This window comes from Vanessa tameamea, chromosome 27, assembly GCF_037043105.1.
Source record: "Vanessa tameamea isolate UH-Manoa-2023 chromosome 27, ilVanTame1 primary haplotype, whole genome shotgun sequence".
Classification (NCBI taxonomy): domain Eukaryota; kingdom Metazoa; phylum Arthropoda; class Insecta; order Lepidoptera; family Nymphalidae; genus Vanessa; species Vanessa tameamea.
This window is the reverse complement of record NC_087335.1, coordinates 4,392,107-4,536,285: the sequence shown is the minus strand read 5'-3', so window position 1 is coordinate 4,536,285 and position 144,179 is coordinate 4,392,107. Positions and strand designations below refer to the sequence as shown.

General features: G+C 32.0%; 1 protein-coding gene across 2 annotated transcripts; it reads left to right on the top strand.

Moving 5' to 3' along the window:
* Positions 1 to 27,018: 27,018 nt before the first annotated feature.
* Positions 27,019 to 119,492, top strand: LOC113391971 (irregular chiasm C-roughest protein-like). Of its 2 annotated transcripts, XM_064219285.1 has the most exons (23): positions 27,019 to 27,276; positions 72,837 to 73,150; positions 79,186 to 79,336; positions 80,753 to 80,833; positions 89,654 to 89,805; positions 91,765 to 91,856; positions 92,132 to 92,240; positions 104,804 to 104,879; positions 105,623 to 105,705; positions 105,986 to 106,088; positions 106,495 to 106,628; positions 107,724 to 107,795; positions 108,055 to 108,178; positions 110,431 to 110,576; positions 110,755 to 110,908; positions 112,848 to 113,086; positions 113,705 to 113,875; positions 114,634 to 114,749; positions 115,091 to 115,236; positions 116,289 to 116,462; positions 116,780 to 116,886; positions 118,450 to 118,549; positions 119,321 to 119,492. In XM_064219285.1, the coding sequence occupies exons 2-23, from the start codon at positions 72,992 to 72,994 to the stop codon at positions 119,356 to 119,358; spliced, it is 2,727 nt and encodes a 908-aa protein (XP_064075355.1). In that variant the 5' UTR covers positions 27,019 to 27,276; positions 72,837 to 72,991; the 3' UTR covers positions 119,359 to 119,492. The 2 variants fall into 2 exon arrangements, with proteins under 2 accessions (XP_064075355.1, XP_026483919.2); XM_026628134.2 differs by lacking the exon at positions 107,724 to 107,795 and having other exon boundaries at positions 119,321 to 119,490.
* Positions 119,493 to 144,179: the final 24,687 nt, after the last annotated feature.

The window sequence follows — 144,179 nt, the reverse complement described above, 5'->3', positions numbered from 1 at the left end:
AAATTATGCCTTGATTGAACCGTGTCCAGTATAATTCGTAGTTGAATTGATACTGAGTATGTGATTTAGTATGCACATGAACTGTGGTCTAAACTTATATTCGACCGTGACTTCGTTTATGATTCGTCATGTTTAATTTATGACATATCAAGCGAGAAAGTTTTGTTGATAGAACGTGTATCCGTATCAGTATCGATGACCTTGAACCAGTGTAACTACAGGTTCCAGGAATATAACGTAGATTACTTAGTAGACGTACTTAGTAGATTCTTTTAGATTAGTTAGACCATTGGCAATGTACTCCGTACTACTATAGGTGTGTCGTCATCTAATCAACTGACTCATTGAAAAAATGTCTAGGTTATGAAGCTGTAAACGCTGAGATCCCGGGTTTCAAGTCCATATTGAGCTATAAATAACATGTGGGGTTTTTAGCTAATACATTTTCAGTACCAGCCCAAAATGTGGAACTTGGCAATGTTTACACTCCAGTGCCTTTCAAAGCGCGTAGAACCGTTGGTCTAGTGCTTGAACTATATTGAATAAAGGTATTGATTTTAAATTTTGGAAATCATTGGAATAAATTTAATATCAGCTCTAAATATGACCTCCGTGGTCGAGTAGTGTGTACACCGGTTTTCATGGGTACGCCACTCCGAGGTCCCGGGTTCGATTCCCGGCCGAGTCGATGTAGAAAAACTTCATTAGTTTTCTATGTTGTCTTGGGTCTGGGTATTTGTGGTACCGTCGTAACGTCTGACTTTATCATAACACAAGTGCTTTAGCTACTTACATTGGGATCAGAGTAATGTATGTGATGTTGTCCAATATTTATTTATTTATTTTTAAAAAAATATTTCCTCTTCGGAGTACAGAAATCGTTGTTCATTTTTTTTTTTTTTTCATTTCGATTTTTTGGACAAAAAATTAACCAACCCTTATGTTACCAGTTATCGCAATGTATGACATTATAGATATATACAGAATATTACTTAATAAAGACTTCAAATAATAATGACACAAAAAAAAATCTATTTGAACGTTATGATTACTAGCTTTAGGCGTAACGGGTTGACTCAGACTAACATAGGAAATTACATTCAACGAATTTCCGTCGACAAAATCCGTATACGGACATTCTATTACAGATTCACTTGTTCAAATACATCAATTACAAAGAGAATTCCTGCAAACGACTATGGCCTTTATTGCATAATACAGTTAAATATGAAATTTGAATCAAATATTTAGATTATATGGAATGTAGAAAGGCTGTCTGGCTATTATTGTTGGATCGCGTATCTATTTCCGATTGAATGTATTGCCAGTTCAATAAACCGTTTAAAATTGCAACGGATTTTGAATTAAAAAGCCTTATTTATATAACATAATAGTTAGAATGTGTTAGATGTGTATTACATGTGTTAGAAATTCGAAATATGACCTGTAATGAATATTTAAACTATCAATTTAGCAAAATATTTTATTTATCTATCATTTCACGTTAGGATAAGTTTTCTTTTTTATTAATTAAACAATAATTAAGAGTTCTTTCTTAAATAGAGCCTTGGACTCGGATAATAATAATTCCTTGATATCGATACCTAAATTTCGTCTCAAGATAATATTTAGGATCATATTATGTTCCAAGGATTATAATTTCAGCTTGTTTGCTAATTACTATAATTTTAAATCAGGCCTTCTACGGCACCGTTGACCACCGAGGATGTAACCCTACGTGAGAGGTTAGCCACACGTGCCATCTTTCAGTCAGCCTTGAAATCAGTATGGGAATAGCAAAAGTGGGAACCCTCCCAATTTTGCTTTTTTAGAATATGGTGGAGAGGTCCGCTGAGCAACGGCTGTAACATGGTACGAGAGGGGCAGTGGATCTGAGTTGAGAACGGTCATCACAAGCTTTTAATTAGGCAATAATCTCTCACGTCCCGGTTTCCCCAGGAACCTCACAGCCTGACCACGAATATATATAAAAAAAATCGACTGATTAAAAAAAAGGTGGCTTGCTTATAACGCTGTTGATCAAGGTAACGTGTTAAAATGCCATAAAGAGTTATCGTCAAATTGGTAGAGTGCAATAATTAGTTCGTATGCCTCGATAAGCACATAAATACGTTGATTCTACACTTGGGAATTATTTCTAGTCTTATCAGCTTGCCGTACTATACTATTAGTAAAGTGCACCTGGTTTGCGTGCATACACGTACAGCATAGTTTTCTTCGAGAATAGAAAGAAGTGCGTGGCTGGTATAAATCAGCAGAGCATCACTAACTTCCTTGTCTATTTATGTCCAAAATTGTTAAGGCATGGCTTAATTCTGAAACTGGTGTTAACATTCAAATGCCATTATGAAGATGTATTTTTATAATTAATACACTTCTGATAAAGTTCCTATACAAAAGAGCCATTACTGTGCGATGCATTCGGAGCCAATTTTTTTCGATTCCATAAATTGATGGCACAATAAAAAAGAACGTTCAAAACTGGGTCAACGTGCATGAAAAACAAAAATGCGTATATACATTGGTCACGTTGAATATACAGGGAAAACTTGTTGGAATTGAATTTTAATATGATTTTTAAAAACAAAATTGCGGCTCTAACTTTATAAAGTAAAATTTAAATATATGGTGATAAATACCTAAATGTTCGGATATCCTCTAATATTAAAGAGAGGTATTTTTATCTTATTTGGTTATTTTTCAAGAAGTGCGTACCTTTCGCCAGCGGTCTTTCCGAACCGATACGACTTGGGAACCTTCAAGAAAGGTAAAAATTGCAGAAAAACTTTTAAAGGCAACGCACCTGCAAGCCCTCGGTGTTGCAGATGTCCATGGGCGGTGGTAATCACTTTCCATCAGGTGAGCCTCCTGCTCGTATGCCATCTATAACATAAAAAAATCTATGAATTTTCTCAAATACATTGTAGTCTTCAGTTAAAATTTTCCATACCTTCAAAGTGCAGTGAAAATAAAATCAGTTCACGGCAAGTTCATCACATAGTTAAGTCGTCATCGCAATTTCCACGTTTTGGAATTTAAATCATTTCAAAAACGACAAATTGCATTGTGTCAAAAAAAAAATATTCTTATTAAAGTAGACATCTACGTATTTTACATCAATCAATGAAATACTTGATAGACTTTAGCACTTGGTGGTAAATATTAACTATTTTCTAACAATGCAAAATTCGGATGCAATCTCTTTTGTAACTACATCGGCTAAATCAGACAAACAGCTATACAGAGTATTTCTTTTTGTCTCTGCCTTTGACACTCTTTTCATTATGTTTATGTCCTATTGGGAGCTAAGGTTCTAAATTCCTGGTGCTCGTAGAGGCACTGGCTGTAAATTTAATTGAAATTTAATTTGAACTGTAAATTTTCCGCTGCTGGGCTAAGGCCTCCTCTCCCTTTCAGGAGAAGTTTATTAGCATATTTCACCACGCTGCTCCAATGCGGGTTGATGGATTCACACGTGGCAGAATTTCGTTGAAATTAGACACATGGAGGTTTCCTCACGGTGTTTTCGTTCACATGAAAATTCAGTGGTACTTGCCTGGGTTTGAGCCCGTAATCATCGGTTAAGATGCACGCGTTCTAACTACTGGGCCATTTCGGCTCAGCTCAGGCCAGGTCGGCTAACTCGTCGTCTAATCATTTTTTGCATATGCAATGTTAAATCGTTGATTACATGTGAATTTTTCTGACATATCTATATAGTAGGACATTTGCTTCATTGGAGAAGAATATTTTCCTTAAAATAATAAATTTTATCAACTTCCTGGTACATATTCATGACGAAGAAGAACCGTTCTAAGTACATTTAGCGCTGTATTTTGTCTTTCGGTTCTTGGGTTAAGTGAATTTAATATGGATTCAAGTTCTTCATTTTCACTCCTGTCTTCAATACTTCTAGTTTCTTTATAACTTTGCAATATATTATGAACTGTTCTTTGAGGAGGACGATTAAATCGCCATATTCTATCCTTAAGATACTATAAACTCTTGTTTTAACGACATTATGGGCTGTACATAATTCTTAAAGTATTGTTATGTAACAACATTAATTTATTGCGTTAAGTGGTTGCCAATCGATTAATATCGTACGAGTAAATGTTTTGTTTCAAACATTTGAAGAGAGATTCACACGCCTTTATTGACAGCTGTTTAATTTAGTATTTAGTATTATTGAATTTTTTAAACAGTAAAAAGTTATCAAGAAATTAAATATATTACGTAAATCTTCGAGTTGACGATACATTATTTAAATATCTATATTAATATTATAAATACGAAAGTAGCCTTTTCTGTCTATGTGTCTATTTATCCTACGATAAATCACAAAAAATATTGATTGAATATAAAAAAGAGGAAATAAAACTAACATTCATTAGTCATTACACGTACCCAAATTCCATATTTGAATTTAATTCCATATTTGAAAATTGAAAATAAAACTTAGGAAAATAACAGCTACAAGATTTAATAAAGGAGAGTGTACGTGCATCTATCTGCCATAACTCGTGTCACGAACGAATTTCCTCTGTGTCAATATTTCAGGGCCGGCTGGCATGTTTTTATGATCTCTTCCTTTTATGGTTCTCCGTGTGTACTTTGGGGTCCATACGAAGTTGCGACGCCGTTTCCTTATTCAATTATATTTATTGTTTTTTTTTTCGAAATTCATACCTTTGCGTTTAAATGACTTTAAAAAATTTAAATCGCTCTTTGAATGTACAGCTAAAAAGATCTAAATAAATTTCTAACTTTAAATGAAATGTATATTTTTAATTTACATTGTTGTGTGTGTGTGTTTGTGTTGTGGGTGTGTGGGAGTATAATCGACTTAAAAATATACTTGAATTCATTTTTTTTTTGGAGAGTTCTTCGATACGAAACGTTTAATTATAATTAAGGTAAACAAAGAAGCAAATACTATTCATGGAATTAAATTAAATAAATATATGAAAGACCGTTTTATATATCTGTATAAAAAGAAGTTTGTATGTATATATGTATATGAATAAAGTACTTCTCGAATCCGAAACATGTATCTTAAATTTAGATGAACTTACACACATTAAAGTATGCAATAATTTATTACTACTGTATTACCAAATACATACAAACTTTACTACTTAAATAATATTGAAAAAAAATAAAATGTTATATATTACTCTAACTTAAAGGCCAGCATTTTATAAGAATGAAGTCAGTGTGAAGGATCAAATAAAAGTTATTTTAGTACATACGTTTTGCAATAATAATAACAGTATAAAAGACTTAAAATAACACACCTACGATCTGTCTTTTTTCATGTTTAAATATACGTATATATATACATTTTATTGCCGATGTCGGAATTATTCATGATTCAATAAGTTTTTAATTAAACAAATCAATTAAAGATATATATTCACAATAGTCATCAGTATGACTACAAAATAATACAAATAATGTCGGAAATTAGCGATTCGTCGCATATGTGGTGCGCGGGAAAACTTGAATGTAACAGTCGATCCAAGATGGCCGCCCCGGTTCCATCGACGCGACGCGTCACTTGAGCGCTGTCCAAATCCCATAGACACTCTGTTCCGACAAGTACAAATAAACATGATGGCGCACCATGTGCCGTCATATATACACACTTATGTATAATATTAAGTAAGAAATATAATAATACAATAACCTCATAATATTCAGATGTCCTGGTAGGCCGGAACAATAAATCAGAGCATATCGTTTTAAATTTAATTAAAAACACGCTGAGTCTTACAATATAATTATTAAAATTTCATTGAAAAAGTGCAACGATTAATTTTCAAGTAATTTAAAATCGTAATATGATAAAATTTTTAATACTAGCAAGGCAGTCGGAACAATACAGGAATCATCCGACTTCGATTAAAAGGTAGTTTGTAATGCCTATTTTAATCTTTTCAATTTTACTCTTATAAACGATTAATCTGTATAATTAGGTGTCATTTTATTTTGGTATTTCTTTTGTTATTTTGTTTTACTTTGTCATGTGTAACTTTATTTTTGTGAATTACAATGTCAAATCAGTAGATTTGTTGTAACAACAATAAAACCTAAGTGACGCTGTGGTCAGTTGTTATTTTTGTGTTTATAACCTTGCTTCTGGTTGCTAAATATCACTCACTGATTAATCACGAAATCTCAGAAACTATAACCTGCCAAATTTCAAGTTTGTACATAGGTACAAACTTGAAATTTGGCAGGTAGGTTCTTTTAGGGTGTAGACATTCGCTAAGAACGGATTTTACGAAACTCCATTATTCCCCCTGTTGGGGGTAAAACGGGCTTGGAAGTTTGTGTTTAACAAATTTCGCAGGTTCAGCGAGTGAATACAATAAAAAAAAGCGATATATTATATATTTAATATCCGACACTATGAAATAAATTACCAACGTTTGAGAGCTGAATTGCTTATGATAGAAATAACAGTATTATTAAAAATCCTAGAATTAAAACAATAACAAAATAATAGTTAAAATAATATTAAATAAAACCGTTAATAATAGAAATATGTAGAGAGTAATAATAGTTTGATAAACTAAAAAATACGGCTTTAGCACGCACTAAAAATTACAAAAGCAAACCCTTTCATTTAATACCCATATCATGGGGGTGCATTTCAAATAGCCAATCCACCATCTTGGATGTCCGCCATGTTGGATTTAAGTCACGTGACTATTTTTTTCGTATTCCTGACAGCAAACCCTTTCATTTGATATCCATATCATGGGGGTGGATTTCAAACAGCAGGTCCGCCATCTTGGGGAGGCCGCCATATTGGATTTGTAATGACGTTTCTTAGCTAGTCATGTATTGTCATCAGAACTCAGAGCGTGTGAAAAATTTCATCCTAATCGAAGACCGGGAAGTGGGTCAAATTAAGATACCAAGATTTTCTTACATACATAGTTACAAGTGAAGCTAATATAAGCGTGTTAAAAAAGATAGATAAGGAAAGGTCTTCTAGAGACATAACGGTGTTTCCTTACATGACGATTTCCATCAGGCAACTCGTCAGAATTTCAACGAAATTCTGCCACATGTGTATTCCACCAACCCGCATTGGAGCAGCGTGGTGGAATATGCTCCATACCTTCTCCTCAATGGGAGAGGAGGCCTTAGCCCAGCAGTGGGAAATTTACAGGCTGATTATGTAACTCGTCAGTAAGACGCGTAAAAAACTTCGTTCCAAAAAAACAATATGTTTTGTTACATCAAACAATCACACTGTCTCCAAATATTCATAAACATGTTTGCTTCATGATAACAGCAAAAACAAGTCAATCTCGTTAACTAAATACCACCCAGAAGTTTACGAAAAACAGAGAGACCAATCGGAAAAAGACAAACGTAATCGAAAGACAACTGAAACTGTCTTCCGGTTGATGGATTTATACATATAATTAAGTAACCGACCCTGGTTCACATCCGTACGACTAGTTATAACAATAATTCTGCTATAAAAATATTTAAGCTGTAAAGCAAGTATTCACTGACAAAGATATATTACGTAACTACAATGAACAGAGCTTTATTTTGCTACCTTCAGTATAGAAAAGCACTTTATTTCCATTGTTAGAGTGTGATTTATCGTTATAAAAAACACTAATTAATATGTGTCTAAATTCAAATATTTCGAATCAATTCCAAATTCAAATCATGAATCGAATTCTATCGTTAATATCATTAATCTTGTTATTAATTAGATGGATCAAAGTCATAAAAAGTTTCTCTTATAATGGCAGTGCAAACTTCAGTCAAGACAATATAATTATTTCGTTAAAACGACAGATATAATATTATCGGCATCTAGGCTTAGGTATATTTATTGTGATAAATTATAAGTATTGGTTTTGTGAAGTCTCGTCTAAGTGTCAATGGTTATTTGAAAATAAATATTATTCGTCTTAAAAAAAAGAAAAAACGAGCTGAACACAGATATTTTCAATATAACTGAGTATAATTTAGTATGCTTACTATTTATTTTCATATTGCTGAATTTAGACATTGCAAAGTTTTAAGAACACAATTGCATCATCATTGACATGGTACCAAAATTATACTGTATACACATTTCAAAGTCGTAAATTGATATAAAAATTAAAAAAAAGCTAGTATCGGCTTACAAACATGCTTTTGATGTGTGAAGTGACAGGAAATATGTCGTAAATAATAGTTGAACCGATATAAATGCAACTAAAAAATAAAAGAATTTGTATTCAATAATATACAAAGTTAAATAAAATGTTTTAAAAAAAAAATTATCTCGATTAATCAAAATTACAATTTAAAAAGTCTCGTGTCTGCACAGACCACGATTCGCCTGAATCAAATTAAATTTTCTAAAACAATGGATCAACAATCACAACATCCTTTATAAAATTATAAATGGCATTTTAATATCAATTTAAATTAAATTTACGTTACGTAAACCGCTTCCTTATTGTTTGACGTAATTAGCATTGAAGCTATGTTTATGAGTTTCAGACATGCCACACATTCATGCAATGAGAACAATGTTTAGTAAAGAAATTCTTCACCTTAAAATAATTATTAGAAACGACGATTTACAGTCAAACTTACTCAATACCACTCTGATCCTAATTGCATTCAAAACATCTTCTACTTTTTGTTAAAAAAATCAATGTCTGTATGTTTGTCCTCTTTGCGTTGTTAAACTATTCATCCGATCGTGATGAAATTTTAGTAAATGGTTCTGTGTATAACCACGAAGGTACTTAGCCCAAAAAATATTAAGAGCGTATGTTTGTCATTAAACACAAACATTGTATTTAGACTGTTTTATGTTATTTTCAGTAGGACAACCAACAGTAGATACAATACCACATAAAACAAAATTATATTTCACCTACAGGTAGTCTCACCACGCGCTATCATTTTACACAATGTTTATTAAAAACATAATTTAACATAATCAAAGATTACAGCAGAGAATACATTTATTTGAATATTACATAATAAATAATAATCAACAAAACCAATAAAATATACCATAAAGTTAGAAATAAGCACAAATAAAATCCTTTATTTTTCGATTGAACTGAGGGCGGCTATCGTGACATATTATGTCTAAATCTTTTACTTGATTACTAAAGGTGATTTATAAAAATGATAACCTGGATATGATGGAATTTTCTCCTTTTGTTTTGCCCATGTAAAGTCACGACAGCTACCCGTACTACCCGGACTAGCCGTTGTCATTTAGTTCTATATCCATAAATTGGTATTTTAATTTATGGTTAGAAGTTTTATTTCGAGTCAAACCCTAAACTACATCATATTGCGAATCATAAATACATCGTTATCATTACATAGTATAAAACAAAGTCGCTTCCCGCTGTCCGTCTGTCCCTGTGTATGCTTAGATAATTAAAACTAAGCGATGGGTTTTGATGCGGTTTTTTTAATAGATAGATTGGATTCAAGAGGAAGGTTTTTACGTATAATAGCTGCTAAATATAGTAGAGAAACACTGATCATTTTAGAGATTTCTAATAAGATGTCGTAAATAAATACATTTTTTTTTGCGCTTACGGTGGTATATTTCTATCTCTCAGGGCTAACCCACAATAACCATTTTTTATCTTTTACATTTTACGAGATATAATGGCTTATTTACGAAGCGATTTTAAGCAATACAGCATTAATCCTCACCAATTAAGTACCTTAAATACATCATCATCATTCTTCTCATCCATGTTCTACCGGCCACCTTCCGTATATCGTCGCTCCACCGTGCCGCAGGGCATCCTACACTACGCTTGCCGATTCGCGGTCTCCACTCTAGAACCTTCTTGCCCCAACGGCTATCAGTTCTTCTACAGATGTGACCGACCCACTGCTACTTCAGCTGGCTAATCCTCTGAGCTATGTCGACCACTTTCGTTTTCTGTCGGATCTCATTCATTCCGGATTTTATCCTTCAGAGATACGCCAAGCATAGATACGCTCTCCATAGCCCGCTGAGCGACTATAAATTAGTGGACCAGCCGCACGGTATCTTCGAAAATATTCATTTAAATTACATATATATTCGATCATCGATGGACACTCATGTCGATGTCTCGGCTTCGTAAGTCATGACAGGTAGGACGAACTGGTTGAAGACATTCGTCTTCAGGCACTGGGATATTGGCGATAATACCTTAAATACATTTTGCATTTATTATAGATCAATATGGCCCTTTACAGCATGTAATTTAAATGAATATTTTCGAAGATATGACAGATTTAAAATGCAGGGACATAGTAGCTTGTATTGTCTAATGACAAGAAAGCTGTGAACGTTGTATACAAATATATTCCGTAGTATATTTAGTATCAGCATTGCACCCTTGCGAAGCCGGGCGGGTCGCTAGTTATATTATGTTTAATAGACTAGTTACCTCCCTTGGCGTCGATCTCGTATAGGGCTTGGAGGTATAATTGCCGGTAGCACATACATTACTTTTTATCCCTAAATTTAACACATGTGTTGTTACCGACTTTAATATATCTCTGTCACAAATTTCATACAGATTCGTTCAGACGTTCTGGCGTGTTTGAGTAAGAAACATCCATCCATACAAACTTTCGAATTTTGAAGTAATAATTTTATAAATAATATAATATATTCACTAGGTGGTAGGGCTTTGTGCAAGCCCGTCTGGGTAGGTACCACCCACTCATCAAATATTCTACCGCCAAACAGCAGTACTCAGTATTGTTGTGTTCCGGTTTGAACGGTGAGTGAGCCAGTGTAACTACAGGCACAAGGGACGTAACATCTTAGTTCCCAAGGTAAGTAAGGTTAATATTTCTTACAACGCCATTGTCTATGGGCGGTGGTGACCACTTACCATCAGGTGGCCCATCTGCTCGTCTGCCTACGGATATCATAAAAATAATAATAATAATAACTTCAAATTACAAAACAATATAACCCATTTATCACCAATAAATTAGTATCTTACATAAACTCAGTAGTGTCTACTCATATTAAAATCCGCTATCTTTACTAAGGGTTCACGTCATCCTCTGGGTCATCTTGGCTCATCTTTTCTTGATAGTATCTCATGGTAAATGGTGAAGAAAACGTATACACTTAACGTCGATATAATTTAGCAACAAAATTGTCAGGTGTTATTATGCAATTAGCTCAATTGCAAATTTGCTTGATTGTCGGGATATTACGAGAAAACTATACGTTCACATCTGAGGAAAGGCCGTAAGGCAAGTAAATATAGATATTAACAAAGAGCTAAATGTTTATTACAATCAATGGTTCCGTACTAAAAAATATATTAATTTTGATAATGAAAATTGTCATTTTATTACGATGTAAATACCAAATATTTCTGAAAATCCGATATAGTCTATAGAACACGTGAATCTTAACCGATAATTACGAGTTCAGGCTCAGGTAAGTAACGCTCTATTTTCATGTGCTTTGGTAAAGGAAAGATTGTGTCGGATAACGATTGCAGATATTTATCCGCCAAACCGCATTGGAGCAGTGTGGGCTTAACCCAGCAGTGGATTAATAGGCTATTACTTCAGGACAAAAACTAAATTATAGTGTTCCTTTTGGCATATTTTTATCTATGTATCCTAATTCAGAGTCGGTTGGTTACGGAACCCTATTTTTGTTATGACATCAATTTCTTCATAACTTCACCTCAATGACAACATTGATGGGTTTTTAAATGATTTTCTCACAATGTGTTTTTTGCTCGAACATTCTTTCTAAGAGAAAAGTACAGGACACACTGTCGGTATACGTTGATAATCAAAATTGTATGAAGTTATTGCGACATGTAAGTATGCCTTATACTGTCAGCCACTACGTTCGCAAAGAACAGCAAGCCATCTATGAAGGGGGGATGGGGGTTACATAATTTATACCGTGAATCATTCAGGAATAATGTAGTTTCTTATCAGTGATTTTTTTAATTAGTTCAATAGTTGTACAGATTACCTTACAAACAAATTTAACCTCTATTATATTAGTATAGATTTGTACGTATTATATATATAATATAAACATATGTGTTTAAAATAATTATAGTTTAACTGTGTGTGTGTGTGTGTGTTTGTGTGTGTGTGTGCGGGTTACTTTATTTTGTTTTATACCTACAGACGTTCGCTTTTGCAAATATTTTTTCAATGTATTAAATATAATGTAATTTAGTCATTACTAAATATATACATACAATAAGTCGAGATGGTCCAGTGGTTAGAACGCGTGCATCTTAACCGATGATATCGAGTTTAAACCCAGACAAGCACCACTGAATTTTCATGTGCTTAATTTGTGTTTATAATTCATCTCGTGCTCGGCGGTGAAGGAAAACATCATGAGGAAACCTGCATGTGTCTAATTCCAACGAATTTCTGCCACATGTGTATTCCACTAACCCACATTGGAGCAGCGTGGAATATGCTCCAAACCTTCTCCTCAAAGGGAGAGGAGGCCTTAGCCCAGCAGTGGGAATTTACAGGCTGTTAATGTAATGTAATGTAAATACATACAAAACCCATTATTAACATTTTAGTGGGTGCAACGTATCAATGATACTATGATGAACGGGGCTATTACATTGTACGAGAGTCCGTTACTTGATAGCTATTAACTATGAAATCAGTGGCGTTTCCGTTTCATAACCAGTATAACATGATAAGGGTATTTAGGTAGGAAGGTTACCTATCAATTTTGCTCATGGATATTTGTCATGATGACTACAGCTTACAATTTCTCTCTGTTTTATGTTTGGGCTAGCGTAACCACTAATCATTCACTCATTCAATATTCTATCACCAAACATTTTTATTATGTAATAGGTAGGATGTTAAATGGCCATCACCGACCGTAGACATTGGCACTGTTAGAAATATTAACCATCCCTTACTTCGCCAATGGAACTAAGATGTTATGTTCCCTGTGTCTGTAGTTACACTGGCTCACTCACCCTTCAAACCGGAACACAGAATACCAGGTATTGCTGCTTGTCGGCAGAATATCTGTGGTACCTATTCAGACGGGTTTGCACAAAGCCCTACCACCATGTAAAGTGGTAGGCAGGTTGGTAGCGTATTGGCGATACAATAATAGTTAATATTTCTTACATCGCCAAATGTCTGGGCAGCGGTGACTTAGCATAAGATGATGAATTTAAAAAAATAGTCTAAGATCTTAGCATTCGTCACTTTTTTTCTAAAATAAGTTGAAACTCAAAGCGAACTAATCCAACTTTGGATCGTTTTTTAATGTTACTATTGCATCCCCACAGACGTCTATCTGTCTGTCCGTACCGTTGTTGTATCTTACTAATTTTATTTGTGTTAATTTAATATAACTGCATGCTTTTTATTACTCAGCAGTATCAAAATATTGGAAATATATGACAAAATGTTTGCATTGAATTCTAAGACATTGATAAAATAACATTAGATATAGCCAGAAGTCAACCTTTTAATGTAATTTGTATTTGATTTGCAGATTGGCAGACTGACAAATCCGCTACCTGACGGTTAGTGATCACCACATAATTGAGACTGGATTATATGTTAACCACCCCTTAAATCAATAATGCGCCACCAACTTTGACAACTAAGATGTTATATCTTTTGTTTCTGTAGATACACTTTGGCTCCCACCTTTTAAACCGGAACACTACAATACTGTTTGACGATAGTCGAGATGGCTCAGTGGTTAGAACGTGTGCATCTTAACGTGATTGCGGGTTCAAGCCCAGGCAAGCACCACTGAATTTTCATGTGCCTAATTTGTGTTTATAATTCATCTCGTGCTCGACGGTGAAGGAAAATATCGCGAGGAAACCTGCATGTGTCTAATTTCAACGAAATTCTGCTACGTGTGTATTCCACTGTGTGCATGTGGAATATGCTCTAAACCTTCTCCTCAAAGAGAGAGGACACCTTAGCCCAGCAGTGGGAAATTTACATGTTGTTAATGTAAAATATGTAATTATTCCATTTAGACATGGATATGACGTCAGTTCATTAAATAATATCAGGAAACCTGCGTGTGTCTAATTTTAACAAAATTCTGCCAAATGTGAATCCACTTACACTTATTGGAGCAGCGTGGTGGATTATGCTCCAAACGTTCTCCTCAAAGGGAGAGGAGGCTTTAGCCCAGCGGTAGGAAATTTACAGACTGTTACTGTGTGTTTGACGCTAGAACATGTGAGATCTATCCACATGGACTTGCACAAAACCCTAACGTGAAGTAGTCATCATTTATCGTCTCGGGAATTCGTCGATCGTTAAAGTTTCACTGCGTACTCGTAAAAACTTCGAATTGTATATTTTCATAATGTTTATCAAGCGTTGATTAAAAAAATTCCCTCGACGAGAAAATACCTAAAAATCTAACTTAAAGTCGACTAATTTAATTCAGACGGAACGTGGGGATAGTCGCATGTCAGAGTGAAACAAGATTTTGTTTTATATTTTATATCTAATTGCTCATAAAGTTTAGAGAGTGTATGAGTTTCCTTCTATTATCTACAAAATGTATAATACATTTGTTTGTGTCTCTTCTGATAATATCATTCTTTACTTTGAGATCGTCCATCTCTCTCTTTTTGAGTCTCTCCTTCTTGTTTGTACGTCATAATATACACACGATATAAAAAAAAAAACAAAACAAAAAAATCAAATTCAAAGTATAGTGTAGTAGCTATAAAAATATATTAAAGTCATGTTACAAGACTATAGCAAAAATAACCCGAAAGAAACTTAATAGTTACTCAAGCGTCAATAGCGTAAAGGTTTACGGGCCGCCTGGCGATGTAAAAAGTCGCAGGATCGATCCTGACCCCTTGGGCTATTGTCGTCCCCACTTCTAACACAAGTAATAAGCTTAAGTGGAGGGGTAAATAGTAATATTAGTAATTCTTTAATTAATTTAGAGCATTGCTAGTATTCTCTGAAAAAAAAAAAAAACTCATCACTAATTAACTGACGTATGTTAATAAAATCACTTGAATTTGATTTTTTTTTTATAACAGAGCTTTGGTTATCCATCGGTCATTGAACTTATTTTTCATGGAGCGTTAAGATTATATTAGTGTGTTCTTCTTCTCTTCTCATCGTTTCAAGCGAAATTCGTACTCTGGACAAAGAGCTCCTAGGACAACCAAGGCCGGACTTGCGCTACCCGCATACAGCAGCTCCACACCCACTCTCATAAGATCTTCGATCCACCATGTAGGTTACGTAATACAATTTACTTATCACACGTAATCAAAATCAAACATAAAAACAATATTAATATCAATTATCCATAGAAAAAAAAATCATACGACATAAAAAAGCAAACCAACAAAAAACAAAGTTGTTCTTTTTTTAAAAAATAAATAATGGCAATAAAATTCGATACAAAAGACTATAGAACAGTTAACTTGATTAAACGAGTTACCCATTCCGCCTTCAAAGTTATCAAACTCGATATCGTCAAAGGTAAAAAAGAAAAAGTCGCAGATAACAGTATATTTGTTTACGTTTATTTGGCCCTTTTGTATAATACAAGCTTCATTTGCATCGGGACAATGTATCTCAAGTTGAAATCCCTTCTAAGTGAAGGGTAAGATCTTAAAGGCCGCGCCTAGCCTTTTATATAGGCATTCCGGTGTACTTGTCGTACACTTTAGGACAGATTAATGTATCCTATACGTAGCTGTTGATAAATGTCCCAGTTTTTGATGATAGCTTATCTTGTTAAATTCAGATAGGAACAAGCTGTACCGATCTGGTTTGGAAAGATATAAAATTATTTTTCTTAACATATATGTTGTTAGACGAATAATTTTTAGTCTAGTATTGTTTCCTGACACTGTCTCTTAAGCCGAGCTCAGTGGTTAGAAAGCGTGCATCTTAACCGATAACTAAAATAATAATTTCACTCAATAGTGAATTACAAAAGAAAATTAAGACATTAGTTTATATTATAACGTCTCAATGATTGATGACGAAATAATCTCACGTCATACATCATCGTAATGTTTTCAACACGTCAATGTCTTAACAATCAAAATAAACATATTTGAATATTCTTTAAAGTTTGATTTTTCTCACGCTACACCTTTGATTTGTATTCGTTTGTTTGACAAATTTAAATCAAAACAATTATGATAAAGTTTCAATCATCGGCTACTTTTTAATACGTCGCAATTCGCGACTAACCAATAAAAAGTGGTCGAAGTCGCGGATGCCAACTTGTTAAAAATATGTTCAGTTGTTCTTTAGTGACAGTGAAATAAAATGGGATACATACAAGTTACAAATACGGCACTTTGTTTGTTTTACACATTAAAAAGCAACTCGTCGACGTGATTTGAATTGCATATAGCTTATGGGCCGGAAAATGACTATATGCTGGAAAAAAGACCACGGGAGCAAAACCGCTAATCACAAGTTGATATTTTTTAACTGTCAAATTTGAACCAAGACCGAAAAGTGTTTAGACGCAGGACCAATATTTTTACGGGCTTTCTGTGTCACTTCGAATTTTTGATAGAATTCCCAGTAACTTTTTATCGACCCGATCTGGAGTTTGAACCTAAGATCTCTGATACTGCGGCCAGATATCTAGCCATTACACCAACTAATCAGTTCTGCAAAAGAGAAAAAGTATCTTCTAATATACAGACAGTATTTAATATAATCTTTTGTATTACTGTCCCAGTGCATACATTATCAATTATAAATTTGGCGGTAAATAATCTAGGTAAATAAAACAAGAAATAAAAAATAATTAAGTCTTGGGTTTATACTTTTATCTGATCGGAATTGTATTTAATACCAGCTGTGACGATAATATCTGTACTGTACTAGATTTTCCGAAAGATTTTGCATAGAGATATATTTCGTGTTCTTGCAGTTACCTACTCTACGGTTCAATTTTGATCTTAAGCTTAAATAATATCCTAAACTTTATCTGTCTCATCGGAACGAATATTATAAATACGAAAGAATTTTTGATGCGAAGAACAATGTTGTGTTGGTGGTAGGGCTTTGTGCAAGCCCGTCTGGGTAGGTACCACCCACTCATCAGAAAATCTACCGCCAAACAGCAGTGCTCAATATGGTTGTGTTCCGGTTTGTAGGGTGAATAAGCCAGTGTAACTACAGGCACAAGGGACGTAACATCTTAGGTCCCAAGGTTGGTGGCGCATTGGTGATGTAAGGAATGGTTGATATTTCTTACAACGCCATTGTCTACGGGCGGTGGTGACAACTTACCATCAGATGGCCCATTTGCTTGTCCGCCTACCGATATCGTAAAAAGAATAACATCCTCGAATTGTACAACTTATAATGTACCTGATGATCTTTTGCACGTATTGATAGAATGTGCTCAGAACGAATCAGTTAGAACTAAATTTAATCTTATATATTTAAAGCGTAAGCCGATTTTTGTCCCAGTGATTGTGGGACTATAGCTGCACATAAAAAACGATTATCGTCTCATTTTGAAGAGCTCCGCAGAAAAATAAAGATGATTCTTGAATGCAATTTACTAAATTGTTACAATTTAACAAATAATTAATTTTAGAGAGCAGAAACAAAATTAAAGTAAATTGTAATCGAAAAACTTTAATTCTAACTGAACTAATGTTACTATTTGACATTAAAAATTTCATTTCAATTTTGGCGCAAAATGTAGTTGAGTGACTTGCAGTTTACAACGAAAAGAAATTAAAAAAAATCTTTTGAATAAACGCGAAGTTTCGCGGGCGAGCCACTAGTTTAGATTTAAAGTCTGTTGGACAATGCAATGTTATTCTGACAGATCCAATTTCAAATCTCCAGCAAAAATGTTGTCCAAATTAAATCATAGACCTGTGATTTATTAAGATAGTTTTAAGTTTAATATATGTATATTAATTTTGTATCCTCATTAAGAATCCTCAACCAGGGCGGAATATCCGCTTATGCGAAAAGCCCTTTTTTAGAATAAAAAAAATAAATAAATACGACAGACAGTTTTTTTGTAACGCTTGCTCTTCGTAAATACTCAATCGGTAATTTTTAATTTACAAAACGCAATTTCAGTTGTCAGGATACAAAAAAAGGACATACCTACCTAGTGCCTGCCAATTGGGTGTAGAATTGGGGGAAACCAGTATTAATATAATAATGAGTTTGTGATGATTCACTTTAAGGCCACTAATTAGTCAAAAACCAAAACTTTCGTGTTTGTGCTGTTCATTCTTGGGGAGATCATTGGTCAGGAGCCTTGAGTGCAGCAGCTATGTCATGATGGCACTTATAATGGGAAATCACAATTGTATGCGTTTACAATTTCGTATTTGTGCTGTTAACCGTTATGGAGTACGCTCGTCGGAAGCCAACCATAAATGCATCTTGATCTGGATAAATGCGGGCTCTCATAATAAAAAAAAAATTACAAAAATTTGTTTCTGTAATTTTAACTGTTAAGGATTTATAGTCCAAGAGCTAGTGAACCCTCCGAGTAATGGTCTTCCTGTAAGGTTAGAAATTTGTACACTTATGATTTACAGCATACTAAGGGCAATAGCCATGACCTGGTAGGCATCTGCCCTGCACTTCATCAGCCTCGTTTATTTATTGTAAATCTTGAAAAGAAAAATTGACAGGCGATTGCAATGAGCAAAAGTATGTGGCAGGTGAATTGAAAGGAGCACAGTTGATGAGATAAAATAAACTTACTCCTGTATAGTTGAAATTTGGATATGTTTTTGAGTAAACGTTTAGAATAAATATGTACAATAACAGGCGGTTCTGAATAACATAAGACCTTGACAGGCGAGGGCATAGCTGCTAAGGGCGTGCGAGTAAGAGGTGTTACGTGACACTTCTGTCACTGGGCTGTTATTGAGAATCTTTCTACAGAAATGTCCAATGGTATTTCCCGACCTAGGTTTTAATAATGCCCCATTACTGGTAAATATCTCCTCGCCCGTTTGAGGAGAGGGTTTGGAGCTTACTCAACTACGACGCTCCAATGCGAGTTAGATGATGACAGATTCTCATCCATCACGAGCAGTTTTTGTCCCGCTGTTTTCTATCACTACCGAGCGAACGAATGAAATTATAAAATGATATCAAATTAAGCACATAAATTCAGCAGTGCTTGCTCCGGGCTTGAACTCAGTACATTAGTTAAGATTTGTGTTTAGTAACCACTAGGCCATAATGTACACATTAAACATCACAAATAATTTTCATCAAAGTTGAAATATCTATAAAAAGCTTAAAATAAACTCCATTTTTATCTAACAACTGCATCTAACCGGCTTTAAATCGCGTGAAAGAGACGGGCGTATAAGCGTGGCGAGCGAAAGAGATAGAAATACAATTATCCACTTAGTCTAACGAGGATAGATAATATCGAATGATTGCAAAAAAATATTGCAGATTCAAAAGACAGGTTTAGATCGCAATGTGTAATATGCGTTTTTATCAGATCTTGGCTTGCTTAAGACAAATGGTTCGATAAAGAATTATTTAATTAACTACTTACCCGATTAAGAGAAACGAAAGTCCATCTTAAGCGGTGTACCGCACATCCGCCATTTAAAAATTTTAATGACGTCACATACCTAATTTCCTAGGTGATACAAGACTCCGTTTCGAATTATTAATTTATATCTAACACTCTCTAATGGTTTGTTTGTTTGAAAAAAAAATCGAGCTTGAACATTATCAAAATCGGCTTAGATCTAAGATTCAAAATGTAATATTCGAAAGATTTTTTATAAAAATGAAAATAGTTTGACATTCTGGGAAATCGACCGCCAAGTGATCGCCATTGATACCGAGATATATATTAATCACACCTTATGTCAAAAATGCGCCACCAACCTTGGGAACTTAGATATAATGTCCCTTGTGCCTGTAGTTACAGAACGCGTTGCTTTAGTCGTTATAATATGAACATGGATGACAGTTGAGACAAACTACATTTAATTTTATTGGTATAAGGGTTCAATGTAATTTAGTTACTTGGATACTCATTAGTTATTCTGTCAGCAGACTTCGTACTACTGCTATGCTCAAGTGAGAGATGAGAAAAAATATGCAACAATAACGAGGAATATATCTTTTTTTTTTTTTTATTTACTTTACAACATCCACGGGCTCACAGTTGCCCGTGCCTTTTTTTACATTTTATTTTTATAAATTGTGGCGTTATTTTATATTTTTACTGAACATCAGCAGATCTTCGCTGGACTTCGACCTTGTCGTCTTCTTGGAAGACGTGGCCCACACTGACATTTTTTTTTTTTGTTTTTTTTTTAATTTAACATAATATATAAATAGTCCATAATAAATAATATATGATAATATATAATAATACTGTATATTATTAGAATATATCATTAGAATTCAATGATGGACTGTGACAATTCGAATAACATTATTCAAAGCAGTAAGAAAGTGAATTACAGCTGGTGAATATTAGACAAATGTCTATTCTCCTTTTATGGAGAAGATTTGGAGAATTTAGAAGAACGCTGTCTGAAGTTTCTTCATTCTGAAGAATTAATAGTGGTTATATTGCAACTATTTGATGGCATTTTATGTAACACATACAGACCTTTTTACTTTATTCTCAATGGTGAGCTCCATATAAATTATAGGTACGGTTTCGATTCACGTTAAAACATCTGGGTTAAACAACTGTATATTTATAACATTTTGTTTAATTAAATTAATGTTAGAGCCTGTGAATGTGTTTCCGGGTGATGGTCCTTTCCTCTTGAGGAGTTGGACCTTACATAATTTATATTAGTAGTTTGTTCAGCTCCAATGGTCAAAGAAAACCTTAAGAGACTTGTATTTGTGGAATAATCTAATTGAAGGGTCAATAGCGCAACTGTTTACTAGCCGCCCAGCGATATAATAAGTCGCATTTTTATTTTGACCCCTTGGGCTATTGTCGTTCCTAGCGCAAGCTTAAAGTTTAATTGGACGGATAAATAGTAATATTAGTTGTTCCCTAATAAGGGGTATTGCCACATGTTTGTTTACCCGCATTATAGCAGATTCTTAGAAGAGGATTCAAATGTTCTCTTCGAGATAAGATAGGCCAGGCCCTAGTGTCGCTAAATTCTTTTACATTTAAGAAAACAATAAAATATTTACAGTTACATTTTTATCATAATATGTGATTCACTGCTTTGCTAATCTTCTATACGTATAATAAAATTGGAGTGTCTGTTTGTAATATTAAAATAACCCATTTTTACTAAATGCATATGTATGTATACACGGTACATATACCTAAATAACATTTTTTACTGTTATTTTTGCCTGTTTGTTCCGGCTAATCTCTGGAACGGCTGGACCGATTTTGACGGGACTTTCACTGGCAGATAGCTGATATAATAAGGAGTAAGTTAGGCTACTTTTATTTTAGGATTATATGTAAAATAATAATAAAGTCACGCTTTTTTATTAAATTCAAACGCGCACGAAGTCGCGGGCACAGCTAATAATTATATATATTTTTGGGTGTATAAATATTTATATCGACAAATCAACTGATGCATAACGCTAAAACATCTATAAATATTTGCAAATCGATAAAAGCATTGTTAAACTCCGTAAACTTCTTAACAAGCTTAGAGGCCTTTACTGAGGAATTTCATGTCGGTTCTCGGTAGAATGTACATTCCATTAACTTGACGTTTAATTGCGATTAAAGAGTGCTTGCAAAAGCCTACTTTAAGAATATTTGTAATTTGATTTGCAGGACATTAACGAGTTGTCTTTTTAATAATCAAAATGTCGTATGTGCACGCTAAAGTCCGTTTTGTGTTACTTTAGATACACCGTTTAACTGACCAGCATACATGAATAGCTTGGTATGTCTTGCTTCATAACAATAGTTTAATTTATGCTCTAAATGTGACAATGGAAGATAAACACCACTTACATTTCACATAGCAACGTTTAAGACGTCTCACGTTAAAGAGACTTACTGTATGAAATATAATACCTTGAACTCAAATTGATCTTGTTTATTACGTAGTAAAATCGCTTTTAAAACAGTTTACCAGTTCCAAGATTGAAATAAACAGAACATAAATTACGCCTTGGGTATCATTATGTAGTAAAAATATATACTTCTAACTATACTGTGGATTTTCATTACCTATTTTAATCATTTAACTCGTAAATCTTGTTAATTTAAAAGTAACTGCAATTTAACTGAACGGCCAAAAATTTCGCTTAAACGTTCAAACTTAAAATAATAAAAAATATTATTGTTAAAATATGATTTATATGAACGCACGTTTACGTATATCTCAGATAATTTCAAGAAAAAGAGAAAGAAGAGAAATTATATATTGAGAGAAAGAGACACAACTATAATCCTTCAATATACATATGTAGACGTGATAAAATGAAACCATTTTGGATCAAAACATTACATTAAAACTTTAAACAAACAACAACAAAATATCAAGGTCGAATACCCTCAACTTTCCTCGTAGTACCTGAAATCATAAAATGCAAACCGCGTAAAATAATGTTCTATCAATCGATAAAACCCTCGAATTTCATACAATTCCTGTAAAAACAACAAAACGGTGCTATAAAAGGAAGAAAAAAAAGTAATAAAAGGGTCGGAAATTGAAATATTTCTGTATTCATAACATCAAAGTTATAAGGCCATAAACATGTAAACCGCTCCAAAAAAATAATTAATGCCAGCGCTAGATATATTTTCGCTTTTAATATTCATTTAGAGGTACTCGGGTTACGGTTTTACGGAACCACCTGCTACGTTATGGTTGTAAGGGCGTGATTAACTGTATTTCAACGCATAACCTTTAATTATTTCATTTCTGACGCCACTACAACAATTAACCTATTGGTAGTAATTCAATGATATTACAGAGCGAGTTATATCAAATAGTTTTACTAATTACGATATTATTGTGGCGAGATTCTTGCCGTTTCTTCTCACTGGAGATTTTAAACGGTGGAAGAGTTGAAGCATTGACGAATCCAAAAGGCTTTATTGTTAAATTTACTTGTGTACGCGCGAGAGATAAAGGGACTGTATTTAGTTGAGTAAAATGGAGAGTTGTTAGCTCAAAATCCGGGCTCTTACTTTAGAAGACAGTTTCTTCTTGGAAGCGTTTGGTTTTCACACACTTGAAGAACACAAGCCAAGGGATAGGTGATGTTATTTGTAGGATAGGAGAAGGATAATAGTTCGTTATACGAGCTAACTTTTAAACGCGGTGCACTCACGATACACACGTTGCCGCGGCCCACACGAGAAGGGAAGTACGTCACACGTCAAAATCATGCCACGGACAAAACTATTGACGTTTCAATATATCCATAAAACCTAAATACGTTACAACTTGTATAAATTATATTTAATTTAATTTGATTACATTTACCGAAATAAACTAAGATATAGAGTATAAAGATTATTTTCAGTATAATTATTATTGTTATTATTAAAATAGACAGTGTGGGTTGTATCACGTTCTATTTAATTGTAAATATTAGTCGTAGAGTTATATAAACTATATACCTTTTTTATTTAATGCCTTATCAAAACAATACAAACTTGGTGGTAGGGCTTTGTGCAAGCCCGTCTGGCTAGGTACCACCCACTCATCGGATATTTTACCGCTAAACAACAGTACTGTTGTGTTCCAGTTTGAAGGGTGAGTGAGCCAGTGTAACTATAGGCACAAGGGACATAACATCTTAGTTCCCAAGGTTGGTGGCGCATTGGTGATGTAAGAAATGGTTAATATTTCTTACAGCGCCATTGTCTATGCTATTCTCGAGATTAGAGCGTTTAACTACATAACTATTTACAAACACAGATTTCAGATTAACAGTATATTACGATGGTCATACAATGTTTATTTAAGAATACTTAACATTAGGGGCTTAATTATATATAAATAAAAATTAATAATAGTAACTGTATAAATCATAATCACGTGGAATGGCGGCAAGAGTGCTAGCAGCATTTTTAATTCTAATAACTATTAATGAGTTCTTTCGAAATATATGTTGTGTTTGCAATTGTTCGTGGTTTTAAATTGTAGAGCTGGACAAAGTCGAGTAGCTGTATGGTCGATACGTTTCAAACCATATAATAAACATCCCAGAGCAACGTAACGATTTTACTAGTAATGTTTTTTCCTTAACGGTATAATTTACATACATACGCAACGAATCCTATTATTGAGATTCATAATACCACGATAGTTCTATATACATTATCAAGCTCGCGTTGGAATAGAACAAAATATTTGCTCGCAATTATTAAAATTTATTCACCCTGAACTAATTTTACGGTCAACTTTTATACAATAATAATTTTCACTCGACCCTTTCGTCCTCTTGATTAAAATAGGAATGACATCTCAGTTTTCAGATATGAATGGGTTAAGTCAAAATGGATTTATGCACAAAAATATTTAAATGAAATCAATTCTACTTAAAATATTTTTACACATTAATAAATCTAAATCAAAATTTCTTCGTGGTAGAGTTTTGCAAGCTCGTCTGTGTAGGTAACAGTACTATCCACTCATCATATGTTCTACTGCCGACCAGTAATACTTAGTATTGTTCTATTCCGGTTTGAAAGGTGACAGAGACCATTAGGCACAGAGATATCATCTTAGTTCCCAAAGTTTGTAGGGTATTGATGTTATGAGGAATTATACCAATGTCTATTAGCAGCGGTGACCACTCACCATCAGTCCATTTAACAGTTCGCCTACCAATGACATAAAAATAAACTTTACTTCGAATGTTATATATATCCATACATATAATAAAATTGGAGTCTCTGTTTGTAATATTAAAATAACCGCTTTTTACTAAATGCATATGTATGTATACACCGTACATATACCAAAATAACATTTTTTTTTAATTTTTGTCTGTCTGTTTGTCTGCTTGTTTCGGCTAATCTCTGGAACGGCTGAACCGATTTCGACTGGACTTCACTGGCAGATAGCGGATGTAATAAGGAGTAACTTAGGCTACTTTTATTTTAGAATTATATATAGAATAAAAATAAAATCACGCTACAATATCCAAATAACTTAAATTCAAAAAACGCGCACGAAGTCGCGGGCGCAGCTAGTTTGCAATATAATAATAACGTATCTTTGGTAACAGTGTAGTTATGTAGTACCTTAGAGATCATCTCATGATACGGGATGGCCGTAGATACTACTCTACGCAACACATTTTTGTAATACTTGGGATTTTTTCTTCCTTTCAATACATGGCTTAAATAAACGCCTATATATCGAAACGGATTTTTATATTTCTTTATGACCTTTGATTTTTTTGAAAATATTGCCAATAATCCATATTTCCAAAACATTACAATTTGCTTCATTGGGTCGAAATCTTAGGAGAGGGCATAGGATCAGATGCGACTCCCTCTTACAAATTCAACTTCATATTTCATACTATTCAATAAACGTTTCTAATGTAAAATATTTCGTTCAACCGAGTTCAGTCATGAAGGTGCCAATCAGAATGAATACATTAAGAGCTTCAAGAACTCTACATAATATTAGGTTTCGTAGATATTCATCTTAAGCAAATATATCGCATTAAACATTAACATACGTATGTTATTGCTTTAATTTAAGAACGTACTCAAGTAACCAAAAATCTCGAGTATACTAATAAATAGACATAAATTATACATTGAAGCGCTTACGAAAGCCTGCTTTAATATTTTACAATTATAATTTCAAGCGCTCGATGTTTGATTACAAGTTGCGTATGATCATAATTAATGGATATGTCAAAATTGAAGTGACTTGTCACGTAGTATGTGGAACTGTGTGGTATTAAAATTGAATCACTTAACTAACAAAATATTTTTTTTAGTTTACTTTAACGCAACAAATTGCGATTCAAAATGTATACAATACAAGCAAAATACGCTACAAAAATTCACTTTAATATGGTATATTGACGAAAAATCTCCAAAGAATTCCATCCATGTTTAATATAAAAAATAAACTTTTTCTATATAAATTCCGCATTCCTTCAGAAACGCACCTGAAAAACTGTACGTTGAAAACGCTCGAATGAGCACACAGCCAAAAAAAAAATCAACAATACAAACCCTAAAACGGCAGAGGGCTAATAAGTTAATAAAACAATTTTTATTCTGTGGCTAATCTATAGGAAAAAATTCTAATAACACACTCGCATTGATAGTACGGGCGCCTCTACCTTGTTTTCGATGCTCTGCAGTGGAGTGCGAAAGAGATGCACGTAGTCAGCTTTGAAATGAGTAAAAGGGAGGCGAACATTATTGCACCGGTGGTAAGGAGTGAAAGAGATCAATAATGAGAGGCCCGAGGAGTTGAAAAGGGATTTCAGATTAAGGTCGTTGTCGAGTCATAGATTAAAAATGTGTAAATGGCAGAAACATAAACAGTTAAGTAATTTAAATTTTTATAATGTCTTAATAATTATATACGAGAAAATTATTTTAATTAATATAGATTATCTTAGTTCCAGTTTTATTTTGTATTAAAGTACGATGTATTGATGTTAAAAAGGTTGTATTGTACGTTTGAAATTAAATAAAGTATAAATTATTATTTGAAAATTTGTTTGTATTCCATAATCGTATTAACTTTAATTTATTTACCCGAATCTAAAAAAAAAAAACGATCACAAATCGAACAGTAACTTATTGTTTAATTAAAACAAAAAAAAATCGTCGTAAAACGAAAAATAATTTGTTATTGGTTTCTATAATATTCGCAATAAGCTATGTTAAGTTAGTTAATGTCTTAATTTCGCTTCAAAATTAATTATCATAGTAGGCTTTATGGAGCAGTTCTATATTAATTTAGTCTTTGTCTATTCAGCCTGGCCGGGGCTAGCGGAGCCTACTATACACCCTCAGTCACCGGCCGGGCGCCATCCGTAACAGTGTGTTGGTACTATAACGCAGTATTTATTACGCGGCATCTTAAAATTTGAATTACGAACGAACGTCCTGTCAATTTTGAATCTGGTGTTTGTGAAATATAAATACTTTTTTGTGACTAAATATAAAGTGATCAAAAAAAAATTGGGATTTTTTTTTGTTTTCGTTCATTGTGTTCTTTGTATAAATCGACTGTGCGTTCTGTTTATGGATTTTTTTAACGTGCTGTGTTGATGGAGGTGAGCTTTTTCATTAATTTTTAATGCCTTCATTTCGTTATTAAAATTTTAATTTAGTCATTTGTGAGGGTGTTTTTTATCTGTGGAAAAATAATGGTTTCATTAAAACGATTCCGCGAAATGTAAATAAAGAAATATTTAAGCGTGTTAATAATTAATTTATTAATTATTGATTGGTTACAACCTCATTGCTCATTTAAACGGGTTTTATAAAATTAATATGTAACACATTTGAACAAGTTCAAAATCTAACGGAACACGAGAACTCGTTGCTAAGAGTATGATTAATATTCATTAGCAATATTAAATTCTTGTTTGCCAATTAAATATCATGGCCCAAATTGAAATGGACTTTGAAAAAAAAAAACGATATATTTATAAGGTAATAAATTGACCATACGATTTTACTTTATATCATATTTTAAATGACTATAGCGATCGATAAAAAATATTTGACGTAAAACCTCCTTTCTATAATCAAAAATGTTTATTTTGTTTTAACTTTTTTTTATCCTTCTGTTGCTATGGATAGGGTTGGAAACAAACTTAATTAACTAATTTACTTATTTTTATACATAATTACATAATGATTATATGGCTTAACATAATGATTACAATGTATATAACTTATAGGTGTTTCCAAGTGACTGTCAATATTATTAAGTCGTTGATAGTAGGGTGAATTAAAACTTGAAAATACTTATTCTATCAATACTGATTATATACTTCGATAACGATAAATTAGGCTGGAGTTTGTATATTTTTTTAAGTTCATATTTGGAATGGACTTCGATCTTAATTTATTGAGCCTAATAATAAGATTTGATTTAGAAGGAATTATTTTAATTAAAATTATAACTAATTTTAATCAACAACTTTAATGTATTAAAGTATTTAGTATATTCATTTTATGATTATATTTACAATTTTTAAGAGTCGTGTTTTGATAAGGTACGGAGCGTTATAAAAATATTGCTTAGTGATTAATTTGAAATTTTTATTTTGTCGACATATATTTCTGATAAATACAGTATTTTTTAATTTATAAATAAATAAAACGTCGACAAGTGAATACTTTTTAACTGGTAAAGAATAGACAAGATAAATACTTATACAAGTCACATTGTTTAAGTTAACCTCAAATATGTGTTAGTACTTGTACTGGTAATACTTTAGACATTATAGTAAATACTATAAGTAATAAATACTTAATACCTATAAACAATGATAGATCGTGATGTATAAACAATAAATTTAGTAAAATTAAAAAGTGACCGAAAAATATTGTCGTTCAATGCGTATAAAATGTAACTAAATACTAAGAAAACTACTAATTTAATGCAAACTTTAGAAGTGCTATTTTGTAAAAATCACTTCGTATCTCACTTGTGATATGATGAAAACCGGTTGATATAGTAAATGTCGCATATCACTGCCTGTCATTTGGAGATCACGTTGTGCGTTGAGTTATGAGATTTTTTTTCTTACGGAATAGATTTGCAGATCAGTTTATTAGTTATTAGAGTTAAAAGAATTAATTTAGACACCATTAGTTGTGTATTGTGTCAATGACCTGCAATTTAAGCAAAATACATAAAATATATCGTAGCTGTTGATATCACTGATCACTGCTTAAAATATAAATTAAATCGGTTATTTGTATACTTATACCGTACATATAGATATTCTTAAATTCGTATATAATCGCACTAGTTGCTCGTCCCGACATCGCATGGGTAAAATTCATACAAAATTACCCATTAAAATTAAAGTTGAAATAACAGATTATTACATTATAAAAAAAAAAACTTTTGTTATTAATTTCAGATTTGTATACTGAATAGTTTCGGCTGTGCGTTGGTAGTGAAGATAAACGATTTTATAAGCAAAACTTGAATCTATTCGACGGAAATTACGCAATGAATATTACACGTGTATTTATACAAAAATATTGAGCGTTACACATAAAAAGGAAAATTATATTTTAAGTAAATTCCGCCATAAGTCGACATGGGTCCGTAATTGGATAGCATGGTGGAATAACCTCCAAATATTATCCTTATAGAAAATAAGACCCAGCATTCACTCACTCATTTGAAAAGTCAAAATTGTAGCAGTTCAAAAAAAGTTAAGCATTAAAAAAAAAGAAAATTATAATGCTCGTATCGGCCACGGTATAATTTAGAATCGTTTTTTTTTTTTTTACCACAAAGACGAAGGTCTTCAGAATTAGGGCCTTGAAAAAAAACACTTGATCAGATCTTATAGAGTTTTTGTATTACAAACGGGAAACCTATAGATCTTTCTTGACGCGCATAGAACTTTATCGTTGGAAGTTTTGTGATATAGAAGTATTTAGGTATTATTAGACGAGATAACAAATCAATACATATATCTTACGATCCTTATTATAATAAATCACACCTCTTAATTATTACCTATTTTAATTAAATCAATTATTTACCTATAAACATTTTACATAAGATACGTTTTGTAATACCCAGGCGATAGATCTCTAATGTATTTTAATTACTTCAACATTCGGGGAGAGGACTGATTATCCTTAACACAGGCTATTTAATTTAGCCTAGCTAGGATAGCCAGTACTTGAGCTGTTTTTCTTTTGATGACCATATTATATTACTCATAAAGTCTTTACTCATAGTGCAATCATGTAATAGTTTTATAGATGTTTTCTGTGTGAAATAAATAATAAAGAATTAATTATCAATTTACGATGACTAAATTTAGATATAACAAGGGTAGCCAAGCCTGTCAGTCAGTAATTACGTGATTCTTGAACAAAAGAAAAAGCTTAATAACAAGCGTCTTCAATTTCGACTAAACAATAATATTAGTGTTGATATTATTTAATGAACTGACGTCATATCCATGTCTAAATGGTATTATTACATATTTTACATTAATAGCATGTAAATTTCCCACTGCTGGGCTAAGGCCTCCTCTCCCTTTGAGGAGAATGTTTGAGCATATTCCAACACGCTGCTCCAATGCGGTTTGGTGGAACACACATGTGGCAGAATTTCATTGAAATTAGACACATGCAGGTTTCCTCACGATGTTTTTCTCTCACCGCCTCGCACGAGATGAATTATAAACACAAATTAAGTACATGAAAATTTAGTGGTGCTTGCCTGGGTTGGAACCCGAAACCATCGGTTAAGATACACGCGTTCTAACCACTGGGTCATCTCGATTCTTATAATAATTAATTAGCAGATTATAAATAGATAGTCAAACAGAGTTTTATTTATTTAAGTATTTATGTAATTACATGTTAAGTTAATATAGCCTGTACATTAATTTCCCACTGCTGGGCCAATTACCCTTGAGAATAAGATTTAGACTAATATTAAACAAAAATTAAGAAAAATAAATCAACGGTACTTTCCTCTCGGTTTGAACCCGCAATACTCGGTAAAGAATCTCGTGTTGTTGTGCTATGCCATCTCAGCTTAAAGTAATATCCTACTTCTAATAAGTAGGATATTTTACAAGTTACATCGCAAGCGAAACCGCATTCCTGAACTAATTTTATGTGAAATAATCTCATAAAATATAATTAGATTCAGATCTCTTACTAGTCGTGTAGGTACACCCACTTTCCGTTGAGTCAACCGCCAAACAGCATTGGCTTGGAATGTGATCCGGTATAAAAAAAATATGAGCCAATATAATCATAACATGTTTAATGATTTATAGCTTATCCCAATCATAGGACTAAAGCAAATAAACAACTCTAACGTTGAATTGACCTGATATAATTGAGATCTAAAAATAAGATATCTTAGAACTTGGTAGTAACTTTGCATGTATTAGCATTTTTGCATGAATGAAATGCTTAATACAATTAATTAATACTATGTGGCTCATTTAATTGTATCTGCTCTTGCTAATAATATCAAAAATAAAAGAATAATGCGCGTAAAAGATTTCACGTAAAGGGAAAACTGCTCCGAATTATATACTGTAGTTCTTACGTGACGCCATTATTAGACTATTGTTTTATTATATAATTTTTGGGAACGAAAAACACGATTTCCGTAACATATTGTGTGTACGTGTCCACAGATTTTTTACATTACTATGAAGATTTTTATTTTGGCTCATTTTTCATAAAAAAAAAGGGTTAGCTCATATCCTTGTTCTCGTTATTAACTCCTGACACATTTTTAGATGTATCAAATATGATTTCATTGTGTATTCAGAGACACGTGGTTCAAATCCGGGAAGACATTGAATTTACAGGAATTTAATTTTGTTTGTAATTCTTCACGTGCTTGAAGCTGAAGGTGAACATCGTGAGGGTCGTGTCAAATGAAAAGATGCTTCATGTGTATTGATTAACTCGTATTGTTGCAGCGTGTTGCAACAGACTAAAAAAGGTTTTTTTTAAAACGAAATTTTCTGGCTATCAGTTTAAATAAAATAATAAAAAAATATTGGACAACATCATCGACCACGGAGGTCGTCATAGTTTAATTTATGATTGTAGTTAACTATTTTCATAAAATTGTATTGGTAACAAGTACATACTTGGTGGTGGGGCTTTGTGCAAGCCCGTCTAGGTAGGTACCACCCAAACATCATATATTCTACCGCCGAGCAGCATATATCATATATAAAGTAAGTTTTTTTTTAAATTGTATACTCAAACTATGTAGCACTATTATCCTAAATATTGTAAATATCAACTCTTGTATAGTGAATTTTATATGTTACCAAGATAAATTATATTTAATGGACGTTTGTAATTCTACTGCTATATTTAAATTTACTCACAATTATACAACTCAAACTTAAAATGTTCAACGACTTGTCAAAGTATGTTTATGTATATTGATTGTGAAATACATACAAAAGCCTTTTCGAAATAGCGCCGTAATCAGTTCCTATATAACATCAAGGAAAATCTCATCTAAACTAATTGAGTGAAGTATCAAATTATTTACAAAATAAGACACTTCTGGTATGTTATTATATTAGATGTATAATTTATACGCTTTCGGTACCGTTTACATGGAATTATTTAAATTACATTTTAAAGTGTAATATAATATGGATCAAACATCATGTTTATTAAAATGTTTAATTTTGGTTACAATCGAAGTTTATTATAAAACTTTATTGGTTATTAAGGCGTCTCCAGACGAAATATTATATTACAAGTAGAGAAGTACTTTGAAATAAAATATTGTGACCTCTAAATTGTTATGTGATATTACTTCATGGTTTTATATGTATGTTGTATATGTATGTGTGTTTAATGTTAATGTTAATATACTTTATTGTACACCACAAACAAAAATATAACCAATTATTAGATGTGTGTACAATGGATGGACTTATGGCTAATTAGCCATCTCTTCCAGACATTCAATACCTTATCTGTTGTATCTTAAACAGAAATATGTAAATTTTTATTAAAATGACTAACCATGAACGGTATATACAGATTGAAAATATTATTAGCCTGTAACGTTAGACTGGGTGTGCTATGCGTTTAAAATTCAACGTTTATACCGTGTAAATCTCCAAGGTCAAATATGAGAAGCGTCGATTGACAATTTTTCTTATTTCTGCTAACTACGTCAAAATATATCGTGTACAATTAATCGCAGAAAAAGTTTTTGTCCCGAGGTGACCATCGCCCATAGAAACTGGCACTGCAAGAAAAATTAACAATCCCTCAAATCGTCAATGCACCACCAAATTTGGGAACTAAGATGGTATATCCCTTGTGCCTATTAAACTAGCATATAACAAATTTAATATATTTGAAAATTAATCGTTAAATTAATATGTATCTCAAGAAGTCGTCAATGTGAAACTGGCCTAACTTTTTATACGTAACCCGATCCCTGCCCTTGGGCGAACAAAATAAACAACGGTAGCTAACCTAACCACACCTGTTGGTCAATTATACCCAGTCAGGGTTCCCTAAACTCGTTTCAACTTTTTAATACACAACGGTACTAGCGGTTGCACTCGATCTCTTCTCACTTTAAATCTCATTTTGATTGTTTCGAATGTTTAAATATATGTTAAGACTGTTGTATTATTAAATGTATTCGTATTATAGTTAATAAAACAAACGAAAAAGGAAATAAATAATTATGAACTATATTAATAATACCGACAACTTATTTATTTTATTATAAATAAAACAATTGTCAATTATAATTTATATTTAAAAATAATTTCTCTTTTACAATTTAGTTAATAACTCAATTTTCCTTGATATTTATATTTAGAATCAATAGGTGCTTTGTTTTAATTATAACAACAATTACGAATGTTCAGAATTATTTTTTTTATAAGCATTGCGATTTCATTTTATCCGCTGTTATGAATTGTAAGTTTAATAGAAATTAAACCAACTTAGTAAGCGCTCACCTTCCACATAAAAAAAGGAGTTACATTCGAGATTAAAATGAATCGAGAACGCTTAGTAGCTAAACATCAAAGGTAACCTTTTTTTCTTGACTTGAGATCACTGTGCGCTCGTTATTTTTATTGTAGGAAAGTTCTCAGCTTACAATCGTGGTTTCATTCACAGGGCGTCGAGTGTCGTGATGATAGAACAGTTTTGTCTACAATTTGCGTATATTAGAACTGTATTGGATGTTATTGTATTGAATTGTATTTCTTAGAATGCATGCCTAGTAAAGTAACATAGATTCTTGTTTTATTATTTCATTCATTTTTATATCTGTGAACAGCCAAAATCAAAATATTCTGAATTCACAGTAGACCATTTAATATCACTATTGTTGATTCGTTTTGGTGTAAAGCAGCAACCGTGCACGGGTTTGGAACGTACTCGTAGATTCTAAGAATAATCACTGACTCAAGTGGAAAAGTATTACTCAGAAAGACAGTAAGTGTTTTCCACTGAATAAATTACATACATATATCCAATTTTAAATAACCAATTGTATATTTCATGCGATTTGCTAATAACTATGATGTGTGCACTATAGACAATTTTTGATTAATGTATGTTTAGACAAACGACAATAGTAGGCCACTTTATTATTTAAATCAATTTAAATTTTGATTCAAACAACAACATTCAGAACGCCATTTTTTCGCAAAACTACAATAAACATCAAAATTATTTAAGATAAGATATTAAATTAACATTGTCATTTTTATTACTACAATTATTTATTTTAGTTTTTTTTTTATTTTTATTTGGTGGAGATCAATATTTCAACATCATCAATGAGTGTCTTGTTCACGAGTCTCGTGGTAAATATCCCGTTTTAAATACTTATAGTAATTAAGATTTCAACCAATGATATCGCGTCAACTAAATGTCAAAGTTTTTCATGTTTAGGTGTGATAATTAATTACAATTAAATTATTAGTTATGTTACTTTATCGTCTACATAACGTTTTATTGTGTGATTATTATTATTATTAAGATTTAATTATAATAAAAATAGGCCAAGTTATGCATGTGTACGAAAAGTCACACAAAAAAAAAAGTCTGGTGAACTTTTGATTAGATAATAAATATTATGTTAGATTTATTTTACTACGTACCAGTACAGATAGACTCTCATGATTAACTCGAGGTAAGATTTATTGGTTTTTAAGATCAAAAATCATAATCAAAATATACTTTATTCAAGTAGGCTTTTACAAGCACTTTTGAATTGTCATTTAACAAACTATATTAAGAAAAGCTACCACCGTTTCGGAATGTAGATTCTACCGAGAAGAACCGGCAATAAACTCAGTAACTCTTTTTCGACATCTAAAAATACAATCTTGTTAGTTAAATACAATTATATATGTATGTTATATATCCTGCCTGGAAGTCAACAAGCATTAACTTCAATCTTTTTCATCATCTATATAATCTTGTATCGAGTAATATGCCTTCTTTTCCAATGTATTTTTTTTACAAATGATTTGAATCTATGAAACGGCAAAGTTAAAAATGTCAGCGGAATTTTATTATAGAAACGGATAACTTGCCCCAAGAGTTTGCACAAAGCCCTATCACCAAGTGTAACATAATTCAAAAATTGTCTCCTCTTTATGTAATACAGATTATCATGGGTGAGTTACATCGAAAATCGTATAATTGTGGATCAAATATTCTGGAAGATAGATTCAAAGAAAGGGTAAGGATCATGATTGAACTTTATCTTGCTTCTGCTTTCTATTCAGCTTTAAAATTCAATAAGGCTTTCTCTAATTACAGGACTTTAATCAGAAATTCAGTTACCATTTTTTCTTTTACCGATGACGAACAAAGTCCTCCGCGTTGATAACGCCATTCACTATTTTCAACTAGTCGAGTTTTATAATTTTAAGTAGGTATTCGTTACTGAACACGATTGTCCTATAATGAAATAAATTCTCGCAATGTTCATTCGTACATTGGAAAGGAGTGATAGTTTAAATCTCTGAACCTTTTTTTCAGAAATATTTTGTTTTTTTAATATTACATTTATTTTTTCTCCAAAAATTTTTGATTTTTTTTTTTCGCATTGAAACTACTAAACTGATTTTAATAATTTTATCATTCACGTTTTCCATCTTATCTCCTTTATTCCAAATCAATGTAGCCCTTATTCCAGTAATGATTCGATTTAATTTCGAAATAATGGCATTTATGAAGCGAGGTAAAAGAAAAAACTCTCTCACTCCGATACGGAGTATATCGATATCATTTTATCAGTCTTGTCTAGTTTTATAAAGTAAAACTTTACATTTTCTTACGCGTTCGTGTTATACGTCACTAGTTCAAATAAGAACGTCGACATTGCTATTTCCTCTGGAGATGCAAGTTGCTTAGAATGTCTCATACGTTCCTTTAGATTTATTAATGGTATAAAACTCTGATATTGGATAAATCTTGCAATGCTTCCTGTTTGGTGTCGATGTAGTCCTTTCGAGTGCATTCTAATGCTTTATTGGAACTATTTTACGCGTAAAACTAAGACGTTATATACTTGTTTTATGACTTAGATAAGTCTTTAAGAATAATTTACGATTTGGTAAATTAGCTTCAGTTGTTTTATCATTATTATTTTCATATACATTACATGCCTGTCTAAGTTTCATCTAATTATCAAATATTTAACTGCCAAACAATAATATTTAGTATTTCTGTGTTCCGGTTAGAAGTTTGGATCTTATTTTTTGTCTGTGGTTATACTGGTTGTGTTCCTATGTTTGATGGTGCATTAGCGATCCCTTACGATTGATATTTCTTACAGTGGGAAGATCTAAATAAAAAGTATTTATAAAAATATCGATTGTTTTTCAATGTTAAATTTAGAACATCTTTATTCGAAGAATTTCATGGAAAACATGAGAACAAATAAAATTAAAAAAAAAATGGATGTATCGATATAGCACAAGGAAGTTATAATTATCGAATAAGGAACTATAAATCAATGTTGTTAACATTTTCCTATTTACTATTGTTCTCATTGAAGCAAACTTGCAGAACGCGTATTCCTTATCACGGTATAAATTGCTTCTTTAAATGCAACCTGTACTTATCAGAGCCATTACTCAGGTTAGAAGAGCATGCGATTTTAAGCCTTATTCACTGCTGAAAGTAATAAATTATAGGATTAAGTCGGTTAAATTTTTTAATGTTCATTTGTTTCTGCAGACTCACACATTCGCTTTTAAGGTTTAGATATTTATCTCTTCATTACTGTTTAAGGACTAGAGAAGCTTTGCCAACTATGAAATATCTATAAAGTGACCTATAAGAGCAATGGACGTGAAGCAGGGAAAAGATGATTTCATAAATGTCATGTAAAATTATAGCATAGAACAAAATCTTCTTTTCAGTTAAAAACCTATTAAATATAGAACAACTACGTGTTTCCCAAAGAAAACACGTAGTTTGGCTGAAAATGTAAGACAGAAGCTTACCTATCACATTAGTTCAGGTAATAGAAGAGTATTCCAATGTCAAATTACAGTACTCAAATTACATACCTTGTACAAGCCCGTCTGTACACACACACGCACACAAACACACACACACACACACACACGCACACACATATGCCAGAGCCAGTATAACTATAAGCTCAATGGACATGGTTGATTAACATTTCAACAAGTCTGCCAAATTATTTTAAATAAAAATAAAATTATAATTTTGTCAGTAAAGAAAAAGAAAGATAACCCAATCAACTATGGAACTATTTTAAGATAACCATTTAAAACAAAACATAGTTTCAACCAATAGTTTCGACACAGCATGAAGCTTTACAAATTTTAGGATATTCAGTACAAAAACATCTTCTAAAGTGTGGTTAAGGTTTCATTGTTTAAATAACTATAATACATTAAATGTGATGCAACAAAGAGCAGGAATAAAACTACAAAAAAAAAATAACTCCAAGTATCAAGACGATGTGAACAATGGTTTAATTTTTCTCAACGTCGTAAAAGAAATTCCAGATTGTTCGAAGAATCGCAAGCGTATGTTGAGTTAACCCTTGATGCATAAAATAATCCAATCGATTTTTTATGTTACGAATTTTTATAATATTACCACAGTATTAGTGACTTTTTTTATTATTTATCAGACAGTTTTCTTCCCGATTGTATGGTATATATTTTTAAAGTCCTAATCGCCTCGAAATTATTACAAATTTTAAGTCTTTTACTTGGTTAATTTCTGTCGATTTCAACTTAATTTAACGAACTTGATAAGAACTTTTTTTTTCAAATTTGGAATTTGGACAGAATTATTAACCTATGATTGCGCCCTTAAATCCAGACAAGTATTACTGAATTTCCATGTGCTTGATTTGTGTTTAAAAACCTCGTGCTCAGCAGTGAAGGAATACATGGCGAGGAAACCTGCAAACATCTAATTTCAACGAAATTCTGCCACATGTGTGCCACTATCCGCATTGGAACAGTTAGGTAGACTAATGTCCAATGCTTCTCTTTAGGAGACAATACCGCTAGCAGTGAGACAATTACATGGTATTACTTTGCTTACTTTTACAAAATCGGATTTCACAATGAAAGTAATTCAAATGGAACCAAAATTTAATAAAAACTGAAAATAGTAACTTTAATGAAGCAAATTGTTATTGAAACATTATTCAACTGAATCTTATTTGTTAAATTCTTTACTCTTGTTTGTATAACAAACAATTTAATTATTCCTTTCGTTTGCTAAATCTGATATTACTACTCATTTATATTGTCATATATTGTTTCTCCTTAAAATATAATAACAGCATTATTATAATATCTTCTAAACTATACATATAATAAAATTGGAGTGTCTGTTTGTAATTTTAAAATAACCGCTTTTTACTAAATGCATTTGTATGTATACACGGTGCATATACCAAAACAATTTTTTTTACAATTTTTTTTACAATTTTTGTCTGTCTGTCTGTCAGTTTGTTCCGGCTAATCTCGAGAACGCCTGAACCAATTTTGACGGGAGTTTAACTGGCAGATAGCTTATGTAATAAGCATGAACTTAGGCTACAACAGTAACTTTTTTGTTAAATTCAAAAGCTAGTATTAAATAAAATTAGCATATAGAAAAAAAGATAGCACAGTGTATTCATATGTTAAGTATAACTTGGCATGTAATAACTTAAATTCAAGTTAGGAAGTTTTATTCGAAGAACTTCTAGTTGATATGAAAACATGTGCTGGTTTTTAAAATAAACTTCTCGTGGGAGTTTTAAAGTATTGCCAATGCTCTTAAAACATGATGTATAGAAATTTTTACTCAGGAATAAGTTTGAACTATTTCATGAATAATTTACAAACGTTTTGTTATACTTGCCTTCGACAATATGCTATAAATATTTACTGTGCTAATAATGAATACTTTGAATGTTGGCAAGAATTGAACCCATTAATAAACCAAACATACTTTTATAATACTCTTAGACGAGTCTAGTTTTATCGTCATCGTGATATTAACCGTGACAGTCGGTCGCAAAATCAAAAATGCTAACTTAAAGTCAGAGTAATATCATATTAAAAACGCATATTGCTTCATCCGCTTGAGATTAACATGTTTCACCGATCAAAAATGTATCTATGCTGTTACTTTATTGTAACTAATCGAGAAATGGCGCTAGCTTGACAATGAATCAATGCCTGACTTTGCTAGTACATAAGAGACTTCAGCAGCTTGCAAACATCCCGCTGCTGGGCTAAGACCTTCCCTCATTTTGTGCAGAAGATTTCAAGCTTATTCTACCGTGCTGCTCCAATAATGTTCTGTGGATACACACTCGGCAAATTTTCCTCCGACTAATGCAGATTTCCAATGTTTTCCTTCACCGTTGAGCGTAGAGATGGATTGTAAACTCGAATTATTGAGCACATAAAAATTTAGGCTTGCCTGGCCTTGAACACTTAATATTCGATTAAAATTCACTCGATTTAACTGGGTCATTTCGACTAATAAATATTTTTATAGAATCAATATCGGAAAACTATTTTTAATTTTAATCGAACCAAACAGTTCATTGTTTCCTTTTATATTTTACAATAAGCTTTGTATAGGAAATTATAATTATGTTTGCAAGAATAGAGTAATGATAAATGGATCAATCCGATTCAATTATTTATCGGTTTTCAATTGTGCCTGGCCTACAGATTACGGATTACTATGTCAATAACATAGTGACTCAAATTTGACTTCTAATTAATGTACCTGCTGTAACATTATTAGCAGTTATATTTATGGTAGATGTTTCACTGATATCAGATATCTCCGCAAGGAGATGATATCAGTGAAGGATTATAGAAATAATATTTCAAAATATCTATAATAGGTAATTTTTAACTCGGCCTATACTTTTTGGTAGGGCTTTTTGAAGCCCGACTGGGGAGGTAACACCTACTTATCTGATGTTCTACCGCCAAACAGCAATGGTCAGTATTGTTGTGCTCCATTTTAAATTATGAGTGAGCCAATGCAACAACAGACACAAGGGATATAATATGTTAGTTTCCTAGGTTAGTGGCACATTGGATATGTACATAATTTATTTATAATTCTTACACCATTGTCTTTGGGAGATGGTGACCACTTACCATCAGGTGACCCATTTAAACCTACCTATAAAGAAAAAACTCGTATAAGTAAATAATTAATATGTAATACATTTTACTCAATGCATAATTATATTCATGATAAAAAAAGTGTTGACTTCCAGGCAGGATATATTTAAATTTATTTGTAATTTATTGACATACTCTTTAGAAGACAGTAACTACTAAGGTACTTGCCGGTTCTTCGCGGTAGAATCTACTTTCCGAACCAGCGGTGGCTTTTCACTTAATTCAACACTCTAATGACAATTCAAAAGTGCTTTTATGAGCTTACTTGAATAAAGAATATTTTGATTTCGTTTTTTCTACAATGTGATTTCTACATCCCGCTCAATGGTTTAGGTTTCCACCCAAACTGGTGGTAGATTTACAACAATAAACAAATATACATATATATACTGTATGTTATACTTACAACAAGGAATTAACTGATGACGTCACAGCTATTCTTCTGAACTTTTTCATATTTATTTCTATTTCATTATATGTATTAATAGATTTCAGTTGTATGAGTTCAGTTTTTAAAAACATTGATCATATAATAGCTTGGCTCTAGATACAACAGAAAATATCCTAACTAAACGGACCCGTCTTAAATGGACAAAACCACGGATGGTAGAACCGATTTCTTTTTTCAAATAAAATGATATAACTTTACAAATATTACGCAACAACAAAACGGAAAATAGATTTGTGTTTAAAAAAGCATTTATTTCAACTGCTATATTTTTAGGAAGATTTGTAAGAAAAACCTCTACGCCGAAACTCGGTCAGCTTATTTGTAAGCAACTAGTTCGCCCACGCTTATCTGAATACCTTTGAAGTATGTAGGCGTAACCATTTTGTAACATATTCCGTTTAGTGTTTAAAAGCTTTATTTCTGGATTTGCAAATGAGAATTTTAATGGGAATGCAATTTGTACGTTACCGGATGTTTTAAATGCAAAACCTTTGTCCCATCAAACCTCTGACATACATAAATATTCAATTAAATTATGTATAATGTTACAATGAATATAATTCTGGTAGCTTGGGGATAACATTTAGGTGCTTCTGATAATAATCTGTGGCATTTAAATATTAACTTTAACATTTGGCATAAAGTAAAAAGGACAGTAACAGTCTCCAAGTATCCCACGCCAGGCTAGGGTCACCTCTTCTTTGATGGTGAAATTATTGGAGCTTATTTTCCCCTGCTCCAAGGTGGGAGGACAAATGTGGCAGATCTTACTGGACACATTATTACACATCGTATACAGACACCAAAACGCCAATCTAAATTATTACGATCGTGGATAGCCCAGTGGATGTGCTCACGTACTCCATGAATTGTAATCGAAATGATTTCAAATTCAGACTATTATTTATGCGAGGATTTTAAAACTACCAACATGACGAACAGCGTTACGTTCCAAACAGTTTAATACAAAGCAATTGCCAGCAGTAGGTCATAATATCACAAAAAAAACAAATAATATTCTCTATACGAAGTTCCCGTTATGAAAATACCTAACAAAAATATACTTAAGTACTCGTAACAAGCAATAACGTTAAAGCCACAACAATAAAAGTAATTGAAACGGCACTGTTGTGGTAACTCCTAAAAAGGTATTTAATTGTGCCTCTGAAATTGTAGTTTCGGTCATAAGTAGGTAATAAATGAAAGTAACAATAACTTAGTGAAAGCTTCTAGTAATTTCTCACGTAAATAAATAATTTATTATTCTTTTGTTATCGTTAAACATAGATTAAAGGAATATTTTACTCAAACGAAATAGTTATTTTTTACTGATGGACTAATTCATATTATTATACAATGTAATCGTTTAGCTTCATAAATAAATTGAATAAAACAATTCATACTGAATAATATAGACTCTAAATCAGGCGTTTTACACACAGAACCATTACAGCTTCAAGGTTCCTGTGTTATAATCGTTTTTTTTAAGATAACGTCCGTATTTTCATTAATTTCACGGTGAACGCCCCCGAACCCGTATACTATAACATAAAGCAATAAAGGAAAACTTAAATAGAAATAGTATTAAGACGTATTCCATTAAACCATAATTGTTTATCCCAAAAACCCAAATTGTCGAGTGATTTATTATACAGTGGTGTGATATAATCAAAGTATACCGAACTATTTGTGTGGCTCAACGCCTACGAAATTTTTACGAGCAGGAACTAGACGAGACGCTTTGAACACAAATCTGCTATATATTTTCAACTATAAGAGTTGTTGCTGGAATGTATTAATTGCTGGAAAGAGAAGAAAAATGAATATGGTGATGACTTCCTCTTAGATTTTAAAGATAGTGTCCTTTTCAAGAGACTGGTTAATTCCACAGGACATATTCGATAATATGTCCTGTGGAATGGAGCTGCACAAGTTTGTACGTGATAAGTTAACTCTTATCATCCGATTAGATAATAAATCATCCGATACAAATGAAAGTGTTTAGTCTGTGGAAGAATCATAAATTTGATGATGTCTTCCTGATAAATTTAAAAAAATGGTGGCCATTTTTAAGAGACTGGTCAACTCCACAGGACTTATTAAAGTGCACAAGCTGTGCACAAACAGGTGAACTCACATTATCCGATGAGATGGCAAATCCGATACGAACGGAAAGCGTTCAGGTGTGGAAACAATTACGGCCCTCGATACCTTCAGAGTCTCGGATACACGTTTAAATGTATTTCCATTAGAAAAACATTATAATTTTGTAAAAGCACGACGGCCAAGTCAAGCCCGTAGGAGACGAACCTAGAACCTCGGGATCTACAGTATTTTAAATTAATCACTAGAGCAAAGAGACAGTCATAAATATAACACTTATTAAAACTGAATAACTGAATGAGGAAGATCTTACAAAGCTACTGGGTAAAAAGCTCTAATTAATTATTTAAATTCGCCACGATAATTTAACTATAATTGTATATTAGCAGATTTAATCTTCTTTGAATTTCTTCGAGACATGTAATTCAAGTTTTATCACAGTACTTTCATTCAAGAGAAAATGGTCTGTAAAATCAAATTAACCATAATTACCTAATAAAACTAGTTTTAACCGGATTTCGGAAAATTTTATAATTGTGATATTTGTTTGACTGTATTTAGAGGGTTATCCATAAACATAAATTATTACCCTATTCACGTAAAGCTGTTGGCCTTGGCCTGAACTTATTACAATCGTGTTGAAATTGTCATCATAACCGGAAAGTGTTCAAGCATCGAAATTGATCAAGAGGATATTATCATTGTACATATTAACTTGAATGATAAAAAATCTTGTTTAAAAGTAGCCGCTCCACATATTTATGGGGAGCCCAAAAAATACCACTGTACACATATTTTTATTTTTTTATCTCAATAGATAGTTTGAAGGGAAAATTCGACGTTTATTGCCAGTATAAAAGAGTTATGGTTTTACCTCCCATTCTGGTATAAAAATGTAGAAAAAAACTTATATATATATACATACATATAAAACATAATTTACGATCGACACAGTTTTTGCGGTGCGAGAAATCAATTTTATCGTTTTAACCAAAACGTTAGGTAATAAACTTAAATGGCATGTCATAATAATTTTACGAGAGCGCTTCATTTAAGTTTTATGTACCCATGTTTACTATTAAGCGGAGTAAAGTTTTATATGGCTGGAACACTAACAATATTAAAATTTAACTAATTTATATCTAATGCGATTATACTTAAATTCTTCATTGCGAGTACCCAAACAATATAAATATAGATTTTACCTCTTTTAGAAATATATTGTTCTAACTGTGCAGTTATTATCATTGCATGTTACATTATTAAAATCATTAATTTATAAGATTTAAAAGAAAATGGTCCTTTGAGCCGGATATTACTCTAATAAATTGAATTTTGAACTATACTGTTTCATTCATCATCATCAACTGCTTAAGCACTATGGTAATTTATTCGGGTCGATTCAAATGTTTATTTATCGTAGTTTTATATAAATAGGTATAATATATCAAATACGTTTTTACTGTTAATATTACGATCCCTCGCAACAGGAGATGTACGCCTAATTATCCCTTTATCATGATACAATAGCACTTACAAATTTGTTTAATAAGATTAATAAACATTGATCATGTTTTCAAGTATATCTCCTCTTTCCACCGATCATTTATTTGCATGACACTATCTGGTTTGTTAATCTAGTTGCTGTTAATAAATATAAATAGGTATGAAATTTAATTAATTCAAAAATTGCACTAAAGCTTCATGTGATATATGCCGTTTTTATTTTTACGTTCCCAGCATAAACATGACTTAACTCCCTAACTATTGAGCTTTCATTAGGAATTCAGGCCGTGTGCCATGAGTTTCACATCTGCACCCGCGCATATACCTAAAGCTTTTATTGTGTAGGTCTAACGTGAAGGCGGGATGACTTTGTGATGCCCACGAAATGAAAATACGATTTATTTCATAACGTTTGGCGGATAAATTAATTGAATTTTATCTTTACTAATACTTTAATTATTTTTTTATTCGCATTATATAATATGCATTTGCTTTTTAATGCACTTTGCACTGGTTTATTAGTTTAATGCTTTTTTAAAAGAGTGTTTACGTTTATATACACACGTATGGAAAATCTGTTCAGTATCTCTTTCTCTTTTGGTTGTTAGCCGATTGGTATTTATTTCATTAGTATGAAGAAAAAAATTGTAATATAAATTTGCAATAAAAAAATAATAATAATACAATTAAAAACATTCACTCGCATCTGCGATTCTCAGCATTTCTGTAGTCTTGGAATGTTTTCCTGTGCGAGAATCCACTTATCCGCTACACAGAAGGTATTCCAGTAAAATAAACGTATTTTGAACCCAATTTGTAGTTGATGTTTGATAAAAGTTATGACAGGGTTGTTTGTATTCTAAGAATTTATCAAATGTTTTATTGGGAAACGGTAATATTTCGTACTAAGTTAAATAATTAGAATTCTAGTTCTAAGTATAAGCGTTTAAGTAAGTTAATAAGTTCTAGTGTATGAACCTTTTAAGGGGTATAAATTGAGTGGTATTTTGTGGTATTTTCGTGTGTGTAGTGGTATTTTCAGAGATATCGTTATGTTAGCTATGAAAATTTTGCTTAATATATCAAGATGTTTAACCTTGAAAAAAATTCCAAAGTACCCTGTCATACGTCATTAAATCAAAAAACGGCATCTTAGATCTATAGATATAAAACTTGTCATAAAATAGTGAAACAGCTTGTCATAAAATAAAAGTCACTTTCAAAGTTTTGAAGAACTAATTCGATATTTATGCCTTAATCAAACACGGATTAGATTTATTTGTTCCGCTTTTGTCATTTCTTTGATGTAAGTCATAAAAACTTCGAATGCATTTGACAGACTTGACAGATTGACGAGACTGGAGGCGTATTGACAAAATACTAATTCATACTAATCTCCCGAAATTGATCAATCGTGAAAGAGACAAAACAACTATGCATTTAATACATTATTTAATTAATAAGGGCAAATACATCGACGAAAGCTTGTTGCTGTCAGTATGTTAGAAACAGACAGACAACTGTCAACTGAAAGCCAAGAGATCATGCTTCACTTCTGTATTCTTCACTCCGCAGCTAGTCAAACATACATTCAATTAATTTCAATATATTGGAAAATAAACTTAAAAATTAAGGTAGCATAGAAACTGGTCTAATATTTGGGACATGACTTATATAAAATGCACTACTGAATACTTAAGACTTATGATGGTGACAGTTTTTTACTATTTATTTCTTAACTAGCTACATTCTAGCTAATTACTTTATCGCGTTATACATTTATAAATTACTATTGAAATGATAAATCAAGCCAACCAAGGAGATAAGTAAGTCATACCTTGGCAACACGCAACATAATAAAACTGATGATGCTAAACGTAAGCCTTTATATAATATTTGATTAGCTTAAATAAATATAAAATTCATCACGACAAAATATTTAATGAATATGTAAGTTATTCCTAGTAATAAATCTATGCAAATGTAAAATGCATGTCATACATTTGTTAGCTTACGCTATACAGACTGTTAAATATAATTTTCGAAATAAATTTTGGATTTAATTATTTTTTCAATTTCGTAGAACCAATGTGTTACGCTGTGTTTGTTTAACATGTTGTTTGTAAATAATAATTAGACCGAATTGAAGATACAGTATAATCCCTATAGGATAAAATTGATTCCAGAAAAACTTCGACTTATTTTTTGGGGACACAATATGTCAATTGATTCTCAGGATGTGTTACTGTATTACTTTGTATAGTGAGTTAAGATATTAGAGATTTTGGTTACGTAAATTACAAATGCTCTTTATTGCAGAGAAAAAAAACTAAAAATAAACTACTAGCATGGAAGATGTACATACAAACAGCCTTATCGCCAAGACAGTGATCTCTTCCAGGCAAGCTTAAAGTAAACGAAAGGAATTAATAAAACATGAAGAGTCATAAAAAAATATATGTGAATACTTTATTATGAAATAACTATAACTTTCAAATGATTAAAAACCTATTAGAATTTTCCTTCGTCTGGGTCCTGGTCTAGCTTACTAATATATGGTTGACATATTAGTAACTCTACATGTAAACAGCAATTCGTATTGCTGTGCAGATTAAAAGTTGATTGAGTCTAGATTGTATGAAAAAAAGCCATAAATGAACAGATATATATATATGTATGTATATATAAATATTTATGCCTAACATAACATAATACAACATAATACTACCATATGAGAAAAACTTTTTTATATTGAACCCAGGTATGACAGTTATATAAATGAGCCACTGGACCGACGAGGCCTTTAAAGTTGATAATTAATGTTCACGTGAAAGTTTCTATAATAAATCAACGATAAGATAAAATGTAACAAAAACGCCACCTATACCTTTTAACGTAAAAATGTAATTCGCTAAAAACCAATTGAAGAGAGTGCTGTCCTGTGCAGCGTATGTGGCGGGGCTGTGGCGTAAACTACTCTTTTATTTAAAATTCACATCATACGCGTGACGTTGACAATTCAAATATAAATATATATTTTTATTGCACGTATCTTAATATATTTTAGCACAAGCTGTAATTAAGTTTGTTTATATTAGAAATGAGGTACTATATATCTTCATTGCACGCGCACGAGCACACGAGCACGCGTAGACTTGTAGGAAGCAGGAATTAAAAAGAATCGTTCCTCAGAGCACTCACTTGATACCTTCTACCTTGACGATCATCTATCTTCTAGTATAATTTTGTTTTATGACCTGTATAACAGCAAACTTTACTTGGATTCATATTAGGTTTTGATCCACGTCAATCCACACCAAATATCAAGACTTTATATTGCTGTATACGCTTTAAATGATAAGTGAACCAGTGTAACTGGATATTATATCTCTGATAGACATTAGTGATAATGTGAAGCAGTTGATATGTCTTATAAAGCAAGTGCTTATATGCGAAAGCAAATACTTACCATATGGTGGATGTGTGCATAATTGTTTTTAAATACATGAAAATTTATGTTCTGTACTAATATTCCAAGTTATAAAGAAAAAGCAATGCTTATTGCTTGCAATATTCCAAGTTTAAATTCAGTTCATCTTCATTACAAATAAAGATTTTATAAAAAAAATACACTAGACAAGTTTTTTCATTCACGTAAAGTTTAACGCACCCTAAGCAAAACTGGTAACAAGTGATGGGTTAAAATGTCGCAAAACAGTACATAATTTACTACTCAAAATAACGTACACTCAATAAACCACCTTAATACACTAAGCTAAGGTTGAAAGTTCTCCGCCGATTAAAAAAATAAAGACCTTTTTCATCTTAGCAATTCGGTAGACAGCCACGCGAACGCAAACAGGTTCAGATAAAATTGAACTTTATGCTGTTGTACTAAGGAAGGGATTCTCTTAGAAGAAATTTGCGTATATGCCTTTATTTATTACCTGTATGAAGCGTACTTGCGTACTTACTCGGACTATAACAGGTTTGCAAAGTCCACCTTTTCCCAGATGTTTCGACTTTTTGCCCGATGTGACTTGGAAACGAAATAAGAAATGTTTTTTTTAGTTCCAAGCATACCATGAAATTGTTAAGTACGTATTGCTTTTAAAATAAATCAACGTGATAACTCGTTTAACTATTAAACTAACAGTTACATCATTAAGCGATGAGAAAAATAAATTAGGTTAATTAATTGGGCACCTGTCAAATTTGAGCGTATAATCCGTTCTGATTGGTGCACCTGGTGTCAATGTAAATATAAGATAATTAAAAAAAAAGACAGATTATTTTTAATCGCTTTTAACTATTTGCATAAAGTATTAGTGAAATCGCTAAGGTGACAGTAACAGCTCAGCTCAGTGACGTAGACTTTCTCTAGGAAGGCATAGCGTGGGTGTAATACTGTTATAGATATCTAGCTAGAATGGATACTACTCACTCATCAGATATTCTACCGTCAAACAGAAATACTTCCTATTGTTGTTTTCCGGTTTGAAGGCTGAGTGACCTAGTGAAACTACTGGCACAAGATATAATCTTAGCTCCTAAGGTTGGTGGCGCATTGAAAATATATGGAATTGTTATTATTTCCTACAGTGGCAATATCTATAGGCGGTGGTGACCACTTACCATCATCAGCATTGGGCCTATTTGCCCATCCGCCTACCTATAGCATACTAGGAAAACAGAAATAAGATAAAATATTCTAAAATTAATTTTTATCATTCTATATTAGAAGTTGTATTTCAAACTCGTAGAGAGCTTGGGGGGGGGGTATAGCGTGGGTATAGCCACGAGCGGAGCACAGCACAGTAGAGGCTACGAATGCGGTATATCGACACGATCCCGCAGCCTCTCCGATCCATGATCATGAGTCCGGCTCAGGGGTCTTGGTACCCATCTGAAGGTTTCCACTGTGTTAAAAAAGGTAATCGTCGTAAAAATTATTTGGAAAGACTACGTTACACAAATACAACACATATAAATAAAGATATGCGAGTACATAATGATTATGTCAAAGGGCAATGACCGAGCGAAAATATTTACAAATAAGTTCAACAAAAACAAATAAAACACAAAATATTTACTCGTCTCGTTACAAACTGCAGTAACACTATAATTAGTACCAGCAACGATTAACGCTAAGCATGCGACGATATTCACTGTACAGCCTTAACTATCAAAACTGTACTAAAATTTCCTTACAAGGCTCGCTATAACAAAACTTTCTAGGCGTTCAGGTCATAAAATTCAACTACAATCAACTTCATGAACCGAAACAAATAACTAGATAAGACAGACGGAGCTCCATTAAGTTTAAAACGCGCAAATGACACTAATGTGCAATTCGCACGAATTGTGCCGCGTTAATGTCGCCACGATGCGTCTTTGGTGTCGCGTGTGTACCGCTTTAGCGACGGAAATATGTTTCGACGGAAAATTATGGCGGGAAATTCACGATTGTGTAATGTTTATAGCGTGAATGCTTATTTTTACTCTCTCGCCAGCTGTTCTAATAACAAACAGTAAAAAATAATGCCTTATATTGCTATCATAAAGGATAATTACTTTACTTGATGGTAGGGCTTCATGCAAGCCCATCTGGGTAGGTACCATCCACTCGTTATATATTCTACCGCCAAGCAGCAATACTCAGTATTGTTGTGTTCCGGTTCGAAGGATGCTTGAGCCAGTGTAATTACAGGCACAAGGGATAAAGATTTTAGTTCCCAAGGTTGATGGCGCATTGGTGATGTAAAGAATGGTTAACATTTCTTACAGCGTTAATGTCAATGGGTAGTGGTGACCAATTACTTTCCTGGGCAGAAAAATATTATTAATATTTAAAAAAAATATATTATTAATATTTTTTTTCCTTAAATAATCAATGTCCGAAAGCGCGTTATCCATGCCTTTGGTTTATCATTTTTTTTTTTGATTTTCGTTATTTTTATCTGTTTGTATGTTTTATTCCAAGAAGAAGGTCACTGATCACTACAAATTGTAATCGGAATCTAGATCCGTAACATTTTGTTTGATATAGATTGTTAAGGTTAAACTTCTGGTATTATTTCATATATTTCCTCTGGAATTTTGAGTACCAGTTGTATTCCTTGAAGATACTTGTTTTAGCTTCGACTAATGTATTTTATAATTCCAAAATTTATTGTCAGATATCACTTTACCAATTTTGTCTTCTTTTGGAATTTTGGTAGAGTTAATGACGGAAAAGTTATGTCTTTGAGCAGTTTCTAAATATCCTCTTAGTGCGTACTTACGCAGTAATACCGTTTCTTACACATCTTGACTATGTTTTCCGTAACGAATATTAAACACATATTAAGTACATGAAAACTCGGGGCTGAACCGAAAATAATTGATTGAAATCAACGATTCATGAACATAAAATTGTGTAAAATGAATCATATTTCAAACGCCATAACGGTTAACAAATAGGTTATGCTTTATGAGGAACCTCTTTCTTAGATATTTGAACATAATATATCCGCTCCAGTAGGTCTTACAAATAAACCAGCTTAGCAAGATGTCATTGATATGTGTAATCAGGTTTCTTACTAGATGTATGAGTCAATCAAATAGCTTTCTCGTTTGGTCATAGAACATAGAAGGGTCATATTATATTATAAATAATATATAAATTATTGTTCAAAATAAAAAATTACCATGAGTTAGAAATAGTAGAAGTAGATTATACCGAACAAAACTGGTGATAAACTTAGTAGTTACTCTTTTGTCAGTAATTAATAAATTAAAAACATAACACGTAATGTTTGTTTGGTGACGGGTTCGAATCCTGAATTGAATTAAAGTTAATCTTTAATCATTACAATAGGTCTTCTGAATTTCATTATTATCCGTTGAAAAAAATAGAAGACAGCAAAGTCAAATTTTAGTTATGATGCATTATTACAGTAACAGACTTTCAATGTTCCACGTGGCTAAAGCCTCTCCCTTTGAGGAGGTTAGGACCTTATTTTGCTACTGCTCCAATAAGGATTGGAAGGTACACGTGTTGTAGAATTTCATTGAAATTAGACAAATATAGGTTTACTTACTATCTTTTCCTTTGCCATCGAGCACAAGATGAATTAAGCACTTAAAAATTCTTTGGTACATGCATGGGTACCCGTTCTAACCACTGGGAAATTTTGGCTTCAGATTAGTACATAAATGAATTAAAATGTTCATTATGTAATCAGTATTGCGATTAACTGGAAACTTGCTTCTTCTTTCCAAGATTCCACGCAGTCATGATATGTGCAGTAGCTATTTTGAAATTCGATCTATACATGTTCATTGTAAATAAATAATTTTTAATATATCGTTTCTAGCGAATTTCTTGATCTATGTACACAGTAGGATATAAACGGATACATACTTATAAAGATGTGTCCGTGCCCATTAAATAGTAAATACAACGCATCCTTTAAAACGGAATGTTTTAGAATACAGCCTTGGGTCATTGACCGGTGGTTTCCTTGATTGTCTTTACTTTATATTTCGTTTTATGTTGATTTTATTGCTCCTTGGTGCTTGTGAGTAAGAATTTAAATCATGATATTCGGATGTATTTGTGTGTGTGATTGAAATGTTTTTTTTTTTAAATTGGCTATTAGAAGATGTAGAATTTGACTTAATTGTCTGTATATGTTAAACTGCTGAGCTAACATTTAAAAAGTAGCTTATAGCTATATAAAATTAAAAATAAATATATTGACAGATGTGGCAGATTTTCATACAGCACATGCAGATTTCCTCACGATGTTTTCCTTCGTCGCTAAGCAAGGGATGTACAAATTTTGAATCCACAATCTTCGGTTAAGATTTAGTTGTTTTAAACACTGTTTCATTACAGATATCCATCACTGCCCATAGAAATGTACCCATCCCCTACGCCGATACGCCCTCGACCTTGGGAACTGAGATGTTTTGTCTGTATTACACCAATATGTAAACTTTTTACGTTCACAAACAGTTGGTATGTTTATTGATATGTCTTACATTAATAATGAAACGTAAAAAAATAAATAAACAAGTATAGCCGCTATCTTATAGTTGTCTGTTTGATAAAAACATTCGATATTTGAAATAAAAACGCCACAAGACTTTTTTATGCTTATATTTTTTTGTTTTCAAACGTTATTCAAACAATTTATTTCTATAACGAGATAATAGTCCGTGTAGCAATCAGTACACAAGCGTGGCTAAAACAAAAGAATCAATACTAAAAGATTCAAAAAGGTAGCGTCAGAAGAAAATATATTTTCAGTTTTTATTGATTTATAGCGCTTTTGAGTAATAATAATAACACATATATTATTTTTTTTGTATTTTATTTTTATATTATAATAATTTAGTATCAAAATATCATAAACTGGTATTACTTAAATTTTATTTTATAATATGATATTGTACATGGATGGTTTTCTATTTCAAAAAGTTCGTAGAGATAATTGTTAGTCCAGGTGTGGTTCGTAATTAGAACAATTGTAAAACTAAAACAAATATACATAAATATATAATATATTATTGCTATTTTGTACATCATATTATAATTTTGTAAAACAGGTAAATTATTTATAAGAGAATACTTAAGTCACACGTCAGAAACAAAAATCATTCACTGTGAAATTTTAACAAATGTACCATGTTATTCAATTTTATTTTACATAAAGAACTTTTTATGCTGACGGTCTTATCGGAAAACAAAAATAGCGGCACGACAGGTGCAACGGACACACAACCGGCTTTGACTTGTCGGGAAGTTATCCAACCAGATTGTATAGAATTATACATATTATACACTCATACAGTGAAGTAAAGCTTATTGGAGACGGATATGGAGGTATATCATTCATTTTATTTATTTTAAATGAACTGCCTTGCTCACTTCATTCACGTGGACTGTGAATTGAAAACAATTTAAAAAAAAGAGGTTTTATATTTGCCGCGTATTTACCTGGTGTTAGGGCTTTGTGCCAGCTCATCTAGGTAGGTTAGTAGGGGTAGACTTTATCACTTATTCCATCATCAAGTTCAAAGGTAATTAAGCCAGGTTAACCACAGGAACATCTTAGTTTCTAAGTTTGATGGCGTATTGTGGTGTAAGGAATGGTAATCTTTCATACAGTCTATATTTCTAGGGCGGTGGTGAATAGTTACCATTAAGATTCATTTATCAATAAATACACAATCTGATGCTTATTTTTTCAAATTCGACTGGTCGTTCCAGAGATTATCACTTTCAAACAAGCTCTTCAAGTTTAGCATTGCATTAGTATAGACATACGAGTACATACAATCGTCTTAGTCATTCCATTTATGTAAGGCCTTGTCATTACGGTGGTTTGTGATTAATTTAGTTGGTTAAGTAATTTGTATGTGATTTAACATATTACAATGGTCTCTAATTTTCAAAATACTATTAACCGTCAGAAGAGAATATATATTTACTCTAATGAAGTTACCTTAAATAATATGATCACATAAATCGTGCTTATAATAATTTGTTTATATATCGAATAAAAATGTTGTCGTTTCATTATATAGTGGTTTTTGGCCGAGTAAGAGCCGTTTCCAGTAATCCTATTGGCATTTAGAGCCTCAAGAACTATGTTTGAAAGCGTGATACTAACCCACGAAAGCATTTCTAGGAAAAGTTGGCGTCGGGGTCTGAATGAAAATTTTAGTAAAAATCACTTTCTTGAAAACGAGAAAATTTTGCTATAATTCGTACATAATATATTTATTTAAGCCGTAAATATAAATAGATATTATATTATATAATACACTTTTATATCTTAAGAACTGTCAACATATTTATATTTCATTTCCCTCTCAGCAAAAACATTTATTGTAAATATACTTTCATGTGACTAACTGAGACAGCATATAAATTACGTATCTTTATCTCTTTCACACATCAAGTTAATAGACACAGATCTCAAGAGAATTGCATCTTGATGGAAAACCTGTGGAACGCCTACATTTACAAAACCGTCGTATTATAAATAAAACGCCAACATAATGAGATTTCTTATACATATATACGTAAATACGTACGAGTACATATAGCTGATGCTTATATATAAATCAGCTTCAATCTTGATACTTAATAATTACGTAACATGTATTTTCTGTATATAAAATACATGCGTATGGGAAATTACGCTATCTGATGGTATGTGGTCACAGTCTTCCATGGATATTGGTATTGTGAAAAATATTAACTATTCGTTACATCGCCAATGAACCATCAACTAATTAAACTAGATGTCCGCTAATTCCCATAACTTTCCTTGTCGCACTGTCTCAGTTACCCTTCACACCAGGAAACAATAAGATGTGATGTCATGTAACGATTTCCGCCTTGGCTGGTAATCTTAAGAGAGACTCGCCAATTATGCAGGACATATAGCGCACAAGTATGTGCGCAAGCGCAGGTGCACCCGTAATTCTCTCGCTCTCATAATCCGATGAGTTTAAGCGCAGGACCAACTGCTTAACGTGCTTTTCGAGTCACTAGAGCTACAATTACAATTTCATTTAGAAGCCGCTGCTAATTTTTCCATAGAAATTCACTGCCCCAACTTGGCGTTAGAACCTAGAACTTCGAGGTCTGCGACATTATAATCTAACCTCGAAACTAACGAGGAATAAAAAAAGAACAAGATATATAAGCACATTAATAATACAAAAGACATTATAAGTTCCAACTAAATATTTACACTGGCTTGTATTCGGCTGTATTTTCGTCTTTCCAAGTTGACAAATAAATATTTATAATAGAATAAGGTCAGAACGCCATTGTGAATCGCAGAAATTACAGTTATTTTCTCTTTGAAAAAACTTCTTAATGGAAATGAGGTTAATTAGCTTCCGAATAAAAGAAATGTCTCGTTTTCAAGGTCACGTTACGAAATGGTCATCTTTTCTCAATTTATCATTTACTAGGTTCGAGTCTTTTTCGCCATCTCAAAACTATTCTATTAAAAAACTCGCTTCGTGTCCCGAGTCTGGATCTTTGCGGTTTTTGGCTGGGTGGGTACAATCTTCAAACATTCGTTGGCAGAAATTGCCGGCAGAGATATCTTAACATCGAATGTATAACGACATGTTCAGCAGCAAGAGTTGTGAGATACTGTTGTGTGGAGCACAGCACGGAAGACCATACATTATATCAACACGATTCCATAGTCTCTCCTATCCATTCCGAAGACGGCCATACAATTTGATAGGAATCCTAGATGACCCTGTTCCATCAGGAGCTAGGGTACCTTTCTGAATGCTTCCACCACTATTTGCGTACAAATAGTTGTCCTTATTCACACGCATTGGTTGATATATCGTTGCAGAAAATAATCCAAAAAAAAACCTGAAGAACGTACTGTGTGTTAGAATTATTCTTACAAAGATCACCTTTGTTCATAATATTTTATAAAAAATGTTCTACAATTTATGGCATCCAAAGCAACACATTATAATAAAAACAAACCATATTAAAATATCCAAATTCGATATTTGCAATTTAAATTACGAATCGTTTGAAAGAGAAAAAAAAATAAATCAATAGAAAAAAATCTTTCTCACAGCGTGAAAGGAAATCGCGTAGCCACATCACTAGTCTGGCGCCATTGCTATTGAAAACTTGTTTTAAAATACCGGTTAATTGTAAGATTCTAATCGTAAACTCGGAAGTTCTGTATATTATTATAAAGATGCGAGGGAGTAATTAGATCTTCAAGGCATATAATCTTCTAAATTAAAAAATATCGCAAGTCCAAAGCTGTAAAAATAAACTACTTTTGATTAATAAAATTTAACTATCCGCCTATTAGGGTTCCGTACCTAAAGGGTTAAAGGGTATTACTAAGACTCCGCTATCCGCCCGTCAGTCTCTCCGTCTATCACCAGCTGTATCTCTTGAACCTGTCTACTGTGATTTGAAATTTTCTAAAAAAACAGAACAAAATAAATATTCAAGGGGGCTTCCTTACACCAGACACGACCTATTTGCCGGTTTTATAGATAATGGCACGGAACCCCTCGTACGTGGCTGTTTTAGTATTATCACTACCACTGGCATCCAAGCTTGATATTCCTCTGTCTTATTATAAAGGCCATGAGTTAGGCAGTGCAATTATTAGCACATACGATTTAATGACAATTTCTCATCAGAATCCAAATTCTATCGAAACAACTTTTTCGATTCCAGAAACTACGTATACCATACTTTAAATTGCAAAGAAATATTATATTAACAAGCTAGAACGCTTGTAAGTAAACTGTCCATTGCGCTCTGTACACACAAAGACCGTTGTATATTTTACCCATCCATGTGTGCGTACATAAACATTGCATGTGTGTAATTGAGCCGTTTGTTACGTAACGCTCTTGTTTGTATTAGTTGTGTCTGTATTAGCATATTGATTGAAACTGTGGTCCACAGCACGATATCAAAACATATCAATCGAATTGACATGTGTTTGTAGGTGATAGTTTATCGTTAATATGTTCATAGATCTAATAACATTATAGACGTGGCAACAATTAATATATTTGATTATATTTCTTGATGCCACAAACAAGTAACTGTCAATTGTTTATAAAATTATATATATAAATATAATTGATTAATATTTTATTAAATATTTACTTACAATTAAAATTTTCTGTCTTTTATAAAAATGTAGAAGCCTAAAAATTTCTCGCTGCTGGACTACAGTCTCATCTTCTTTTTGGTTTATCATCTAATATTACTCGTATTTAAAAAAAAAAATTAATATTTGTACTTAGTATAAAACAAAGTTGCTTCCTACCGTCTGTTCAATTAGACCATTTAAGATCAACCGGTTTTTAATGCGGTTTTCATATATAAGCAGAGTGATTCAAGAGGAAGGTTTATATGTATAACAAATGCATATATATAGAATAGAAAATCCGAGAATTTCAACTATCTTAGCCAGAAACTAACGTAAGAATCTTTTTATGTTCTTCAAGTTTTGTATATAGGCCCTTAATGTACCAGCGATAGGTAGCTAGTTCATTTATAAATTGCAATGATAACAACTTGCCTATGAAAATCCATCAATAAATTTGTCATGAATATTTGCTATTTGTTTCAATATGGTAACACACAAACGTACAATAAACCAAAGCATTATTTATCTTGTTTGCGTCACAGCAGAGTAAACAGTGCGTATTGTTGCTAATAGAATCGTATCTATACACAAACACGACCAGCAACAATGCAACCGTAAGAATGGTAGCGTCGTTCCACGCTCGATTGAATAAAGACTTTCATACTTTTAGACAGGACGTCAGTTCATAGTATCGGTATATAATGTCGGTTCACAATGAACTTTTTTTTATGGTATTGCTTAGTGGACGAGCCACCCGATGGTAAGTGGTCACCACCGCCCATAGATATTGATGCTGTAAGTAATATTAGCTATTCCTTACACCACCAATGCGCCACCAACTTTGGGAACTAAGATTTTATGTCCCTTATGCCAATACTGAGTATTGTTGTTTGGCGGTTGAATATCTGATGAGTAAGTGGTACCTACCCAAACGGGCTTACACAAAACCCTAAAATTACTCATATGTCTGTTCGCAAGTTTTGTCATCTTTGGTACAATTAACAATGATATAGACGTACGAAACTCGTACAAATGGCGTAATGAAAATTTTATTAAGTTTTCATTAAAATTTATAAAATAAAAACACATAAACTGTATAAAGTGACTTTAAACGAGATGAATTTTAGATGCATACTTTAAATCCATTAGTAAGCTATATTTTTACGAGCTCATAATCGTTTATTTAAAGTAAGTTAATTCTTACTTCAAACAGCATTTGGAGGATTAATGAGTTCAACGACGCTACAGTCACAAGGGTTATAACATCTTAGTTTCCAAGGTTAGTGGCGCATTGGCGATGTAATTAATAGTTAATATTTCTTACATTGCTAATGTAGGTACATGTATTGCTTATATGCCATAGTATTTATATATGTCTCTACCTATTTAAGAACTTTGAGTATCTAGGTCAAATTTAATACTATACAATAAAATTTTGATGCAATTTTGCACAAACTTCTGACGCTGGCGAAAATATCATTTGATGTAAATTGTATTTGTTTCCGTACATTGTATCGATAAAATAGTTTTAATTAAAATTATTTAATATTTGTTTTGTCAACCACACCAATGAAAATGAACTTTAATCAAAAAGTGTCTACATCAAAACGATCGATAAACCCTTCGTAATCAAATTTACTCTTCACGATCACAATCACTTTTACCGATGGGATACGCAAACGGTCGAAGGGAACAAATCTAAATAAATTAATTATCCTTTCTAAATCTTATTAGTAAAACAATACGGCGCTGAAAAGATGGTTAGGTTGGATACAACATAATTTGATCAAATAACATTTTTATAGGTGAAGAATGGCAGGATTTGCGGAAGATTATTTATTGGAATTGAATATACAGCAGGTATTTTTTTTTTGTGATATCGGTAGGCGGACGAGCAAATGGGCCACCTGATGGTAAGTGGTCACCACCGCCCATAGACAATGGCGTTGTAAGAATAATTCCACGCCACCAATCATGGGAATGAAGATGTTACGTTCCGTCTACGTGTTAGGTATATTGATTGCTTGTTTTCTTATCAGAAATGTTTCCTTCTCTTTCTTTGTTTCCTGACTCTTTCTAATGTAATGTATGCGATTTTATATAATATTATTTAAAAATATTTCTTGTTAACAATTTTGTAATTTTTATTTGATTTTTCTCAAACACTGTCAGTTTATTTTATTGAGTCTGTTATTTAATACATAATATATAATGTAAGCAACTTCGTTCCGACCGGTTGTTCCACGACATCTATGGTTTTTTTTCTAATATTGTAGTCGTGATTAAAATTTCACGAATATTCTCAGCTATTTATGAATAGGATTATATTAATAGAGCTCTAGGAGTTCCATTGATAATTTTTAGGTAAAAAAAGTAAAGCAACAGCCTTTAAGTCCCACTGCTGGTCTAGAGCCTCCTACCCCTTTGAGAATAAAGTTTGGAGCTCATTCTATCACGCTGCTCCATTGCGAGTTGGCGGATATGCATGTGCCAGAATTTCATTTAAATTTGACGCTAACAGGTTTATTCACGACATTTTCCTTCACTGTCGAGCTGGAAATTATAAGCATTAATTAAGCACGTTGATGTACAGTGATGTTTGCTTGGACTTGAACCCGCAATCATCAGTTAAGATGTAACTGGGCCACCACTGGGCCCTCTCAGCATTCGATTTTTATATATTGTGTATTGTAATTTCATTCGCCAGGTGTTCCATTGATGGCTAAGACCTATTTGGGTTTGAGGACGTAGGAGGAGGAATTACACCCAATTATATAAACGCAAATGATAAAACAGAATAATAACTATTCTATACCTATTTGAAAATCCTAACGTAATGACGTTTCAATTAAATAAATAATTTATTACACAGAAATCTAAATAAAATAAATTTCGATTAATTCAGCAATAAAGCATCTCAGATACAATAATTTCAATCTAGGTATATTATGTATTGTAAATACGAACTGTCAAAGCGTAACCGTCAGTGCATCCGTTCCCAGAATGACGAAGGGAAAAAAGGAAAAAAAAAAGCATCCGAGACACGTACACCGCAACCGACAATCTGTCGATTCGACGCTGACTTTACTAAATTTTTTTTTTTGTTTTATTCCACCGTCCGAGTAGTTTAGATTCTTTACAAATTGTACTTTGATGTAATTCCGCAATTTTTTGTTCTGACTGATAAGATGGAAGACTACTGTGTTTCTTGCTAAACTTTCTCGGGAATTCATATTCCGACTCGTTTGCAGTTTTTCGTCTGATTAGAACACTGGTTTATTTACAAAAGAGATGTTTAGTTTGAAGGACGTAACTAAGTATACACGGATTATTTTTTTACTACACACTACACAACACATACACAACAATACTAAGTTTTGCTGTTTGTCGGTTCAATATTAGATGAGTGGGTGGAACCTATTCAGACGGGCTTGCACAAAGCATTTACACTAATGCACGTTTACACTTTAAAAAAAAATCTTAACAATGTTCAATACTAAAGAAAAGATTTTGAAGCATTTTGAAGCTAACCTGAATCTAATGCAAAAAATATCATCAGTCATCACAACAAAATCAATCACCATAAACGAAATCGTTGTACCCGAAAATACACACAATTATATACATATACAGAGTAATTGAGAACCTCCTCCATTTTAAAGTCGGTTAAAAATAACATCTGTACAAAACACGATCGCGTGGAATGGTGGCAAGTATTCTTGTATTTCTCCGTCGAATCGCAATTCAAATTCTCTTGATCAAATATGAACTGGACCCGACTAGACGCAATAAAATATCAGAGTTGTATCTTTGAGAATATTATATCTTTGATAGATTATATTGAATTTGAAGAAACTAACACATTCTCTTCGCATTGATATATTATAATTAATTTAATTTAAAAGTACCTATAAGGTACCTACTATTCAATACGAAAAAGATGAAAATTCAAGTGATTTCATATTTTTTATAATGGTCACTTACAATGTTATTCTTTGAGATTAAGGATTATAATAAGTTTATGAAACTGACGTAGCGTTTTTTTTTCTATCCTGCTTTAGAACAAAGGTAAATATCCATTCAGCTGAGAATATTATAATTATAATTAAACTCGGCTACAATTCATACGTTTTATAAAGTAATTGTTTTAAAATGTTGATAAAAGTGTTTTATAAAAGAAATATTATGCCTTCAAAGGTTCGTGTTTGACGGCCATAATTTGCTCTAACTTGGGGGTGAAACAATAAATTCGGTACGTTTCCGCTAAGTACATTAATTTTAGGGTTTGGATACATCGACGACCTACCTGGGCGAACACGACGTTGTATAATTAAGGCTTTGTATACACCTTAGCGAATGAGATGCTACAGGCTGTTGTTTTTCAACCAGATGTGTTTCGAATTAATATCCACCAACTTATATATATGATTTGGTGGTAGGGCTTTGTACAACTTGTTTGGGTTGGTAACACCCACTCATCGCTTAATCTATTGCTAAACAGCACTACTTAGTATTGCCATAAGCCAAAGAAATATACGTTCTTATTTACTAAATCTGGTGACGCAGTGGAAGCCATAAGAAATAATTCTACATTTAAATTTATAATATTAGAGGAAGCTATAAATAATATAATCAATGTAACAAACATTTTATGAAAACATTGGCCCAACCTTTGATCCAACGTCAACACAAAGATTGAGAACAAAAAGAAAAAAAAACAACTAACAAACCGCGTGTACACTGAAAAAATATGGTTTTCTCGTAAAAATACCGAAATAATATTTATCTTTGACGGTCAAAGAGTCAAAAGTTCGTTTTACTTTTAATAGATAGACAGTATGCCATCTGAAGGTATAAGAAAATGAGGAAGACCAGCGGCACGGTGGGCTGATAACATAGTGAAAGTGGCTGGAAACCACTGGATGAATATAGCTTGCGATAGAAACTAATGGCGAACTCTAGAGGAGGCCTTCACCTTCGAGACGAGGGGTTTTTCCTAGCTATACATATATGATTAAAAATTCAATTTTTGAAAAAAAAAACCAAGATCCTTAGATAATAAGAATATTTTGTTTTCATAATTTTTGTATAATCAAGCAAGATATGCCATCTGATGGGTGTGGTCACCATTACCAATAGGCATTGGCGCTGTAAAAAATATTAACCATTATTTATATCGCCAATGTGCCGCCAACGTTAGGAACTAAGACATTGTGTCCCTTGTAACTGTAGTCACATTATCTGAGAGTGTGTGGTACGTATCCATTGGAATATCTCGGCTCCAATTATTAACCGAAGATCGTTATAGTGACGTATGGGCTTGTCGACTAATTAATAGGTAGCTTGTTAATACCCATTAACACAATCTGATGACAACTCCATTCCAATGTAGTTAAATTCTCGTACAACACTAGTATCTTATCTTTTATCTTATAGCCACTTCTCCTGTATCCAAGACATGAAGGTTTATAACATATAAATACCGTGGCGTCAGATATACAAAATAGGTATCACGTCGAATATATCTAACGGCTTTTTTGTTTTGCTACATAACTGTAAATATAAAAAAAAAACGCGAAACTCACCGCAGAATACGACCGCGGAATGTTAAAAAGTAATATGCGACATTGACTATAAATATACTATTTATAGGTTACACGTTTCAAAATTGCGTATCACTGTTATTTGATTTATGACATTTCACGATTGAGATACCGAATGTTGCGGCGTATTTCAAACAATTATCAATATTTAAATTACGAATTGTCTGCGATGTTAATGTAACTTTTTGCTTGCAGAAATTATCATGTTGACCATTTTGATATTAAAACTCACAAGTACGTGTGAAAATACAGGTGCACTTGATACCCTCACTCTCAGAATCACAAGGAGACGACACGTTCGATACGGCTTGAGAGAAATCAGTCAAACTGTAAATTTCTACTGAGATTTTTTTGGTAGAAAAACTTAATTATATATTAACAGTCATACCCGAGTATTGAATCTAGGTCGTCTCGAAAATATCCAGGAGATCTCTAAACGGATATCTACTAGACAACGAGGTCGACAAAATGATCTAAAACTACAAAAGGCTTTTAGCACATCTGATTTTTATTATTATTTATGTATAGACAGACTGTCAAAGCTAAGAACTTGTTAAAAAAAATAGTGGCTAACAGTTAGCCTCTAAATACAAGCACATTAGTAAAGTAGTATGACGCTTGGCGATAGTCAAGTGTGGTCGTCACGCACATGAAGAAAATAGAGTGAGCTTGTTTGCGTTAGTTCTTTTGTAGTGGGGCACTTTATGTAAATATTAATAACTAGCTGTGCCCGCGACTTCGTGCGCGTTGTTTGAATTTAAGTTATTTGGATATTGTAGCGTGATTTTATTTTTAATCTATATATAATTATAAAATAAAAGTAGCCTAAGTTACTCCTTATTACATCCGTTATCTGGCAGTGAAATTCTCGTTCAGCCGTTCCAGAGATTAGCCGGAACAAACAGACAGACAGACAGACAGAAATTGTAAAAAATGTTATTTGCTATATGTACCGTGTATACATACATATGCATTTAGTAAAAATTGGTTATTTTAATATTACAAACAGACACTCCAATTTTATTATATGTATAGATTTAAGCCTGTTTTATATAAATGAGCTTAAAGATGTATTGTGTTGTACAATTGTTTTTCGCTCACGTGTCTGTTAAGTTTTATGGTATATAATATTAAACAATAAATTGACTTCTAACCTCCCATTGGCTGAAATACGTGAATCTGAAACGAAGAATTCGAGTTCAGATCCAATCAAACACCACGGAGTTGTCGTTACCTTATTTATGTTTATTATTCGTGTCTTGGCGAAGGAAAATATCGTTAGGAAACCTGTCTGATACTATTATTTTTTTACTTTAAACAACGCGTTCAATTTTCACTTTCCAGCTTTATATACAAATATAGATATCCATCGACGGTATATTTAAATAAAAAATAATTAACAGAAATTCCCTTCTCGTTCTACGTATACTTCATTAATTAGCCAAATATTAGGTTTACCCAAACCGGAGTCAATAATAAACGTATTCGTATCCCGTCCAACCGTTTGTCTTACTTATTGGGATAAGGGATCAACCATTTGGATAAATATTTAATTATATTACGGTCAATTGTACCCAGCATTTTAGGGTTAGATAAAAAAGTCAAAATGTCAAGTCACGCTCTATAGATGACTAAAAAAAGTAAAGTACGGATCGATGTATTATATAGCCGATATGGTCCAGTGGATACGGCTGGAGCATTTTAAACTAAGACCATAGATTCCTAATACATGAAAAACTCGATGACCCTTTAACATAAAATGTATCTTTTTAATTCTTACGTCATAAAATAACAGTTCATAATTCCTAATTTGAAATTAAAAAAAAATTATCCGTACAAAATTCATCTCTTAAAGTCTGAGACGTACTAAATTTCATCAGCTTCCAATATGGCTGCTGTTCTATATTTAAATACTGACGTCCCATTGGCTGACCGGAACAGTGCATTCAACATGTTTTAAAGACGCTAATGTCTTTTTCAGAGATAAGATCAGGTTTTAGAGCCTTTTTAGTTCGGAAAACGTGTTAGATCAAAAACTGCCGCTGTTTTAAATGAAGGAAATTGTAACGATACTATACGTTGGAATCTTAATTACGGAAATACTCAACTAACGTATCTTTGTTAGTAGAGATTTATATATATATTTTACTATGGTTTCCGTTAAACTAAGATGTTGATAATTGTAATAATTAAAAATGTTATAAATATGTGTAAAGTTAATCATAGTTAATGTAATGTATGTAAATAATCTACTCAGTTCCCAGCCTTCTTGTTTCTTCTTGAAATAATCTTCTTTTTAAATCACTAATTTCTATTTTCTTTGATATAATCCTGTCAATTGAGGAAGTGCTTATAAAAGCACATTTCAGTAAAGTATATTTTGATTTCGATGTCATATTGACATTAGGTTTGTTTAGGTGGGGTGTGTTTTGACACACACACAGATATCCAAGTGTTTTAGTTATAGAATAATTGCTATTTAAGATTTTCAATTATACCCACATTCAATTAGCCAAGTATATAATTTAAAATAAAAGTTAATTCCAAAAAGGAATATTCTTCGAAAACAATTATCCATTTCTAAATTTAGGTACATAAGCGACGAAAATTAAAAATAACCACGCCATTAAGCGTCGGATGTACCATCGTTCTGACTCAGACAGTTTACAAGGGGTGGGTTAAAAATACCCACAATAGACTAAAATGCAGCGTTCAGTCAGTCGCGTGCTAGGGTTCGGTCGGAAAGACCACGCTGTGATATTAGAGTGTTGTTTTCGACACGTGCTCGGGCAGGGTTAGAAGTTTTTATGATTTTTTTCAATACTGTTACCGAATCAAACTGGGTAAGCGTAATATTTCATTATTTCCTTTCTTTTTTAGTATTCTGTACGTGTGTATGTCACTGAATTCCTCCTAAACAACTGAATCGATTATGATTAATTTTTTGTGTGTAATTTGACTGGGTTCCTGAATATTTTAGATTCAGAGATCGAGCCAAAAGCATGTTTTATTAACAAAAATAAATAATATTCTCATTTCACCCGTACAATATCGGGAGCAGCTAGTTAATTCAGTATATTTGAAATTGGAATTCAGAAAAATGAGTTTTTTCTGCAAGGAGTTTTTATGTAATTTTTTTTTACGATTTCGGCATCTCAGGTCTCAATAAATTTCCATAAACCTTAATCATTAAAAGATTTTATTACACTAATTAGTAAATATTCTTAGAATTAGATCACGTACATAATTAGATAAAACTTTCAAATATACATCAATAAAAATGATAAAACACTTAGATCAATGATATAGAAATAATTAGTCTGTTGAAAGTGTTGTGAGTGGTTTCGACGTATAAGGTTCCGTAGTGTATCAGCTATAAATTTAATTTTATCAAAATTATACACCCGTGGGTTGATCTTTGAATTAATTTACCGGCTTTGGTATTATCAAATTGCTGTCTTTAAAATGACGGGTATGAAACTATAGCAAAGAACATTGGTCTGTTAGTTGACAGGACATTGGCAAAGTAATTGCTGGACCAACGTTGGTTACCAATTACTACGCGTTGATGTTGAACGAATGACTTCGTCAATCATTTTGTCAGGACATAATTAAAGCGCAATGTCAAACCTTTAATCATTGCGGTGAATATTCGATAAAATGTATCATAACACCGTTGGCTTTACGTGGCGAAAATCATAATTTGATGGTTAATTTAATGTTTATATTGAAAAGCGTTTAATAACTTAAGTAAGGATATTTAATTGTCATTTATTTATGTCTGTTGATTACAAACTCATGTCCATTGTCAACTTTGGAACTAATCTATCTTAATATTATAAATGTGAAAGTAACTCTGTCTGTCTGTCGCTCTTTCACTGCCAAACCAATGAACCGAATTTGACGAAATTTGGTATGAAGCAAACTTGAACTCCAAGAACATAGGTTACTTTTTTGCCTAACATATGCCAACCAACCCCTAAAACGTGACCAAAGCGGCGGGCAACAACTAGTAATTTTATATTTCCAATATTTGTTATAAAAAACACCTTTATTACCAACAAAATTATTATAATAAATATATATATATATATATATATTATTTATAGTTTAATGCCGCTTGCATTTATTTAAAACTGAAATTCGGCTTGAGTTCAGTTTGTATCATAATGAATATATTTTTTAAATATATCTCAACTTTATCAACATATTCAAAGCTTTTTGCACATTGATACGGATCCCTAAAACAAATTGATAGGACACGACTTATTCTCGTTAATCTGAATAACGAGCTCAGTTTTTTATAATGATGGTACGAATTTGATTGGGTTTCCATGGTCATGTTGCCAATTTATATTTCGATGTGTTTTTATATAAAAAATATTATCATTAGGCAATATGTTTAGAATTAATTTATAATTTCATATCATAAACATATTAATTGATGATCTTATCCTTGCTGATTTAGGCCGTGTCGGAAACGATCAAAGGCTACGTAGGACATATTATAGTTTAAAATTGTGGTTTATTTTTACTTGCATAATCTGGAAGACAGCAAATACTCTTTAGAGTCATATCAGATTTATACGTCTTATCAGATACTTAAAACGTATACTAACTTTTTTTTCGCGCTAAAAAAAACTTTAGGAATGTACCCCCTTGAAACTAACCTAATCCAACCTAACATCCTATCCCCTCACAAATCAAATACAAGAAAAGCCGCGAGTGACAAGTAATATCCACAGCTACATAATCTAAGCTAATATTATAAATGAAATAGTTGTCTGTCTGTTGCTGTTTCACGGCCAAACCAGTGAATCGAATTTGATGAAATCAAGCTTGGAGCCCCAAGGAAGGTCATAGACTTACTTCATACGTAATACTGGACGACCAACCACTAAAACGCGAGCGAAAGGTAAAACAAGGGCAAATAATATCATATCATTTCATCGAATGTTACAACTGTGCATGTATTACTGACAGCCTTAGACCCCGCGTGGAGTAACTATTAAGCACCGTCTCTCGAAAACCACCATGTGTCTGTTTATTGGGCTCAGTATACATTAAGCTTGTATACTTAATAAGCTGTCCAATCAGGCTGTACCATAATGAGTACCATAAGTATAATATGTAAACGAGATGCTCCTAAGCGCTTCCGCGAGAGTTTTAAACTGGAACAAATATATTTATCACATACGAAAGTGTAGATGTTCGTTTAGCATTTTAAATCTTTTGTAATTATTTATTTTTAATTACCCATTTACATTTATATCTCATTATTTTATAATTGAATGTTTCAATTTTTATATATGATCAGATGGTACGTATAAATCTAGTACTGAACCCTAAACGTTTTATAGAACCAGTATACAGTTAAAGTAGTTCCTGTATGTTTTTACGTTATAATTCTGCGACTCACTTACGAAACGTTTTTTATTGGTACGCATTTGAGGAGAATTAATTATCCAATTTCTTGATTTTACATTTAAATTATAATTCATTATTTAACAAAGAAAATAATATTGAGAAAATGCAAATTGTTTTTTTTTATACAACAGTATAATTAACAAATAAAATAACATGCTTTTTGTATTTCTTTGTAATCAATTATCACCTTATATGACTATGTTAGTTTATGGGAAATATTTACGTAAATGTCAACATTACTGTACAATACGACAACTTTGCCAATCGTTTACAAGCACTGGCTTTAATTTTATATAACCTAAACAAAATTGAGATGTCTGTCTGAGATTTCTAAATAAAAGTCACACGTCTACAATCACAATTGCAAATATTAGAGAGCATTCAATTATAGATAGTATTCAAATCTACCATTAAGTCTTTATTAAAATCGGTCGCGCTTATCAAATCTTAACAAATCAAAGCTATACCACACAGTCGCTTCCAGCCGTCTTTATGCTAAAATCTTTTAAACTTTGCAACAAATTTTAATGCTGTTCGCATCAATATACAGAGTGCTTCATAATTATTATAGTATAGAAAAAAAATAATACTTTTTCTGATTGTTCTTCAATCTAAAAGATGTAAATATATGTATATATACTTATTGTATTTGTCGTAGAACCGATAACCGTTAGGGAAAACGTGTTATAGAGTGGAGACCGCGTCTCGGCAAACGTAGTGTAGGACGTCCTCAGGCACGGTGGAGTGACGATTTGCGCAAGACGGCTGGCAGGAGCTGAATGCGAGTAGCCGAAGATAGATCACAGTGGCGTGCAATTGGAGAGGCCTATGTCCAGCAGTGGACAAGTATGGGCTGCTGATGACGATTGTGCCCGTGTGAAGCCGGGGCGGGAGACCAGTAATAAATATAGACGAGTGGAAAACCGATGAGTAAGCATAAGATAAATCTTCAAGTTAAACACATGGTGCGACTGTGACGAAATTATTTTCATCCCACCAGTATCACTATGAATATATTTTGACAGCGAAGTCATTGTTAAGTAATTTCCGGGTGACAACAAATTGAAAAAGAAAAATGCATTCACGAGGAAATTATGAAACGTCATTTAATGGCTAAGTATTTACAATTTTAATGAAAACCAGTCATTAAATACGGAAAGTATAAATTAATAAAGTTAGTTAATGAAATACACAATATTTAGAAGAGAACAGAATATATAATAATATACTCGAAAGAGCGAGACGAAGAGACAGTATTCATTGAAAATGGTATGCAGCTTACAGCATCGCGGATAGTCTAACACCCAAGATCAAGCAATGGATGTTTCACATCCCAACAACAATAAAGTTTAATTCTCAAGAGTAGTGTACTAAAGTGGATAGATCACGTAGTATTTCAAACAGAGTGTGTGATTTCATATCCGTACAAGCACCTAAAATATTTTACCTGATTATTCTCATGTCGATGAAGTAATATATCGTGAGCAAACTTGCTTGTGACACAAAATTCTAATACATGTATCCAATCAGCAGGAAGAATAAGCTACAAATATTATCCTCAGGTGGTGACTCCTTTACCCGACGGTGGAATTTTTACGAGCTGTTCTGTTTTTTTTAGTAAATATCTATATTAATATTATGAAGAGTAAGCGAGTCAGTCTTCAAAATAATTTGAAATATCAAACAAATTTTTTGTGAGGTACAAATACTTTACGATAAAGAACGTTATCTACGAATATATAAAACGAATCGTGTTAACATGAGACATTACATTTAATTTTATCAGAGTTACCGGATGCAAACGTCAATACAAATCAATTAAATCATTTCACGTGCGATCACCAAGATCGAAGTCCAGTGTTGACTTTCTTATAAAAAATTCTTACAGATTGTGCAACATTTCTATAATTAAAATTGTTACCAGCGCCGTCTGCGTGACATCTCTTCTGTAACAAAAGTTTGGAATATCATTTTTTGTAATTAAAAAAGTGTTTTTGAAATTTTCGAAAGTATGTTTTTTTTTATGTCATAGGTGGCAAATGAGCAGGAGGCTCACCTGATGGAAAGTGACTACCACCGCTCATGGACATCAACACCGGGGGGCTTGCAGGTGCGTTGCCGGCCTTTCAGGAAAGAGTACGCTCTTTTCTTGAAGGTTCCCAAGTCGTATCGGTTCGGAAAGACCGTCGGCGAAAGCTGGTTCCAAAGAGTGGTTGTGCGAGGCAGAAAATGTCTTAAAAATCGCGCTGTTGTGGATTTTCGGACATCTAGGTGGTGCGGGTGATATTTAGAATTATATGTATGTGCTTAATTTTAGGTGCAGCATAAGTATCATTTGCACTACCCCGATCCCCTTGTTAATCTTGCATTAAAGGTTGTATTTTAATTAATAGAGTTCAATAATAATACTATACTGTACTAACATTATAGATGTGAAAGTAACTATGTGTCTAAGTCTATATGTTACGCTGTCACGGCTAAACTACTGAACCGAATTTGATGAAATTTCATGTGAAACAAGCTTGACGCTTGGTAAGAGAAATCTACAACTTAAAACTATTAAATATATATTGTCATGTCTGAAGTTTTAACGAGTCGTCGATTTTTCTCGGCAGATTATATGATATGTTTAGTATGCCAAACGGTTGTTAAATTATAATTCAATTTATCCTTTAAAATGACGATCAAAAAGTATCAAGATCTACTATGTGAGCCACTTGGTAAAAATTTATAAAACTGTTTCATAAAATAAATACGCGCTCCAAACATCAATATACGAACTTATAGTTACGGCTCCCGGATGATACCTGAGCCACCATATTTTTAAATAGATGTATAGAAGATAAATTGACCGAAGTTTAAATTCCATCCGTATTCAAATGAGTTTCGCTTAAAATATCGTAAAACTGTACACATTTCGAACCCACCAGGGGCGTCTCGGGCAAACAATCGGCAAACTTAAAAAGACAAGCAATACAGTAAACTTTGAAATTATTCGAACCCCAGCTAAGTTTTGCACAACTTATTTATTTGATTAACTCGACATCTTAAGATTGTATTCCATTACGTTGGGCGATAAAGTGCGGAATATATTGACCGTCTATATGCGTGGCAAGCACAAAGTCGATTTGCAAAAGGATGTTTAATGAAATGAGAAGATTTGTCACACAGTCACGTGAGCTCCATCGTTCGTAACTTAATTAAGCACGTCACTTTAAATAATTTTAAGACTGAAGTGAAATTTTTAAAATGTTAAAATAAATTCAGAAATTAAAAATATAAATGATAACAATATTTTATAGAACAAAATGTTTTTTTTTCGTTTACACCTCAATCAAAATTAAAATATACATCATTCAAGTAAACTCTTGTGAGAAATATTCGTCGTTAATGCTGATTCTATCGAGAAGGACCGGCTGTTACCAGCAGACACGCTAGCTGCGCTTAACCGAAAGCTACGTTATAACTAATATCTGTTAAAGTAATGACAAAATATCAAGTTTCTTGTCTATATTTTATCTAAAGTATAATTATAATATAATAAATATATAAAACTCAAACCGGATACCTTTATTTATAACCAAAAAAAATTTTTTTTTAATTTTCATGCTTTATTAAAAGGCTTAAAAACAGATATTATATTTTTATATAGCATCCCTTCTAGTGGAAGGCGGGACGGATTGCAGTACGGTATTCTCTTTACATTTTCTAGCGAGAATAACTCGAGAACTATCTCAGAAATTCTTGATTTAGAGATTGCAAATGAATCTAGGGAAGCTAATAGAGTTCCACGAGCGTGTTGACTTAGACTAATCGGATTTATAGAAGATAACAACGCTCATAAATTTTTACATAAAAATATATTTACAGATTACTATTTTTTTTTTAAATAATTTTAGCAATGACCTAAATTAATTAAGGAATTACTAATATTCCTATTTACCCCTCCTTTTAAGCTTATCACTTGTGTTAGGAGCGGGGACGACAATAGCCCAAGGCGTCAGGATCGATCCGGCCACTTTTTACATCGCACACGCACTAACATACTCATACACAGACATATATACTCGTAGGTTTGGTCTAATATATTTCTATTGTTTTAAAAACTATATTTTTTTTTTGACCAAACACAAGTAGTCCTTTCTACTACTAAACTTACTAGGTTTGTGTTCCTATTTTAAATTCCTTTTTTAAATTATTTGTATGTGCGGCTATCTATGAAAATTATATTTTAAATAATTTAGGAAAATCCTTGAGGTCAGCTTGAAAGTATTTAATGACAGTCCGCCTGGGTAGGATACACACCACATATTCCGATATTCGTGTTTTATTTTTTCGAAAATATTTTGTATATTTTTAGTTTAAATATGTGAAAGGTTGGCAAATGTGATGGTATGTGGTCACCACTGCTCAAAGACGTTGGCGTTGTAAGAAATAATCACCCTTACATCTCCAATGCGACACTAACCTTGGAAACTACTATAGTATGTTCATTGCCTCAGTCACCCTTCAAAGAAATACAACACTAATTAGTTCGGTTGGGTGGTCGAATAAGTGACAAGTAGGTGGTACCAACAGCACAAAACCCTACCATTAAGTAAAATAACATTAAACTTAGAATATACAAAAAAACGATCTATTTTAAGGATATATACTAAAATTATTTTTGTTTTGTTTCAGATCACCCGAGGGGTAAATAACGGAAATAGACATGGCGCTTAAACGTGGTCTTATAAATAGCTTACGATCTCTCATCACATAGGGAAGTCGTACTTCCTTTCAAAATGTAAAAATATTCTCCGGATATCTTTATGTTCAAATAATAATAGACAAAAATGGTAAACTACAAAAGTAGATTACGTTTAACCAGTAGATGTGTGCAACCTTTGTTCCTGTTGCTACGGACTTGTGAGTGTGTGCTAGTGTTGCTTACTTGTGTTTGTGTGTGTGATGGTTATGTTGAGCAGAAATTTGCGATGGAACCTCAGGATCAGGTGAGTGGCTAAATTTATATAATAAACTGTTTAGCTCAATATTCATAATAAGTTATTCTTATCGATAATAAATACTCTAAAAGTTGTCTGTAAATGTCTCAATTCTGGGCTAACGAGGCCCGTCGAGGAGAAGTTTAGGCTAATTAGGCAAGTTAGGCCAATTTCAATAAATACTCTATCTATACATATAATACAATTGGAGTGTCTGTTTGTAATATTTAAATAACCCATTTTTACTAAATGCATATGTATGTATACACGGTAAATATACCAAAATAACATTTTTTACAATTTTTGTCTGTCTGTCTGTCTGTTCCGGCTAATCTCCGTTTTCGACGGGACTTTCACTGGCAGATAGCGGATGTAATAAGGAGTAACTTAGTAGTAGTAGTACATTTCTTTTAGAATTATATATAGAATAAAAATAAAATCACGCTAGAATATACAAATAACTTAAATTCAAACAACGCGCACGAAGTCGCGGGCGCTTCTAGTTTGTTAATAATTATAGTGTTGATAACAACAGACAGATTGACTGAAGTAATATAGATTTAATAGAGTTGGTAGTGGTTATGTAATCGAGATATTTATACGAGTTTAGGTTTAAGATTTCTTCTCAGCAAAGCGCTACTCTTTTTGAAAAGGCCTTAGAGATAATTACACCACGCTACTCCAATGCAGTTTGGTTGATACACATTTGACAGAATTTCATCCGAAACATCGTGCCGGCTTTTTATAATGTTTTGTTTAACTGAGCACGAGATATATAATTAGAAGAACTTAACCACTGGGTCGTCTCTTATATTGTTGTGTTCCGATTTGAAGGTTGAATCACCCAGTATAATTACCGGCACAAGTGACATAATCTTGGCTGGTAAGGTGACTTTTGTTTTGGCCGCCTATTAAAAATAAAAAAAGAATGTACATGTCGAGATCAAGTCATCATTAAGATAAATTTTAGTGTCCGGACACAAAAAAAAACTATTAGAGTTTGACGGAGCCTTATTTTGAATAATCAAACGTTGCTGCCACTTAGAAACTGTCTCGTGTACCGTGATTTTTAATTTTACGTATACCTCATTCACCAATCATGAGATAGGTATAAAGTTTGAAAATGGAATAGGATAATATAGTACTCACCTCCAATTTTATAATAACGTTTGTAAATCAACGTAATGTATATGTCGGAGGAGCAGGATGCCGAACAGTTGGGTTTGGGGATTGGTCCGACATTTGGAAGACTTTGTTAGCGTGCAATGGAGATATTCAAAAAATAAAACGTATTTTATATCGTCTAATCACTGTATTGATTGATTCAATAATCGTACAACACAATAATATCAAAGGATTACAATAATTCATCTCGATTTGCAGCAAATGGGTTTGCAAGCAACCATCGCATTCGAGACGCTTGTCAAAACATAACGACTCGCGTTGCCATGACACTAACAACTCCATTCGGGGTGACCCTCTCTTAAAAGTAAATCAGCCATCAAACATTATTGCCAACTAGTCGATTTCTTAATTATCCAAATCAATAACCAAAGTAACCGCGCCCCGTTATATATAATCAACAAGATTTGTTTCGTATTTCTTTAATCATATAATAATTCTTTAATCGATTCTTATTAAAATTATACGTAATATTTAGTTTCAAATATAGAACGTCACATTCGATTCAAAAAAGAAAATGTTCTTAATTCAATTTACCAATAGTCTCTATCAGTATAAAAAAAAAAACGGTTGATGTACAAATATTTATCATCCCAAGACGAAAAAAGGGTAGTCCAATTATACATCTCTATCCGAATTTCCCAAACCCCTAGATGCTCAAACCAAGGGTCGACAAAAAAAAACATCCACGGATAAATATTTGTATCGGGCCAGCAAGAAAAACACCAATCTATTATCTGGCTTTGTGGAAATATGAGGAAAATTGCAAAATATATGAAAGACAGAGATAGATAGATCTTTCTCTAACAGCACTTTAAAATGAAAATTGTCAATAAATATTTTATTGAACTCCAATTAACAAAATATTAAAATTTACACCATTAATAAATGACGCATTGAGTGCAACAGGCAACCCTATTTCTAAAGCAGCGATCTCTTCCAGACAACCTATATAACCTCTTTTATACACAAGAACATGAAATACACGCTCGTCACGTCAATAGTCTACGCTTAAAGCAAGAGAAATTGTGAAGCGCAGCTACGTATAATATTATACATTAAAACCTTCTCGGAACGCGATGCAACTTCTAGTATAAATGCGAGGTATATTGGCTTAGTAGTTTTCAGTTACTTTAGTTTAAGATTTTACACATACCTACGTAAAAATATGTGAAGTTACAACAAACTATTCAAAAAAACAACGTATAATATATTCGTTACAAATAGAGTATTTTCATTAACGCTTAACTTTTTATTTGAAAAAAAAAGACTACAAAACGATCTCCGTGGTCGAGTACTGTGTACACCGGTTTTCATGGGACGCCACTCCGAGGTCCCGGGTTCGATTCCCGACCGAGTCGATGTAGAAAAAGTTCATTGGTTTTCTATGTTGTCTTGGGTCTGGGTGGTTGTGGTACCGTCGTTACTTCTGATTTTCCATAACGCAAGTGCATTAGCCAGTTACATGGGGATTAGAGTAATGTATGTGATGTTGTCCAATATTTATTATTTATTTATTATATTTACTTACAAAACTCTGCAATGGTAAACCAATGAGATTACGAGAACCGAATATTGAAAAGGATCATTGAAGTCCCTTATACACAGCTCGGTCTTAAGTACAACAAATATCTGGACGCAAGCAGTGTTCTAAAGATCTTGCCTCGCTCCCCCAAAAAATGTATTAAAATACTTTATGGGACGATTCACCAATGGTCTAAGACTTGACCACTATTAGCGAAATGACCCCAACGCGCGGAGTTTGCACTCCTGCACCCGGGATTAAAACGGGTCTGTTTATATCAAATCTTCAATCGCAGTAAGACGCAATGAAATATCATAAATTATTTCAACAGCTTCCTGAGCGCACTTTCTCACAGGATACAAACTTACTTTTGCCTCACTGATCACAGTACCTCCCTTTTGTCGGCTGAATCTTAGTACTCGCCTACTCAACCGGTGACGCTGAAAGGTCAATAAGAAAATATGGAATACGATACAAAAGTCGAAAATATCACCGAAAACAAAAATGCCAAGAGCGATAGCCATGTGATATATGTCTAGCTTTCACTTGTAAACATTTAGTAGGATTACGCGTGTATACTAAACACGTTCGACACGACATAAATTTTCCTACTACTACAGTGTATTTCTTAACATTTCAACTTACGCCCATTAAGGCAGTTACGTTGGCAACTTCCCTTGTCAGAACTAACTTCACATGCGTTACTTATAACTTTTATGCTCGTAGTTAAAGTTACTAACGCAAGCGAATGAATATGTTGCTATTATAAAGGTTCTTAATTATTTTGTAATAAAGAATTGAGTTTTAAAATCAACGTTTGGGAAGCCACTGGATGCGAGATTTTTGGGGGAGATTTTTGTCTAGCAGTGGACGTCCTCTGGCTGAAATGATGATGATGAATGATTTCTTAATTTTTCCTTTGGAATTTTTTTTAGCTGCCTTAAAAACATGGCTATTTAAATTTTGTTTTATGCGAGACATATTCATGCACCTTATGGGTGAGACCAGCTCGTATGCCGGTCTGCCTAATGGCGTGACTTTATTGTATACCGTCGTACCTCCTCTGCTGTCATCTCCCTTGTGAGCGAATGGCGCGTATATTATATGATTCGCTGGGTTACATTATCACAATAATGAGAATATGATTCTAATAGAATTTAATTCTAAAAGTCTGTCTCTTTTACTTTAAATTTATATATCTGTTTTCGTTAATTATATATTCTTTCAAACGATTGAAAGAAAAACATGATTCACGATGATTACATCAACTTTGATGTTTCACATCAGTAGGGAGTCTCGTGATGATCTCGTTTTTTTGTGTATAGGACGTGGTTTCTATGCAAAACAAGCACCGATATCGAATATATATTTTTTTTATTAAATTCCAAGTAATGATAAAATAAATAAAGCTAAGTGATTCCAAGAATACTTATTTTTGACTGTGTTGCAAGATAAATATTTCAACAATAAAACATTTCCGACTATTTTATCTATATTAATTAATTAAAAGACCTTATTTTTACTACTGTCTATATGAAAAAAAATAATAAACTTGTGTATATCAGGTCATACAACGCGTTATGGAGAAGGTTTTAATATATATAATGTGACTGCTTCGCAGTTTCGCCTTTAATTTCAGACTATTAACGTGACGAGCTTGAATTTCATGTTCCTATTTTATATCAATAAAGTATATTAAAATTAATTTATACTGAAAAAAAATATAATAATAAAATAAAATTTCAGTAATTTAAATCACAGCTTCAAGCGACACCTAGAAAAATAGACGAAAGTATCCTGAACAAAACAATTATTACGATAAATGATCCTGTCTCAAAATCAATGTACCAACATAAGTTGTCATCTGATTTCCAAAATAGATACGTCGTCAGTAATATAAAAATGTCAAAGCGTTACATTAATTAAATGTTATGGTTAAAGTATGATTTCTTTAGATAACTCGTTCAGATAACACGCCCGGATGTGAATTGAGCAGCTAATTTTTCCCGGTCGAGATGGTTTTAAGATAACACAGTTATTAATTTATGTTAAGTGTGTATACCGATGTGATAGAGTTTCAACCAATATTATAGTCTTATTCGAGTAGATCTACGAGCTCTTTATCGATTATATCTATATAAGTTGTCACTTGGTCTTTCTATATTTGAAAAAAACTGTCTCGGTGGTCTATCGACTGGTTTATTTGAAGACAGACCTCGGGTTCTTTTTTCTCGCTGGCAAAACGCTCTTACTCGTTTCCCCACAAGAAGTTTTATGTCAGACGGGGGATCACGGGATCGCTTACGCATAGCGTGAAGATCCGACCGTTGGCCCACCTTTTTGGGCCTTCAGGCTACAGGGGTTCCCGGGGTACAGGTAACCCGCCCCCTACTCTCAGTGATGTTTACAGCGGTTTCCTTGGTCGTCTTCCATGGAGCGGATTATTGGAGACTCACTTCTCGCGCTCCAGTTCCGTAGCCTCCTTCTGCGATATGACACTTTCACAGAAAGAGACCATCTTCATCCAGTATCCATTGCTGCCGAGCATGACGGTGACGTTCGACAGTGACAGATCTCTGCCGACTGGAGACACCAGGGAATGCCTCTGGGGCCATGTGGCATACTCCATCAGGGTGTGACGCGCCGTGTAGATCTCAGGATCCTGTTCAAACACGGTGTCCATAAAAAGGTCTAGAATTTGTTCATTATAATGTTCTCGTTGATCCGTATCTATTTAATTATCTGTAATTTTATATCGAGTTATAAAAATATCAACCGCCTCCAGGCTTTTATTTAAAGACCAAAGTTCATGAACAATTAAAAAAGTCTCGTTGGATATTACGTCGCTGTGAAGTATTTATTTCAGATAGTTTTGACTTTGATTTTATTTTGTATTAATAACTACATATATCCACTAAGGCATACTAAAATAGCTACGTCGAATACACTCCAAGCCCACTCCACAAAGGGAGAAGCTCTGCCTTAAGTTGGAATACTTCCAGATTTTTACCATACATGTGGTTCAATGTTTAACTTGGTATTAGGTCTTTGTCCCCAGGCCAGTCTTTGTAGATTCCTCTACTCATCAAATATTCTTCCGTTAACTAATACTTAGTAATGTTTTTGGCGGGAGACATAACATTTTAGTTCTCATGGTACATGGGACATTGGCGACGAAACCATTGGTTAATATTTCTTACAGCGACAATATCAGCGGTGGTTACCACTTACCATCATGTGGTCCAATTGCGCGCCCGCCAATCTATATAATAGAATAACGTATTGTTATAAAAATGATAAATCGCTTGAAATTAAAATAACCTATCTTTTTTCACAGACTGCAGTAGTGGGATCAAGAGTGACATTACCGTGTCGAGTGGAAAATAAAGCAGGTCAATTACAGTGGACTAAAGACGATTTCGGTCTTGGGCTGCATAGAGAACTAAGCGGCTACGACCGATATAAGATGATCGGCAGTGATGAAGAGGGTATGTTGTTTTTAATTAATAAATACTCTTTATAAGAAACGTCTTTAAATATAGACATTTTTTATCAGAAAGGAGACAAAGAAAATCGAAAACTTAATATCATTTCGTTTCGTTTGCTAACTACTGATAATATTTTAGTATTGAATTCAAGTACTGTACTACTTCAGTTACAAAGATCTCCTGAAATAGCAAAAGCAATCGAACCCAAGCGAAAATGCTGCTAGCACTGTTTTCACCATTTCACGGGTTTATGATTAGGACAGACGCTACTTTTAATTTTGATTTGTCTGTACTTATTTAAGTTATCAATATAATGTATTTAGGTAATCAGTATTATGTATATATATTTCAATGAAAATCATTCTTCTTAACAAGTCCAGTTTTGTTTTTGTGTAAAATAAATGCAATAATGTTGCTACAGTCGCTGTATTAAGTTTATTATCGACAAAGGTCATTGGTTATGTATATGTATATATATATATCATATGTGTGTTATGTTTATGTATTTATATCAAGCTAGTAATATTTTAGAATGTTGAAAAGGTCATATGTATGCTAGAGGAGTCACAAAAGCTTATTTCACTTCATGAATTCTTGTATTTAAGATGTTAACTGTGAATACGTTTCATGTTAATATCAAAACCGAGCTTAGTTCTCTCGTTGCTGAAGATAAGACACACAAATTCCAAAGGATTTATCTTAACTTAAATATGCCTCACGGAAAGCATGTTATTATGAAATCAACGATCTTAACAAAGCCTGTGTAACATGACATAGGCTTTATATATATATATATTTATATGTATGTAGTTTTGTAACGCCTAACTGAAATCTACTTATATACAAAGTTTCAAAGAAGGTTTTAATATATAATATTATTATCAAAGTAGCCACGCTTAGTAGTTTAGAAAATGATAATTGTCAAAAAAAGCAATTGACAGAAGCACAATTAGAGTGGTTAATTTGTTATCGTTCCACTGCGGGACTTCGGCCTGGTATCCCATTGAGGAGTTTAAATTACTTGCATGGCGTTCTATTTTAGAATATATATTATATATTTATTGATCCAATCGACTTATACGCATTTTATATTACACTGGAATCAGCGAGGTACTTAATATTTTTAATTACTAAGCTGTCATTTGGCTGTCTGTGAAGGTTTTTTTTCAAAGCCGTATTGGCTAATCTGTATAATTCACAAGTAATATATAATAACAATTAAAAAATCAGACACAATGTTGGTGAGGAAACCTGAACTAATAATTAATCGATTTTTTTGTTGTTTAATAAAGTTACAGATTGAAAAGTTAAATAAGAGATCGATAAACTTTTTTTATTAATAATAAAACATTATGTACTTTAAGTATTAATAATGATTTTCGAAAATATAAATATTTTAACTAAATATCTTTACAGGTGATTATTCGCTGGACATCAGAGATGTTACCTTAGAAGATGATGCGAAATATCAGTGCCAAGTCAGTTCGGGCTTAAGAGGTAAGATTGTCAAGTAAAAATGTCATTAGTATCATTATTATTAAAGACTAAAACGGCTTGGCAAAAAATATTAATATGTTGATAAAAAATAGAATTATGAATTAATTCCAATTCAATTCTAAATTATAAATCAATAAGAATGTAGGGTTCAACGTCCGATAATATTCCGCTGTTGGGCAAATACATCATAGATTTTTTTTTTAAATATATTGAGGCCACTTGTTCTTTTCCAAAGAGTGCTTATCAACTATCTTCTAATTCTAAAAAGTTATTAGTTTAAAACAAAAACATATATCAAACATTCATTTTTAATATGAATATGATCTTTGTATGTTATCTGGGATCGCGTTCTAAAAGCCGTAAATCACTTTATGACCTTAACACATATATATTTATACGTATAGTTAGTTGGATGATGAGTGGAAATGATTGCTATGATCCAAATAAAATAAACGAACGTTACCGTTTCTCATGACGTGTTACAAACGAAAAGTTGATTTCTACGAAATGATTCCAACGTCGAAATTACATAAATACATTCTCAAAACAGTCTCACGATACAAGATGTAATTTGAGAAGTAACATAATAATTATTAGTATACGGACTTGTTCAAACAATCCCTTGTTAACGGTATTGGTAGCTGGGGAAAAAAATATAACTAGCAATTTTCGCTCCAAGACACAAGAGCTTCGTGGTAAACTATTTATTATCAAGGTTGAATTATGACAATTTCATAGTAATTTGAATGGTGAAAATATCGTGTCCCTTGTAATTACATAAAATAAACGCTTGACTTTTTTTTTTTTTAATACTAAAAAGTCTGTATTTTTTTTTAAATGTGTAATTTATGGTCATGAGCTATCAGGAACCTATGTTCCATCTTATGTTAAGTTAACACCACCACCTATGGACATTGGGAGTTCTGATATTATGAACACTATAATACTATGTATTGCTGTTTGGGTGAAGATCTGTGTGTGTGGTACCTATTCAGATAAGCTTGCACAAAGTTATATCACCAACGAGTTTACACAAAACAAACTAAGCCTTACTCCCGAATCAATCCATTATTGAAAATCATTTCCATTCAGTAGTTTTTGAGTTCAGACAGACACGATGAGAAATCTTATACTTCGCTTTCATATCTATTGTTTAATAAAATAACGAACTCTTTTAAATTGTACCATATTCAATATCTTCTCTAAGAAAAGCAACTATTGTTTTCCTTTTTCGCCCAGTATCGAGAAATTGTGTTTATTTTTAATAAATTGAAAATCTCGCCTTGTTTCTTTGCGTATCTCACGATAGAAACTCGTTATAAATGAACCCTTCAGTATTATATTATTGGACGTTAATTTTATTTATTCGTAACATAAATTGTGTAATTCATTTAAAGAGGTTTATATTATTTTATTGGATATTATATTGGGTTTTCTGTTTGTTTGCATTCTTGATGTCCATGCACTTTTATGTATGTGTGCATGTATATGTATTGAATTAATATTCAATAAGATACAAGACATACAATCAGTAATCTGATTGAGTGCCTTATATATGTGTTGGGTAGTCTATTTATGTGAGTGTATTTATCTTTGGACTATTCCAATCGAAGAAGGATTATTTCATCCGGTTTACTCATAGCTCGGCTATTAGCAATGCTATTGGGCATAGTTCTTGATTAATATATCACTATTTATAAAACAACACTATTCCTCTGAACGTTTTAGATCAACTTTATATTTACTTCCAAAGTTCCGGGAAACACAATGTTTTCGAAAATTCGTCAACCAACCAAAAGACCAATTATATCTCGACAATTCATTGTCAAATGTTGTTTAATTAGCTTTTTGGTTTGCTTGTGGTCGGAATAGACTTGTACGTAAACGTATATGTGCTTAATTCTTACATGACTACCCGAAAACGGAGCGTAATGATTTCTGGAGTCATGAGTGTGTTTGTTTCCCCATTAAATGCCTGAACCAAAACGAGCCTCATTAATCGATATCAAAGTAATGTTTTTGATATTTAATTAATTTGTTGTATACATTTAATAATTAATAATAAATGAGACTAATAATAACCAAATAATTTATCAATCATTTATGAAATAAATTTAAAAGGATTTTGATTTTCGTCGTATTTGCGAAACGGAACAATTTTCATATATTATTCGTAGTTCAATTAATTTTATTGTATTATTTAGTTTAAAATATAATTAAACATAATGTATTGTCCATTTGGATTAACTCTATATTCTTTATTAATTTATTGTTATTAATAAATGGCACGCTATATATGAGCCGAGATGGCCCAGTGGTTAGAACGCGTGCATCTTAACCGATGATTTCGGGTTCGAACCCAGGCAGGCACCACTGAATTTTCATGTGCTTAATTTGCGTTTATAATTCATCTCGTGCTCGGCGGTGAAGGAAACCTGCGTGTGTCTAATTTCAACGAAATTCTGCCACATGTGTATTCCACCAACCCGCATTGGAGCAGCGTGGTGGAATATGCTCCATACCTTCTCCTCAACGGGAGAGGAGGCCTTAGCCCAGCAGTGGGAAATTTACAGGCTGATTATGTTTATGTTTATATATGAAGTCAATATTGATTTTTGATAAAACACGTAGATATTAAACACATTTTTATAATAACTACTAAATTTATTGCCGGATCCTTTACATTTAATTTAACACTGTAACATGACGATTCAAAAGTGCTTTTATAAGCCTACTGGAATAAAGGATATTTTGATTCTGATTCGCTCACCCTTCAAACCGGAACACAATAATACTAAGATTTGCTGTTTGGCAGTAAATGTATCTGATGAGTCTCTGCCACCTGCCATTCAGTCCCTGCAAGCCATTGTGAACAGGCTTACACAAAGCTCGGTCACCAATTGTATCAACTAACTGGCACTGGAACATCGTAAACAGAAGTAACCTAACATTGTCTCCACATTTATTCAAATAAAAAAAAATGGCACGTGTCATTTTTAAATTTCGAATTTTGTCAAAAAAATCATTTAATATTAAATAATCTCGACTGCCAACATCTCATAATTACCATAAATTTGAACAACGAGCGCCAAGATTTTGTATCAAGCCATATGTATTGTGTTTGGGATTTATATTGTGACAATTATGTGAATTCATAATAAGCCTTTCTCTTGGGCCTTAACTGTTGGGGTCTCGATTCATTTAGCATCAAGTGGCTCTATTCAGACAGGTTTATAAATTAATTTACATAAGCTTTTGTAAGACTTTTGATAAATTCTGTTGGTACATTCTTATCTCCAAGTGCCTCTCATGGGCCCTTCGCCTTTTGTTTGAAGATTTAAGTTAAAGTCTGCATTTAAGTAATCGGTGCTCTTATTTCCTTTGAGGTATTAATTAAATTTGATCCCGATTCAAGTAATGGAGCGCTTTTTAATAAGAACATTCCTGATTTAGTTATTTTATAGAAAGTGCTTTCTCTACGTATGGTCGTTATTTAATAGTCTCGTCAATAATGTCAGAAATTATTTTGGAATTGTAAAAATGTACAAAAATATAAATCTTTCCTCACATGTTCCAAGAACTATGGCAACTAAGATGTTGTAGCAGTAATCACTTTAAATTGTTTAGTGACTCTCAAATATATTTTCAATTTCCTATGCATTGCTGAACGTGGTACCGAAATAGTTTGTTTAATGCTTCGTCAAAACATTGCCTTACATTAAAGGGCGCTTCACAAGATAACGCAGATACATATAAAAAAAGAAACAGTTTAATCCGATGGGTGTAGTATCGAACAGGCCAGCACGGGTGCAAGTAAAATTTTACGATCATCCGGTAGTGTGTTGTAACTTGTAATATAATATTAACATTTTATGTTTGTCGTGAGAAACTCTGAAATCTCTTAATTATTGTTCGTATCTACTTTTAAAAATTAAACTGAATATTAACGTTTATTGTATTTTTATAGCATGATTGTATATTTTTGTTAATGTCGTGTTCTGCGGTCACGGAAAACATTGTGAGAAAACCTGCACGTTTCGGATGAAAGTCCGCCACATGTTTACCCAGCAGCATTTGAGTAGCGTTGTGGAATTTTATGCTTCAGATCTTATCCCAGGCCCAATGTTTACATGCTTGACTTCAGTTAGACTAATAATTTATTTTCGAAGTATATTTTAAGTAAATAATAAAAAGTCACAAGTAGCTTTAAATCTAATAATTTTAAAAGAATCTTAAGTCCAATAAACGGATCAATTTACCATCCTGTCGAAATGAATAAAGTTTTATCATATGAGTTCCCACAAGGAGTTAGTTCTTGTTCAATATAATCCAGAAAATTCAACTGGTATCAAAACTCAATCAGAACTTAATGACAGGACTTCAGCCTAACCGACTTAGGAGTTAATTGGAAAGTTCCTTGACATAAGCTTCGTAAGTTTTCAAACAGTCTGACTCGACTTCAGTTTGAAATTGAAAAATACTATTTTTTTTCATAATCTTCTTTAAATGATAACTAATAATTGATATTTATTTCTAACTTTTGCATTTTATAATAAAGTTTCATAAATAATCTGTGTTTTTCTGACTATAGCTTGATAGCCATTTTTGCAGAGGCAAAATTCAAAATAAAAGATAATCTATATTCTATCAGCTAGCTTATAAAGTTATAGAACATGAGGTTCTGGTGTTTAAAGACGTTGGCTCAATAAAAGGTTAATGTTTTCTATTTTCATATATTACAGAGGCAAATACCGAAAAAAAAAAATGGAAAAATTACAAGAAAAAAACAATTATAAACGCCAAATCACTATTTGCCTAAAACTTGGCATTTTGGTAACGCTCACGTACCCCGGAAAACAAAACAATCAATTCTGTGCATGAATTCTGTCTTGTCCTTTATCCTCTTGTCGGGTTAACCCAATACAGTGAAGAAATAGAAAGTCCTGTATTTGCTGATACGCGATTGTGAAATCTCAGTAATATGCGACAATATCAGTAATCATTATTTTATTTAAAGGATACATACATTAAAATAACATATCAACTTTTCAACATTTCACAAGTGAGTTCGATTGTTAGATCGAATCTATACGTTTCATTGCTAGAAGATTCTTATTCTACCGGTAGAATTTTGAGGCAAATAGCTAGTACTAAAAAACCTGTTGCTTTGAGTATTTATCACAGTAAACTCATCAATTCTTAAGGTGAATCAGATAATGTTACTTTTGATTAAATACAAACATTTTAAACAATTGACCAAACTCTAGAATGAAGTGTCAGTGACGAGGATCAAGTTTCGCAGGACGACTTCGAGATAAATGGACTATAAAGATTTACATAAAAATAATGAAAACGGAGCAATGTTTTTTTATCAAGCACAATGAACAACTGGCTTGCGGCTAAATTGTACAACTTTGCACTATTTAACTTTGGAACTTAGTTGGTAACAAAGTTTTCTCTATAGAAAACTATCTGGAGAGAACTCGGATTGTATTGTCTTTTCACCTTACACGCGAGTGGGTATACATTTTTCAGTATTTAGTGAAAATTTGCGGTAAAAACTTTTTAATATTATTACAAAGTTTCGTTCGTGGAATTAGTTTGTCGTCATATTTATAATCACTTCTTATACAACTGAATACTTTCGTAGTATGTGGTTTTTATATGCTATTTTTTTTGGAAATACAAGAAGGCTAACTGGGTCGTCTGATGTGCACCACCATCCATACACATTGTCTCTGTAAGGAATATGAATCATTTCATAAATGGGCCCCAAACCATGGGAACTAATATGTCCCTTGAGTCTAATAGCTAAACTGTTTTAGAGGTGACTAATGACTCGCTACTACTGATGAAAAAATGACTGACTACTGACTCGCCCATCCTTCAACCGGAATATGACAATACTAAGTCATAGTTGGAATAAATGATCCGAGCCAAGGACGGTCATCGCAGTGGTTTTACTGAATAGGAATCGCACATAACCCGGTCCCTCCCTCTCCCCCGCTCGGGTACCATTCGCAAGGTTTCTACTATGGGAAAAAATAGAATTAATATTGGGTTTTATCTACCAAGTTGTGATTGCACAACTACCTTACAAACAAGTAGTGGTTAGTCATCGTCTCTATATAATAAATAATACTTAATAAAATTAAATAATCAGTATAAATAAGTATCTTTGCTTGTGTATTAGTTAACTATTTACTGGAAAATGTATATGTATAAATATTTGTAAGTGAAGAATTAATCTTTGTCTTTCGTAATTTATTGTGAAAGAACGTGTTCTTGTATAACTATTTTGCGTATGAACCGATTTTGATTTTTCTCTGTGTTGAGTTCATATAACAACAAAGTTCTTTTTTATTTTTATTTCATTTTTATTGGACGTAAAGCAAACGTACAGTATGTATAATGTCGTTTTTTTTTTGGAATAAACACAATTTACAATTGTTTTGAAATTCGTCATATTAAATAATTCTCCGTCTTTGTCGCCCCACTAATCCCTGAACTTGATATCTCACAAGCACAGCACTTGTTTCAGAAGTTAGCTGCGCGTTACCTTCGCTCGGTTTCACATTACAGACGTGATGAAACTTTCCGAATGACAAAACTTTTGTATTATATGAGAGTTGAACTCTTAAAATACAGATTTTCTAAATGCTACACATTTGTTTTCCTTTTCTTGAATATTAAGTTAAATTATTTCTGATATTCCTTTTCTTTACTATATCAGGGTTTCTTTATGTTCACCGAGGTTCTGTGGTTCTTTTGTAATTTCCTGTTTATACATGAATTAGTGTCACAAATGTGTTGTCACATAACTGAAGTTGGTGACAGTTTTTGGATCATCATGACATTTTATAGCTATTAATTGCTAATAATAGTTAACTTACCTTTTGTTGTGTTCGAATTTAAAGGGTGGACCGGAGAACTACAGGAAAAAGAGATGTAGCATCTGAGTTAAGCCGAGATTGGTGGTGCATTGGAAAGGGATGTATTTATTTCAGTGTCAATGTATGCAGGCGGCGGTGAGCACTTTCTTTTGGCACATTTACCAGCACGCCTAGCTGTTTAAAATAAAATATAAAACCCAAATATTGCCAACCAAACCTTAGCTTTAGTTCAAACAAAAACTAAAGTCAGATAAATTGGTACAAGTAAAAAATAATTACACGATCTCACTACTGGACCCACGTTAAATTTATAAACATTTTATACTCCACCTCAAACTCTTCAGCTGCAAAAGGTACTAGTTATTTTAAGAGTTGAATATTTTTAGCCTAAGTGTTTAAGCAAAGCCGGCATTAGGGCTTGAAAAATATTTTAGTACGGCGAGTTAGGTATTGTAATAATAAACTAAGTGAGAATTTTTAACGTCCAACTAAAATATTTTCGCATTTTCAACTTATAAATTTTCTTACATGTGCTGTATAAGTTCATAACTATGTTCCATTTTTTTTTTATTTGATTTAACAATTTCGTAGTTTTTTAGTTTTACATGTAAGTTGTGACCTGAAGAATTGGTCCTATTCGCTATGAAGCTGTACAAAAAAAATACGTTAAAGTACGAAAATTCCAACTCCGAAAAGTCGAAAAATTATACTGGGGCGCTATTTTTTTTCTATTACCAAATACCAGACAGAGTATTTGCCAAGTAACACACAATACAAAACAAAAAAAAATCCTTGATGACAATGTCTTTCTAACTGATTAGAGCTTGGTAACCATTCTTAAAGAAATAGCCAACTGATCATAGCATATTAAAGTATTATTAGTCTTATTTAGTCATTGTAATGGATGTTAGGGCTTTTTGCGAGCCCGTCTGGGGAAGTCAGTAATACATATCAATTTGTGTTCCGATTTGAGAAGTGAATCAACCAGTATAACGACAGACATTAGGGACATAACAGTTTAGTTTCCAAGGCGATGATTGATGATTGATGTTGTAAGGAATGCTTATATTTCTACTGAGAGTCTCGTGACAGAAAAACTCCAATAACTCTTCATTGGCCCGACCCGGTGATTGAACATAGAACCTCGGGATCTGCACCATTTTGAATCAGTTGATGAAAAATGCATTTAGTGTATATTATTTAAGTAAGAGTATAATAATTAGATTATGTACTTTTAGACAACTGAATTTCTTTTTGATTTAAATCATCATTATTTTAGTTGCTAATTGTTAGTCAGTAATTAGTAGTGATTTTTATAATGTTTGTGATTTCAATTGGTGATGAAGTTTTTGGAATTATTTCCATCGATATTCTAACTAATGAAATATCATCATCAGAAGATTTGGAATATCGTCTGATGATGATATTTACAAAATAAAATTTAAAATATATACATATATTGTTTAGGTTAGAATTACTTTTTAATAAAACAGCACTCTGGTTATTATTTGCAAATCAATCATTTACGAATCGAGTGTTTGCCAATCAATCTTTTAAAAATATGTTTACAAGAGATGTTTTGCATTAGAATAGTTTTTATAACATTTTGTAAAATAATCATTTTATGACCGTATTTTTCAAATATTATCGGACCAAAAAACCCTCGTATAATATTGATGAAACATATTGGATAAAAATATTGGAAATCAAAATTTTCCATCCATGTAAATAAAAAAAAATCTTTTTTAAAATACATTTTTATTTATATTGCGAAAATACAAATAAAAATAGATTCGTACGCAAAAAACTATTTCCGTACGCAAAGTGCTAAAAACAACACGTTCAAAAACTAAACTAGAATGTATCAATTCTCAACAACTATATACCAAGCGTACACTCACTGAAATATATTAAAACCCCTGTACAGGTGAACCTGCTATTAGGTCACGCTATGCCCGTCTGACTGTACTTGTGCCGCCTGAACCACCAAAAATTTTACAAGGGAAAGTGTTCTCTCTGACAGTGGACCGAATGATCTATTTGGAATGCGAATCTGTTGGAGGGAAACCGCCCGCTGAGGTGAGTAATTGTCAACAACTAAAATTTTATCATAGCAAATTGATCTTTATTACTATCACGATAAGCTAAATAATAATAATTTATACTCAATTTCAAATGATAAGGTATAGTTCGGTGTGTGTTTCTTGCAGTTATTAAAGAAATAACGCGAAAGGTTAAATGTTCTAAATTTAAATATGAATTGAATTATATTAGTTTTGCATAAGTTATATAATTTACATATAAACAAAGAACTAAATTAATTTGCAAAACGTGAAAACGTGTGCTGGTTCTTTTATTATTTAATCAGGCTGTATTGGACGTTCTGTACTTTAAAACTCGCAGTCGAAAATAATAACTGTTTAAGTCTCTATTTGCAAATAAAATATTAATATTTTATTTTTATTTACCTAAAATACAAATAAAACAAACAAGATTTAGTTATTTCCATTCTATTAAATTAATCATAAGTATTTTAGTAATAGGTTTTTAAATATCGCTTGGAAAACATATTTATTTCAAAGGCGTGTGATTACAACTAATTAATGTCAGCTAAATTTTTAGTCTCGGCGAGTAAATGACTCGCAAACATTTTTGTTGCTTAAATTAGCGAGACTTTAAATACAAGTGGTTGAACTTTTACCCTTTTCTAACTTTCCTTCAAATTTATTAATTGCTACAATTTTTGTTTCCACTCTTAGATTTTTAATTTGTTTTGTCTTTTTTACTTCATCATTATTAGGTCTGTTAATTCTGTCGTGTTCAAAATTATCTTTAACTTTAATAATTTTATCAAATACTATATAACTTGCAGACTATACAACACATAAATTCTAAATTGTGCCGTCCTAGCGAAATTTTCTCGATTGACGTAACGAATTATAAAAACTGATGTTGATTTGAAATTATGTTATTTTGTTTGTAAAAGTTATAAGTTCAACGAAACATTTAATCCATTTAAATATAGTGAATAGATATTTAGCCCGCGGGACAGGACACAATTAGGAGTTAAATTGAATATGATGTCGCGACGAAACAGGAGTATTCCAGCGAGAATAACCTTTTAGAGTTTGAAATATTTACAGCATGCAAACAGTCCAGTGGTTGTGGCTGTCATTATTTTATTCGCTTGTTTAATAAAAGATTCGTGCCATGTGAACATTTTAACGTTGGAATAAACTCGAATAGGTGCAGTCATATTAATTTTAATTGTTCTTTGTTCGTCTTCGTCAAGATATGTAAATAATTTGTACCAATTGCTTTGATTGTTAAATTTATATCTTTATCATTGTTTTAGTTATCCATAAATCACATGAAATATTTGTTAATTTATTTTTTGTGTTAATTCATGTTTTGTGTAATATGAAATAATATTTATTTAGGATCTGATCTAAAAGCTGATCCAATATAGTTTTAAAATTTAATTTCTCTTCCTTGTAAGGGAACACGATGTGTATAAATAATCAAAGTAATATTTATGTCTTAGATGTGTAATATTATTTTATTTTTGAAGATTATTAGCAAATTAAAAAATATAAATGGAAGTATTCTATTGCCTTCAAAATAAGCGTAAAGCTTGAACAATAACTGAGTAGGTCATGGTCAACTTTACCCTTTTTAAAACAAGACTATTATATCGAACACATTTCCATGCATTAAATTTTCGTATAAAATTGTTATACATACAAAAGTAAATCATGTAAAACAAAAATAAACAATCTATACATAAGTGACGAAGACACACACACACATACATTTTGTTTTGTATGGTCGCTATAAACGAGATTAAGTGTGATTTAAAAACAAAAAAGAAACAATAGTAACATGTTAATTTCAACCGCTATATGAACATGCTTTTGCAGAACACTGAAAAATAATATAACGACCCAATTATTTCATGGACTTAATTTATATTGATATTGGGTAAACTTACATTTTAGGTAAACTTTAGATAGTATCATTAATTTTGTTCAATTTTAGATCACGTGGGTGGACAGCAACGCTGGGGTTTTGACGCAGGGTGTGACGTATACCGTGGAGCCTATGAGTGATGGCCAGAGATTTACAGCGAGGTGGGTAATTTAAGCGTCAACATTGCAACCTATAAATATCAAAGAATCTTATTTATCAATCTATGGTGCTTCGAGCTCATGTTTATCTCGTGATTCGGTTCTTCTTTAATGTAAATTAAGCTTTATACGCAAAACATACTATCATCTTTTTAAAATTATTTGTACACTTTGATGTAGAAATTATATAACTAATATATTTCATTATCCATAACATGAAATTGATAGAAATGTTTCTTTAAATATTATAAATTAATGTTGATGTCATTTGTTACCAGGTCAGTGATAAGATTGCCTCCAAAACACGAACATAACAACCAGACTTTTACATGCCAAGCTCAAAACACAGCTGATAGAGCCTACCGAGCTGCGAGTATAAGGATTGAGGTAAGATATTTTTTATTACACCACTGCCTTTAGGCGCTGTAAGAAATATTAACTATCCTGTATTACTCCAAGGCGCTACCAACCTTGGGAACTGATATGTTATGTCGTTTATGTCTGTAGTTACACTGTTATTATAATAGTAAACTTAATTGTTGAAAATTAATTCGAAGTCAAAGGGATAGCCTCACAAAGTTTTCCTTCACTGAATCCGATATGAATTAGAAACATTTTAGAACTCGAACTATAAACAGATCTCTTTCGTCTTTCCACTGATGTTTCGGTTTAAAGTCACGAATATTATTCACAGGGACATCCCCCCATCATATTTTGTTAAACATAGAAACAAAACATAAAATATTGACGTTTGTTGATAGAGTAATTGATGAATGGGTGGTGCCAAAATAGACTGGTTCGCACGTAAAGCTGCACCCACATGCGTAACTATACAAACATAACACGAATATATCGATCATTTGGATCTAACCTATTAAATAATAACATTTTAGACGGTACTAATATTTCAAAGTTAGGTCTAACGTCATCTTATTACAGATTTGCAAAAGATAATTTACTTTTAAAACATTTGAATTAGTCAATTTGTACCATTTAAATGTTTTCTCGTAAATCATTTGAAGCAATCTCGTCGGCTTTGTTTATTATCGACGTTCAATTAAGATAGACGGTTTGTCTAATCTATAAAGAATTCCGTAATTATTTTTTTATTGTCATGTCCAAAATGCGCTTCAATTTATTTAGCTTACAGATAATTTCTTTGTTATGAATTTGTAGAAATGAATATTAAAATATCTTTTGGTAATGGGCATATTATATTTTGCTGGATATTTGATAGATGACAGTGACTTCGTATTAGCGAATTAATCAAAGCAGAACAAATCAAGTAATTAAAACACATCACATCACATCTGATCTGAGATACGATATTTCATATATTTTCCAGCTATCATAATCTACATGAAACCAGAAGACAGGATTTATTAGAAATGGCATAGTAAGCATTAAAGCTAGAAACGATACAACCTAAACTGTAGGTACTTTTGGTCATATTTCAAATTCGTATATTATTTTCATTTAACAGAAACGAAAGTTGATCAGGTTGTAACAATATATTTAATAGTATTTATTCACACTCTTAAGCTACAACAAACAGAGGCGAGGACATTCTAAGACAAAGACAAAGCATTCAACAAACAAAACGGCGCCGACACCAAAATCATTCTGATTTGAGCAAACGAGTGATGATTATATAAAAATTGCTTTTAACTTCAAATAACTCCGTTACATAAAATTAGTACAGTTCTGTAAAAGAAGAACTTCAAACTCATGCGACTTGGACTACAATAATTATAGAATTTAATATACTATATTATATATACTTATCAAATTTTGTGACGTGAAGCACCACTGAATTCGTATGCTTAATTTGTTATTATAATTCATATCGTGCTCGGCGGTAAAGGTAAAAACCTACTGGTGGTAGATGAGAATCTACTTATCTGCCATTGTATTCAGCATGGCAGACCCTCCCTCATAAGGGAGAGAGGGAGAGGGTCCGAGAGTCCAGTTGGTCATTAACAGGCAGTTACTCTTAACTTGCACGCATCAAAATTGTAAATCGCCTCAAGTTATATTTTAACATTACTTTAGATCACGAGTAAGATGGAAATTGATTTTTAACAGAATATCAGTGTCAACTAATAAACTATGACGACCTCCGTGGTAGAGTAGTGTGTATACCGGTTTTCATGGGTACGCCACTCCGAGGTCCCGGGTTCGATTCCCGGCCGAGTCGATGTAGAAAAATTTCATTAGTTTTCTATGTTGTCTTGGGTCTGGGTGTTTGTGGTACCGTCGTTACTTCTGATTTTCAATAACACAAGTGCTTTAGCTACTTACATTGGGATCAGAGTAATGTATGTGATGTTGTCAAATAACTAATAAAATAAAAAAAATCAAAGTTTTTATATGAAAACAAGGCAAGAAAAAAGACAGACGTATTACTGTCCGATTTTATAATAAATTCATTTGCCATTTCTAACGTTTATGCTCTGTGTATGATAGAAAAGCGCGAATAGAAAGAGATGAGTATAAAAATCGATGTTTACGCCGTTGTACTGCATATTTTGCACTGTCATTATTATGGAATTGGATGTTCCTGCGGACGGAATTTAAAATTAGGATTTATTTCCATATAAAGCGAATAATAGGAAATTATTATTATTGTACATTGTTTCATTTATATAATAGCATTATTTATTAAAATCATTATGACTTCATGTTTGAATAATACTAGTCTCGCATTAAAACAAATAACGTTTTGCAGGAAATAACGTAAAAATAATGAATCTAACCATCAGGTTAAAGTCCACAACTGGACAGTGGTCTCCCCTAATTGGCGCCACTTCACTTGGTCCTAATATATTTGGATCCAGTGATTCTCTAAAGTTATTTTCAGGTGATCTGCGTAACTCATTTAGTTCTTGTGCACTTTTTTGAGTGGTGGTTGCTATTCAATGGCTTTTAGTGCCCAGTTCCTAAATAACGAAAAAGTAGTACAGAAGTTTCTAGAATGTAATGGAATGTAAAAAAAATAATTTAGATTTGTTAAAGATCTCAAATTATATTTATATCACAAATGAACGCGTACTTATGACATGAGTTTACTTTTTTACAACTAAACATTTGGTTTCTATCAAATCTTCGTAATCCTGGAAATTCCAACTTTACTGAAAATTATAAAATAAGATCTTGTTCTTGGAATTCTGATGAACAAAGCAGTTTCACCAATAGACAATGGAAGAAATATAAACGTATATTTACACCTTCGATGCCTATGATATATATGCCATATTTCTTTATCTTCATAGTTAAAGGAATCTCTAACTATAATTCATTCATCTGAGGAATTCGTATGGTATGCTTCAGATATTCAAATAAGTCACATTATTTGTTAATTTGGACTAAATTGAATGTCAGTAACTGTATTGGTATATGCACAGTGTATACGTTTTTTTTTTTATTCCACGACGGACAAGCAAAGATGCCATCTGACAGTAAGTGCTCACCACTGCCCATTGATATCGGTGCCGTAAGAAATTTCAACCATTATTTATATCCCCAAAGTGCCACCAATCTCACTAACTCAAATTCCAAACCGGAAAAAAACAATACTAAATATTGCTGATGGCGGTAGATTATATGATGAGGTTATTACCTCGACTTGCACAAAGACCTACCACCAAGTAAACTATCGTACACCAATATATTGATTATGTCGGTATGTCGAGATGTAGGGATCACCAATATCCTGATATTCAAATTTAGAAGTAAGGTTTGGGATCCCTTTATATGCCAATACTATACAATTTGCAATACAATTTTCGGTTGCTCTGGAGGAGAATGTATTATGACTGCCATCACGCTGTTCCAAATGTGGATGTGACTGTCATACTTGCACGTACTTCTTCGAGATTAATTGGAGACACAAATTAAATAGCGGCTGGGTGTTCTACCCATCAGGCTGAATCGGTTCTTACACGCGCTTTAAATAAAAAAAAAGAAAACTTTTCAGATATAACGGATAAAGGTGAAAATGCTGAGTCAGAGATATCGATCGCTCGCACTGTACCAAATCCTTACCTACCTCATTACTGTCACGTTACGAGCGCGGCCTTATGACATCGTTAGTGAATTGTGTGACTGCAAATTGTACCATTTTACATTTCACTTGGCAAGGACATGTATTGATTGTGAGTCTGCACAATTATTGTCAATACTCGAATACGCTTCGATAAGTATTTGTAACTTGGTTCTGCGGTTGATCATGTTAAAGCTGTCCTTGGTACAGTCAATTGTCGTAGAATGTTCTCGAATGAATTTTATCAGTTTTTTGTTTTTATTTTTTATTTTATAATAAAGCGAAATTGATTCTTGTGTTTTTAACTAAAGATCATGGATTCAAATCCAGACAAGTACTTATAATATTGTTTGTTGATATTGTTAGGTAATTTTCAGGTATATTTCGTAATCGTAACCTGTTGGTGCTCTACAAAGATTTTACAAGCAAAACGGAGAAAAAACGACAAGAAACTTAGTAATTACTCTTTTTTTTCAACATTTGAGATCTTTAGTAAATATACATATAAAAAATATATATATATGTACATATTTAATAAAGGTAGATACTTCCAGTATTGCACTAATTGGCTTGATGTGAACACACGTGCTAACATAATGTATTGTTTTGTTCCTTCTTACGTATTCCTCGCTCGTATTTTTCTTTCCGAAGCCTTTTTGTTGAATGTGTAGGGAATTTAGTTATTCCGTCTGTATACAAAAAGGGTGAGACTGTTCCTACATTATTTATATAGTTACGAATGGGAAAGTTGAACTCGGATGGCTTATTTATACAGGGACAGATCGATAGGGCGAAATCTGTGTTTGTGTGTGTAGTACAGATTAAATGAAATAATAAACGCGAAATTAACTACATAAAATTACACCCAATAATGACTGTAAAAGTTATGTTATTTAAAGGATACGCGGAGGAAAATTGTGTATCAACGTATGTCGCTTACAACAATATATTAGTGAACATTTATAAAATAACACTGCTGTTGTATTATTGATTCATTGAGAATATATTTTATGTTCTAATTATGGAATAGTGTGGTTTTTCCTCATTCGATAATCGACCAAATATGTAATGTGATTAGGTTAATTTTTGTTTAAACGATGTTAATAAAATTGTTTGTTGCTTTAAAATCAATTAAAAATATTACCCTTATTAATTATACCCTTATTACTTATGTGCATTTATAAATTAAAAAAAATCATTTCATATCAATATGATTTAAAAAAAGATTCATATGAATGAATCGTCGCTCAAGTAACGACTCGATAAAAAATAAATTCAAGTTCAACATTTAATATCAATTAATTACTTTTCCGATGACGTGTCGACACGAAAATACGTTAGTGTTGTTTTATACAATAGTAATACGATCAAATTAAAAATATATATATTTTTCAAATAGTTCCTTCGTAATTAATTAATATTTTACAAGACGACAGTTACTTTGTTCCCGCACAGTATAGCAAGTCATCGTAATTTTATCGTTGTCCAATTAATATCATGATTTTAAAACATTTTTTTTTTTTAAATATATTAACAAAAAGGCAAAGGTAAATGAATGCTTACTGGTAGCGATTACAAACAAACAAATATTAAATATTTTCTCTATAATTAAATTAAAAAAAATGTACAACATTCGAATCACAATTTTGTATTATATTAAATATAAAGCTGCTTTAGTTTAGTTACTGTTTTTCCAACATTTTTCTACAAATTTAGGCGTAGTCGTTAAATACAGATGGATATAACTTGTTCAACTTAATTTATAAAAAAATATATCAAATAATATGCCACGGCAGCTCTATTCCAGGTAGTCTCAGCGAAATGGGGTAATTAGGTTGAAAGGTCAGTTGACAGAAGGGGTTGTTACACAACATTTACATTTCTTAAGCTCAACTTGGAATTTTCCTTACAAATGTACGTTTATATTTATATTCCGTACATAATAGTTTCATTTTAAATTTCTAAAGGTCACACAAAAAGTATTATATGTATATTAAAATTCGATATGGCTGGTAGAAATGATATGCCTAGAATCAGTGAATTAGAAATAAAGTCATGTGTCAGAAGGCACGTAAAGATTACGCCTGGTCAAGCCTGCAAGTATACCACTGCTGGACTAAGGCCTCCTCATTGAGTAAGGTTTCTCCTCAATGAGAGAGGCTCTTTTTGTTTATGCTTTTTTTTAATTTGTACTTGGTCTATGAATATTACATTAAATTACATACATTAGCAGCCTGTAAATTTCCCACTGCTGGGCTAAGGCCTCTGCTCCCTTTGAGAAGGTTTGGAGCATATTCCACCACGCTGCTCCAATGCGGGTTGGTGGTAAATATTACACTTAGTAATAATTTTATAAATGTATTATTCTTAGTAAATATTGTTGGAACTATATTAAAAGTGTTCGTATAATCTACAAAACGTAAAAATACCATTGTGTGGTTAATATTGTTTTTATTACTCTGTCGTATAATTTAAGTATCATTTTTATGCCTTATGCTCTTTTAATAGAGTTGCTATTTGAGTGACTAAAACATATACATAAGTACCGAACTTCATAAAAATGAAATATTTTACGATCAATGTGTGTCCCAGTATAAAAAAAATATTGTCCTTCATAGCCGTTTGAAAGATATTACCGTAACCGGTCACAAATTAACGTACTCCGGACGAGGTTTTAATACTTTATAATGTTGACAATAAACTTTTATTTAGATGTTTTGATGTTAGGAAAATATTGGGCTGCAATAGCAAGCGGTTGGATAAAAACAATGGCTCTATAAGAAATATTCATTATCACTTATATCGCCAATGCCAACCTTTGGAACCAAGATATTATGTCCCTTATGTATATTTTTAGTCACCCCTCTAACCAGAACGCAACAATAACAAGTTTGGCGGCAGAATATATAATGAGCTGGTGGTACCAATCCAGGTAGATTTGCAAAGTCATAATCAAAATATACTTTATTCAGTAAGCTTTTACAAGAAATGTGAAATTAAAAATAATTTAAATGAAATGGAATCTAAACTGAATAGTCGTGAACAATGGGCGAGACGGACTAATGTTGAAATCTATGGCATACCGGAAAAAAAAGGCGAAAATTTAATGGATATGAAATGTATATCGAAACGAATTGATTTCCCTCTTGATGTAAACAATGATTTGGACTTTATAACTCGTGTAGACCCTAAGGATCATAACTCAAAAAGGACTAAACCCATTGTAGTGCGTTTTTTGGCCCGCTATAAAAAAGACGGTTACTTAAGTAAAGCGTGGAAATTTAAATTAGGCGCTAAAGATCTTGGCTTTAATAACAATAAAGCGCAAATATTTTTTAATGATCACTTGACTAGTGCTAATAAGTTTATTTTACAGCGGGTTAAAGTGAAAGCGAAGGAGAACAAATATCTACATACATGGGTTAAGAATTGTGCTATTATGGTACGTCGATCAGATACAAGTCCCATTATACATATTTCTAGCGTCTCTGATTTAAACAAAATAAAGTAAGAATTATCTCAATTGACATTATTTTATTTGACAAAAGGTTTGCTATTAGAGATTGTTTAATATGTTTTTTTTCTTCGTATTGTTATAGTTATTTTATTTTTTTCTAATATGTTGTTTCTTATTCATGTTATAAATTACATTTTTTGCACGTCTGGGATATTTATTTATTATTTTTATATCATATTGTCTACTGTAAGTGTTGTTGGAATTGCCACTCCTACTTTATGGACATTAATATGTGTATTTTAAAAAATCCTTATATAATGGGGTCGAATAACCTTTCTATTTATTACCAAAATGTCCGAGGTCTACGTACTAATATTAATACATTCTTCAGAAGCTTATTGAATAATGATTATGATCTTATTTGTTTAAGTGAAACATGGTTGGCTCCTGGAATTTTTGATGCTGAACTATTCGATAATCGTTACAATGTATACAGATGTGACCGTGATTATGCATTGAGAGGGGATCGGATGGGTAGAGGTGTGCTTGTAGCAGTTAGACGTGGTTTCATAGTCATCGAATCTAAGCCTATTGCATTCCCTGGTGCTGTGGCAGATGTGATACAGGTTACTTTGCAGATAAATAAACGGCCTACTTCCAGTGTGCTACAACACTTTTGTTGCTATTTTCCTCATTGCCGATATCAGTCAGATAGCCTTGATAACTTTTTTGAATCTGTTTCAAATTCTTATGTGAATAAACCTCATGATCACTTTTTGATATTAGGTGATTTTAACATAAGTGCCGCTACATGGAGCTATTCTGATCCTTGTTCTAATAATATTTTAAATGCAAATACTAATGATACTTGTGTTCAGTCATTATATAGTTTTCTACAATTTACAAGTTTTAAACAATTTAATGTTGTTCCCAATATTAATGATAGATTTCTTGATTTGGTTATCAGTGATGTTGACTGTAACGTCAGTCACTGTAAAGAACCGTTGATAAGTGAGGACTGTCATCACCCTGCTTTACTTATAAATACTCGCACATCAACCACCATTACACTGCGCCCTCCTATTCAGACCGTGTCTGTCTTTTGTGCTGCTGATTATGATGCCATAAATTTAGAGTTGGCTCAGATTGATTGGTCTGAAGTTATAGATACGAATGACATACAAGCAGCACTAAGTAATTTCTACCAAGTAATTAGCGTTATTATTAAAAAGTACGTTCCTACCAAAAAATTTTATGGTCTAAAGTATCCTCCCTGGTATACTAAGGCTTTAATAAAGATAACTAATGAAAAACTAAAATTTCATAGTGGAAAATATATGCGAGAGACAGTGACTATGATAGATTTGACCTCTTACGGGATCGCCAAAAGCGTGTGCAGATGGAGTGCTGTAATAAATATATCGAGAGTGCTGAAAATGATATTAAACGTAATAGCAAGTTCTTCTGGTCTTCAAGCTTCAGCCGACATCCCACATGTAATGTTTTTTAATAGTGACCGATCATCCGATGGTAATGAGATCTGTCAGATGTTTAATACCTATTTTCAGTCCGCTTTTGAACCAGATTTAAAATCCACCTGTACCGACAGTTCATTTCCAGTGAATACCTATTATGGCTCTCTTGCAGCCTCCATTGGCTCGATTGTTCTCTCTATTGAAACCGTTAGGAAATATTTAAAGGGTTTAGATATTGGTAAAGGAAGTGGCCCAGATGGCATTCCTCCCATTTATCTTAAATCTTGCTGGAGTAATTTGGATTTACTTTTATTTATCTTATTTAAATTATCTCTTCGTACAGGTAAAATACCTAAAGCATGGAAACAATCATTTGTTGTACCAATTTATAAGACCGGTGATAATCATTACATTCAAAATTATCGACCTATATCTAAACTAAATACTATAGCTAAATTATTTGAAAAAATTATATATGATCAGTTATATTTCGTTCTGAGGCCGCTTATCATCGACCAGCAACAAGGATTCATCGATGGTAGATCTACTGAAACGAATCTTTGTGAGTCAGGTGGATGTTGTATACATTGACTATTCGAAAGCCTTTGATAAGATCTCTCATTCTTTGTTGGTCAAAAAACTTGCTGTCGTTGGTATTCACGGTGACTTGCTTCGTTGGCTCGAATTTTATTTGAGGGATCGTAGTCAAGCTGTTTCTATCAAAGGTTTTTGTTCATCGTTTGTGCCCGTTACCTCTAGTGTTCCTCAAGGATCTCATCTCGGGCTATTATTATTTAATATTTTTATCAATGACATTATTCGATATATTCATAATTGTAACATATTACTTTATGCGGATGACAAGAAAATTTTCAAAACAATTAAGTCGCCTCAAGATTGTTTATTACTTCAAACTGATCTCAATAACTTAGATAATTACTGTGATAAAAACCTTTTACGCTTAAATATAAAAAAATGTAATATTCTAACATTCACAAGGAGACCGAGGCCAATATTATTTGACTATAAATTGCAGAATACCGGTCTGGTCAGAGTTTCTGAGGTTAGAGATTTGGGTGTTTACTTAGACCATTAGCTAACTTTTACTTATCATATTAATTATATAGCAGCTAAAGCGTATCAAATGCTAGGATTTATTCTAAGGTTGACTAAGGAATTTAAAAATAGCTTTACCTTTATTCTACTTTTTAATGCTTTTGTTACGTCTATCTTGGAATATTGCTCTACAGTTTGGAATCCTTATTATAAAACGTATATAAATAAAATAGAAAAAAATCAGTCAAAATTTTTGAAACATTTGCGATTTAGATGTGGCTTTTCCGATAATACTGAAAATAGTGATATCTCTGGTATCATCCCGTTAAACGTGCGTTGAAATATAAGAGACCCAATATTTTTATATAAAATTGTCCATAACATTGTTGATTCTAAGAGTCTTCTTAATAATGTAGTTTTTAAATGTCCCCGCCTTAACGTAAGAAACCAAACTTTATTTTTTGTACCCCTTTGTAAGTGTGAATTTTCAAAGAATATGTTCTTGTTAAAAATTATAACATACATTGTAAAGAATTAGATATATTTAACTCAAAAATTAGTGGATTTCAATTTAGTTTACGTCATATTACTAAAGTATAACTGTTTTACTTGCTTCTTATACTTTCTGTTTTTGTTTTTATTTTTAATGTAAGTTGTCATTTGTTTCTACTAATTTTAAGTGGAAACTTGATTGACTTATGTTTTTCTAATATTTGTTTTTTTTACTATTGAGTGTAATTATAATTGTCTGTTTCCCAAATAAATAAATAAAATAAAATACAAAATGTTCAAAAAAATATATATTGTTCTTCATAAACGATCGTCGATTCACATATCTTTCACCAAATATCCATCCGATAATTCGGCGCTTCGACCCATGGCCGAATATTTGGTTACGGTTTTCGGCCAAACCACTCGTATTTCTTCAACAAATCCATACAAAACTAACACCCTTACAATATTATGGTAAATATATAACAGTACACTTGAAAGTGTATCATCTATTCCATAACATCAAAGTTGTTTTAGAGAAAAGGCTGGGTTGGTTGTTTATCATGTTTTCGTTGGCCGTAAAATAAGAACCCCTTTTATGGGTTACCCAATTACATTTTATGGTTAGATGTCTGTGATACGCTTGTGATATGATGACTTTAGGTATAGTCAGTACCTCTTTTTATAATAGCTGGTAATTTTCTCGGTATCGATGTCTAAATTGAATCTAATGTTTGCAGTAAATGAGGTGTTAGTGATTTACGTACGAGACTATATTATAACACGGTTAGTATATTTTGTAGGTGAATAGTTTATAGCTGGTTTGGTGTTACAAGTAGGAAAAGTAATAATTTAAATTAAATTCTTAGTTACTTGGTGGTAGTGTTTTAGTACAAATGTAAATCAATGTAAATATTTTTGGTAAGAAATTCGTTCAAACGATCGTAATTATCGTTTAATATTTAAAAAAATATATGATTTCAATTTTTTAGAAAATTTGACTATCTTATTTTTTGTCGTATTTTTATATTAGGGGTTTATTCATAATTTGACTTTTCATTGCGTTTTTTATTGAATTTACTCATGTCTTAATTTTGTTTTTACACAAAAGTGAAGCGAGCCTAAAAATACACTATAAAAATTACGCTATAAAAACGTTTAATTGGAATTTTCACGCTGAAACGAGTGCATTTAATTGTATCCATTCCACATTCAAAAGCATAAACGTCAATTAGTTTATTGTAGGATAAAACAGACAAACTATCAATCCTCACCATTTCGAAAGTTCCATTTCCCTAAAATATTCACATAACTTTTTTTCGCTGCCTAAAAATTCATTCGATGTTCAATAAAAATACTAGTACGGTTCCACAATAAACAAAATTAATTACGTACGAAGCAAAAAAAAAAAGAAAATAAAAAAATTGCTGTAAATTAAATACGAACAGAGGCAAGCTATAAACTGTCTGAATAATATATCTTGGATAGTCATGGCAATGCAGACTAATCTATTGAAGTTGATATTTCGTTTTTCAGTTTAAACTGGCGATAAATATCTCTGCCATACTAACGTTTTTTTTACGGTATCGGATAAAGTGATTTAAAGCGCCATCTTTGTAAGCGCTATTCAGACTTTAGTCTAAAATAAAGCGCTTTGTATTCATTTGTATCCATTTTTTTATAACTTATGTTAATAGGTGTAATTCGCCTTTTTTTTTACTCATAGAAATCGTTAATATTTTCCTTTCCAAAAGAAAATTAGTAGACCCTAAATGTACCTTTTAGCAAAGGTGGTCTTGAGGAGAATATTTGGAGCTTATTTCACAATGCTGCTCTAATAGAGAGTGGTGGATACAGATGTCAGCTGTCGGTCACGACGTCACCCTTCACTAACGAACTTGAAATGTATTACTAACACAAACTTAGTCCGAATATAAATTATATTAAAGAGGCAAAGTGTTAATTGTAACATACAATAAAACTATTTGATAATGAGTACCTAAAACTAATAATACTGATAAATTTACTTGTTGGTAAGGCTTTGTGCAAGCCCGTCTGGGTAGTACCACCCACTTATCTGATATTCTTCCGCCAAATAACATTACCTAACCTAACCTAACCTGTATTGTAGAGTTCCGGTTAGAAGGGTGAGTGAGCCAGTGTAATCACAAGCACAAGGGACATAACATCTTATATGTAAGGAATGGTTAATATTTCTTAAAGCGCCTTTATCTACTATGGGCGGTGGTGATCATTTACCATCAGGTGGCCCAAATGCTCGTCCGCCAACAAATGCCATAAAAAAACAAATTAAATTAAATTAATTAGCTAACAAAAAGAAAATGTTATAGAAGATCTTAGGTTTATTGTCATATTTTTATGGATATCGTAACATGATAAGTATTTGAATAATTTACTTTGTTCACAGGTAAAATATCCACCTAGGGTGAAGATTCATATAAATAATGGAAAACGTGTACTTGAAGGGAAAGACGCTGTGATAAGTAAGTTTATTTAAATTCTATGTTTGGATAATTTTCTAAAAAACTTTCAAGGTTTAAATTTTAGGCAAATAATTTTCTGTCCTGCTCCAATATTTTTGTCACTAACAGTTAATCTCGAGTTATGATGCAAGTGTTTGTCCTAAAACATACCTAAAGACATATGAAATTTATATTTACTGTGCTGATGTTTGTATGAAAGACGAAATGGTTAGAAAGAATGTTACTTGTGTGATGACGTCCGACAGAGAAGTATGGAAGAAGAGGATATGCTGCGCCGACCCCAAGTGAAATTGGGATATGGGCAGGAGGATGATCTGCTGATGTTTGTACTCCTTTGATTTAAATACATTGATTACACCACGTGGTTTAGAACGATAGATCTACGTGTTCTTACGGAATAATAACGGCGTGGGTTAGTAACTGTGTACAGTTGGTCAGAGTTCAAAAGGTCAAGAAGGCAATGTGCCCCCAAAACTAATTCCGAACCTTATAAATTTGACCCAGCTATTTCAATACAATCTGCGTAATAATTGTGTTCTATCCTTGCATAAGGAATTGTATTTATGGTAATATTGAGAGCAGATGACTTCAATGAAATAAGGAATTTCATTGTTTCAGAATTTGATTTCAATTAGAAAACAAATATGATTGACCAATTATTAAACAAAGCAACAGACCTTAGGTATAATTTATAATTGTGATATTCCTCTATATGAAGATATTAAACTATGATAATTTTACAGATTGTGTCGCAGAAGGGAATCCAAATAACCTCACCTACAGATGGTTTCTGAACGATTTAGTTGTTGGAAACACTTCTGAACTGGTAAATTTTATTAGTTTTTAATAGTTATGTTTAATTATTTTGCTAACAAATGTAGATCATTTCTTCTTCGGGTTTGTATATGAATTTCTATTTTCATATATTTGTATTAAAATTTTGACAAATCGTTGGTATAATATATTCGTGAGAATATTTTGCCTTACATGTCTTTCAAAAGAAGGATAATGATTTCAAACTCAAATCAATGCAAAGATCTTCGTAGAGTATGTAATAATGGAATGATACAATTTATTATTATTATTAATCATATAAACTTTTATAGGTAATTCAAAATGTAACAAGAACACACAACGGAGCTGTTTTGAAATGCATGGTGTCCAATGAGGTTGGAAAAAATGAAGATAGCGGTATCCTTCATGTTACTTGTAAGTATAATTCGTAAATGATTTCAACAAACACGTATCCTATATCAAACGGCAATTAAAAAATTCTTGTTGCCTTTAATACGTTGACATTGCAGGAATTTACTTAAGTGTTATATTCCGAGTGTTCGTAACTACACTAGGTCACTCAACATTCAAACCAGTAAAAACTGTTGACAAAAGTGATAACAGAGAAAAATGGCCATAAAGCTACAATAATCTAATCAAACAGTTATTATTTCAAATTTTGTCAGATTTCTTCACGACGTTTTTCATTACCGCTAAACATTAACTTTGATTCTACTTTAGCTGATAAAATGTTTAGTCTATTCAAAATCATAAAATCTACGTTATATTTAAACTAAAGCATTCAAGACCTCATTATTTTATAATATTTCTAATTTTATAGATCCACCATCATTCCGCAATCGTCCAAAAGACGTTGAAGCAGAAATTGGTAAATCAGTGACGTTAAGCTGCGATGTTGATGGGTATCCCGCTCCAGAGATCGTCTGGCTTCATTATGAGGAAGATACTAATATTGTAAGTCTATGATATAATGTAATCATGTATCACTAAGGAAGCCATAACCCAGTTGCAGTTGATTATTATATTTTTAATAAAAGTTCTGGTTTCTTTGAACGTTTTTCACGATTAATTCTTAAAAATTTTTTGAAGAATACTTATCCAATCATTATTGAAATGGATGCTTCAAAATCACATTGCGAATATCAAGCTTATCAAGATTTTTACGATAAATAACAGAAACAATGAAATATTTATTTAAAAACAATAAAATAACTAAATAATAGGTTGCAACGGAAGAGACAGGTTTTCATGTTCGGTTTTAGTGTTTTTTTTTCTATTATTTGTTTCTTTAAAAGCCTAAACTGAATCAACATTACCATAATTTGAAACTAAATATCATTAATGACAGGGTGTCTAAAACAAAACATGAGTCACTTGTATGTACGTGAATATTCTAGTTTTTGTTATATCAAGATTTTCAGCCACGCCATACCCATTTTGAACCGTATTAAAAGTAGATTTTTTTTCGACAATATAACCTTGTTTATTTTGCTTAATCAGTCACCACTATAAGTAATGGAAAAAAGAGTTGGAAAAAGATGTATTTTTTACGGAAATATGATGTTACAAGTAATTTGATAATTAAAATCGGTGATCGTACAATTTCATTTGAAAAAAGTAAAGATGAAAGAACATACAGCCCTCACCACTCAGACCTCACATCAGGCTGACTGAATTTTCATGTGCTTAATTTGCGTTTACAATAGGATAACATCGTGAGGAAACTTCATGTATCTTATTTCAATGAAATTCTGCCACAAGTGTATCCACCGATCCGCGTTAAAACAGCGTGCTGGAATATGCTCCAAGCATTCACCTCAAACGGAGAGGAAGCTTTAGCCCAACATTTACAGGCTGTTACCACTTTTTATCCTTTACCAAAGAACAAAAAATGATTTTCTTCATAATTATATGGTAAAGAAATTATCCATTTCACATACAATACTTTATTTTGATTTTTTTTGTATGTGGGACACTACGTAACAATGTCTTCCATAGCTTGACTAACACTACTATTTTCCTTCCAACTATGCAATTACCTTGTCTAAGGGTCTCAGAATTGGACCTACTTTGACGTTGCAAGACGACCCATATACCGGTAGTCTATTCAAGCTTCCCAAGGTATACAAATTTCTGTAACAATCCATTCATATTTTATCTACAAAACTTTTTCCTGTTAATAAGTGATATCTGGTCGCTTCTGTTTATTAAATAGAAGACGATATCTTAAAAATTTTACAAATCGGTGCCAATTAGCTGGTAACTAAACCCCAACGTAGAACGTTGTATTTGTAATAACACAGAGTTATTTATCCATCAATAAATCTAATAAAATATCAGTTGTAACCAAACATACTTCTAAATTAACTAATTGTTCTAGCGTGTTGGTAAAACGGCGAATCTGACACTCACCGTAGACACTCATACCGTCGGACGCTATTCTTGCAAAGCAAGCGTTGATGGTTATCCAGATATCGAAGATGAAGCATCAATCTTTATCAAAGGTAAGCTAAAGTTAAATGATATACAAACTTTTTGCAGTGCAATATTCATTATGTCAAAAAATAAATGAGAATCTAGCAGAGTTCCATTTTCAAATTATAATCATATTAACGTCTTTAGAGAATAGTTTAAAATTGTGTTTGAATATAGCTCAAAAGGAACTCTTTGGCCAATTAATGGGTTAATTTCTAAGCAAATACATCACTAGAGTGAAAAGAAATGGAATCTAGGACGAAATTGGTCATTAATTAAACATTTCACCTTAACAAAGCATTTCCTTGAAAATATACGAGGTATTTGATACGTTTTCTTTTATAAAAAAAATAACAGAAACCTTGACTTATTTTTTAATATCGAACTACTTCAGAATATATTATTCATTACTGAGAAATCTACAATTGTTTTAATATACTCGAATTACTTCATAATTTTCTAAGTATTACGACATTGTAATACCAATTCACGGTACTACGATATTTAATTGTTTTTTTTAACACAAGTTATGCCTTTATAATTTGTCATAATTTATTTATGATTACTGTTTGGTTTTAAAAATAATATTGTTACGCATAAAATATCGCCTTCTTTCTGAACAAAATTATGGTTTATTAAAGTATAACTTTTATATCCTTTTGATTGATATCGGAAATGGTGGCAATACTCAAGAGCGACAAGTAAACTGCGTAGGACATAATTATTATGATAGTTAACTGTGTGTGCAAGCACAGGTGCACTCTCTATTCCTGCTCTCTCAAAAGAGATAACAAATTTGACATGAACTGAAAATAATTTAGGCCATTATTTTTTCCAGCTTTCCATACCATCAGGGTTTGAACCTAGTATCTCAAGATCTAAGCTCTCACGAGCGAGCCCTTAGACATAAAAGGAAGTCGGTTATTTTTTACTCTAATTATGGTCGAGATCTCAATCCTTCAAACAACTCATTTATAAGGCTTTTAACATAATCACCGGAGATGAAACTTTAACTATAAATAGGGAATTTATAATAAGGGATCATGATGATGGTTCCAAAAATAGCTTTGATGGTAATAGCTACGTGTAAAAACTAGTAACCACATTGGTTTGGATTACGGTCATAAATAGACCCTAAGCAATTCCAGGAAATTGTTTAGATAAAGTTATTGATCCAACGATACTTCTGGCTCAAAAATGAAGTCAAGTTTTAAGTCTGATTGTTGATTGATTCAATTTACCTACCTTCTACCTTCTGGGCTCGAAAGACTAAGGTCATGACAATAATTTTATTGGGGTTTTCTGTGGAGAAATTTTCCGTAACAACCTTGAGTTTGAAAATTGGTAGTGTTTACTTGCCTGTACCTTGGGATTCGTAACGCTGGTTCTACATCTAAGCGCTGTCCAATTGTATCGGATTGCCATTTCACACATATGTTCTTAAGATATCTTCACAAAAGTTATCGTGAAAATACTATACAGATATTTAACAAAAAAAAAAATTTCGTCGCACAAATTGTATGAGATTTTGATATTGTTTCCAAGAAAACGCCCTTTAAGGCAAACCTAATTAGAAGCTTTTATTATTGTGACAGTTCAAATCGCCCCCAAAACATTTATACATTTTAGTTGAACCTTCGAAATTGTGAAGATTCTAGATAAATTATGTGTGAAGGAAATAAATTAATTCTAAATTAAGATTTATATTTTCTATTATTTCTTAAATGAGTTCCTCTTTTACATCCAATCAATCTATCAACATTCCAATATCTCTTCAATTTTATTACTGTTTTTAATAAACAAAATGAAATATAAACTGTTTAAAATTACTCCAAACAGCATCAATAACAAATTAAAATTAAAGAAAGTCTAATCAAAGCGATACAAAGTTTAAGTCAATGTTACTAAACTTGACGTCCAAACTGATTTATTATTCAAACTTCGAAATATTTAAATTTGAAAGAAATTAAGGTTTACGTGTGATCGTAACGATGATTTTATTCATTAAGTTTCGGTAGTCGATATTCGTAATTAAATTATACGTTAATATGATTGTAAATGAAGATGAAATTATTATACGCTCATGTTTGTAATAAATTAAATATTTCCCAACATATTTTTGGAAATATTAAATTTTTACGTAATCATTCGGAACTTACATATTTATTTATTTAATTACATATAATTCAATATATTTTAATATTGATTGATGATTTTAAGCTTATGGATGAAAAAAAGTATAAACTTAAAGATACTGTGATATATAAGGTTATTTTTATAGGTCCTCCGAAAATAATTTCAAATCACACACAATTCGGATCACAAGGTGATACTGTTAATATCGAATGTGCTGCTTTTGCTGTTCCAAGAATAGACAACATAGTCTGGACTTTTGAAGGAAAGGAAATCGATACTATACATGACCAAGTAAGCGATGAATCGACTTAAATACAATACAATAAATCTAAATCAGCCCATACAAAGAAAAATATGTTCAATTGTTTTTTTTTTGTCATATCTGGTTATCATAATTATTGAACAGAAGATGTTGTTAATAAAATTTGATATTATCAAAATATCTACAAACATATTCTATTTGAATCAGGACTACGCCTTCCTGGAGGACTTACAGTCGGGTGGGATAGTTAATTCCACACTAACCATCCGTGAGAGCCAAACCAAACACTTCGGAGTTTACAAATGCAATGTGTCCAATGACTACGGAAGTGATACTATCGAGATTGTATTGAAGTCCAACAGTGAGTATGGGAATTCTATCGCCAACATTTTAAAGTTATGTCTCGTCAAAATTTGCTCCGATAATTTGTATGTTGTTAAAAATACAATTACTTCGAAATATCTCATAACCATGCTTTGTATAGCCATGTTACAGTATTGAATTAAATGTAAAGCAATAATTTTAATTTTAATTAATAAAGTGTATTTAAATAAATATTTCAGTTGTAATTATGACCAAGATTTTAATGTAATGTCTAATACTAACGTAAATATTAATATAATAGAATAATATAATTCATTATTGTATTTATTATTAGCAATTATTCATATAAATATTCAGCTAATTCACTAGACATGATGGACTGAGCAAGTCTCGAAAATTGACCAGTCTCTAGAAAGAGACAAAGTGGCTACACGGCCAGTGCTTGTCTCCGTCAATGCATGACAAATATTGATAATGACAAAGATGCAGTGTTTCGACACAGAAACCTGTTACGTGAACCAATCAACACTCTTGAAAGAGACAACCATGGACAGAACGATTGCATTGTCTCTGTCACACTTTTATATGTTCACTTCACAGCTAGTGCAGAATTACTCAATCCATTCTCTATGTTTCTGGCAAATTGAAATTCACTGCCTCCCGACGTCACCTGTCATATTGCAGAATGTAATTGTCAAATGTCAATTACATTCTGCAATAGCAACCAATCATTTTACTAGAGTGAGGTATAACTACGTTAGTATAAAGGGTAGGACACTAATCCGCTAACATTTTTTTCTGTTAATCAAATTTTCTTATAGCTAATAAAGTTGATCGATAAACTTGAAAGTCATTTTTTTCACTGTCATTAACTTATTGGAATATTGATAGAACACAATAAATTCTTAAGACGTATGCATCCTGTGACGGATTTGTGTTACGTAATAATATCGCTAAAATATTTGAGATGAAAAAAGTTACATAATACTATACATATATTCGTATCTTATTTAAATTTAATACATTATTTTACTAAAAATGTACGATACATTTTTCTTTGAGCGGAACTTTTTCAATCCGGCCGCAAAGATTTAAGTTGAATGTTTGAAATCAGAACGTATTTCAGTTTTAAAATCTAAACTTCATGCCACGTCTGTGTATTACCCTCGGGGAAACCCGAGACATCGTCTTATTTTTCCATTGTATAACTTTTATAACGCCAAGTTAAAAATCTTCCGTTCTATGATTTCAAAAAGGGATTTAGCGACAATTCTAAATAGACGACTTATTATACTTGTCAAAGTTATTTATTTTGTGAAATATATAATATTCTTTCTCTCAAAACACAAATTCAACTCTTCAAACGAGCGTAGGTAGTCATAAAAACTGAATTCATCTTCGATAATAGTTCGCAAGCATGAAAGGGCATCAATATAATTCTGTAGACATTGACGAAGCTCCATTACGGGTCCAACGACCACACATTATCGTAAATGTATCGTCGTTTTAACTTTACGCCCGACACATAAAAGATGCCATCTGTCACTATCAGCTTTGAAAATATTTTAGGTTAACGTTTTTTCGGTAAAAACCTCCCTTGTTTGGTGATATTTTAAAAAATATAGCGATATTTCCTTTTAAATTTCGGTGATATATCTCTGAATAGGAGCAAGTTAAAATGAAGAGATATACATTAGATCGTAATAAGATTAGGTTTATAATTAATAGATTTTCTCTATCTCATAGTCTTCATTACTATCTTTTATTTTCTCACGGCCAAACATTAACGTGTACTTGTACGTAAGGTCCAGCTTTAATTTTAAATGAACTTGTTTAATACCAGGCACAAGAGACATAGTATCTTATATCTCCTTCTCATTATCAATATTTGGCTAATATGTGTAATATGATGTTATCTATGGAAGGTTATTATGAGCCCTTATGTTTCATTAAGCTAAAATTAATTTTATTTTTAGAAAATTTCCCATTACTGGTGATTTTATTCGGGGTGACATCAGGAACGATAATGGTGGCTGTTGTTATAATGTTGGTGATTCTGTGTCAAAGAAAACAGAGAAAAAATAAGCAAGTCCAAGTAACAGAGAAGCCAGATGTAACGGTTACAGCTGAAGAACTTTTCAAAGAAAACGATAGAAATTCAAACATAAGCGATCTAAAACTTGAATTGAGACAAGCGAATGGCACTTCTGAAATTGTAAGTACTGATTTTATTAAAGCATTCGAAGATAAAGTTTCAGATGAAATAGCCATAAATGTTACGTTACGACGTCACTGAGAATATTGTTTCGTAAAGCATTCGTAAAAAAGCAATTATGACAGACATGCGAAAAAATTCTCTATGTTTTAATGTAAACGCTTGTAAATTAGCATTATTTTTGGTCAATTATGTATATTTCACATAAACACGCAATTAACAAATACGTACAAATTAATTTTATATAGCGTCATAATGCCTATCTAATATTTTGTAGATATCATCTAAAATTGCATTTTTTGAAATGTAAATATTTTTTAAGATGTTACTAATATTGGTTTCGTTCTTTTGAGTTTAAATATTAACATGTCGATTTACTTGTAAACTGTTTTTGAATTTTGACAAACTCTCTGTCACCAAAATTCAACAAAGAATTTAGCTTGAAAAAACTTATCATTTGAGCATAATTTTACAAAAAAATTTATACATACATAATATGATCTGATTTGTTAATTACGTAATAACCTATTTTTAAATTTAAATAAAAAAAAGTTATCTTAAAATCATTTCTTGTTCTAAATGTTTTGTCATCGAACCAATAAACGGTCTCTTTTACAGGATTATTCTAATACTGGATCAGATAGCACATTATGTTCCAACGCTAAATTAGGGAGCGGTATTCCTTTAGCCGGCACAGTACCGCTGTCTTCAATAAATCAAACCAACACATATCAACCATATAGATACAGTAATGATTACACGGATCCCGCCTATTCGGACTGCTATAAGGTATTTTAATCATAGGATTTATTTTCAAACTTATATTTTTATGATTTATAACGGTATCAAAGATTATTAGTGTTCATTTTATAGCTATATCGTCATCTTAATTGATGATACTTGAGATTATCAGGATAAAAGAAAATTTATCAAATATCAATATTGATCGGTAAACAATAATTTGATATTGGTCTGCTACTGATGTTGTATTTAATTGTATTGGATTAAATATATTTAGATTTTAGATGTTGAAAAAGAGTAACTACTGAGTTTCTTGCCGGTTCCTCTCGGTAGAATCTACATTCCGGACCGGTGGTAGCTTTACTTTAAATAGTTTGTTAAATGACAATTCAAAAGTGCTTGTAAAAGCCTACTTGAAATATATTTTGATTTTGATTTATACCATAAAATAGTACCATACTTTTAAAGCTAATTTTCAATCACATTTATGTTCTATTTTGGAAATATTACATACGCTATTCGATACTGTCAATTTATATGCCTATTTCCTTATCCAGATCCCAGGATACATCAATGTCAATTTTAATTATTACAATCAGTTCAGTTACTCATTCGTCATATAATTAACGGACGGATATATTTGCTTTCGCATTTTAAATATAAGAATAGATTTTATAAAGACATAATCACACCATAGAACTAGTGATAAACAATATTGATTTTAATTATTTAACTTTCTTCGTATTCGGTAATTATACTTCAGCATTTGAATTTGAATATTAAATTAGCATATTTAACTGGTCTAGGTAAATGGATTTGGCAATGGATATCAAACGTACGTCCACTACGGCCACGATTACACTCCAGGCTCACTAAGAGTACAGTCGCCGACATTGGGAAGTGAAAAACATACACCTAACAGGTATTTTGATATTGAATATATAATTTAAAAAGTTTATTAAATGTTTTGTGTTACAGAAAGTATATTGTAACGAGTCATTTTTACTTACGCCAGCAGCATTCATAATATATTTATTTAACTATGGTTAAAAAAAAATTAAGATTAAGAATATTTGGAAAAAAAAATGGAATTCCATTATTGACGTAAATTGAATTTTTTATTTATTTTTTCTAATGATACACAATTTTCAAGTTTCTATTGAAACGGTATAAGAATGGTTACCAATGAAATATCTATAAAACGCACAATGTTTCAGCAAAATAACTATGGTTGTAAAATTTAACGTAATTTCTCTCCCATAGGTCTATAAATGGCAGTCTGCCCAGAAGCGTGGATACGCCTTCCTCGGTACAATACAACGCAAGTAATGGCTCCCAAAGCAATTCTTTGCAGCGTGCAACGAAACGACAGGATAGCAGTGGCGCTTTAAATAATTTACCAAATGAAGGTTAGATCCTTTTGTGGAAAAATTCATTTCTACCCTCTTATCACAATCTTTCGGTCTTTGTTCGTTTACAATGATCTTTATTGCTATTGTGCATAAAATTTGTGACTTTTTTTCTCATTATTAAGACAACTATTTTAAAACTAGTCGTCATCTGCGGTTTCGCTCGTGTTTTATTCGTTGGTCGTCAGGTGTTGGGCATAGAAGTAGCCTATTTTCTCCTATGGAGTTCAAACTTGTTTCATATCAAATTTCATCAAATTCAGTTCAATAGTTTGGCTGTGATAGAGCAACAGATATATAGACAGAGCTATTTTCGCATTTATAATATTAGTATAAACATAATAACGCAAATTACATCTTTGTCGAGACCAGTGATTCCCAAAGTGGTCCAGGTGGAACCCCAGGCGTCTACGGGAGACTTGCTGGGGGTCTACGTAGGCGTGAATAAAAGATGGGGTTCCATAAGATGTTAATGGGTGTCCACGAAAATTTATCTGCTTTTGATAGTAAAGAACAAAAATGTAAGCATAGTTTTTATAAGGGCCTACCTACATTGTTTTAAGTACCTAACTAAGCAGATAATATTTTAATAAGGCAAGCGACTGTTACTTGTCCAAACTTGCGTATTCGATATTATGTACAATTTCGTGTACAGACTTGTAAAGCGCTATCCGCCTGACAATGCTCAATGCTTGTTCAGACATGAACTGATCACCACTATAAATACTTGACGCCAAAGGTAACCTACCTTTTTTTTTTCGTCATCATCAGTTTGAGAGAATCACTAACAAAATCAGACTATAATTGCTGAAATATTCGTAGGGTCACTAAGGATAGAATTAAAAGCACCAATATTAATAAGTTTGGGAACTACTGGTCTAGACCATATTTTTACCTTTTTCTATGTTATAATATTTTTTACTTTTTTTTTAAATATGATAAGTATATACAAATACTCTGAAACATATATATTTTCGACTATTGAGTTTACTAAACAATTTCAGTTAAGTTTGGATTCATTGTTCAATTTAAAAATATTTGCCTCGCCATAGGTGCCCGTGTTCCAAACGGTGGTATCATTCAAGGTGTGGATGTGAGATACGCAGCAACATACGGCAATCCACACTTACGAACTGGTTTAAGTACTGTACACACAGCAAAACCAGCATCAACTCCAGCGCCACCTCCTTATTCATCTGTTAGAAGTTCTGTTATTATACCATCAGGTATTTAATTGAATATTAATTTAATCTTTTCGACTAGACAAGCATGTTTCAATTTTGATTATTATTCTAACCCTTGATATCCTTTCATTATTGCTCCAAAGATAACCCTTATTAAAAAAGCAATTGTAAGATAAAAGCAATCTGCATTTGTAAATAAATTTGTTGAATGTTTATCAGATTTATTTTCTTTAATTAAATTTGCTCGTTTATCAATAACTAACCCCCTTTGCGTTTACATTGCACTGTTATCGAATAATATTATTAGGCATGAATATTATTTTGACTAGTGTTCGTTAAATTTATATTTTTCCTGCTAGGTACGTCATCACATTCAATAACATCGCCAACCAGTCTTGCATCACCTCAATGTGCCACAAGTCCTATTACTAATTCTACTCTGTCTACAGATAGTGCACAGCCTCCGGTAAGTTATGTAACCATCGCTACAATATACACAATTATATACCATCGTTTAAATACTCTAGATTCCACTCCCTGACACATCATGATGCACTTCCATATTTAAATTTTGTAAATTGTCTTCTACAAAATGTTATGTACGTCAAAATTTGGTCATGTGATGCCTAAGACAGATTACATGGAGCTAGAATAGTTCATGTATGACATCGGGCTGACTGATTAGTTCAAAGCCTATGGTAATCTCTTAATCGCCGAATCTCCATGTCTCTGATGTTACATGTGCTCTGGACTAATTAGATACATTTAACACGGAAATGATACAAGTTTTAGCCGATAGAACAGCACTCTTTTAGTTCAATAATAAAGATTGGTACTCGTAAATTAAATTTAGTTAGGAATTTAAGTGAGTTTACTTGATTTGTATTGAACTGAGTAGCATCATTTAAAGTTTCTAATTAACTACAAAAGTTCAAGTATAAATCAATCGGTTATGGTCTCGTTTTGAAGAGCTCCAGCTGAAGATGTGCAGAAAATTAAAGAGGTATATTGATTGCAATTTAAACTTAACTGTTACGATTTAACAAAGAATTAATTTTAAAGAGCGGAAAAAAGTTACTGGCATGTTACAGAGCAGTACTATGGTTGTATAAGTAAACAAAATTAAACGAAATTATTATCGATAAACTCAAATTCTAGCTGAACTAATGTATACTATTTGACATTAAAGACTTAATTATAGTAAGGGAGTAACTTGCAGCTTAAAGAGAAATGAAATCAAAAAAGAAATCGTTATGGGTTTCGAAATTCCTAAAAAATCTTTGGAATAAACGCGGAAGATCTCTAGTTTCATACCACATTTGCAATTTAACATAAAATCCGCAATAATCTTTCAAAATTTATTGTATAAATAATAAATAAACTGAGGCCGTTAAAACAAATATTCGTCTTTATTTTCAATATAGCTTAGTACATATAACACAATTGTTAGAATACGCAGATATTAAACGAAGATCTCAGTTTCAAATCAAAGAAACTAACATTATATATCGTGACATGCGCTTAAAATTCACCTTGTTATCTGGCGTCGAAGGAAAACATCGTAAAAAAAACTTCTACAAGTTTATTGGAGTATTATGTTACCGGATTAAATCAAACCTTCTCCGTAAGGCAAGAAGAACCCTTTGCCCAGAGACATTTCCTGTCTTTTATGCAAGCTTCATGTATCATGTATCTTCACTACCGAGGATTGTTGTGTTCCGGGTTGAAGGGTGACTGAGCCAGTGTAACTACAGGCACAAGTAACACAACTTCTTAGTTTCCAAAGTTGGCAGTGCATTGGTGATGTAAGAAGTGATTAATATTTCTTACGGTACCAATATTATGGGCTATGACTAGAATTTATCATCAGATGGCTCAGATGCTAGTACGCCTAAATATTAAATTTGCAAATGCATTAAATGTATAAAAAATAATATTATGTCGAACCATCTTCGTTCAATACATACAATTGAAATAAGCTGTTCTAGTGTTTATAGACTGTATATATATTATGTTGTGTATTTGTTAGGTCGGAGTGACCTCGTCTGCCACTCCTCAGTCGCCGAGTTCGCACTACATACTCGCTCCAACGAATCGATCCTTAAGTAACGCAACCGTTACTAAGAAAGGTAAATTTAAGATATTTTTAATAAAACAGACTATATTTGATTCAAGTTTAAACCAGTTTTTCTGGTTCAAACCAGTTATAATTGGAATGAACTGCCTAAATATCAGATTTTAAAGCCGAAACGTTTAATTTATACGATTATCATTTGACCCGATTTTTAATTGTCATTTTTGACGTAATTGTATCAGCATTTAGCTTAACAAATATATGTATTAGACGGTGACATATGCAATGAAAGTTGAACAAAACACTAGTATATTTACAATTATGTAGTTAAAAACTTTGTGTATTGTTAACCACGCCCTCTTCGATAGGCACTTTTAAGCAGTTGTTTCATAAACAGAACTACCTGCTACGGTTTTGTTATAGTAGTGGTTACGTCATAGGGCCCGCAGACCTCGAAGATCTGGGTTCGAACCCCGGATTGGGTCAATAGAAAGTTATTCGGTTTTTCTGTTTAGAAATTATCTGTAGTAGCCCTAAGTTGAGAAGCGGTATTAACATTCGTGGCTCGCAGTGTTAAGTCGGTTTTGCGCCTGAACTCTCTCCAGTCTTGCTAAATTGCAGAAGGCTTTAGAGAGTGAGGGAATAGCGAGTTCACCTGAGTTTGGGTACAGAACACTATCATCTCTTTCATAGGTGAGTATTTTGTGTTGAGAATAGCCGCCGTGACGAAAATCAATCAGGAGGACATCGTCGTACATAATTGTTAGATATTAATGTAATTATGGAGAATTTGGAATAGTTTATTAAACACCTTTATTTCTTTCAGGTAACGGACATCAACAACCATTAGCGACTCACGTATAAACGTTCCTAAAACTTATATAATAGTGTTGATTAAATATTAATCAGATTCGATAGTGTTACGGATAAGTGGAATAAAGTGTTTTTCAAAATAGAAGTGTATCGTCTTTTTAAATGTGAACTTTTATACGTCACAAACTGTTAAGTATGGACTTATACTTAAATTTAATTACCTTTTTGGATATTCATAAAATTGTATGTCATTTTCGTACTTTGTTTAAGGTACCTATGTTAGTGTTCATTTTGGATAAAATGATGTATATTTAGAATTTATTTTTAAATGTTTTTTTTTTTTTATTTTTATTATTTACTTATAGTTTTTTATTCATTGTTGTCATAAATTATATTTTAAAAAGGCCTGCGTTTTATATAATTAAGAAGGTATTTTGCTTTTAATAGTTCATAATTTGAAAATAATTGAAATTATTATAATATCGATTTTATTGTTTTAACTCAATTAAATCTATTATCATGTAAATTAATGTCAATTTCCAATCATCCCATTGAGACTGGTCTTTGCTATGTGTAAAAACTATTTAAGCTAGACAATATTTTATCTTAAATCTCACTTGAGGGGGTGAGAACATTTGACATCGGCTATGAGCTCCTTATCATAGAACTTTCTTCTTTAAAAACAACATCGTTTCATGGTTATTTTAAAATATACCTTCTAATATATTGTCCTTGATTCTTTCTAACTTAAGTGAAAACTAAGAAATATTAAAATTGTAACTATTATTTTACGTGTAATATATCATTAAATTTTTTTACATTAAAAACGATTAATCTCTTCCGGTATTAAAGTGTAAAATACATTAATAAACGTTTTTATTTCCATAATGAAATCAAACGCGAAATAAAACTATGACATAATTTGTCCTTTTCTCGGTGATTACAAAACGAAAACACGTGACAGTGACAGAATTCGTTTCGTAAATAAATATTTATATATTTTCATTCACTGATCATCTATTAGTTTAAATATTTGTAGTTAATTAAATAAATCATAGAAAAAGCTTTAATTCCAATTAATAATTTGTGCCATTACTTACATATCAATATTTTAAATTACTGTTAAAATTTGGGGGGTAAAAATACATTAAATATGTGTCACTAGTCCCAGAAAAACTTTTATCGACGCACGTGTTGCACGACTACGTTACGCACGTACGTACGTGACGTGTCATGTCATGTGAGCTATATAAGAAACTGGACTCATATTTGATTGCAAAGTGAAGTTACGTGCGTGTGTTAGTGTGCTTCACGTGCCGTCAATAACGATCGTGTTCACACGGCTGCGATAATCATGTACATCGATAAATTGGAGTAACGTGCACAACTTAGGCGTAACTGTAACATGAAAATTGACCGCAAGGTCATGGGATGTAAAACTAGTAAGACAACACATATAAATATCATGAATATATAACATAAATTATACAAAAAATTATTAGAAATGTATGAATACCTTTTTTTGTATTAATTATTATTCAATATATTATTATGACAAAGTTTTGTTCTTCCATTTTATTTTGAAATTAATCAAAAATTAATTATTCATCTATTAAATTAATTAGAAAAATTATAATAACATAACTCGTCACTGATGCTGAATGATTATTCTATAGATAAAATATTATTTTCTTTAAAATTTCGATCTAAGACTGATTAGACTTACAAACATAACATACATTAATGAGTTCGTATTATGTTCGAATTTTAATTATACTGTTCTATAAAAAAACTTAATGAAATTGTTATTTTTTTTAATAATTTTATATTTTTATGCAATGCATCGAAAAACAAAGCGTGTTTAAAAAAGTTATATAATTCACAAAATAAAGTATAATATGTACCTAATTCCTTCGCGATGTAAACTATTATCATTCAATATATTTAATCTGTGTTGGAATTGGAGAAAGGCAGACATTGCAATACATGTCACGAAACAATTATATTAAAAAAATTGTATGTATGGATAAACATCTATCTTTTCCACAGCTTACACACCTTTTTCTACTTATTGCATGTATGTTTAAAATTATTAAATTGATTAAACTTTTTACGATTTTACACACTGTATATACACGAGTATAATGCAGAATTATCGTTTTTTTTCTCTGTAAATTTATGTTATGTTATACATCCTATAAAAATATATATTATACATAACCTCAAATCTATGTAATTTGAGTCAATTACGAGTAGTTTGGCTATTAAAAATTCATGATGATACCAAAAAAATACCAATATCATTGAACTGTTTTTAAAATATTATTGTTTTTATTTATTCTGCACATAAAACTTGCAAAATTTTCATATTTATACAATTTTATTACATATATGTATAATACATTATGCACTGTATAAACTATATTATATAAATGTATAAAACTTACCTTTCTAAGATGTTGACTACTGTTATCGTGTTTTTCTTATTATTCTTTGTTATTAAAGTTATAAAAGAAACGAATTCAATTTTCAAATGGCCTAGAAATATTTAGAAATTAAAACATTTTATATGCATTTGTGAAGTAATGCTTAAAATCACCTCATCCGTCTCTATTTATTAAATAAAACTCGATAATTTTGTGATTTCTTATATCTGATTATTATTATATAAATGTAGTGATTATTTGTCCATTTAATCATTATCGATTTAAGTATCAATAAATTTTATTTATAATCTCGTATAAATAATTATATAATAGTGCAATTATACAGAATATCAGACATTACAGATATACAAAAAATAAAATATTTGTCAATTATTCACAAATTTTAGAAATCACAAAATTGAGTTTTTCTATAGCTAAGATATTTGTAAATAGATTAATTGGCTTATACACTGCTATTAACTTTATTAGAAAATGTTAAAATGTTAGTGTGTATAGCATACTTAGTTCTTACTAAAAAACAGGCATATTACTTTTAAAACATCCTACACGTATGAAAACTACACTAAATTCTATAGTAATGAAATGTTTTCTATAATTGGTGTATAAATAAACACTAATCTAGTTCTATAATGTATAAAGATGTCAATTACAGCTACTTACAATGTGTATATAATATAATGTGCATGTTAACGTTTCGTTTATTTGTATAATTTAACATAACATTATAAAAATACTGTAATTGTCATTTTTATGCGATGTATAATTATTTTTTCTGTGATACATAGATTAAAGTGTGTGATTAAGTTTGTAAATATTCAGCTGTATAATGAATCTTTAAGAAGTATAGTATAAAATATACTGTAAAGCTTTCAATTTGAGACCTACTTTAGTTTTTAGGGTTATGGTTTTTTGTGGAGTGAGATAGTAGATAGAGAAGAGAAAAAAAGTGTTATAAATGAAAGAAAAACAATGTATGTTAGTTAAATTGTACAAATTACTTTTCTAAATAAAACGAAACTTTGGCCTACGTATTTTTTGTTTTATTTTTCTTAACTTGAATTAAATTAACTATAAATATTACTTAAAAGAAGGTGCTTCAGTGGTAGAGCTACGTTTGTATCCGCTGGGTTGGAGATACTAACTCATATTTTATTCTACCACCAACCATCAATAGTTTGTATTACCAGTTTGATACGTAAGCTTGATTACAAGGCACATGCAACGTGGTGTGTGGTGGGGAAACGCCACAGTTGACGGTGCATAGGTTTCCATTTGTCAATCCTAAACTGTTCCTGTTTTTTTTTTTAATGTGCTTTTGTCGTATGATGCTGTTTGTTTATTTATTTATTTTTTAATTGCAAATATTATGCAAGGTTACATATTATACAGCAAAAAATCTTTTATGATCAATAGCGAGGTTTTTTTATTTGTCATAGTTAATAAATGTATAGATATGTTTGATGTTCATAATATATTTATGATTTTAAAATCAAAAAAATATAGTAAAAGTAATATTACCTCTGTATGAGTGAGTGATGTAAGAGAGGGAGAGGGCTGCTTTATTTTTCACATTGGAGCAGTATAGTGAAATTAATTCCAAACCTCCTCAGAAGAAAAGTGAGTCTTGACTCAGAAGTGGGAATTATACAGGCTGCTACAAAAAGCCAGTGCTTTATTTCGATATATAGGTATAGTACACACAGTATTATAAGTGGAATTTAAATTGTCATGATTAACGTGAAACATCTATTGGCGCGTCGTGGCAGTTAAATCGGCCGGTTTGCCTCGTATGTCCGCATATACACGCTTCGTGGCTTCTTTTATAAGCTGCGAACTATTTTTTACTAGCTATAAATTCATATATTAACTTGAACGTATCACATCTGCCGGGTGTCCCTTGACGGTCTACTATATTTTTTGGTTAGTGTATGTGACAATGAAAAGTTTCTTTTCTCCTTTCAAATATGTATAGTATAAATGAATATACGATCCGCTTCAAGTATTGGATGTTTCTAGCTCATATCAACGTTTTGTTCATACCAACCTAGTTCTAGTTTTATTGGAATTTATAATAGAGCGTGTAGTTCGTCTCTATACAAATTTTCTATTATGTTTGTTTGAATAACTTGCTTTTTATGGATTGATGTTTGCTTCAGACTATATACATTACGCAGTTTTTTTATCAATTTATCTTGCTTGTTGTAAATAATATTATGCTGTCATCGTTTTCAAAAAAGGTTATCGATTAATTGGAATATTTTTTACAAAAATAAATACTGCATTATATATAATAAACGACAAGCGTGTCTATTTTATCTCAAATGTGAAAAATCCTTATATTGCATTGCACGGTTTAGAACCATACCGAAATTTTAAATGGTTTATTTATTTTTTAATGCTGACGTCAAAATGTATTAATCAGATAGACAACAATACGTATTATGATATAATATTCGGAGGGTAAAAAGGGGTTAGCTATGAGGACTTTGCATTTTTACTGGTAAGACAATGCATCCACAAAATCGTATATAAAAGGTTAAGACCAATACTCTATTTTTATATATGTATATATATATGTTATAATATATTGTCAGACATATTTACATTGTAATTTCAACCAATAGTTTCGATAACTATTTCTCAAAGAGCAACGAAAACATTAAAATCGGATTCGGTCTTGTAAAAACGTATTGGACTCGGACAGCACGTGAAAACGTAACTCTTCTGATGGACACTGATGTGATTTTCTGAACACACTTAGGCAATATATAATATTATATAATAATGTATCCCTGGCAGTTAGAATCGACAGAGAGATATTCACAAATTATATTTATAAAATAAAAAAAATCACAGAAAAAAATAGACACAGTTTAACGTTAACGATAAGGCTACAAAAGCACGATACTAACAAAAATCACAGATACTTTTCAACGATAACTATGAAATTTTATCGAAAATAGGCTATTTACAGTGAATCAGTACCTTTAGAGCTTTCAACAGAACCTATTTTCATTTCAGAAAACAGTCCACTTACATTGAATAGGAATTTCCAATCCGATTTGTACAATTTTACAATAAGCTGATTTCATTCTTACAATAATGGAAAACTGTATGGAACTTCGTATAAGTTTTTCTTTATGTTATGCTGCTATAAGGATTTCAACACAAACGGTACGGAAAAAAAACCTTTGTCGTTTCATTCGAACGGAAATGTTTCTATTCCTTTTGAAATCATGTAACCCGACTTTGTAAAAAAGTAAAATGCTAAAGTTCATTCAAAATACTTTCAGCGTTACTCTTGAAATGTGTTGATTAAGGGATGACTAATTTAGCTATGTGTCTTCTTCTTTCGTATGACAAATCAATGAAATAGAAACAGAGAAATAATGGAGTAGACTTACTGGGGAACACACGTTAAAAATAACGTATCAGCTATACTATCTCGGACATGATGTGGAAACGTGTGCATGTCATTGAAAATACAACTTAAGGGGAAAAATTGTAATGACAATTGTTGCTGATTTCATGATCTGCAATTTTTATATGAGCTATTTTAATCGTAACTATCCGTTCCGCTGAAAGACCCATTTATACGAACATTGACTTTGCATTAAATACTCTTTACATATAATGTAATCGATGGAGACTATTCACAATTTAACTGTAACGGTATCCCTAACGTTCATTTTACTTTGTTATGTTTAAATCTTCAGCTTTTTGGGAATATATTCATGTGTGCATTTCTATTTTGACAGATTAATTAATTAGAGTTATTATATAGACATGCTTAGACAAATTATTATTATAATAATATAAACTGTTCAACTAAAACTCTTTTAAAGAATAGTAAAAAAATAATTCCAGCTAATTGCAAGTCAAACTCGCGCACTGACGGTTGCACTAACCTTTGAACTTGGGTTTGTATTTTATATTTCTTTGTTTTGCAGGCATTTTTCGAATATTTAAGAGAGGTATCTATACCGGTTCTATAGGAGTGACAAATTGAGAGACAGACTGGTATAAGCTATTATCTAATGTTTTGTTAATAAGTTGTCAGTCTTGGATAGAAAGCCCTCAAAATAGAAAACAATATTAAAAGATAATAAATTAAAAACAAATGAATTATTTGCTTAAAATAATTTATCGAAGAAATTAAAATTTAAACATTATGCGTTAAACTCGGTGATTCTTATAAAAAAATAATGATTTTTATGTGGACTTGAAAACTTAACTAAACTTAATAAAAAAATTGAAAAATTCAATTAAAAACAAAACTAAAGCTAAATTTCAGAATGACAATATTTAGTTCAATAGTTAAGGTAAACTAAAGTTAACGTAAAAAAGAAAAATAATATCCAGTAATAATTTAAAAAATAAAATGTTTTATTTAAAGAATTATTGGTTTCTAATTGAACACAATAATTAAAAACTGTTAATAAAAATAAAACGAAAAACGTAGCCGTAGTTACGAATTACGAATTAACATTTCGAAATTGTGCTATTTAGTCAGTATTTGGATTTTTCGAAGGCTATTGTTCGTGAAAGCCTTTGATAGTGCTTCCTATGCTATACCCAGAGTTTTGCATAATGTTAGGGCCGAGGAGACTGTTCTACCTTTGTTGCGACGTAGATTACCTCGCGACATGAATTTATACGGGCCGTGGCTTTTTGGGAGCTTTGAAGAATTTTCGAGGGTCCCGTTAACATTTTCGACGCTCTGTTGATTTTCGACGTAAGCTTTTTTAGGCGGTTCGTTCAAATGGCTATCCGTGTTTTTTATAAATGGGTCTACTTCTTTATACGCGAGTCCAAAGAAAAAAATGTTTGAAATAAATAAAAGTATATTTATAGTCAATTTCAATTGGACTATGTTTAATAACAATAAAAAATATTACACTATCCTTAACGAGAGATATTAGATTATTTTTTTGAACACCAGTGGAGCACTTGGAATATTAAAGTGAAGCGACAAAAGCGAATACAAAGTCAAAACGAATGTTAATTTCCGGGAGTGCGAAACGACACGTCTCTTTATTATTTCATCAAAAGAGCCTGTTACTATAATCATTCATTATAATTTTATTGACGTATTAAAAAAAAATGCACTCCGATTTATATTCGCTTTTGTTCATTAAATATGATTTCGAAGCGGTCGCCTGCTTTTGCTTTATGATAGGGGATTGTGTATTATATTGCAATAATGTATTAATTATGATAGCCATTACAAAATGAGCTTATAGTGAGGAAAACAAAAAAAAATTGGTTCAGTCAAAGAAAACATTTTTTTTTTTATATCGGTAGGCGGACGAGCAAATGCGCCACCTGATGGTAAGTGGTCACCACCGCCCATAGACAATGGCGTTGTAAGTAATATTAGCCATTCCTTACATCACCAATGCGCCACCAACCCTGGGAACTAAGATGTTACGTCCCTTGTGCCTGTAGTTACACTGGCTCTCTCACCCTTCTAACCGGAATACAACAATAATGAGTACTGCTATTTGGCGGTAGAATATCTGATGAGTGGGTGGTACCTACCCAGACGGACTTGCACAAAGCCGTACCACCAAGTAAAAAATTAAAAACAAGTGATTTTTTTTATTAAATATCATTGACACTATCATTATATTACATTACACACAGTTACTAATTTTCATAAATCTACAATCGATTTGGAAATATATACCTCATTCCTAAGAAATAGCTCTTCTGCTGGTGATAGAAAACTTATAATATCTTAAATATAACATTTTCCCTGTTTACACAACAATAATGAGGTTATATTTTGTTTGAAACTACGTCGCACACGTTCGCTTCGCTTGCGTTTTAGTGTTTGGTATAAAAAGCCTGTCTTTCCTTAAGGTTCAAGCTTGCTTCGTACCAAATTTTATCAATTTCGGTTCAATGGTTTGTCCGTGAAAACTTGAAAGAGAGACAAAAAGATTTACATTCGCATTTAGAGTATGACCTAAATAATAAATATTTTTATTTGAAGAACGTTCAACCATCGCCTAATTTTCATCTGCTTAATTTGTGTTTATAATTCACAGGCGGTGAAAAGTGAGTAGACTTTTGATTTCTAAATAATTACTATAGACGCCATGCTTTGACACGGTGACCTCGTCACGTGTTTGGGGGACTGCGTTATGCGTGGGAGCTTTAAAGCATTGAATGTAATGAGCCGCTCACATATACTACGCTTATCCCGGATTACATCTTAGTGTCGTTTGCGAAACACACTGGGACTTAAACAAAAACTAGTACGCACGCGAAACTTCGCGTTTATTCAACAGATTTTTACAAATTTCGAAACCGATGACAGGTTTTGTTTTGATTCAATGTCACTGTACTGACGACGTCTGTTCGCACGTTTTAAATTTGTTTTTTTTTTTTCTTTATACAGCCATAGCGCCGTTCTCTACTCAGTATCTTTTTTTTCCGCTATTTAAAATTAATTCTTTGTTAAATCAGACAATTTAATAAATTGCAATCAAGAATACTCTTTATTTTTCTGCACATCAACGGCTCTTCAAAATGTGACTATAACCGTTTTTTTTATGTACAGCTATCGTTTTATAATCACTGGGACAAAACTCGGCTTACGTTATTAATATATAAGATAAGACAAACCGCGGCACGTATTTACTTACGTTACATTACATTAACAGCCTGTAAATTTCCCACTGCCTCCTCTCCTTTTGAGGAGAAGGTTTTTGGAGCATATTCCACGCTGCTCCAATGCGGGTTGGTGGAATACACATGTGGCAGAATTTCGTTGAAATTAGACACATGCAGGTTTCCTCGCGATGTTTTCCTTCACAACCGAGCACGAGATGAATTATAAACACAAATTAAGCACATGAAAATTCAGTGGTGCCTGCCTAGGTTTGAACCCGAAATCATCGGTTAAGATGCACGCGTTCCAACCACTGGGCCATCTCGGCTCTTCGATATTTACTTATTTATTTAAAAAGGTACATTAACAATATCCATATATTACAGTAAATACGAAAAAAAACAGACTTCGTAACATTACTGATACGTATCTCTATATTAGTCGGTCGATAACTATCCACAATAATACCTGGTTAAAAAATAATGATTTTTCAGTCGACAACATGTATCCGCAAAATTCGTGTAATCGTGATATTTCGAAATTAATCCATAAAATTTCAACGACGTGACATTAACGAGCCGTTAAAATCGTTCCTATATGACACAAATATGATATGCGACCTTGAAATGTCAAAACGCTTTCAAATATCGTCTCGCAGACAATTATCATTCTTCAATCTGGAAGACAGCAGTAAGTATTTCTGATTGGCGGTAGAATATTTGATGATGGGTTCTACCCAGATGGGCTTGGATAACTCTACCGTCCATTAAAAAATGATAAAAGCAAGAAAACCTACATTATATTTTGATACACAGTGATAATTATGAAACGAGTACAATTACAAATAGTAATAATAATAAATAAATATAAATACTGGACAACATCTCATACATTACTCTGATCCCAATGTAAGTGGCTAAAGCACTTGTGTTATGGAAAATCAGAAGTAACGACGGTACCACAAACACCCAGACCCAAGACAACATAGAAAACTAATGAACTTTTTCTACATCGACTCGGCCGGGGATCGAACCTGGGACCTCGGAGTGGCGTACCCATGAAAACCGGTGTACACACAAGTCGACGACGGAGGTCGTCAAAAAATAGTATGTTTTATATATTTGTTTTTTATATTTTATATTTTTACAAATTCTTTTATTTTTTCCGACTTGTTATCACGACAAACCTTTTTTTTAACCGTTATTCCGGTTGCCATGGGCAACAGTCTCTATTGCATATATAAACAAATGACATTCCAAAAATAATGGTCGGGTATTCAATACCTGTCACTTGATAGTCGGATGTGACTTCAATAATGCTTCACGCTTATGATATAGGCTGGCGGACGAGCAAATGTGCCACTTGCAGCTAAGTGGTCACCGCCACCTATAGACAATGGCGCTGTAGGAAATATCAACTATTTCTTACATCATTAGTGGGCCACCAACCTTATGTCCCTTATTACACTGGCTAACTCACCCTTCAAACCGGAACACAAACAGATTTGGTGTACCTACCCAGACGGCCTTACACATAGCCCTACTACCAAGTAAATGGACAGGTCCATCACTAAGTGTCGTGGCATCACTTTGGCTTGGCTTGGCTCGGCTTGCCATATAGCGTGGCGTAATAATTAATAATTAATTATCATCAAAAACATGAAAATAATATTTTATAGGTAAGGTAAATTTTAATAAGTTATAGTTGTTTGAAAGGATTTAATAAAGGTAGTGATATTATTAATATGAATTGAACGAAGCATTAGAAATCTTAACTTAAGGTAATATTATAGCTGAAAATTTTATAGGTTTCTTCGTAGCGTTTCGATGTCAAGTGAAATGAAAATTTTTATTTCGTTAAAGCCATTTGATCTCCGGTGTTCTCAGTTTTATTTCTAGAGAAATGGCGAATACTTTGAAATATAAAATCATAATTTTATACAATATCGTAGTACTTAAATAATAATATTTTCTGCGATTCTATGGACAAGATGACTGGTGGGGTTTATGGAAGAACGCCTGGGTACCACCAAATCAATATTCTATACTTCTTTGTTCCGGTCCGAACGGTGAGTGAACTAGCGTAATAAAAAGCACAGAAGCCATTATAGCCTGGATCCCGGCTTGTCTTGGGTTAGCGGCGTTTTGATTGTGTTAGAATACGTTAGAAGATGAGGTTACACAGTATATTTATTAGTTCTATGTTTAGTAATGTTAAAGTGAGTCTTTCTAGAAAATACTCTCATAACTAAAACGGATCGACAATATTTTGTTTAAAGGATTTGCGGATCTCAAATATTTTTCGGGGAATATTTGTGAAAGCATATATTTATATTTTTTAGGCATGTCACAATAAACACTTCGAGTTTAATATATGGAAAACGAGAGAGACTGAACGAACGCATATAAATAGGGGGTTAATTTAAGCTGGGTTTTAAGGTAACGGAGTAATGGCGTATGTACGAAATATATATATTTGCCAATGTCTCATATAATTGTCGGTAAAGAGTAATTTATTGAGTTTTTAATTGTTCTCGATTCTTCAAGTTTGAATCAACATTGGAACCAGTATTGACTTTAAGCATAATTTAATATATTCACTAACATATTTGTTTATATATGTTATAAACTATATAACAACTAGGATATATAAGAAACCAGCTGTTCTTGGCAATTGCGTCCGTCACATTTATTGATGTGAAATATTTATCGCCACCCATTTGGGTTTGACCGGCTTGTCTGACAGCCGTCGACAACGTCATGACACTAATTTTTTTATTGTATTATTAGTCATGTTCTACATAAGAGTTTCCATATACACCACATCGCATTCGCGTCTCTCTATTTCGCGTAATGTATTTGATTTAGTTGCACATAAAATAAACAATATGTAAACAATAAAACATAACAAATATTATTAAATGAACCCAAATTAATAAATACAGTTTCCTGTCAGACGTCAATTAACATACTAACCCTACCTTCCTTTAACGTGACCTTGAACTTTCAATGTATTCTTGTTTTAAAATTGCCCCAGAATATAATTACAAGAAGCTATTATATATTTATATTTAATTGAAACCTAATTGCCTGTCTTGTCTGAAGTCTTACTATGGCGCTTGTAATCAGAATTAGTCTGAACTGAAAAGTGACCAGCGGTTAGAGTTAATTTCAAATATTTTTCATCTAGTCGTAATATTAAGATCATTCGACTAATGTATAACACAAACAACATTATAAATTTTATTAAAAAATATTAAGGCACGGTCTCAAGTACAAGTGACAGAGTTATACCCGATTTTTGTCAAGAAAGTTTCAATCGCACGTTGCACCTAAATTTGACCTTGAAATACATGCAAATAAAACTTCAACACAAAGAAGCTTGTCTATTGCATTATATTATATTAATAATCATTAGGAATATTTGTATGGAATTTATACTATTAGCAATAGTAATATATAAATAGACCAATATAAAACTATACAAGGTGTCAATTCAAATAAAAGACTTTTATTAAAAGACTTTTCATTCAACTGTTTTTATATTCTTCTAACACGAAGATCAAGTTGCGGTTCCGTTAAATTGTATCGGAATAGAATCGAGAACGTATCATAACCGTTATATGTTAGTAGAATTAACCCCCTATACCTGTACCTTTGTTTGTCAAACGATTTTTTATTTTGTTACATAGAGTCAATAAAATAAACGTTAGAATTATGAATGAAGTACAAAAATGTTCAAGATATGATATTAAGAATATGCTTCTTCTCAAATTATTATCACCTACATACATAGCTACCCGTTCCGGGGTCAATAAGGCTCTATATATAATTTACATATTGAACAAAAAAACGTAAAATGAAAAATAATTGTTTATTTTTCTGACAAGCATATATTACACATACAAGCCTTCCTTATGAAAATCCGTTGCGTAGTTTAAAAGATCTAAGCGTACCTACTGACGGCGGCAAGCGACTTTGTTTAATACCACGTAGAGATAATGATCACCGAAAGTCGATTTTCGAACACTGAACGACCACTAGTTGCAATCAATCTTAAAAACATTTTCTTTAATTGTATTTCATGAATATATTTTGAAACAAACAAACTGCTAATGATATTACTTCTATATTCAAACTCGAAGAATAAGGCTATCTTCTTAAGTCAGAATAACCAACAGATGTTTAACATTTCATTTGCCCCAAAGAAATACCTAAAGATATGTTGTCAAAAGTCTCACGTACTATCTTTACGAGAGCCGCGTTTGAACATAAAAAGAAGTTTACACGAAGCCGACATACGAAGCACCAAATTACACGATTCGTCCAACAATTACAAGTAGAGGAATGAAGACTTAGTTTATTAAGGTTTAAAGGCGAATGTTCTGTGAAACATTTTTGTTGATAAAGACAAAAACTCAATTCCGTATGCCTGATGATTCTTTTTTTTTTCCTTATTGTAATATTTTCGCGGCACCCTTGATGGTAAGAATTGTGAAATATGCTTTTTTCATTCTCTGTTATTAAGCACTTTGTTCTCTTGATTTATGAAATATATAACGCTAATAGATATATATTTATTATTATCAAAAGAAGTAATATATTTACCCCTCCTTTAATCAAGTCTAAAGATTGTGCTAAAAAGACGAAAATAGCCTAATTAGTCAAGTCGGGATCGAACCTAGCACTTTTTATATCGCTAGGTGTAATCTATTGGTATTATTGACGCTTCAAATTTATATGTTATCTTGGCTGAGTGCTTTGGATTGGACCCGGTAGGTATGAAGTTAGGATGAGCAGCTAGTTATCTATATATATAAAGGCAAAGACAAAACATTTCTGTACTTTTTTTCGCCACTGATTATCAAGCAATTTTTTTATATATATTATTTATTTATTATTTTTTTATATATTTATTTATTTATTTGGGAAACAAACAATTTTAAAAACACTGTAATATAAAACAAAAATAACATAAAACACAAATCAATCAAGTTTCCACTAAAAGCTAATACACAAAAAATATATATATATATATATATATTTACAATTAAAATTAAAATTGAAACAAAAATAAAAACAGCATATAAGTACATTATCAATTTAGAAACAGTTAACATTTTAAGATATCACGAACTGCTCTATAATTATAATTATATTATTATAATCTTCGAAATGCCGTACAGAGTACACGCGTCGACAAAATATTTTAATTATTTAAACTATTCAGCATGTGAATAACATCCTTTATCATAAATAATAAAATCGCAAACTGTTCATACAAAATATTTTGAGTTGTAACGACTTTTGACTTTTTTTATTTGGTAAAACTGAACAAAACTGTTATCGAAATTGATTTTTTTTTAATTAAGAGTAAACGTTCAATATATATCACACTTTACTACATATGTAATTAAGGTTCAAAATTAGACACTCGTACTTCAACTTACACCTTTCTTCTTCTCAAATTCACAACTTCAACATTTTTCACTATTCGCGTTATCTAATAAAAATAAATGCTACTGATAGCTTGATTAATATTATTGCAACGCCATCTATTATGAATTTATGAAATAAGCAAATTAACCAGCAGAGAAAAGAATTGTTCGAAATATGCAAATTCTCGTCTTCTTCAAATTTTCGACCTTCGAACTCTTGAAAGAACTTTGTACGGCACACATGTTTCGCACTTTGAGGATACCATCTGATAGATAATTCACATGGTGGTAGAGCTCGTACAAGCCCCTCTAGGTACCACCTACTCACATTTAATAAACTGTTGATGCGTAACAGGTTTCACGATACTAAAATAAGGTTATATTTAATAATAATTATAACCAAGTACAATATAAAAATATTATACAGTAACAGCCTGTAATGCTCCCACTGTTGGGCTAAGGCCTCCTCTCCCATTTAGCTTATTCCGACGCTGCTCCAATGCGGGTTGGTAGTTACACATGTGGCAGAATTTCATTGGAATTAGATACATGCAGGTTTCTTCACGATGTTCTCTTCCGGCGCCGAGCACGCAAAGAATAATAAACACAAATTAAGCACATGAAAATTCAGTAGTGTCCGGGTTTGAACCCACAATCATCGGTTAAGAAGCAGGCGTTATAACCACTGGGTCATCTTGGCTTCAGACAAATATGTTTAGTAATAAATTAATTTATTATTATTTCCATTCTTTTTAATGCTGAATATCAAAGTGAATACCTTTTAGAAGTCTATTTAAATTTTACGAGTTTCGTTTTTATTGATATTATCTGAAATTGAATAGGAAACAGTTCAATGGGATCTTTTGTTTGAAATCAGCTTAAACATCAGCCTTGTTTAGTTGTAGAATGTTTTGTTGCAATTTTTGTATTTTATTTTTTTACAATAACAAAAACAAAAGCTATTTTCAATACATCCATTATAAGCACGATGCTATAAAACATTTTTTCTGAAATGCTCTCGAACTTTCCATCAACTTCTCAATCGAAAACAGAACCGCCAAAGTTGCTCTCATCATTTCCAATGATAGGTTTTAATACGACTTCGCTATCTCACTCTGACGTACAGCCAATGAAAGAGACAGAAATGTTTTCATCAAAGAAAAGATCCGCATTGACTGATTCGAACAAGACCCCCTAATTAACAGTATGACGAACGGCGCCGATATAATAAAAGGTAAAAGGATAATAGAATGTCTTTATCTGCAAGATAAGCCAAAAAGTCTGAATAAAACTCAGGAGACAAAAACTCTTAATGAAGAAGGGGCAAAGTATTTTAAATTCGTTACGTTTCCGGGATGCCATCTGCTAAATGCACTTCATTAAAACGTGCTAACCGTAGCACAGCTTGGTGACGACTGACTCGAACCGAATTCGAAATTCTAATTGCGGCGTTCTTTTTCGAATTTCGAACGAGTCGAGTCGCGAAAAGATTTCTTTTTTAGTTCAAAAACTGATTAAAATTAGCTCTAGTTCGGTCACAATAGTGTATAAATTTTATCTTAAGCTGTTAGTTAAAAATGGAATTGTTAAAAATCATAAATTTTATTTTATTTTAAAAGCAAATTTGCGATTTGAGTATAAGATAATAAAACGTAAAAGATTCTTGAAATGTAACATTATATTCTCAAAATACAAAACATATTCAAATAAAACTCGAGCCATCCACAATCTCCACACGATTTCGCTAAGTAAAAGCCAACTGACTTGGAAATCAGAATTTCTTTACGCTAAAAGACCTTTGGTAACTTTACGTTTGTCTTGTCAAAGAAAATATTTGATTTCACTCCCCTCTTTATGTTAATGGTTAGTGTGTCTAACACACTTTGATACTCGTGTGTGTATTGAAAGTTTTATTTACGGATGTTAAAACGCTTTACAATGGAACAGGTCGTGAAGGTCCCATTGTTGACTATAGTCCTGATAGAGAAGAAGTTCTGATAGAGAAGTTTTAAAAATTATTCCACCACAAACTCAAGGACAATTGGTTGGTACGTGTTTAACAGATTTTTAACATGCATGTTTTCTCACAATATTTGCCTGCCCTCAATAGATATAAACACAAATTAACTATATACCAGCGATTGCCCAGATTTGAATCCGCACTTTTAGGTTTATTTACAGACTAGCGACTCGTCTCAGCTTCGCATAGATTCAATTATTTATTAATCAAGAAAATTATACGATATACATATATTCTATATTAAAAAAAAAACGTCATTAGCGCAAAGGCTTAAGGACACACACACGTGCACTCACAACCAAAACTCACACATTGACAAAATCACCACTTACTATTCTTTAATTATAGTATTTAATAAATTAAACAAAAATATAAGAAAAAAAAACTTTTATATTTTATACCATATAATGTAAAATACACTTACAGTTTCTTTTCGCAATACAAATATTTGTATATCTTCATAGATATTCTGTAAGAAAATCTTGTATTTTTTTTCGTCTGTAAGAGATGTTTCTAGCTAATATAAACCATCATTCTCTTTTTCTGTAAGTAATAAGTCAACCGTATTATCTGCGTAATGTAAAGATGTGTTCACATTGAATAAGTTACTAATAAGCCCTTAGATATATTTTTTACGTTTACATATACAAATCCGGGCAGCATAAGCATTTTTGCGCGTGTTAAGGGGTTTGGAGTCGTTTGTAAGGTTTTCTTTACCCCTGATAACGTATATGCAAAATTTCATTACGATAGGATTAGTGGAGGGGAAGGGAAAGCGTAACAAATATTCCCACCTTCTCATTTATAATATTATTTAGGGTATCGTGCTTGGTTAAGGAAAATCTCGTGAGAAGAATTTTAACAACGATAAAAATAAAAAGCAAGAAAAAACTGCATTTACGCTTCTGTTTGTAAAATACAGTAATTCAAAAACATTGTACTAAAATTCGATCTTGAAATTTTACTGTCATTGCGACCAAAAAGTTCATCTTCGAATCCGAAACTTTTCGAACGGTTTTCCGTAGCTCTCAGATTTCGTCATCAGTATAAACGCGTCCCTACAATCAACGCAACGCCTACTTTATTATGCAAATGGATAAAAGCGAATTTTCCTCGACGTAACGGAACGTAAATTCAATTTTCCACCTTTTATTGGTCGACCTTCAGAAATGAACGAAATATTTAAGATCTAAATCGGGTGCAAAAATACTTTGATATCACGGACTTGGCCGTGTCCATTACACTTCCTTCGATATAAATTTTGACACTTTTAATTGCTTAATGTAGCATAGCATTTAAAATTGACATCTCGATATAACTATCAATTGTAATTCAAATGAGAATTTCTTAAAGTAAAGTCACGCAGATCTTCTCATCACTTTTCTTCTGCTAAATAGCAGTATTTAATATTGATGTGCTCCGGTTTGAAGGGTTAGTGCGCCATTCCCAAAGGCGACGCGTTGGCGATGTAAGAATTAGTTAAAATTTCTTACGTTGCCAATGTTTGTGGTGACCATCAAACATCAGGTGGCCTACCAATATCATTCAAGAATAAACTAGTCTTAAATTTATCATATAACAATTTGTATTACCTCTACCTAAATTAATTATTATTATTCATAATTTAAAAATATAAAGATTTAATTACTGTTATACCTAATCCCAAAAAACTCGCTTTAAATAAGCTTTAATGAAAGAAAATCTAATTCTAGCTATGTATAACTCAATACTAATTTTGTCGTTGGTCGATGCTGCAGTCTGACCCAATTCAAAGATTTTAAGAACCAAATTATTCCATTCCAAGTCCTAATATCTGCCTTGCCTCTGCTTGCTTTACTGTATTTTATATACGATTTATTTAAACAAGACGAGTAGACCAATTATCTGATATTCGATTTTTGCTGACATTAGATAAAATTTTGTCTTAAACAATGTAGATTTTTTTTATTATTTTTTCTTTTCCTTTATATTAACAAATCTCCACAGACGTGTTGTACGTGCCTTTGATTTAGTATAAATTTGTAAAAAATAATAATAATCTGGCAATACTGAAATATTATGTAAGGGGAGCCATAGCTGAGTGATTCCAAGTAAAGCACTTCAACTTGGCTCGTTATTCGGTCTACATGTGTGGGCTTCAAGGGTGACACTTTTAAACGACTCGACCCAAAGATGCAAGTTTGCCAACATCTTAACGTCTAATTGGAATACAAACTTCCACAACTTAAACTTTTATTTATTCCAGCCGTAATAAAAAACATGGATCGCTGGTTTTTTTCGAGTACCTCTGGTTTTCTAGTGATTAATTTATGTTTATTTTTTATTGGATTGTTATGAAAATTTAATCATTTACCGCTGATAAATTTATCGACGATCGGTTAAGTAGCTAAGGTATGAATTCATAACAAACAAACAAAGAATAATGTTTGTAATTACTCTATGAAGATGGTTTTAACAGAAGATTGAACTCAAGTTGAAACTCCTGTGAACTATTTGTAATTATTCTTATCGTGCACAGTGTTAATAGAAAGCATCCATAAAACAGCCCAATATCAGGACCAATAACAGGAACAGTGAAAAAAAAAACATTCAAGGCTTCCAAAATTCAGCGGTGCTAGTCTGGACCTGAAGTCGCTCTTCAAGCTCTAACCAATAAGCCGTCTCGGCTCTCAATGGGTATTTTCCAGTATTCATTAAAATAATCTAATTTGCCATGATAAAAATGGATCAAAAAGAAACATTAGATATATAATATTTTATTTAACGAGAAGTAATTATATCAACATGTGACATTCACGGTAATTAGAAGATCAATGAACGTACGTGAATCCTTGAACCTTGAATTTTAAATTTGAATATTATACAGATGAATATATACTACTATAATACAATATATTCTAATAAATATAAAAAGTTTTATTTTTATTGCTAACTCCAAAAGTACTAAACAAATATACGTAAAACTTATACCAAAAGATGCAGAGCGTTTTGGACAATGTTTTGATACATAAAAATTCCCGTAGTTTCATCTGGTTTAAATTTAGAATATTAACGTTTATATATATATATATAAATATAAATATTATAAATGCGAAAGTAACTCTGTCTGTCTGTCTGTCTCGCTTTCACGCCAAAACCACTGGACCGATTTAAATGAAATTTGGTACACAAATAGTCTAGAGCCCGAGAAAGGGCATAGGCTTTTTATTTGGAAAAAAGTGCTGTAAAGGGTTGAAAAGGGGGATGAGAGGATGTAAATTGTTGAAAGTATTGATTAAAAATGAATAGATACGTATTTAAGTGTTTCCAGATATTCTACCACTAAGGGAGTGAAATAAGGATTGAAAGTTTTTATGGAAGTCGTAATTTTTTAAGCTAAGAATATGAGACTTTATTTTTGGGATACTAATTAAAAATAATTAAATACGTATTTAAGTGTTTCTAGATATTCTACCTCTAAGGGGTTTAATAGGGGTTGACATTTCTTATATAGGTTAGTCTGAAAGACCGTCATTTTTTAAGTCAGAAGTAGGAAACTTTATTTTTGGGCTACTGATTAAAAATGAGTAGATACGTATTTAAGCGTTTCTGGATATTTTACGCCTAAGGGGAGAAATAGAGTTTGACATTTCGAATACAGGTTAGCCTGGAAGTCCGTCATTTTGAAGTTAGAAGTAGGGAATTTTATTTTTGGGCTACCGATTAAAAATGAGTTGATTCGCATTTAAGCGTTTTTGGAAATTTTACGCCTAAGGAGAGAAATTGGGTTGACATTTTGTATATAGGACAGCCTGGAAGTCCGTCATTTTTGAATTTATAAGCAGGAAACTTTATTTTTGGGCTACTGAAGTCTGTCATTTTGAAGTTCGAGCTCGAAATTTAATTTTTGGGCTACCGATTAAAAATGAGTTGATTCGCATTTAAGCACTCGCACTCACGTTTCTGAATATTCTACCCTAAGGACTGAAATACACACCAATGTATACAAAGAAGTCTTACGTTAACGTAATATTTTAAGTTAATTTGTAAACATATTTTACGCGGGCAAAGCCGCGGGTAACAGCTAGTTATAAAAAAAAAGAAAACCATTTTCAAAAAATAACAAAACAAAATAACTACCGTGACCAAATGATTAACGTATTCGAAAAAGTGGAAATAATTTACTGCTCACACATATTCCTCACAAAAGACCACTAAATGAGTAACACATGAGTTCATATATTTCGCGTGATACTTACAAGTCTTTGATGTGTTAATATGACTCTGAAACAATAACAGACGATATTTCTACGTTTATTTATTTGCCGGAACCGGGCCTCGGTCTATTTTCGTTTGGAGGAAGGAATACAAGCTTCGTACAATGGACAAAAGGTTGTGCAGCATCATGATCTTACACAGTTATGTAATGGTAAAATTGATAAATGTTGAATTTTTATACTCCAAGCCTTATATTTTAATGCCACTTTTTAATTACTTTTGTTTTTGATGTATTTGTGTATTTTAATATTTCTTAGTTAGTTATCATCGATAGAACTCTCAAGACTATTCACGCCAGATTATTCTTTGATCAAGGATACGGCTAACACATACGTTTAAATGGTAAATATCTTTTATAAGATTATCTTTTTACTGAATAAATATTTTAATAATATATATTGAAATATTAATTAATATAATTATAATACTTTAATCTAATTGTATTTTAAATGTTGAATAAGAGTAGTTACTGAGTTTCTCGCCTGTTCTCCTCTTTAAAATCTACATCCCGAACGATACGATTCAAAATTATTGTAAAAGACTAATTAATTGAAGTATATTTTGATTTTGATTTTAAAATGCTTTCGTAAAACATAAAAAGATGTTTCTGTATCGGGACTAACCCGTTATTTTCAGGCTGTACCCTTCAACAATCGTATGAGATTGACGCAAATACGCTTAAATCCGAGGTCGTATTATTTGTAGTGGAGATAAATGCCTCAAAGCCTCAAAGTAATGCCTCAAAGTAATGAAATTCTAAAAGTATCACTCAGGTAAATAACAGCATGTATATGAACTTCTCTGTTAAAGTTTCTTCATCTATTGAGAAAAGTTTCCACCGGTATTCTACCAGATTTTTCCACTAGGGGTTGGTACCTAAACACACAAATAATATAGTATAATTTCTAACACATGCTTTATTCTGCTACCGCCGAGTGTAAAACCTAAATGAAGTTCATCAAAATCAGTACTTACATAGATTTTGGCCTCTCATCCAATATATGGTATTAATACGCTATCGCGCTAAAAATTATATAAGCCTGATAAATATTCAAGAAGTCGCTAATCATTTAAAATAAACAAAGAGCAAATCCCCAAATTTTTAGTTCGTTAGTTTAAGCAACATTGAGCCAATTTCTTAACCAAAAGTGTTAATATTTAAGTTAATACCGAGCCAAAATTCGTGTCAACGTGTTAGCTGTAAGATTTAGTTTTCGTGTTTAATGTATATGTCCTTTTTGATTGTTAGTTCTTGTATTACTTCGAGAAATACTGCACCTCCTACCCTGTGAGCATCTTATAAACATCATATGTCTAATTATTTTTATAAGGTGGGTTTTGTGCAAAGCCGCTTGGGTAGTTAGGGTAGCGTAGTGCTGTGACGTAAGGAATGATTATTATTTCCTACAGCACCAATGTCTATGGGCGATGGTCAACCTTTCCATCACGTGGTCCATTTGAGCCCCCCCCCTCCCCTTTCCAACTACCTATTATATAAAAAAATCTGTTCTGTTACAAAGGTGATAGAAGTTTCCCTAGAACAATATAATATGTTGGACAAAAATCTGCAAAATGTGTATCTAACACGCTATGAAGCAACCCCTTCTCGCGCCGGTAACTACTTCCTTGTGTGTCTGTAATATGTTTTATTGATGCAACTCTATATTCAATCATTAACTTTTTGATTAACATTAAGCTTTCCATACAATACTTCCTGTACGATTGTGACGCCGATTGATACGCCTGCCCTTGTAAAATCAACACTGTTAAATTCCAAGTATTATATTAAATGGGGTATTGAGCGTTCGTTCATTGGTATAAAATTTCTTGTTCTTGAATTAATCTGTAAAGGGATGCAATAGACAGTCCTTAGTTCTAAGAACATTTTAGTTTGATCTTCAGTCAGACGAACTGTGGTCATTGAAGGTATTTGTACGGTTTTATTTGAAGATTTGTATTCAATACAGTTATGGATGAAACCATACGATTTTCAAAGGATAGAAATCGTTCCTCTACAGTTATCTGAGAAAGGTCTAGAAAGGATAAATATATTATTTTCAATACGGTGAATATTTTTAAGAACGATCTTATTTTTTGTTTATTTATTTGTACAAATCGGATCGCATTATAGTTTATTCCATAATATAATTTAGCTTATGTATATGTATGTGTTATATATATTTATAATCACGTTGCTTTAGTGTGGGTTACTAGTTTTACTTCATCTACTAAAGCTGTTTCCTACGCTACTGGAGAACATATGATATGATTACCTTTGTTTTTAATTATAGTATTGAATAAATATTATATTATTTCTTGACAAGCAAAGCAATATTAGAGTTTTAGTTCTCGTGCGTATATCTATTTCTGTAATAAATAATATTGGACAACATCACATACATTACTCTGACCCCAATGTAAGTAACTAAAGCACTTGTGTTAGGGAAAATCAGAAGTAACGACGGTACCACAAACACCCTGACCCAAGACAACATAGAAAACTAATGAACTTTTTCTACATCGACTCGGGCGCGAATCAAACCCGGGACCTCGGAGTGGTGTATCCATGAAAACCGTAGTACACACTACTCGACCAAGGAGGTCGTCGATATTTCTATAATGAAAACTGTTTGCTATTTTCAATTTAATATAAATTGTTTTCATAGAGTCTTTTTTATCATTTTCATTTTACTCACGAATCTTACCTAGTCTTCAATTTATTTGTAAGTCTTATTTCTAAACGATAATACTCTTAAGGTCTTTGCGTAACATATTTATATTATGTTGCAATAGGCTGTAGTGTTCTTGATATAAAGTGTACTCAAAGAAAATAATAAGGTTTTACAGTTAAAAGTTTAAAGCCTAAGAGTCATGTGTCCGCATTTAAGCATGTGATTCGTACTTGATTCTTAAACAAGTATTATATTGTAAAGCTGGTAATTATTGTTATATTGAAGATTTGTAAAGATGATATTATTGTACGATAAATGTTTGATACTTTGTGCTGATCATATATATCATATAAGTATCCTATAAGAATCTTACACAATAAAGTCTTAATATTGACTTAGGATACGAGATACGCTTACACTGTGACAGACAGGAGACGTCATCAAATATTGTGTCATAATTCATATGTTGAATTTCTTACTACAGTTTTATGATGGAACTAGTTTTTGCCCTCGGTTTAGCTCGCGTTTTAAGGGTTAATTAACATCTTTATAAATTATAACGTAGCGTGTTATTTTGGCGTATAAGCTATATTATTGTAAAGTTTCATTCAGTTGTTTTTGCGTGAAAGAGTAACAAATATCTATACATGCAATCTTTTGCCTTTATAATATTAGTAAGTATATAATACATTTAATGATGTTGTCCTAAATTCAATTTCTAATTAGTCTGTAGGCAAGTCGTGTCACAGTTGTTGAAATTGAATTGACGGGATATCATTGGTCGAATGCTTGAATAATCTATGATATTTATTGTGGTTTTGCAAAAAAATGGCTTCTAAAAGTCGACCAAACCGTTATTTCCTGATTTCGATGACAGCCCTGAAGCGCCTAACCATTATTGTAGGTGACATAAGACATAGGACGTAAGACTTTACGCGCTTTCTCACTGTCAGATTCCAGACTCCGGACGCCTAGTGAGAATATTTAGATACCATAAACCAAAAAAAAATTAAAAAATAACTTTGGAATTTGAGGCCTGTTATTTATAAATCAGCGAGGCAGAATTTTTCAATCTCGTTTATTTACACGGTAGTTATATTATCGACTTATCAGTTTGTTTCTTATCATTTCCTTTCACATACAGAGATAATAGAAGTAAAAAATACCGAAAAAATGTAATCAATTACAGCTGTCACATACACGTCGCTGAAAATGTAACAAAACAAAACAAAATCGTGATCAGTCGGGATGAAACTATATTATAATCGTTTAACTTTTTTTTTTTTTCATTTTCCGTATACATCTTCTGATGAAAATAAAAGGGATAGACTGGAGACTGAAATAAGGCAGGCGGAAAATAGAGCGTTATCCCAATCCGATCGGGCTTTGGCCAAAATCAATCATACGGAGTAAGGTGATG

Coding starts and splice junctions, on each gene's coding strand:
- LOC113391971 (XM_064219285.1), top strand. CDS start 72,992: ATGGTAAACTACAAAAGTAGATTACGTTTAACCAGTAGATGTGTGCAA. Junction 79,337..80,752: donor GATCGGCAGTGATGAAGAGG/GTATGTTGTTTT, acceptor ATATCTTTACAG/GTGATTATTCGCTGGACATC. Junction 113,087..113,704: donor CGAATGGCACTTCTGAAATT/GTAAGTACTGAT, acceptor TCTCTTTTACAG/GATTATTCTAATACTGGATC.